At 41.3% G+C, this 144179-nt stretch overlaps 1 long non-coding RNA gene across 1 annotated transcript; it reads right to left on the bottom strand.

Moving 5' to 3' along the window:
- Nucleotides 1–83479: 83479 nt before the first annotated feature.
- Nucleotides 83480–135536, bottom strand: LOC141992758 (uncharacterized). The gene is made up of 3 exons (XR_012640642.1): nt 135448–135536; nt 84150–84258; nt 83480–83813 (listed from the first exon to the last, which is right to left on the bottom strand). It is a non-coding gene; the product is annotated as an uncharacterized LOC141992758 (long non-coding RNA).
- Between the last annotated feature and the right edge of the window lie 8643 nt (nt 135537–144179).

Raw genomic sequence — 144179 nt, 5'->3', positions numbered from 1 at the left:
TAACAGCTAATTTAGACCCCATCATTTTATATGTATAGCTGGAATTATGTTTTCCAATGTGCATTACTTTGCATTTATCAGCATTAAACTTCATCTGCCATTTTGTTGCCCAGTCACCCAGTTTTGAGAGATCCTTTTGTAGCTCTTTGCAGTCTGCCTGGGTTTTAACTATCTTTAGTAATTTTGTATCATCGGCAAATTTTGCCACTTCACTGTTTACCCCTTTCTCCAGATCATTGATGAACATGTTGAATAGGACTGGTCCCAGAACAGACCCCTGGGGGACAACACTATTTACCTCTCTCCATTCTGAAAACTGACCATTTATACCTACCCTTTGTGTCCTATCTTTCAACCAGTTACCAATCTATGAGAGCACCTTCCCTCTTATCCTGTGGCAGCTTACTTTGTGTAAGTGCTTTTGGCGAGGGACCTTGTGTCAAGCTCTGAAAGCCCTGACTAAGTATTCAGTCTACTCATGACAAGAACAGTGGGCTAAATGTGTTGAATATAACTTATTTACAACAGAAAATGCAAGTAGCTCTGCTTCTGAGTCAATTCCCTGCCTTGCATGAAAGCTTTGCTCGATGACCTAGGATCTGTAAGCACTTGCTAGAGTTGTGTGAATTTGTGGGTGGAAGGGAGGAAATTATGATGGTCTGTCAAATGTTCTTCCCACCTTTATTTACTATGAAATGTCAAAGGTTCTCCATTCACAGTGAAATCATCACTAGACCAATTGTAGCACAAAAGCAATTGGTCGTACAGTTCCCATCTTTTCTATTTGATTACATACCTGTGTGTATAGTCCCTAGATGGGATTTGCTCTCAGTGATTTGTTCAACTGTATTTGCTTTAGTTTGTTGGTAGGAAGCTGTCACTGGGATGATAGTTAAAACTATGCATGACATTTGCAGGGAATTAACATTCAAATGTATGGGTTACTAAGTTAAAGTGTCCTTAGTGCGCCACAACTGTAATTCAAACTCTGAAGCCCTATTTAAACAGAATATGTTTGAGCTTGGTTGACAAAAGATTAAGGAGTTTGATAGTGATTAATGTGCAAAGGTTCAGTGCAGAGGTGAAATGTGTCTGCATAGGAAATGTGAACAAACTGAGCAGCTATGAATGCTTAGAAGGCTATATAAATATAATTTAGGTTATTTCAGAATATATTAAGGACCAACAGGCCAATACCATTTTAGATAACAGTTCCAAGATGATAGTGTGGAGATGGTTCTAAGTTATGTGTCAACATCTTGGAAACTCCTGGTTTTCCTCAGTGAAGCTGGAGTTTTTCTCCTAACCGTGTTTAATATATTAAGTCATCCCAAGGGATTGGTTTCTTCAGTATTCGGACTGGATATTCGTTGTTTTACTCTAATACCAAAAAGCATTTCTGCTGCTGTAGTCTTTCTTTTAGTTAAGTTAGTGCTTACAGGTAGAGTCAGTCGGGAATTTTTCAGCAAAACATTTTTCATCAGAAAATGCTGATTTGTCGAAATGGAAACATTTTGTGGAAACGTATCAGTTTCAATACAACTTTCATTGGAAAGATTTCTAAGGTCCAGGAGAAAGCCAGCGTCTTAGAATAGCCAATGTTCAAGAGGCTAGGGCGCTCATTTGAGATATGGGGGAGCCAGGTTCAAATTCCTCTCTGCCCTGCCTGATTCAGAGCAGGGATTAGAACGTGGTGTTCACGTCCCAGGTGAGTCCCCTAACCACTGGGCTATTGGCTATTTGGGGGTGAGGTACTCTTCCCTTTGTTTGTTTGTTTGTTTTTCCTTCACAGAAGAATTCAAAAGGTCTCTGTTTCATCCCAATGCAGAATGGGAACAACTTTTTAAATCTTGAAAATTTTGATGGAACAGGAAAATGGTTTCTCACCCAGGTCTACGAATGGGGGTGAAATTAACCCATTTGCACTATTAAGTCCCACTTTCTGATCCATGTTTGTACAGAACCTAGTATGATGGGGTCTTGGTCTATGGCCGGGTCCTAGTCAATATAGTAATACAAATTAATAAATAATACATTTTCTGCTGCTCTTTAGTGAAAAGAGCAGGATCTGAATCCTGCTCCCACTTGACTATCTAGGAAAACCTCTCAAAGATGTGTTTTAGATGATAGCTACAGTTTAAAGACTGAAGCCTCCCTGAAGACCCAGGTAGTGGATGATTGTTCCTATAAGATTACTTAGTCTTGTTTGTTATAGGACCAATCTTGTTTAACTTCTAGAATTACAATTTATATTAAGAAAATTTCCCCTCCTTTTTAGACCAGATAATGCTTTCTCTGATGAATTTAAGCTGCAGCTGGCCTTCAAACCATTCCTGTCTTATGAAATACACTTATTTTTCTCAAAGGGCTTCTAGCTTTTACAATAACCATGGTGGGTCAGGTCCTCATCTGGTGTAAAATGGTGTGGCTCTGTTGCATCCAATGGAGCTGTACTGATTTATAGAAGTTGAAATTCTGGCCCAGTGTTTGAAATATATTTGGATATCCTTCTTAACAGGTGCATATTGGGTGTATAGCTTGGATAAATAATGAGTAAGTAGGGAAAATAACCATCTACAAGTATGTGAAGGATGTAAAACACTAAGGAAGGAGAGGAATTGGTAAAGGTGGTCCAAGGAGCTAAGAAGGAGTAATAGGTTGAAATTAAGGCAAGGAAACAGGTAGACTTACTGCATCTTTCTAAGGCAAATGCACTGAGAACACACCCATTTACTCTCTCTGGGGTTTCAGTGATGAGAGCTTCACAATCAAACTATCTGAATACCAAAAATCCCATGACACTATTTGTAAAAATATTATTTTCCCTGTTCAAAATCCCCCCCTCCCCATCCCTGTCTGTGGGATGAATTTTCCATGGTTTTATTGCAGGCCAGTAAAATAAAACTACAATAGCAGCCGAGGAAGAGTGCTTCAGAACATGAGCTGGTGAGATCCTAGTGCTCTAGAATATTGACTAGAGATGCAGTCATTGGTTACTGTGGCCAGAGTCCTAAAACACAGATGTAGCAGAACTTGGCTTAACCACATAATGTATCATGTCTACCAGTAAATTGTAGCATGTCTGCCCCTCACGTGTGCAAAGTTTTCATGGCAATGAGGGGAGGTCTCCTATTACTAAGACTTCATTATTTTTTTGCAAAAACATACAGCAGTATATTTGCTAATATATTAAGTGTTATCATAAATAATTGAGTTAACTTTAGCTGTCAAAATAAGCAAATAAAGTACATGCAGTGATGCATTGCTCTGGCTTTTTTAAATTGTGAATTTTTGCAAGCAAGTGTACACCAATTCACAATGGGTCTATAAGTCATTAGTGCAAAGGAGAACATTTCAAGAAAGGTAAAGTGAAAATCCATTTAACAGACTTTAGGATCAGCCCACTATGTTGCCTGGACTACTTTTGTATTTTCACAGCTGGTCTATCATAATAGTGGCTTGCACTTTGTGCAAACCTATTAAAATGAATAACTGTGCTCTGATCTACTATTCTAGTCATCTTTCAGAATGCAATCATTCATCATAAATGTACGTAAACCTGAAATTCAATTAATCAACTCATACAATGAACCGGTCTCTTGCTATTTTTTCCTAATACATTTTTTCTTTGAATAAAAATGTAATTGTCACTGCAAAATATCAAACCAGAGCCACATAACAAATAGCTATGGATTTGTAATTAAACCTAATAAAACCTAAGATGAAGTATAAAAGGCAGAGAGCTAAAATCCATTTAAAACTTATTATGAGAAATACAATGCCAGGTTTCTTTTGGAGAGAGCACAACATACTCTGGTTAGTAACAAAACACTGTTATTGGTTTTAATAATGAAATCCAAAGTATGATTCAGTGGACATGGAGTAAATAGCTAATGGCAAGAAAAGACAGTGAAATATTAGCAAGGCCTGGAAACAGACCCATTATCTTCTATTATAATCAGCAGCCAGGTTAGTTATTTCCCCCTCTCTATGTGATGCCACTTGGCTCTAAAGAAGCAAGTTATTATTTTTTGTTACCGAGGGTGCCATGTGATATTACTTGCAATTTTTATTTTTAGGAGAGGTGAAGGGTATTCATTATAAAAAAGCTTATACTGTTGGTGCAAGACAGTAAGTATGATGAGTGAACAGATGCCCCAATAGCCCAGAGAAACAATGTATTTTAAAAGGGAGCAGGTTAGACTCAGTGAGCCAACTCTCCCGAAGATTGAGATTCCTCCTACTAGACTCTGAAAGCTGAAAACAGTAAATCTTGTAAACATCCCTGGCTAATTCTTTTCATGAGCCCTAATTCAGGTAGTAAGGGTGGGATCCACTAAAAGCATCTAAACCCAGATTTAAGTGGGCTTCTTGAATAAAATCCAACTATTTATTCAGCCATTTATTTTGTTAATACCTCTCAACGCTCTTCTGAATTTCATTTTTTTTTCATATTAATCCATACACAATTTTCATCAGTTCATTCCCCAGCAGAGCTGAGAACTAATGAACCTACCACACAGCAGGAGGTATAAAATTGACCTGAGAGTCAGCTAATGTGAGAGTGATGGAATTGCATCCTTCCACATCATTGTACTGACTTGTGTGGCAATATTTTGATGTGCTTGAACCTCTGCTATTGACTCCCATGGCTAACCTTTAAGAGATTCAACCTTGATAGCCATTCCAAAAGCTCAATATGGCTTACAGTTCAGCTCACAGAAATGGAAGAGATGGGATTTGAGCACAAGTGAAGATGACTTGGGCTGAAGGATGAAAGGGTTTGGATGTGGCTAATAGAAAGCAATGGAGAATCCATTTGCCTTCAGTATAGACCTGGTGAAGAATCATTCATTGGAACTATTCAGGGTGAGGAAGAATCTAGCAGATCTTATAGGAATGGAGGAAGGGATCTTGAATGCCTGGTGATTTGACAGTCCAGCACTAAAGTGCAAGGTCCAGAGTGATGCTAAATTTGCAAGATTAGCAAGCCTCAATGCAGAGATAGCTGAGGATCACTACATCAGATTGCAGAGGGGTTACATGGCGGAACCCAGGCTGAATTGGGGTGGACCCAGTTTGCGAGGTTGTGATAGGATGCCGGAATGGGGCACAGACTAGAAGATCATTGCCTGAATATGAGACAGGATGCTGTAGTTGGGAGTAGCTTCAGTAATTATGATCTTCAAGAAGTTTCATTTTTGTTCTTCAGCTCATGTATTCAAATGTTGTGCGGTGACACTGAGCACTACTAAACCACTGCCACATGGCTGAATGTCAGTGAAAAGATGCCTCTACTAGAATAGCACCCTCCATTGCCCTCTCACTGGGGCACTGGTTCAGTGCTGATCCAAAGGGAAGAGTGCTACTTTGAATTACCATCATAACTTCCTGCAGTAGGCTGGATTTTCATTAGATGTCTCTCATCCTAAGTGCTGACTTCACCTGACCCTGATTCCAGCCCAAGGTAATGATGCTCCAGGATTCTCCTAAGTAATGAGATGAGGCAGCTTGTGATTTGTACATTACATGTTACTTGACTTGATAAATCTCTAGAAATGTAATGCTTCATTTCCAATGCGTCACAGAGGAAGCTGTTTCAGCAAGAAAACCAACATTTCCTGGGATGGCTGATTCCCTTTCAAGCTCCTTTGCAGGCTCCTAACTCTGGCATCTTCCACCTCACCTTCTACGCAGGGAAGATCATTCTTCTCTTGGCCTCAATCTCTCTCCCACTCCACCAGAAAATTCTACTTAGTCTGGGATGTAGTCAAGATCCAATTGCTACATCACCCTATGTGTTTTTGTGAATGAGTGTGTTCAAGAGCAGGGTGCGGCACAAGAAACCCTCTTTATTGGCACAGGGGCTAGTTATAATCTCAAATCTTGTGGTCAGGGAGTGCCAGGGTGGTGCGAGGCTAGTACTGACAACAGTGACCTCTCTGGGGGAATGGAGCCCTATGCGGCTCTTCGCTTGGCTGCAGTGCAGGGGAAAATGCATGCTGATCCCCTTTCAAAGAGTATGGCAGGAGCCAGGATCATTCATATTCTATCACATATGTGTGGTGGCAGTGTGGGTGTTGTGCCTGACTTATGCACAGTGCTTCAACAAGCCCCTCTCTCAACACACCACCATCCAAGGCTGAAGAGTTACAAGTGAACCCTGTGTTTACCATGTCTTGTCTTTTGTGCCCCGTGACTCTGGGCATGTCTATACTACCGAGTTAAGTCTACCTAAGTTATGCAACTCCAGCAACGTGAATAACATAGGAGGAGTTGACGTAGCTTAGGTTGACTTATTGCGGTGTCTACACCATGCTGGGTTGATGGGAGAAACTCTCCTGTCAACTTACCTTATGCTTCTTGTTCCATTGTAGTACTGGAGTCGACAGGAGAGCGATCTGCAGTTGATTTAGTGAGTCTTCACTAGACCTGCTAAATCAACCCCCCGGTGGATCGATCTCTGCAGCACTGATCCACAGTAAGTGTAGACATATCCTTGGATTGTGCCTTACACCCTTCGGGGTACTAGCCTTCTTCTATACAGCAGCAAGTACATTCATGTCACTATAGTAATTATACATAAAACTACATTAAGAGAACATTAAGGGTTCAAATTCAAGTGCTCAAAAGTTAGGAAATGGCAGAATTAAGGGTACCCATGTAACATTAATTTGGCCCCGTTGTGCATCTGTTTTATGATGATCAATTACTTAATCATTTTTTTCAACAGAACCCCTGCCTCATTTGGGGCACAGAATGGATGGGACTTGCTTAATGAGCAAGCTATCCAATATTTTGTTTTCTCTTCATTAAGTGAGCAGTCTCAAGCCTGATTTCCTATGCGGTGTTCAAGCCATGCTGAAACCTAACTTTTGTGGTGCTTATCACTATAGTATCTGAGTGCTTCACAAACATAAATGAATTTATTTTCACAACACCCCTGTAAGGTGAGGGGGTGATATCACCATTTTACAGACGGGAAACTGAGACACAGAGATTAAGGTCAAAAGTATCCACTAATTTTTGGTGTCCAGTTTGAGACACCTAGGACCAGATATTTCAGAGCACGTCACATTCATATGTTCAAAGTACAGCTCTCATTGATTTCAGTGGCAGCTGTGAGTGCTCAGCACTTCTGCAAATCAGATCCCCAGAGCTGCAAATTAGACACTCAGGGAAAAAAAGGAACACCTATTTAGTGACCAACTTGAAAAGGTTGATTTATATTGCATACACACTAGGGGAGCAAATTAAGGTTGCACAGGCAGCCTTAATTAAGGCATTTCCTAATTTTGGAGTGCTTGACTTTGCAATCTTATCTTCTTAATATAGGGTTGCATTGTTTTTTAAGCAAATAGAAAACAGAATTTCCATCATGTGATGACATATTGACACCCATGTGGGTCAGCAGCAGGCTCAGAACCATTAGATCCACTGCACAGACTTTCTGCCACTTAAGCTAACAGTAACATATATGACAACCTACTACCACTAAGTGGACCAGCAATACAGGCAGACAGGACATTTTGCCAGTGGATTTCACAGATATTTGCTGACAGCAGAGGAATGGTGAGACTTGGGAATCTTGTGTTCCACTCCAGACTCTTCTGTCCTTTTCCCCACAAATGTGACCCCTTCTGTCCAGTCCCCTCCAATTTTTCCTTGCCCCAGCCCCAGCATTGTTCTCCTCACCTAGCCAGTCCCAATCCCCACTCATCAGACTTCTTGTTCCAGTTCTAGTCTCCTTGCACAGCAAGTCCTAATTTAAGCCTTCCAGGCTTCCTGTCCACTCTCCCTGCTAAACTAGTCCTAGATCTCTTCCTGGCTCCTCATCCAATCTGTCTGCCTCTTCTCCTTACTGACCTCCAATAATCCCCTGACTTTGGCCATCTTGCCTGTCCTCACTGGCTCCCAGTCCCTCCTCTTGCCTCAGGCTCCTTGCCCAGTCTTAGTCTTCCCCTGGCTCTCAATCCCAGATTCCTTTCTAACCAGTCCCAGGCTGTGCCTCTCCCCAAATCAGTTTTTACACTTCCTACCACTCCCCACCCCTTCCACCCACTCCCCTCCCAACAAGCCCAGCCCTTGTCCCTGCTGGATTTGGATTGGACAGCTTCCTTGTCCACATTATCTGGGTCCAGCTGGGGGGGTCATTGAGAAGACAGGAGAGAGGGAGTCTCCCTGCTCTCAGTTCCGATGCCTGGACCTGGACTTGGCATGGCCTGCAGCAGTCCAGAGCTGCTATTGCAGGGGAAGTCTTGCTCAGCTCTGTCTGGAGCGTGCCCAGTGTGGATGGAATCTTCAGGGAATCCAAAAATCTAAGTCGTCTCTATTGAGCAGGTGAAAACTGCAATTTTTCAGCTGCTCATAATTTGACCAAATATGGGCAGACTTTTATGGGGCTAGAAAAAGGCACATCCCTGACCCATAGGCCACATCCTCCAAAATTTCATGTCCTTTCTTCAGAGCTTGGCAGTGCTAGAGCTTTCCAATGAAAAGGTCCCCAGAATTTTTTAAATGGGCACAACAATGCATTTTCCCCCCTAGCCCCATTCTCAAATGGCTGAGCAATTCTGGATGAAATGTTCCCAAAGAATCCAGTTTGGCATGGAAAATTTCAGCCCAGTTACAGTTTGGCGAAGTTATAAGCAACTGAAAACAGGGTCTTATTTGAGATGTGTATGGCAACCTTATCAGTAGATGGTGCTGCCAGCCCTGCCTATAATAATAGGCTTGGAAGAAAAACTCATCTCTTGACGTATTCTCTCATTCTCAACCTAGAGATCTGACTGGAAAAACAGCGACCATGGGAATCACAAAACTTGTTATTGTAGTTTGTTTAAAAATTGTTGCATTCACAATTTTCTGGCTATCTGTCTCTTATTACTAAACAGAGCATACAGAGTGTACTACCAGAGTAGCAGGTTTGCACATTTTAAACGAAGCTGTAGGCTGAAGGATCATGGTCTGGGTTTCAACATGCTGTATCTCAGTATTGTTTTACTTTCTATCAAAACATGACACAATGCTACCCTTCATTTCCCTGTCTTTTATTCTAGGCGGTTTGAATAACTAACCATGCTTAAACCTTACCATTCCTGTATTACTCAGACTTCACACTGAGATGTGCACATTCAGCAAAGAAGATAGGAATCTGGAGGTTTTTTTCATCTTTTCTTTGCCACTATTCTCTTGAGCATGTTGCTTAAAGAGATGGGATTCTGTGGTTCAAATTTTCAAGTCCTCAGCACCCACAGTTTGGAGCATACTTTCAGAAGAACTCTGCTCTCGCTGCATTGTAATGAAGGCCAAATTCTCAAAAGTCCGCAGCACCCATTGTCCTGAACTCCTCTTTGAAAAATTCCACGTTAAAATAAGTGGCCAGATTTTCAGGAGACTAAAAGAATAACTCCCTTAGGTTCCTTAAAAAATCCTAACTTGGATGCCCTGAAAAGAGCCGTGCTTTCTTGAAAATCTGGTCACAGTTGTGGGTTCTGAATTCTGCTGAAAATCTGGTCCTAAATTCACAATATGTCCTGTATCCTCTGTGTGTTACACATCCGTAGTTAACAACCGCCTCCCCAGCACTGCAATGGTAAAATAATATCCTTGGTCTAACAAGCCAGAGAGTGAAGAGGATGAGAAACAAGAAAGATGGGCACTAAGTGAGAAAGGACATACTAGCTGACTTAGCTGAAACCTGGAAGGGCATGAACAGAACTTATTTGCATAATTTTATACTTGCTGCATCGTAATATTGTATTTAGCACACATCTTGTCTGGTGACTGGCACTGTGTAAGTAACTAACATAAACAGTAAATAAGTATTAAACTTGTCAGTTTGTAGCACAGACTGCTGCACAGATCAGCAAAGTTCATCTTGCTTATATTTACAGAGCTGAGTAACTTGTACTGTGATGCATTCATATTAACTCCCCATTAACCTGTTGTGTTCCATGTATAACTTAATAGTTCTTATTTTTTGTTTGTTATTTCACTTACTACTCAACTGGCACCACAGACAACTAAAGAGCTTTGGTAGGTGGGTGTTGCCTGGATAAGTAGTAACACTCCTGCATAAGTACTGACCCCCTGTGTTCTTTGGACTCTCCACGGATTATTTTTTTAACTATTAATGAATCTGTTTTTAATATTATATTAGTCCTCAGAATGCCATATTCTCATCATTAGGATTGTACACCAAGGGGCAGGAATTGAGAACACTTGCTCCCAACCTGCTCTTCTGCTTTTCTAAGTTTGTGAAAGAGCCATCCTCAACCCCTCTGTTGCTACTCCCTAGAACCCAGAAGAGCCAGAAATAGGGCCCCCACCTCTGAGCTGTCAGTGCTTCCATTCCCTACCTCCATACTATTAAGGAACTCATGGAAGTTACAACATGTGTCACAGTTCAGCCTCTTGCATATTTTGTTTCCTCTCAGAATTAGCAAAATATGCTTGCTGTGGGGTTTTGAAAATGCTCATGGGAAGCTCTGCTATTCTGGTCAGGTAAGAAATACTATGAAAATAGTAGCTTCTCTTGCAAGGCAAATCTGAACAAACCTGGCCAGTGATCTCCCCACTGCCAAACAGGTTGACTGAGTGGGTGGCACAAAGAATGTGCCGGGAACTCCCCTGTGCAATGTGGTGGTGGGAACGGGGTGGGGGTGGAGGGTGGAGGGGAGAGAGATGGGCACTAGTGCATAGAGGTTTCCTGTTAAATTAGGAGTTCGTGGAACCTATGAGATGACTTATCCAGGGCCTAGATGAGGGGCCTCGACTGTCCTTTCACTATTTGTTGTGCTTTAAGAGCTTTCTTCTCAACGTATATGGGAAGTGGGAGTGTCTTACAGCTATAAACCTGCTCCCCCTAACATGCAAGTTGTCTTGTGATTTTTGGAAAGAGGACTTTTCCTCTCAAAAGCTGAAGTGGCAGCTTTGTGAGTAGCTGAATATAAATTTAAGGCCACTGGAATCAAAACTAATGGTTAGATCATATTTTATTTCTCTGATACTTCCTGCAAAGCTATCTGATAACAGTGACAGCATTCCACAGAGGGGTACTGGCCAGCCATGTGTTACTTGATAACAGTGGTGCTTTCCCTTGGCCTTCAAATTTCCAGCTGTTGAGGGGCTGCCTTCTTAATAAACAGCAGGCTGTAAGAGCTTTGACAGACTGAACTGCAGTGCAGGGGATCCTATTAATTCCTAATGTCTTTAACTAAATTGATATTAGGCTTTTTTTTTTACAGCCCTCTGTTGAAGTAAGCTGTAATAGCAGTTTCTTGCTGCACAGTAAAATCGGCAATATCTGCTAATAACTGAATTTGGGATGACCCTGTTGAATTTGCAGTATAATACTCCAGACTTACATAACAGGAGGTTTCAGAGTAACAGCCGTGTTAGTCTGTATTCACAAAAAGAAAAGGAGGACTTGTGGCACCTTAGAGACTAACCAATTTATTTGAGCATGAGCTTTCGTGAGCTACAGCTCACTTCATCGGATGCATACTGTGGAAACTGCAGAAGACATATACACACAGAGACCATGAAACAATACCTCCTCCCACCCCACTCTCCTGCTGGTAATAGCTTATCTAAAGTGATCATCAAGTTGGGCCATTTCCAACACAAATCCAGGTTTTCTCACCCTCCACCCCCCCACACACAAACTCACTCTCCTGCTGGTAATAGCCCATCCAAAGTGACCACTCTCTTTACAATGTGTACGATAATCAAGGTGCGCCATTTCCTGCACAAATCCAGGTTCTCTCACCCCCCTCCAAAAACCGAGGTGGGATTTAAGGTTTTACTTCTGCAGACTCTGCCATTTTAAATTGTGAACACTGGGAGAGGGAAGTTATTTTTTACCCCAGATCTATAGTAAAGGCTTGTGTTGCTCCCTCTTGTCATGCCCATGCTGCTATAACTGCTGAAGGAGAAGCCCTAGGAGTTAAATAATCTGAAGAGGAAGATTTCCAGCTGGGTTTTATAAGGGATTGGATCTCATTGATCACTTTTTTTAATCATTGATTTCATTTGCCCTTATATGAAATGTAGGGCTTGATTCTAATAAGACTTCACTGGAGTAATTCCGTTGACCTCGGAGGGTTTACCCCAATGCAAGTGAGATCAGAAGTCTCCTAATGTTTAGTTTTATGGTCCTAGGTCCCTGTAAATTAGTAAATGTCATGGAGTTTTAATGGAGGATTATTGCTGATTATAGGCTTAATCGCTTGATTGCCACAGCAAGGTGTAAGATACGCAGCAGTGGGGTGGGGGGCGGAGAGGGTGGCTCTTCACATTCCATCCAAATATTATCCATCTGACGGTGCAAAGAGCATAATGCATATCTACAGGTTCATATGTTGAGTATGGAACTGGTTTTAAAATATAGCCTGTGATGGGATGTTAGATGGGGTGGGATCTGAGTTACTACAGAAAATTCTTTCCTGGGTATCCCAAAGCTTTTCTATTTCTAAACTTTTTCTCTTTTCTACTCCCAAAAAGTGTGGGGAATAGGAAGTTTTTTTTATTTAAAATGTATTTCTTAGCATAGAAAGTGCTGTTCGTATAGCTGTAGAATTAGGGGACTGGTGGATTCATTGGCTGCTGGTTAATGTAAATAAAATGTATTGGGGGAGGGGCTCCCAATACTGATGACTCCAGAACAGAAAGTCTGAGTCTTCCCTAAAGAGGCAGGCTTTCTAGCTGGGGACCACAACAGACTTGCATTCTCTTTGGATCGGTCGCAGAGGGGGACCTCTAACACACACTCACCAGTGGGTTACATATGCATTCCCTTTGTAAAACTGATCAAATTATCTATTGTTCCTTCTCAAAGGACCACATCCTCTCAATAGCTCGGTAAAGCTCTGGGAATGAGTGGTATTTTCCCTACTCTTTGGTTCCTCAAGTCATGGGAAAGATGAGCATATCAAAGTCTCTGTACAGAGCTTAATGAGGAGTCCGCATGGAGCGCTGCATCATGGTAGCAAGGGATACATGGCTTCTGGCCTTCTGTCCCATCATGGAATGATGATGATCCACTGAGCCGGGGTGCACTGTGCCCATAAAGAAAGGGGACAATTTGGTCCTACACTGAATAGAACCTGATTATTGATCAAGTCATAAAACCAAGTAAATAGCCGTATGTAAATGCTACAAGAGCAATCAACAACAATACCACACTGGCTCGCTAGAGTTGTGTGGAATTATGCATGCAACTTGCTTTCCAAAATTAGTTGCACATGTTACATTAATATGCAAATAAACTGACTTCACATAATACAAAAAATATGAAAATTTTCTTCATTAAGTTTAGTTTTATGGTTTAATTGATTTGGGAGTGTACATAACTGGTGCCCGTTCTGATTATTTTCCTGACAATGTAAGAAATCCACAACAATCATGCTGATAATAAACCATTTAAGAGACTTCAATTAATTTACCAGTAATTCTAAAGTGCCTTAATATTGCATATGGATTAGTTTAATTTTTATGTAAATTCTACCGCTGCTTTAGCAAAGTATAATTGTTTAACAGCAAATTAGACTAAATTATTTTCATTTATTTTTATGTGGAATTCTTACTGCTGCCTATAAGGGCTCCATTCATAACGAGTTTTTTTTCCTTTGTATTTTTTCCTTAGAGAGATTTAGACAAATGTCTATTCCATAAACTATGGAACATGCTGCATTCTGGGTCGAACACATACTTTAGATGTTCATTCAATAGTAAAATATACCAGTTCAGATCAGAGAGTTAAATACCTGAATCATTGACAAACTGTAAGGAGCTCAGAGAAGACCAGCAAAAATGACCAAGATGTTAGAACTTGAAGTTCTAATAGAAGAACTGATTTCTGAGTATAGATGGGCTGAGGATTTTTATTTTTTGCATAGTGCCTCAGTAGGGTTTTAGTTTTGGGATGGTTTGGATCTAGGTTCTATTTGATCCAAATTGGTCCCATCTCTGCAACAAGTGTTGACCAAATGATGATTAGCAAGGATACAGTAAGATCTACAAGGGATTGAAGGGTGTAAACACTATGCGTGGAAAGGATTTGTTTCCAGTTAGGGAAAGGGGCCAGAACTTGTCTTTTGCTGGAATGGGAAAGTACATGGTTTCACTGGTCTTGATTCTTTGCTCCTTTAATGCAAAGTGTTAATAGTCTGACTTAATGTTTTGGCTTCCTTTACACAAGGCCAAATAATTATACAAGTTGCAAGGCAGTGGAGAATCAGGCCTCCATGTGTCATATCTCTGCCTCAACAATAGATGGAGCAGAAATTAAAAAAAATTAAAAGCACATGACAGGGGTGGGAGATAAGCCAAACTATACAAAAATGTATTCTTCCATTAAGTTTGGTTTAGACAGATGGCAGGCATGCTACTGAAATGATGATCTCTTTGGTTCACGCAGATGGCATACAACAAATTTATAGGGAAAATAGATGTCCTGTAAGTGAGTGTACGGTATAGCCTATTTTTCTAACTGCTTGGTTTTGTTTCTTTGTGTAGACTTTGCTTGGTTTAACTGATATCTAGCTCAGAGAGATAGCTGTATGGAGTTTTTTTTTTAATACTCAAATATGTAATTAAAAGATGTGATATTCCTTTAAAATTCCTCAAGCCCAATAGGGAGGGTGAATCTTTATTCTTTAAAAGAACTCAGTGTTATCCATTAGAATTCATCCAGAGGAACAGGGACAGGATTCTCTTCTCCTTGCTTGGAATAAAGAAACACAGAATATGCAAAGTGGATCTCTCAACATGGCCAATGGAAGTGTCAATTAGGTGCAGAAAGTCAAAGCTAAAGAGACAGAATGGGGTGGGGAAACTCACTTAGTAACAAGATATCAAATGAAAAGCCTCCCAGTAGTGGCGGGGGTGGGGGGGTGGGAATGAGCATGTGTATAAAGAGTAAAAGTGAGAGCAGTTTAATAAGACACAGCATAATGGGATCACAAGGGTACAAAGTTAAAATGTTTCTCAAGAGTCAGACATCAAAATCCATGAATACAAATGATCAGTGTGATTAATAGGACCAAAAGCATACTGGGTTAAAGTAAACAACTTTTCCTGAGGTCACACTGGAATTTTGTGGCAGACTAGGGAAGTGAACCCAAGGTACATGAGTCCCAGGCTACTACTCTAACCACTGGACCATCCTTCCTCTCAACCTCCTACAATAGCAACCCCTGTCATCTCTAAGAAGAGCTGTTGCTACACCTCTTCCCAACACATTTTCCTGGAAGGTTAGATGTTGCAATTCTACTCTTGGGCAAGGGGAATTGAAGGACCCTTGGGGCTCCCTGAGGGACACAGAGAACCTTTCCCACCTTACATAGCAATAATTCTTACCACTTCTACAGCATTCTTCATGTGAGCATCTTCAGAAACTCTGGGCCTGATGCTTTTGTCACTTATGCCAGTTCATCCCCAACCTAACTCCACTGACTTTGGTGGTAAATGGAGTCGTATTCCCCCCCCCCCCTTTACACTGGCCCAATAAGCCTTACAACTCTCCTGCATAGTGAGGTTTATCTGTCTATTTTAAGTGGTAGGTAGGCAAACCATTCAGAATTTGATTTTTTTTCCTAACGTGTGAGGGCAAGTCAGTGTCAGAACTCAGTACAAAACCTAGGACTTCAGTCTCTTAGTCTCCTTGTGCTATCCACTAGACTAAACTTCCTTCTAAATTATAACACTGGCTCAAACCCAAATGAGTGAATGTATTTGAGAGTTGGGGGGGATGCAAAAGGGGGAATCTCTATGATTTCTGAGGACAATTCAGAGGTCCATCTAAAGTTCATTTAAAGAGTATAGTATTGTCTCAAGCCAGATATATTCAGACTTATTACCTTCCAGATTAGTTCAAAGTAGTGTAGATAATTGACATTACAGTAGAATTTTGCTTTTGTGATCCCATAATTCTGTCCCGTTTAGTTTTTCTCCCTATTACTCCAGCATTCATAGATGCTAGTTCCCTACCAGCTTTCCCTTAGCATCAGTCCACTAGTTGTTTTTATTTCATTTCCTAAAGCTGTTATTCAGAACTCCTTTTTCTATTATTTTGTTGACGCTTTGAATTTTGTAAGGTTGCTTGCTGACAAATTGCTTAGAAACAACACCTAAAGGCCACAAAGCGTTGACACTGTCAGCATAGGAATCCACTGCAGTTGATGCCATGTTATAACATAGATCATCTGATAAAATCATAGACTGAAATAATTGTGCTGGTGGCATTGGGGTCACCAGCTTGATGCTCTGGAAGGTTAGTAACGTGGGTGGGAGGAATGTGCCAAAGTAAAAGGAAGTAACTTGCAATATGGAGACGTTTAGCCCTCTTACGAGATTAAATCTCCACCTGCCAACAAAGCCATTGGGTCAACTCAAGAGATGACAGATGAATGATGAGTCGCTTTGTATCCTAAGAAGTCTGCTGCACAGGCTCAACAGCACTGTTGGCCTCAGCCTCCATAAGGCTCTGTGCTGGTTTGGGAAGCAGGAATCAGAAACCAGAAATCAGTTCTAGGTCTTCAGCTGGCAGTGTGGGTCACAGCGAATAGGTCACTGAGCCGGGCTATCAGAACCCACTGTGATAGTAACCGGTTCAAGGCACGGGCCCACTGCAGTGTCTAGGAGTTTTGAAATTAGATGACTTTCTCACCAGTCTAATGTTTCTAGAGCTCAAGGGCATGTGCTGTGTTCAGGAACTGCATGCAGCAATGAGAATGGTACTGGTAAAGCAAGGTGTGGACTTACTGATGAATGGCATGTTGAAGGTGCTATGCTTTTCCATGCACAAAAGGCAAACATTAGGGGGCAAGTGTGGTACCTGTCATTTACGTACCTTTGTTTTCTCCATAATCAACCTTTAAAATTCTAAAGTGTCTACCTGTCTAGAGAGGCAGAGGGAGATCTGATGCATCTCATGCTGAGACGCTATGTTCTCCCAGGGAGGCTTTACGTTTGTTCTTTCTGGGTAAGATCCTAGGCATGCCTCCAGAATTCTTATGCCTTTCTGGACATGTGCAGCAAATTTGAATTACTGTTTTATTTTAAATTAATGGAAATAACCAAACAAGTTGCTGCTCTGTTTGACTTCAGTGGGAGGCTTTTCCATAGATTGGAGAGAAGAAATTGGTCTTTAATTTATCCTGAAACAAATCCATAGCCACCCAAGAACTTTGCATTGTATTTATCCTGCACCTTGCCCCCACTATTCATATCTTCATGCCATCAAGAGAGAATTTAGATACTATTACTTAAAAGCAATTGCCCTCTAACTTAGAATCATAGAATCATATAATATCAGGGTTGGAAGGGACCCCAGAAGGTCATCTAGTCCAACCCCCTGCTCGAAGCAGGACCAATTCCCAGTTAAATCATCCCAGCCAGGGCTTTGTCAAGCCTGACCTTAAAAACCTCTAAGGAAGGAGATTCTACCACCTCCCTAGGTAACGCATTCCAGTGTTTCACCACCCTCTTAGTGAAAAAGTTTTTCCTAATATCCAATCTAAACCTCCCCCATTGCAACTTGAGACCATTACTCCTCGTTCTGTCATCTGCTACCATTGAGAACAGTCTAGAGCCATCCTCTTTGGAACCCCCTTTCAGGTAGTTGAAAGCAGCTATCAAATCCCACCTCATTCTTCTCTTCTGCAGACTAAACAATCCCAGCTCCCTCAGCCTCTCCTCATAAGTCATGTGCTCTAGACCCCTAATCATTTTTGTTGCCCTTCGCTGGACTCTCTCCAATTTATCCACATCCTTCTTGTAGTGTGGGTCCCAAAACTGGACACAGTACTCCAGATGAGGCCTCACCAGTGTCGAATAGAGGGGAACGATCACGTCCCTCGATCTGCTCGCTATGCCCCTACTTATACATCCCAAAATGCCATTGGCCTTCTTGGCAACAAGGGCACACTGCTGACTCATATCCAGCTTCTCGTCCACTGTCACCCCTAGGTCTTTTTCCGCAGAACTGCTGCCTAGCCATTCGGTCCCTAGTCTGTAGCGGTGCATTGGATTCTTCTGTCCTAAGTGTAGGACCCTGCACTTATCCTTATTGAACCTCATCAGATTTCTTTTGGCCCAATCCTCCAATCTGTCTAGGTCCTTCTGTATCCTATCCCTCCCCTCCAGCGTATCTACCACTCCTCCCAGTTTAGTATCATCCGCAAATTTGCTGAGAGTGCAATCCACACCATCCTCCAGATCATTTATGAAGATATTGAACAAAACCGGCCCCAGGACCGACCCCTGGGGCACTCCACTTGACACCGGCTGCCAACTAGACATGGAGCCATTGATCACTACCCGTTGAGCCCGACAATCTAGCCAGCTTTCTACCCACCTTATAGTGCATTCATCCAGCCCATACTTCCTTAACTTGCTGACAAGAATACTGTGGGAGACCGTGTCAAAAGCTTTGCTAAAGTCAAGAAACAATACATCCACTGCTTTCCCTTCATCCACAGAACCAGTAATCTCATCATAAAAGGCGATTAGATTAGTCAGGCATGACCTTCCCTTGGTGAATCCATGCTGACTGTTCCTGATCACTTTCCTCTCATGTAAGTGCTTCAGGATTGATTCTTTGAGGACCTGCTCCATGATTTTTCCAGGGACTGAGGTGAGGCTGACTGGCCTGTAGTTCCCAGGATCCTTCTTCTTCCCTTTTTTAAAGATTGGCACTACGTTAGCCTTTTTCCAGTCATCCGGGACTTCCCCCGTTCGCCACGAGTTTTCAAAGATAATGGCCAAGGGCTCTGCAATCACAGCCGCCAATTCCTTTAGCACTCTCGGATGCAACTCGTCCGGCCCCATGGACTTGTGCACGTCCAGCTTTTCTAAATAGTCCCTAACCACCTCTATCTCCACAGAGGGCTGGCCATCTCTTCCCCATTTTGTGATGCCCAGCGCAGCAGTCTGGGAGCTGACCTTGTTAGTGAAAACAGAGGCAAAAAAAGCATTGAGTACATTAGCTTTTTCCACATCCTCTGTCACTAGGTTGCCTCCCTCATTCAGTAAGGGGCCCACACTTTCCTTGGCTTTCTTCTTGTTGCCAACATACCTGAAGAAACCCTTTTTGTTACTCTTGACATCTCTTGCTAGCTGCAGCTCCAGGTGCGATTTGGCCCTCCTGATATCTTTCCTACATGCCCGAGCAATATTTTTATATTCTTCCCTGGTCATATGTCCAACCTTCCACTTCTTGTAAGCTTCTTTTTTATGTTTAAGATCCGCTAGGATTTCACCATTAAGCCAAGCTGGTCGCCTGCCATGTTTACTATTCTTTCGACTCATCGGGATGGTTTGTCCCTGTAACCTCAACAGGGATTCCTTGAAATACAGCCAGCTCTCCTGGACTCCCTTCCCCTTCATGTTAGTCCCCCAGGGGATCCTGGCCATCCGTTCCCTGAGGGAGTCGAAGTGTGCTTTCCTGAAGTCCAGGGTCCGTATCCTGCTGCTTACCTTTCTTCCCTGCGTCAGGATCCTGAACTCAACCTATTGAGCTCAACTTGAGCTAAAGGAGAATCTTTAACAGTATAGCTCCAATGAAACACATGTAGTCAGTTCTGATTCCATCCAGTGGAAGGAGCAGTGGCTTACACACATCCCAGGTTGTTACAGTACTTCATTTGAGGGGCCGAGGTGACATACTGGATTGGATGGTGAAATCATCTTAGCTTCATTTAAGTCAGTGGATCTCCTATCAGCTAAGGGAGTGGCCCATTGTATTTTATAAAACTACTTTTTACCTTTGGAGATCCAAGTTCCAATTTTATATTGTAAGAGACAATGGGTTATATCATAGGTGGGCAAACTACGGCCCGCAGGACCATCCTGCCCAGCCCCTGAGCTCCTGGCCGGGGAGGCTAGCCCCCAGCCCCTGTCCTGCTGTCCCCCATCCCCTGCAGTCACCCACCACATGGGCAGTGCTCTGGGCGGCAGGGCTGCAGACTCCTGCAGGGCAGCGCAGCAGCGTGTCTGACTCTGGTGGGGTGGCGCAGCTGCCAGACATGCTGCTCTGAGCGGCATGGTAAGGGGACCAGGGGTTGGATAAGGGGCAGAGGGTCCCAGGGGGCAGTCAGGGGACAGGGAGCAGGAGGCGGTTGGATGGGGCAGAGGTTCTGGGGGGAGGGAGGAGCGGTTGGGGGGAAGGAGCGGGGGGGGGGCTTGGATAAGCGTGAGTCGTCAGGGAACAGGGAGCAGTGGGAGGCTGGATAAGCGTGAGTCCTGGGGTGGGGGGGGGTCTGTCAGGTGGCGGGAGTATGGATAGGGGTTGGGGCAGTTAGGGGATAGGGAGTGGGGGGGTTGAATAGGAGGTGGGGTCAGTTAGGGGGTGGGGGTGTGAATAGGGGGCAGGGCAGTCAGGGGACAGGGGAGTTGGATAGGGGGTGGGGTCTCAAGGGGTTAGGGGTGGGGGGTCCTGGGAGGGGGTAGTCAGGGGACAAGGAGCAGGGAGGGGGTTGGATGGGTGGGGAATTCTGAGGGGGGCAGTTGAGGGGCGGGAAGTGGGAGGGGGTCGGATGGGGGCAGGGGCCAGGCTGTTTGGGGAGGCACAGCCTTCCCTACCCGGCCCTCCATACAGTTTTGCAACCCCAATGTGGCCCTGGGTCCAAAAAGTTTGCCCACCACTGGGTTATATGGTCTTTGCTAGTACCTGTTTGTGACCATCTCAATAACACCTCATGCGCTGAAATGATTAGTGTCCTGTCTTTAGAAGATGCCCAGGACTAGAAGGACAAAGGCAAGAATGATTATACCTTACTTAGCCATCCCCTCTCCCTCCCATCTAGCCAAAATATGGCTGACAACCTTTCTTCCATTTCTGGCACTCCAAACAATTTCTGCACTGATTCCCCACCCCTCCCTGTTCACATTTCTCCTTCTCGTGCTCAAGCCTACTCTGCCCATGCCCACATCTCTGTTCTCCTTTCATACGTCTTCATCACTCCTCCACGTTCTCTCTACTCACTCCTCCCCTCCTACGCTTCGCTTTGAGCCTTTTTTCATGCTGTCCCCTTTGCTTGGAACACCCTCCCACTTCCCATCACTTCATCTTCAAATCCCCCTTCTTTCGTGAAGCCTCCTTATACTGCTCTCTTTGACACAGCTAAGCCTCCTTGTGCGTGTCCTGTTGTCGTGTTTGTCTCAGTGATGCTACAAACCTTTTGGTTTCAGCAACCCTCCCTCACATTGCAACTGTTCTGCACAGTGTACAGAAACAGTGCTGTATCTTAAATGAATAGTATTTGTATGTAACTTGTTCTCTTGGCTTTGTTTTGGTTTTGTTTTTTCCTTTATTTTATTTTTTGTTTTGTTTTTTGCTTTAATTAATCTAATGATGATACAACACCTTAAATGCATTAACCAAAACAATGTCAAGGGATTTTTACTTCAGTAAATGTGCCAACAACAATCATTGCTAATTCTTAAACAATGGCAACAAAATAAGTGCCTGGCTGCTAATGATACCTCATTTGTATGAAAGATGCTGTAGTAGAAGCACAATTTCAACAATTATTTCAAATAGTGCTTATTTGCGATGTCAGATTTTGAAATCAAAGTGCACGCATGGAAAATTACAAGCTATTTTGCTTTACTCAGCAGTGGTACAATAATTCCAAATCCCAAGAGCAGGGCGTTCTTTGGAAGATCATTTCAGAAGATTAGGTACCTGTAGTGGAAATTAATAGTATGAATTATGTTTAACCTGAATTCAAATCCTTTGAATATGACACTGGGCTCCAGTTAAAGACATTAGCCAATCACAAGGGACATATTTGAATTTCATGTGTTTTATTTTCCTGATGTGAGTTAAGTTGACTGTTGGTAAGTTTTGCATTTTGTTTTTAGGGCAAGTCCTGAGGCAGCCATGGTGAAAAGGAACATAGTTATGCATAACCATCTTTAAAATGCTGCCAAGTGTAAAGCTGGTTGAAAAATAGAATGTCTGTTCCATGGGAAACACTGGAAAAAAAATTCCATTTTGGAACAAAAAAGTATAAATTTCAAAATCTGAACAAATTTTGTTTCACATTAATTTGAAACATTTTGTTTAAATTAAACGTAGAAACAAAATTGAACCTGCGAGCCCAACCAGCCAGCTGGGTTTTGGGTGAGCGTGGGGCTTAGAAGCCTTGTGAGCCATGGAGCTGAGAGCTGGGGTTCTCACATCAGGGAGCCAAGATCTTGGGAGCTCTATCTAGAGCCAGGGCTGGCAGGCTCCTGACTCCATGGTAGGGAGCCAGAAAGCCCTGAAAGCTGTGGGGTCCGTGACCCTGTGTCAGTCCGTAGAATGAGGCTGCCTCAGAGCTGCAGACTCTGGTGGCCCGGCTTCCCAGCAGTAGGAAACCAGGCTGCTGTCCAGCAGTTGTCAAAAGCTCATCAAACCCAATATTTCAGTTTAATGAATTCTGACAACATTCGTTCTTTGAACACAACTATTCAGTGAGCTTTCCTGTGATCCCAAATAGCCTTTATTTTAGTGAACATTATTAGAGCTGCATCAATGCTGTGGTGATTGGTTATTAGTACTGCTTTGAGCACAATGGGGTCCATATGGGGGCATATGATTGGGGTCCCTACGTGCTACCACAGTACCAATAATAAATTGTATAATTTGAACAGTTATAGCCACACCAGAGCTGACCCTGGTAAACCCAGGCTCGCTCTCCATATTTTCAGTGAGATAGTTATGTATTTGCCTTGGGGTTGGAGAGAGGGAGAAAATTAAAAATAAACAAAAACAGCCCTGAAGGAATTGAAGGAAGGAGAGGTGACTGATTTTGCTTTAGGATACTGTAATGTCAAGGGCGTATAAAGACCTCGATAGATAAGCAGTCTTGAGCTGCTGCACTGCTGCCCAGAACTTCAGCCCTCTTGCCAGCCATAGTAAATGGGCTTGGCAAAAAGGTGTGCCATGGGGGATGGGACCCGTATGCCACTGCAGTAAAAAAACCTGTGGCTGGCCTAGATCAGATGACTCATGCTCGCAGGGCAATAAAATTGCAATGTAGACATTTGGGCTTGGGCTGGAGCCCGCATTCTGAGACCCCATGATGGAGGGAGGGTGGCTCCAGCCCAAACCCAAAAGTAGACCAAGCTCTGCAAGCCTGAATCAGCTGACCCAGGCCAACTGTGGGTCTTTTATTTCCATGTAGACCTACCCATAGGGTTTAACTTGGAAGCACTCAAGGTTTTCAAAGACTCTAGCTCAAGCCTGGAGTTTCAGCGCTGAAGCTCAGACCTCTCTCGACTCCTTGAGCTAAAGAAGCGATTCTGTTCTCTGGTTATCATCCATCTAGACTAGCCACTGGAGAGAGATGTGACATACAGTCTCCCAGTGGGTTATATTTCTCCTTGTTTCATTGAGCTCAGCAGTAGAGCTCAGCTGTGTTCCTCCTCCAGGCCAGCTACTCTACTATCAGAGCTTGGACCAGGGCCAGGCTGCTCTTGATATTTTTTTAAAATTTTCTTTTTACTTTCGCTTAAGAAGCAAAGGTAAATCAGAGTGCAGGTAAAACATCAGAGGCCCAGGCTTTGTCAATACTGTCGTTTTCTTGGAATAAACGTGTGTAAGGGAGGGGGATTCCTCTTTCTATTTTAGGTGCTTCTGTAGTCCCCCCATTACCACAGAATCTGAGCATCTCACAAACTTAATTATATTTATTATACAATTGCTTTGATGTAGGGAAGTACTTCAATCCCCATTTTATAGACGCACAGACAATGCTTGTGGCAGAACAGGGAATTGGACCTGGGTCTCCTGAGGCCGCAGCTAATATCCTGCAGCCCTAGACTATCGTTTTTTTGGAAAGGCCTGATGGTTTTTGGCCAAAGTTTGGATTTGTTAGAGGGCCTGTAAATCACTTTTTCACTCTCCAAGGGTCAAATTGTGGTAAGTGTTTGGAAAGATGCCAAATGCCTCCCACTAAATGAGTGTAGGTACATACTTCCAAAGAAGCATCAGTGTGTATTCCTGCTCCAGGTGAGACCAGCCCCCTTGTGCACTAACAGTGCCTGTAACTGGAAGTTTGCAATAGGGAGCTCAGCACAGAACCCATTCCTGGGTAAGAAATACTGACTGCTTGTGTCCTCCTGACCCATAGGCTAGGTCATCACTTGCATTTTCTATTGCAAGGGGCCATAAAGATCAGCCTTGCCACAAGTTTTTTGGAGGAATCAGAATAGGATTGGTCAGTTTCCTGCCCCATGCTCTCACTGGCAGCTGTGGGATTTTTGGTCTGAAGATCTCTTGCCAAATATTGACCCTCGATTCACTCACCCCTTAAGGCTGTTAGTGGGAAGCTATGTAGGTGTATCAAGAACCTACTTCCCTCAGGAGCGAGCTTTTACATATAGTGCCTGACTTATAGATCAGCCTTTCTTTTTACAGCCACAATTTTTCTGGTACAAATAATGGCAGCCAAAATTGCTGTCTGGGAGCTGGAGCTCAAGGAGCTGAATATCTAAATGGCACAAATTTCTCCTGTGGATAATTGCAGGCACAAAATCACACCTGCAAATTATCTGCACCTGCAAGCTGGAAATGCAGAATGGGAGGCTGGCCTTTACAAAAATTAGCCCACAGTCTGCAAGATCCTTTAGGGAAATCTTTGGGAGGAAAGGCACTGTATCAAAGCAAGGTACTATTACTCGAATGCTAGTTCCATCCACATGCTGATTTCATGTTTTCCCATTATAATATATTTGTGCAATGATGCCAGAATATGATTCTCCTTAATTTTGTTTGTACTAATGACAAGAAAGGACCCCATCACTGAATGTCCTCTACAAAATGACTTTGTTCTGCAGGGGAAGGAACATGCTGGATTATTTACACTGAAGCGCCTAGTTATTCCACTATTTATTCCCAATTATTCCTGACACTAAGCATTCCAATCTGAGCCGGCTCAAAGAAAACAAATAAACATCACAATATTGCAATTTGCCCTTGAACAGTTGCTAATGATAAATGCTTCCAGAGAAGAAATGAGTTGTCAGTGTTTTGAGATTGTTAGCTGATTTCTGCAGAGAAGATTCCTGTCTTGGATCTTGGGAATTTTGAATGGTCATTTTAAATATTGCCAATATTGCCCACTGTGGGCCAAGTGCAAAGCCTTGGGTGGATTGCTCAGGGTACAAATTTCCACTGGGTTTAGCCCAATACTTTAGCAGTACTTTATAAAAGTTTCTGATCTAATCAACATTAATTAGATTAACTAATCATCTCTTAAAGAGCCTATTGACTATAGAGGGGAGGAGATGAGACTTTGCTTATGGGAAAAGTCATAGTATTTACGACCACTAGGATTTCATAAAAATGTATAGAGTTCTACAGAAATAATTCTGAAAGCCTATAAACTATAACAGGGTTCTGCTTTCTCTATGGGTTTATTTATTTATTTTTATTACTTCCCTGTTGAATTCATAGCAGGGATATAATTTTCTATACAAATCTGCAGGATGGTTCAAAACACCCATAGAGAAGTTCTCATTTCTAGTTCATTTTTGGATCACTTATCTCTAAGGGTTCCTGCTCGCCAAATCCATACAAGATCTTTGTAGGGAAGACAGTGTAATTTGCAGTCCCCTGAAGAAGTTGCTGGTGGCATCTGGTAGTCCCTGTAGGGCTGGGAGTGATTAGAGGAGAAAACTTTGATTCATGAACCCAGGGGAGGAACAGCAATTTATGGTTTCCCATCACGAATACCTTAGGAAGTAATTAATGCGGAGTGGAAGTTGGGATATGGCTATGCAAAGAGTATTAGCACAGCTTTGGGAAACTTTCTTGAAAATACAGAACCCAAACCTACCACATGTTTAGTTCAGGCCTGGGTTCTTTGCACACCTGCTGCACAGCTGATTCATTAAGCCTATTGATTAATCCTCAAAACTCATTTCAGGTAGCTATAGGGAATTGGTTGGAAAAATCATATTTCCCCCCAGGAGAATATCGAATGAAAAAGCTTCATTGCCCTTTTTCAACTCCTCCGCCCTTCTGGTCCCTGGGGAAGAGTCAGTGTCACCACACTGACCCACATCCCTTTTGCATCAGCTTCTGAGCCTCTCTCTCAACCCCTACCCATGAAGTGCTATTTCCTTTCCTCCAGCAAGCCCCCCACCACTTAAGGTGCAGTGCAGTCAGTCATTGGGAAGGTGGAGTGTTAACTGGCTTTGCATAGGTCTGAATCATTATCAAGCCAATCTTTGCAAGCTAAAAACTATTGACTTCACTTTTTTAAAGAAAGCTTAGTCTCCATGATGCCCAAATGCTGGCTCCATTGCCAATTGTCTGGTGAGAGCCTTCTCCAGCTCCTCAGTAGATCAGCAGAAAATGCAATAGTGTCCTCAATTTTAGAAATTCCTTTAAAAAATGAATACAGGGCCGAGGGGAGGAATGATATGTTGAGCTCCTTGGGCATGAGTCCTTACTCTCTTTGGTTTCTGTGGGAGTTTGCCTGAGTGCTGAATCAGGACTTCAGCATTCAGCGTAAGACTCCTAGCTTCGATTGGCAAACCAAAGGGCTGCTGATAACTCATATGTTATGGATGAATATCCAAAGTTTAGGGGCATTATGTAACTTCTGGAGGTTTGCCCAGTCCTAATTTCAACTTAATTTCACCATCCATTATTACTGGCTGTCAGCTACATAGATGTTAGCTAGCCGGAGTTACAACAAATATCCAGATGAAATATATACCCAGCTGCCTGATAACTCCTTATGATGGCCAAACTCCCATGGACTTCTCTGTGGTTTTCTCACAAGCAGTTTGAGTGGTAGGGTATTGCTATAGCTTATGTTTCATTTGAATGTCTGGCATTACATTTCTCAGGTTTTGTGAGCACGCCTCTGACAACCTGTTCTGAATATATGCTGCCGCACTTGACAAGTTTTGAGTGTGCAAAGGGCAATAGCTGCATGGGAATAAATGTGCCTAGATATTTCATTATAAATAAACATTCTCGTCTGCAATTGGGAAATGCTGGGATCTCAGCAGGCCTGATGATAGAATAATGTTTTGTTTCGTTTAGTAAGATCCATTAGCAGAAGACAAAGCACCACACTGAAGCGGCAGGACAGCAATCTGAGTGTACCACTGTTGGCGGTCGTGTTCTCTGAGAAATGTGTTGCTCTCTGTAGTCGTTTTGAGAGCCCCATCATTAAGCAAGCCAAGCAACTCACGGGTGATTATGCCGTCTCTCTGTAGGGACATTTGTGTGGGCTGATGCCTGTCTTGGCACTGCCATTAATTCCAGATACTACCTAGCTAGGTATCGCAAACAAAAGTTACAAGGTCAGCTATCGGAGAGAAGATGATAAAGTACAAAGGATGGAAATAGCACTTGATGATACCTTTGTATGCCGTGTAAGCAGATCCCACTAATAGAACAGCAAATGGGTGACAGAGGTTGAGGGGGTGAGGAATGGAATTGCTAATTGTTGTGCTATTATATCATATATAATATAGTGGAAACTTCTGGTCAGAAATGGGAAATGAATGGTTAAATATTTCTTTCTGAAGGGGATGGGGGAAAAAGACTTAGAAAAGCCACTTGTATTCAAGTGCTGATAAGGAGGTCATTAATTATCTCTGGGCTAGAGTCATATAAACTTGCAGCCCACAAACTAAGAGGGTGGTTTGACTCCTGGAAGAAGCTTAAAGTGCCTTTTTGAGTCTGATTAGAATGGACATGCCATGAAAGCAGCAGATCCTAGTGTAAGATGATTGAAAAATAAACCAATTTAGGAGGGATGACTGATGTAGTGGACTTGGTCGGTACTTCCCCAAAAATGGAGTGTGAAGGGGGTCTGACACTGGCCTATTGGCTGACAACTTTAAATTTCACTGCTTCCAAATGCCTTGGTCCCTTGAGTCACAGAGGTCTAACCCAAAGGTTATAAAGGCTGTAGGGATTATAAAAGCTGTACTCTTTAGTATAAGAAGTGATATCATTTTTATATTAATGTTCAATTTATAAATAGTTTATAATAGGTTAATAAATGGTTAATGTTTTTTATAAATGGTATATTTATGGTTACAAATTATTATAGAGTTCAATAGGTCAGTTGATTGCTTATCCTGCATAATACCTTCTAACCATTTATAATACTTATTACTCATCTGTAACATCTATTATCATTAACCCCTTGTGAACTATTTATAAGTAGAACTTTATATTAAAGTATGCCCAAATAACCAAAAGTTTAAGAATATCTCATTTAATCTAGGATAATCAGATAGTAGAGTCTCCATTATAGGTCATCTTAATAAGATGGGGCAATTTAATTTGACATTCACCACTGTCCTACCCATTCTGACTTACAGTAGAATGATAATAGTGCTACAAGAACTAATTACTAGTTGGACTGAAAGAGAAAAGGCATTGATTTCATGCAGGTTTCATTTGTCTTTTTTTAAATCAACAGGAGAGTATATTGGAGAAAAAACATTTATTTACACCTCAAACTTTACCACTGGAATATGGAGGACCCCCACCCCCAACACACACACACACACACACACACACACACACACACACACACACACACACACACAACTACTAAATTTCAAGACCTAAATTAAAATATCTGTAAACACAAATATAGCTACAGTAGAATTTTCTTATGTTGCTCTTTTTTTAAATAAAAAAAGCGAAATAAATTAGCCATTTGAAACTTGGCAAAACTCAGGAAGTTGTGAAGATTTATCAGCTGGACCATGAAAAAAATTGATTTCCTTCAACAAAGTAATTAAAAATTAAAATCAGTGCATTTGAATGCCAAATAAAATGGAGATTTGGGAACATAATTAATGTGGAAACAAATGCTTTTATTTGCTGCTGTTTGAAAAGCACATCAGTATGGAAAGTTGGTGACTGCTGGACTACAAAAGCTCACGTTTAATTTGAAAGCCCCTTAATATTTGAGATGAATGGCTGAGGCTGAATATAACCCCAGAAAGAACAGTGATTATGAGAGCATGTTGTAAGGGAGTTCAGCTTTTAATAGTTTAAGTGTGATATTAACATATTTCTTCAGTTTGTTCGGATTTTTTACTAGTAATTAGAAAACGATGGCTGTCCAACTCCCACACGTTAATTTGTCAAGTTCTGCTTTGCCATGGTAAATTTAAATAAAAAAAATATTTCAAACTCTAGCTGAGCTGCAAGCATTACTGGGTGTGAAAATACACATTTTACCATAAGCAGAAAGGCACTATTTCATCAGAAGTGTATAGCAGGTATAAAAGAGAAACCATAAGCTTAAAGGTCTAAAAACCATTACAAAAAAAAATCAATAGCTGCTTTTTAACTTTTAAGGTCGCTCGTGGGAAAAAACAGTGAGTTTTTTTCCCCCGTAAACAGTGTGTTAAATATACTTGCTGTTTGTTTAATATCTATATTACAGCAGAGCCCCCAACCCCAGTCATGATCAGCACCCTACTGGGCTAGGTGCTATACAATCAAACAGGGTAGTGCTAGAAATCTAAGGCCCTGATCCAGCAAAGTATCCCCTGTTTAGAAAGTTAAGCACATGTTTAAATGCTTTCCTGAATAGGGGGTGGATTTAACCCTCTGCTTAACAGCTTTCCTGAATCTGGATTTAAAACCCAATCCTACAAAAACTTATCTGAAGTCAGTGGGCCTATTCATGGCTTGTAACGTTAAGTGTGCGTTGCTTAAATATCTACATACATTTTCTATTTTTCTACTTTTATTTTAGTTTTGTAATTATGTAAACATCAGCTTTCTCTAATTGTCCCTCAGTTGCCTCACATCTGAGTCAAACATATTAGCTGACTTATTGTAAGCATCATGGTAGAGATGAGTCTTGAATGGATTTAAGGGAGGAGAGGATATTAGCCTTATGCATCAGAGCAGAGTTGGTATCACATGACTAAGGGGAGGTGTGGAAAATACCCCAAAGATTGGTTGGGTAGACAAGTGGATGCTTACTATTTATATTTATATATTTATTTAGGTGTTCACAGTAACACAGTGAGTAAAGACACAGTCTCTGCCTCAAAAAGCTTACAAATCTAAATGACCAATCCTGCAATCCTCACTCACAAGTAATCCTTCCTTACAATGGGAGTAGTCTCACTGCATATAGTAGCATGTATTTAAACCTTTATGTCCCCAAATCCCACAGGGATACTTCAGTGAGAATTCCTCATGAATGGTATTCAAGATAGAGCCTCAGTCTTGGTGAGAGTTTGTATCAGCACTAGGATAGATAAATGCAAAAGAAGCACTCTTCTGCATTTAGAGATGTTGCTTTGATAAATATTCACTAAGGAGGGAGCATGATAAATGAAGTAACTCAGTGTCAGGACTCTTGGGTACTTATCCAATATCTTTTTGTACAGCTTTGAGAAAATCTCACCTCTCTTGTACCTCAATTTCTATATCTGTGAAGTGGGGATGAAATTAACTACCACACAGGTGGCTTAGTCAATACTTGTAAAAATATGTGAACATTCTCAGATGACAGGAGCTATAGAATTACAAAGTACCATGTTATTACTCTTCCCAGTAATACTCTTCCCAGTAAAGGCAGTGTGAGATAGGCAGACCCATCTTCCAGTTTTAAACCTGATAGTCCTGTTTTTAAATGGTTTGTCCCCTGTCCAGTACAGAAACAAAACTGGACATAGTTTTGTCTGGTGGCACAGACAGGGGAAGCCATTTTGAAGAGCACGTTGCTCTGGTCACGCTGGCGGGGCAGGATGGTGAGTACCTCAAAATGGCGTCTTCTACCTGATAGGACCTTGCATGCACAGTATGAGTGAGGTCACACCAGTGGGGGCAGGGTCATGCAGGCATGGGTGGGGCTGCACCATTTCTGGAGGTATTGGAATGTCTAGTATTCTGGGGATGCGTAAATGGCCACCTAAGTTTATGTCCAACTTTTTAACACTGCGTTCCCGGTAAGCTGCAGTGAGGAGAAACCACACAAGAGGACAGAAACCAGGAGAGAGATTTCGGCCCTGGCTCCAGTTCTGCCTGAAAGCATTTTCCCTTGACAACAGTGTTGATGTGGCAGCTGATACAGCATCACCCACACAAAATGTCTGTCAGTGCTTCGATTTTGTATTAAGATATGTGATTTTGGAGCTCACCATAATTTAATTATTCTGTTTCTCTTCTGCAAGAGCAGCAGCAAAAGCCTGATTAGTAAAAGCAGGGCAAAACACGCGTCTGCAGATTGTGTTCTCTTTGGCAGGTCGACTTGTAGAATTTCTTCACTCTGGCAGCTTCTGGCATTTGTTCATTTTAGCCTCATCTTGAGTCACTTGAGGTAGTGATTTTTAAAGCATTAGGGCCAAATTCTTGCTCCCATTGAACAACCTCAGTGAAGCCCTGGGAATAGTCTAGGGGCTTAAAGTTTAAGCAAGCACTTAAGTTCTTTTCTGGATCTGGGCCTGAGTGCTCAGCAGGATCGCACCCTGTGTAAGCCAAATTAAATTCTTCACTTCTTATAGTGAAGCCAGTGTGGAAGACAGGCATTTCTCATTTCCAGTGTCTATAACACAGTCACTGACAATCACAGCTCGAACAGCAAGTGGCTTTTTATCCCCCTAAGCAATAAATCATCCTAAGTTATGTGCCATGTTCAGATACCGATTGCAGTTATTTAATGACTTAACATTCTTTAACAAACTTCATCAGCTCCTGCCTTGCCTACATTATGGGCCCCATGCTGGTAAAATAAAACTGGAGTATCTCCACTGGAGTAAAATAAGCTGTGAGGTCAGAATCAGACTCCTTCATTTGGGGGGAGGAGGATGGTGGAGATGTGTGAGATCTTCCTCCCACTGAAGTCAATGGCAAAACTCCATCAGGAGCAGATTGGTAACATTCACCTCAATACAGACAAGATGGCACATGACATCCAACTAAAGCTTAAGTGAGATATGGTTTCGTTTGGTGAGGTGTTTTTTCTGGGGGCTTTCTGTTTTAAGCTTAGTAGAGAAATTAAAATATTTTAAACAGCGAGCCCCCTCCCTCCACAGACTTCAGAAAGAAAGAGGGTGAGAAAGTACTTCTTTAAACTGTTTGTCATGTTTAATTGATCCAGCCTTGCGATCCCTTGCCATACTGAGATTTCAGTGCGAAGGCGGATGCTAGGTCAGGCCTTAACAAACCTGAAGTTTCATTAGTTTGTGTGTATAGAAGTAACAGTGATTGTGAACATTCCAGATACTTTATGAGCAACTTGTTGCATTGTGGGGTCTGTGTAAAGGTGAGAGTGACATGTTATTTTACCTTTTATTGTTGGTAATATCTGTCAAATTTGATTTTAGATTAAAACATTGTCTTAAATGGAATTTGTCCTTGATTCTAAGTTGATGTTTTTAAAAATCTAACTGCATTCATTAACTTTGAGCAAAAGTAATTTCAGCGGTTCTGCATGGAGAGGATTTTACTCTCACTTCTCTAATAAATTATGCATATTGCTGAAAGGATGCAGTGGGGGCTACATAAGAGGAAAATAATCAATAGCAATGCACAGCCAAATGTGTTTTGCCATTTGCCTAATCTTCATGTTTTATGTTAGTCTTTCATTTAATTTTGTCATTAGTATCTAAAACCTGCCAGATCTCAAATGCCACAATATTAATAAGGCATTTTTAAAAAATGATATTTAAATCCTTTTCTCTTCCCTCTCTTTGCAATGTTAATTCTAAACAAATAAAAATAAAAAGGGGGTAATCAGTGTTATTGAATCAAATGTTCTGGAAACAATTAAACTACAAACACTTGTTTTCTTGCTGGAAAGATTGCCCAATATTCACAAACCTGATTTCTCCCAATTGCTATTTTCCCCCCAAAAAGCAGAAGTCAAAATTTATCTATAAAAGTTATGATATTTGGCAGAGATTTTTTTCCATTGGTACTTCCCTTCTGCACAAAGTGTTAATTCTCATCCTCTGAGCCTGAAAATTGTTTGTAGGCATGAAGGTCATTAATTTTAATTAAATGGAACTTTTTTTTTACACTTGATAGAAAATGTGGATTAGTTTCAATGAGTTTCATTAAATAAACAGAGAAAATTAAAATTTATAATACATTTCTGAACAGATCTGAAATGGTCTCATCAAAAGTTTATTAGCTGGCAAGAGGCAACGGCCTCAGTGGTGAATAGCAAAGGATACACTATGAAAGTGTTCCTAAAGATTTTACCTGTTGAGCAACATGTACGTGGACATAATATGCCTCCCCTTGCTGCGTGGGCCATGGAACTGTAGGTCAAGAAAGATATTTAATCCTGGTCTACACACGCTATTTTGTTTAACTATACTTGTAAACCCCCTAGCGTGGATGCAGATTTTCATTATGAAAGTACATCAGTGGCATAGTTAAGAAGGAAATTTGGGTGGGCTTCCACTTACAGTGGACTGGCAGTGACCAAAGGTCTGACATTACAGCAAATCATTTATATTGGGTATGAATGAATTTACTTAAATTTGGCGTTCACACAGGCTGAGCTGGGTGGCCCATAATCCACTCAGGCCCACCTGTGGCTATGCCACTAAAGTACTCTGAGAAGCATAGTTTATTCACCTTCCCTTATGGGAATAAACAGTATAAACACATTTATACCAGTATAATTGCATTCACATTAGGGGATTTTACTCTTTTGAACTTTACTAATACAGTTAGAGATACAGCTTTCATGTATGGAGAAGGACTTACACTGCAAAGGAAACACAAGAGGCATGCACAAGAGCAAATGCTGAGGGAATTGGCCATGTCTTCTTATCTGGAAACTCCTAGATCTCTTTTTATTTTTATGCAAGTTACAAATTTAATATTTCTGTAGCCTGGGCTCAGAGTGTAGTCATCCCTCTAGTCCAGGATGCCCTAAGTGAGTGGCACGCATGAGAATGCATTGTTGCTTCCTGTTCTGTAGGGGGACAGAAGGCTTCAGTGTCAGTGGCTGTCATTCATGACTCTTTCATCAACTCCAAATTCATTAAATTTTCTATTTTGAAACATCAAGGCCCAGATTTTTAAAGGTGTCTGGGCCTTGCAGCACTGGGCGTTGCAATGCCTGGCTCATTTAGGAGCCTAAATCTCATTTTTAAAGGGGTTTAGGCACTCAGGGACTGCAACACCTTTAATAATCTGGGTCCAAAACAAAAAATGTTCCTGATGCTTGGAATAGTTTTATTAGAAACTTTGTAAAGAATGAGAGCATACAGGATTCACAGACTGAGATGAAAGGGAGTCACGATCATGTGGGACCTCTAGATTTTTTTTGTTCATTTGTTACACAAGGTAATGTTTGTATTTTACAATTTTTTTCACTCTAAACACCTAATTCGTTTTTGAACACGTTCCCAGTTGCAGCTTTGACTGCTGCTTTTAGTTTAGTTGTTCATTCCACACGTTTAATAAAGACTTCTCTCCTAGTCTCTCATATTTCCCACTATCCTCATAGTGAGGAGCGGAATCTCAAAATATCTGGAAGTTCAATATAGATTTATAAATAGTTTGTCATTGTTCTCAGATGCTACCGGTGTGGTGCTCTGCTCGTGTTCGGTGATAAGTCGGCTGCGTGCGTGTTCCCTCTGTGTGCTGTCCCAGCTCTGTGCAGATAGCTAACACAGCAGACCCCAAGAGAACCCCCAATGAGCACAGACTCTAGTAAGGTACGAAGGCATGTTGGCCAGGTTTATTGATCAAACGAAGCACAGTGATAGTTTCCTATAGACTCTACAGGGCAGACTACGAATTTGTGCTCCCTGGCAATGGACTCCACTCAGTCAGTGGCAGGACTTTCCACTGCCCCCTAGGCCGGACAAAGACACCACCCCAGGGATGCATTCCTATACACAGGTACAAACAAGTTCCATAATGCTCCTGACATATTGAGGTGCGACCCCTTTACGTAACTATACACCACCCTTCTACGTAGTGAGGTGCCACCTCTCACCTTGTACATGTTGGTTCGAACAAAACAACTCTATCCATCATACTAGCCTTTTGCCCCGTCCTTGTTATCTATGTGGATGGTATAAGAATGTTCTTGTGCCATTTGTATACAGTTCTGGTATCCAATACACTTTAGATATATGTTTGTGCAATAGCATATCTTTAGGCAACATCAGCCTTTTCCTTGCCAGCTTCTGTGAGCAGGGCCTGCCTCTGGCTTTATGTTAGCAAAGTCTTGACCATTACTTCAGCTCAGGCCTTAGGTCTCATACCGGGCCTCTGATACCAAGGGTTTATGTTTCAGGGCCTCATCTTACTACAGTCATAAATATAAAGGGAAGGATAACCACCTTTCTGTATACAGAACTATACAATCCCTCCTGGCCAGAGGCAAAGCCCTTTCACCTGTAAAGGGTTAAGAAGCTAGGATAACCTCGCTGGCACCTGACCAAAATGACCAATGAGGAGACAAGTTACTTTCAAAGCTGGAGGGGGGGGGGGGGACAAAGGGTCTGTCTGCCTGTGTGATGCTTTTGCCAGGAACAAATCAGGAATGCTCTTCAGAACTCCTGTAAAAAGTTAGTAAGCAATCTAGCTAGAAATGTGTTAGATTTTCTTTTGTTTAATGGCTGGTAAAATAGCTGTGCTGAATGGAATGTATATTCCTGTTTTTGTGTCTTTTTGTAACTTAAGGTTTTGCCTAGAGGGATTCTCTGTGTTTTGAATCTGATTACCCTGTAAGGTATTTACCATCCTGATTTTACAGAGGTGATTCTTTTACTTTTTCTTTAATTAAAATTCTTCTTTCAAGAACCTGATTGTTTTTTCATTGTTCTTAAGATCCAAGGGTTTGGGTCTGTATTCACCTATGCAAATTGGTGAGGATTTTTATCAAGCCTTCCCCAGGAAAGGGGGTGTAGGGCTTGGGGGGATATTTTGGGGAGAAGGCGTCTCCAAGTGGGCTCTTTCCCTGTTCTTTGTTTAACACGCTTGGTGGTGGCAGCATAGGGTTCAAGGACAAGGCAAAGTTTGTACCTTGAGGAAGTTTTTAACCTAAGCTGGTAAGAATAAGCTTAGGGTGATTTTCATGCAGGTCCCCACATCTGTACCCTAGAGTTCAGTGTGGGGAAGGAACCGCGACAGAGTTTCATCCGATTACTCCTATATTGAGCCCAGTAGCTTAAATCTAACTAAAGCGTATCTTCCAGAAAGAAGGATATGTATCCAAAATGCTGGGTCATCAAAAGCACACCACCAGAAGAAATATGGTACTAAAAGTAAGCTCTGTGTTTAAAACAACAACACCACCCTTCAATCCTTAAGAACAATAGAACTGTCCCAATGTCCTTAAATACCAATGGGAACATTTTTTTTTTAAAAACAAAAAACATTTTGCTGCAATGTTTTGGCACAAATATTGTCCGGATGGACTCATGCATTAGAAATATCTAGTCAAATGTCTTCCAATTTTAATAATCTTTGATTATATTGGTAACAGTGTGGTTATATCATGAGATGGTGCAAATCAGCGTAACTCCAATTACTTCCACCAATAAAAGTCAATGTATAATCTGAGTTTTGTCAGAAAAATGTTAGGTTGGGTGTTTTGTTTTTTGTTTTAATTTCAGGTCACTTTGCCCATCGCTAATTCTTCAGATTAGCTTCAGATTTTGCTAATTTCCTCTGGGTTGCTTATTTTCTTGTCTTGATTTCAAGCATTAAATAGAGACTTTTTCTAAAAATATATCCTATCCACTTGGAATGGATATAGAGCAGCAGTTCTTGACTAGTGTCCTACTCTTGATCTGATTTACGAACATATGTCCAGAGGACAATCTTCTCAAATATACACACCAGTTCTCGGGGTGCTGTAATATGCCCCATACCATCCAGTGCAATAGCTTAGAAGAAGCTACCCATTTAAAATTATGCAATGACAATGGGAGGTCCACAGTGTTATGCACATAACGTTCCATTCAGTATATCAGATCAATAACATACAAGTCATGTATCATTCTGTTCAAACCAGCTTGAGCTTGCTTCCAGTCTTTCTTCTATCACTCACTGAGTACTTCCCCTTAATTGCTCCCCTTTATGCATCTTTTGCATATCAGGGATTTTGATGGCTGTGAAAATCAAAGCATTTGAATAACTCAGTCCTACACTTAGATAGGATTATCATTAGACAGGCTATTCTGCAACAATACCTCTACCTCAGTTGTTAACAATCCATTTATTTCAGTCTGCTAAAAGATAGCTCCTTTAAATATTTCCTTTCCTTTTTGTGTTTGGCATGTTTGCGTCATTCAATTAATAATTTACAGGGCTACATAAACATTCATGATAAGAAGAAAAAGGTGGAGGTGGCTGCTGCTTCTTTTTCATGGCGAATTTTGAAATATCCTTGATGCTAAAAGCCTCTTTTGGTACCATGTTTAAAAAAACAATCTATGCAGCTGTCAGCCTCAAGACACGTGCAGTAAACGTTTCACAAAAAACAAGATAAAAAGAGCGCAAAGAAAAGAGTTACAGCAGAAAACATTTGTTGTTTTGCTCTGAGTCACTTTGGGTCCAAGAAACGATTGTGCTATTTAATATTCTTCCCAGTTGAAGGCTGATGTTCCCTTTCAAACAGACTCCTGCAACTTGAGCAGTTCACTGCAATCTTGAAGCTTTTTCATAATTACGCAATCTATTTCTGGAAGATGCAAATGGATTTGTCAGCACCTTAACTGGGGGTGACACCAGAAGCTAAGATCCGTAATTCTGCACCCTCTCCTGTGGGACAGTTTCTGAATCACTGAGCTGGCTAGCAAAAGCAGACTCATAACAGCAGCTTAATATTTGTCTCTCTTTTGCAGGGCGTTTGCGTTTTCTGGTATCATTTGTCTCTGAAGAACAGTATCTGTAGTACATGAAAATACATTTTCTCTCCTACGCCCTCCCCCATACTGCTGTCTCCTGAATCAGCCACCTTGACACTGTGTCTCCTTTTGTAACAACGTCTCTTTCTCCAATGTTTTCTCTATTAAAGAAAAAAATTCAACAGGAGGTTTCAAGTTTAGCAATAGGTCAAACAAGCTATTGTAGCCTCAGGACAAATCTGCGTGGGTTTTTCTTTTTTGTCAGACAAATCTTCTAACTCTTCTGAAGGGACCATGGTCTGGAATGAAGGCAATTAGGTCGTGAGAACACCACTCTCATAGCTATCAGGAGAGATGAGGCGTTCATTGCTATCCATGTTTCAGTCAAAAGGGCTGGAAGGAAAATTCAGATCCCGCCAGGTAGTTCTGAGATGTTATATCACTCCAACTGTGTGAAATTTTCTTTTGTTTTTTTTCCTGTGACTTAGTTTTCCAATCTGATGTCCAGATATTTAAATACACATGCAATAGGTTTGAAACAAGCATAATACTCCACTGTGACAACTGCTAAAATTGCACTTGCATTCTAGCCCAATAGCAGCAGATCCCTGAAACTGATGGACTGCTGGGGAAAGGGCAACTACATCTCTGGGTTTCTCCGCCTCTGTGCATCCACCTTATGGTAAGGGGAGCTGTGTGTATTGGAATAGAGGACTCTGCATAGGAATGAGCTCTTCAGAGGATCCTGGCTGGCACTGGAAGGCAGGACGTGCTCCTTCCCTTGGCTCCTTTGAGGTGTCCAGCCAAGGCCTGACATAGCCTAACCAATGGCACCGTCCTATTTTAAAAATAAAGTGAGTGTCAAAGCAAATTTACCTCCTGCCAGTCCCTTTATTATTCACAGCTATCCATTTAACCAAATAGCTCTCCTACACGAAGGTTTCATGCAGGACTTCTAACCCAGGGCTCCGAAGTGCACGGTTCAAATTTTCACTAGGGGGCTCAGTAGCCGCAGCGGCAGGATATTGTTAAATAACCTAGTAGCTAAATCAAAGTACTTTCCCTTTAAATGAATGAGGGCATATGCACTGAATTGAGCTAGAGACCTACTTTAAGCCACTCTTAGGAAAGTTCCTTAGAATTGAACAGAGAACATCATTGATCTAAAATTCTTTTGGGTGATTGTATAAATATTTTTAAAGAAAGTCATCGAACTTTCAGCCCCAGGCCAGAGGTATAACAGAGGTGGCTGTTATTTTTACATCCTTCCAATTCTGGGCTGCTCTGGGGGGCTGTCTGTTATTACAGCAGCCTATCCCCGGCTGCCTTTGGGGAGCAGTACTGCCAATAATCTCTGCAGATTTTGACACCTGAATCCAGGAAAGTGTTAGGTGTGGTTATGAGCCACCTTTGCCTCCTTCCATTTGAGCTGTGTGGAGTGTGAGCTCAGGATTGAACCCAGAGACTTTTCAGTACCTAGCAGTGCATGAGAGTAAAAAATTTAGCAGCTGTTCCTGATGTGGAGCAGTCCTTGGGAACAGCTTCACTTGGTTCTGAAGAGAGGATTCATCAGATCTACTCATGGCTAAAGAAGGACTTTGTGATTCGGGAATTGTGAGGGGTAAATCTTACAGATAGCTTCATTACCAAAGAGAGAGGAGCCATTTGTAATGCAGGAGACACTATAGTATACACCATGGTAATTAATGGACAAACCTTTTAGTGTATATATTTTTAATTACCATGGTGTATACTATAGTGTCTCCTGCATTACAGAAGAGAGGAGCCATTTGTCATGAATGTTAAAGGGATTCTTTATTGACATTGTTGAATGCAGATGGACTCTATGGCTCTCATTCTGTGTCACCTAGTGTCACCACATACTGTCTCTTTCTCTCTGTTCTCTGCTAGCAGTTATGGATGGATCTGCTAACTACATGCATGTGTTGTTTGGTTTATAATTAGTACCTTTCTGCCTGAAAGATGCAAAGTGGCTCTTACATTCTAAGTGGAATCTATTCTTTTATTGCCATAAAGCAACCAGCTATGCTGGAATATGGCCATTGCTTTGCAGCCCATGATAGCACTATGCAATAGTTTAGGACAGGAAGTGAAGATTACCCTATCCAATTGCAGAGGTACATTTCTAAATTACTACAAAACCCACAAAATATCAACTACATCTGTGGTTGATTTTCATTTCAGTGAAGGTATTCTCTGACTGAACACAAATCTTAGCTTCAGCCACTTACTGAAAAGCTAATGTCTGTAAAACGATTTAGCTTCAACACTCACAATCTTGTTCAAAAGCATTGACCTCTGTCCAAACCCTCCTTCATGTCAGATAAACCATTCTCTCAGTGAAATACACTTTGACATTCACAGCAAGAAATTGCTCTGCATGCCCCACATTTTGTAGGTGAATTATGGTTTCTATTCTCTTGGAAACAAAACAATAACTAAATATATTGTGTGAAACTTTCAGTGTTTCTCCTTAACTCAGCCTGTAATATTAGTGATTTGTAGCATAGACTTTTTTGCTTGAATATTCTCCACATTTTGCATGTACAAATACCATTCGTCACCCCCATCCCACCACCCCTGGTTAGATGATTAGCTGTGCAATTACCAGATTTACAAAAACACCTCTTTGCACATGGAGACTGATGCCCCTACAAGTAAGCTCATGTCAGTTAAGGAGAACAGCTTATTAAAAATAGAAAATAAAGAAATTTTTCACGTGATGATTAACATCTGTACTTATTATTGTAATAATTTGGGAGAGTAACCTGGATATATGTTTCAATGAGCACATCAGGACCTTCTTGAGGCCTCAAACTCTGGTCATGTGCTGGGTTTATTGTGGCCTCACCTCTTATCGTGGAGGATAGGTCCATCAATTGCTATTAGCCAAGATGGTCAGGGATGCAACCCTATGGTCTGGCTGTACCAAAACCTCAGGGCTGTTAGAAGCTTGGACTGGATGACAGGCAATGGATCACTTCATAATTGCCTGTTCTGTTCATTCCCTCTGAACCATGCGGCATTGGCCACTGTCAGCAGACAGGATACTGGGCTAGATGGACCATTGGTCTGACCCAGAATGGCCGATATTATATTCGGAAAGGCGGTATTGAAGCAGTGGAGACATTCCTAATTTCGTACTTTCAAAGTGGTCCCCAATGTCTCCTACCAATAATCACAAAGGAATAGTGTAACCAGACACACCTCCTATTCTTCCAGTAGCCATTCAAGTGCTAATCCCTGAATGAACAAGACCTGGATTTTCAATATGGAGCAATAAATATTTTGATCAGCGACTGTCTCATATATTAGTGAAAAAGGTGAAACTGAGCAGCAAATTGAATTACTGCTATAAGAAATATACCTCCGTCTCAACCGTCTTTCCTTTCATAGGTAGGCAAAACAGTTAGGGAAAGAACTAAAGAGTAAAATTTTGAGCACCCACTAAAATGTCATCCTGTTAGGATTCCAGTTAAACAAGAGACAAGTTGAAGTACAAGAGCTGACCACTAAAATAAACAGTATAAACTAGTGCCCAAAAGCTGAGAGAGGAATACGCATCTAGCTGTCTAATCTGTCTGTCTAGTCTCTCATATTTTTATCGCCCCTGTTCTCCTAAATCTGAAATGAATTAAATACTGACTGGTAAGTAGGAGTAAATTCACTATATGGTTGTCTGCACATACTGTGGGTGTAATTTAACAGTGATGCCTCAATGCCTTTCAAAGTGGTATCTCACTTAGAGAAAAAATGAAAGAGATAGCAAGCCAGAGGTCTGCAGCAGTACGTCAAGGTACTTTATAGAGCCAAAGAAAACTATAAAACAAACAAACCAAAGGGCAAAAAAATGACCCAAAACCCTGACAGCCAGAAAAAATGGACTGCCTCAAGCACCATTCTCTTGACTTATGTGATTCAGTATGCTTCCTCTAAAAATACATTCTGTCTGGAATTTAAAAGACTTGAATAAAGGCACAACTGGGTTTTCATTTAAGTGTCTTCTGTTTTCACCTGTTTTCCTGATGTCTTTTTAAGTGCGCAAGTGCTTCCCAGTTGTATGTCTCACCTGATGAAAAAGACAAGGTGGGTGAGATAATATCTTTTATTGGGCCAACTTCTGTTACCTTCACCTATCTTATTTCTCTAATATCCTGGGACTAACATGGCTACAACATCACTTGATTTAAAAACAAATGAGTACGTAGAAGCCAATAGAAGCCAGATATACCAGGTTTAGGGCCAAATTCTGCCAATAATATGGTGTAAAGTGCCTGCAATGTACCACAGGGTTTGGGCAACACACTTAAATATTGTGAAGAAGGAAAAAAAGTAGTACAAAAGGACCTTTAGAAAAGTTAGAAATGTGGGCAGGAAATAAAAATGAGACTATAATTGAGATGTAAGCTCATAATTATGGGGGCAAATCAACTGAAACATACTCATTTGATGGGAAGGAGAAAGCATGGGCTGGATACTTAATGGCATGATTTTGCCAATTCCTGGTTTGCACATCAGGATTTTCATGCATGGAATAGAATCTAGTCTTTGGAAAGCAGCAATGCTATAAGAGATGTAGGGGATGATAGTGGAGAAGAGACCTTGGATGGCAGTGCACAGCCAATTAACCATGAGTTCTCAGTGTAGTATGTTGTCAAAGAAAAACAATGGAAGAAAACCCATCCCTGGTGTAACTCTGCTGAAGTCATTCAGTTGCCTACAGATTTCTGGTATTTAAATACAGAGAACTGAATGCAGGTCTGGGTGCAGTCTCACCAGTGTCTTTTGAAGAGGGATTACTGTCTCCTTAGTCTATAATGTGATGCTTTTGCATATACAGCCAGCTCCATCCCTGGCCTATTCCACTGATTTACAAGCATTCTTGTCAAGCATACCTAAATACCAGAAGCTATATATTGCAGTGAAGTCAGAGAAGTGGAATGAAAATAATTAAGGAGCTTGAGGCATTTACATCGGAGGAGAGATTAGAAGAACAAAATACGTATAAACAAGGACTAAGTGGGGATTTGATAACCAGCTACTAGTATTTGAAGGATGTAAATGCCAAGAAGGGAGAAAAATGTTTAGGATTGCAACAGGTGTCTAGTTAGGAGTAATGGGATGAAATTAAGAGAGGCAATCTTTCAGCTGATTCTCCAGAAACTTTCCTAATGCCAAGACTGATTGGACTGCTGAATGGTCCCCAATGAAATAATGAAAGCCTTACTGCTCGAGGATGGGATTTTCAAAGGAGCCTAAGGGTGATAGGTACCCAGACTACATGACAGTTGGGCAGGTAGTCCCAGATTATTAATGGTATTTAGATATTTCTCCATTCAGTCCTGTAAGGCCTAAGTCCCATTTTCACAGGTTAGGCACTTACTGATTTTCAATAAGACTTAGGCTCCTAATGCCTATGTCACCTTTGGAAATGGGAGTTAGCCATTTAAGTGGCTTGGGCCTTGATACGCTGAGTGGAGCAATATCTACATACCTTAAAATATACTTATAGGTCTTAACTCACCTAGGCCCCTTTGAAAATCCCATTCTTAGTCAATTAGAACTGATTTGGGCTGCAGAATATACTGTAGGGAACAATCATGCACTATCTAGGGTGAATGATCTAAGAAGGTTTTGTAACTGTTTTCACCATCCATGTCAGAAGTCAAGGATATTGCAGACTCTACTAGGTGCGTAGACACAATGGACCTAAATCATCCCTAGCCTAAATCCATAATATTCATTGGAGCAACAGAAAGGATGAAGTTGGACCACTAGCTAAGGGCATGACTCAGATTGATGTGCAGATCATGAGTGCAAAGTGGCAATAGACAAAGCTACTCTCAGTAGTCCCCAAGCCATATTTATTTATGAATAAGGTGTAATCAGCAACAGACTGCTCATTCATTTCACAAACTGTATTGTATAAGTAAGTGGAATGAAAATATTCTAATTGGCTTCTCCTAGGTAAATATGTTCTCTTCTTTTTACAGACCAGAAAGACCTTAATTAACATGATTGTTTCTGACTAGTATATTTCAAAATTGTGGTTACATATGGGTGAATATGATTTAAAATAATCTGTCTAATGATTAAACCTTACTAAGTGAAGAGATGCTTAAATCAGGCACAGTCAAAGAGAAAGGTGTGGAAATGTAGGGAAAAGAGTTGATTAAAAGTTTAAAAAGGAAAGTTGAAACAAATCGCAAGGAACTGTCCTGTAGAATGGAATGAGGTTGAAACTGACAGGCTTCAATGGGACTACTTGTATTTAAAGTTAAACGTGTGAATAAGTCTTTGCAGGATTAGGACCTGTGAAGGGATGTAACCCCTCCATAGGTGAACAAAGGATTAAGAGGCATCTGAGAACTCTATTAGCCCACCTTGCAGCATTTGGAAGGCATGTCAGGCTTGATTCGTTATCAGCCCCAGCTGGGGAGGAGTAGCCTTCTTCATAAAGGAAGGAAGTAAAAGCCACTAGGAAGGTCCAGGAAAGTGGCCCAGGAAGGAGACGGTTACAGTGCCTCACTCTGAGAAAGGAACCATGGGGAAGCTCTAGGAGTGGGGCTAGACTCTATGGTAGGCCCTGAGAAAAGGGCTAGACTCCAGAGAAGTACTCCTCGGGGTGGGTGTTCTACAACAGGGAACCCAGTGGGACTGAAAGCTCAGATGGGTGGAGTCTGCTTTAGTTGCATTTGGTTTGTCTGGTTTCTGCATTTTGCTGGGGGGATGTTAGGGAAGAGCCTGGGAGCCCACTATGCTGATAGATGAGTAGGACTGCAGAGGAGCCCAGAATGGGTGGAAGACGATCCGTTGAGAATTAGAGTTGCATGAGGCACTGTGTGTTTTAGATACTGATATCTCTGAAGGGGTAAGGCTTTAAGGTGATCTGGCCAGAAGGCTGATTCATGATTCACTCTTCTACAGTGCCTCAGTAATGGTTTAAAAGTTAATCATACTGTTTGAACCAAAAAGACCAGCTTCAGCTGAAGCGTTGGGTAAAGCAGGGTTCTTATTTTACTCCTAATGGAATGGACCGTGCTTCACTTTAGAGAGAGAAGAGAGGGTTCTCCCTTGTCAATTAGACTGCCGTTGCTATATTAACAGTTGTCCGCAAATAACCTTCATTCTCGCTTTCATACTGGGATGCTCTTCCTTCCAGCTTTGCATCTGAAGAAATGCACAGTAACATTCGTTTCCTCGGTGATGAATTTTTGTTTTCTGCAATCATGTGGCCACATTCAATAAATAATACAAATGACACACTCAGGCCACGTGTGCAATATTAAAATAAATCAGTAATGCCTTGCTCTGCAGGGAGCACAGACAAGTGGCCTGATCCTGCAAGATGCTGGGTGCCTCCTGCTAGGTGTTGAGCTTCCCCTGCTACAAATGAAATCAGTGGGATTCAATATGTCAGTCTTTTGTTTGAGACCCGTCAGGCCTCAACTCCGGTGTGTCTAAGGGAGAATATTCCAGGCCCTGCCTCCTGTCCTCTCAAGGTTATCACTGGGGATAATCCCTCAGATTTCAGGTATTATGATAGATGGATGCACATATGTCCAGGTCCTATATTACTGATTACCTTTTTCCGGGCCTCAGTGGGTGGGGAATAGGGTGACCAGATAGCAAGGGTGAAAAATCAAGATGGCGGCGGGGGTGGGGGTGGGGGGACATAATAGGCACCTGTATAAGACAAAGCCTCACATATCAGGACTGTCCCTATAAAATTGGAATATCTGGTCACCCTAGTGAGGAAGGTCCCTTTTCCCGCATCCTCTGGACCACAAGATCCCTGTGCTAGGATCATGTAGGCATTTACCACTCAGTCATTTTCTTTGACTGGGGTGGTGTCCCACGTTTTTTATTTTTTGTAATGTGTTCAGGAGTCCAATGTTGCCTTTGTTGACTTATGGAATGTACATGCTGCAGCAGATGACACATGCGGATCCAGCAAAAGACGGTCATTTTGATCAGTGATCTTTCATTTCAGCTGCTTCCCCACCCCATATGCATAATGTGTACATTCAGACTCAAGAAACCACCACACCAGCTACTGAGATTGCAAGCTTAGGGTTCTCCAAAGGCTAGTGGGGCTCCTTTGCCACAGGGATGAGCAGTGTGTGTGTGTGTGTGGGGGGAAACATTGGAAATGCAACTTGTGTGATATATGCCTCTAGGTCTTGATCCCAGATCCACTGAAGTGAATAGGAGTCTTTCACTGACATCAGTAGGCATTGAATCAGACCCCTAATTCCTAGTGCACCTCCTGGATTCCGCTGTGCCCACGCTCTACACACTGTTTATTCTTTAACTTGTGATTAGTTATTCTGACTTTCTCCTGGATCATCTGGCATCCCCGCAACAAACGGTAAGGTCAATAGGCTCCCATCAGCAGAGATGACAACACCTGTCCTCTACCACTTCAGTTAGCAGCCTTTTCGTCAAACCACACAAAACAGTAACTTCCCAGAGCATCGGCTAGTAATGCACAAATTGAAGCAATCACTTCATTAACTGGTGCAGGGACCCTTATGACTCAACCTCTACTTGAAAGTATCCCACAGAAAAATCATTTTGTTTTTGTCCTAACGATGTTTGCCTTGTACAAGCAGCACAGATGTGGATTTGCTTCTGTTCTTTAACAGCCGGGTGCTGCAGTTATTCATTGATGTCCTGGGCTTTCATATGGTGGTGAGATCTGAATTAATGAGGAACCATTGCAGATGGCTTTGAATGCCTTTTACAAAAATAATCTTTGCAGATTTTTTGGATTTATCATGGAAAATAAAATAATATTTAAGATACTTAGGGGGACAATAAAATTATATTAGCTGAAGTTAGAATTAGAATTTGTTTCAGGTGACTAGAGGGCTCCTGAGATCATGTCACTAAACCAGGATATTAGAGTGACAATCGTTTCATTAGGGGAAGGTTTCACGCAAGAACTCAGAGAATGCAACCTACTCTGTGTGGAAAGAAGTTGGATTTTCAAGGACATGTTCCTGTTTGTTGTGTGCACTTCTCTAACATTTAAAAAGAAAATCCCATGCCACAACAGAACCACGATGCTCATGAAAAGGTGGTACATCGTGTTCAGAACAGCCAAGATGGATTAAGGTGCCAGTCTATACGGATGTGATATACAACATTCAATATAAAATACCATTATGGACTGAAGAAGTATGTTTTATGGCACCTGAGAAATGGCATGAATGCACTGGTGGAAATCTGTTACCCTCTGTGTAGGGAGAGGGGAGGAATGCCCACAGTGTTCATAAATACTGATCATTATAATTTCATACTTTATCCAATATAATCGGTGCAAGGCATATGGTACATAAATAAAGTGGCCAGAAAATGCTTCCAGCTCATGGGATGGAAATACTCAGGGAACCAGTGAGGAATTCAGGATTACAGAGAAGTTCAAGATATTTACTGCTGGCTTTTACATCTTCAGAACTTGCTCTGACACAGTGACGTGCTGCCAATATTTTAACAAGGGCTTCCATAAAAGGATTCTCACTTAGCCCATGATAAGCCAGTATCTCAGGGGTCCATGTCCTGCAGAGAGATGGGGGGAAATCTTATTTGTTTCCCATGTAAACAAAGCACGTTCTCATCATAACTAAAGGAAGAGGGAATGCCACAACGCAGAAGCTCATTCTGGGCAGTATTTGCTACAAATGTTCCTGAAAAATATCCTAGATAATATTACAGCACAGTGTTCAATGAGCATAATTTCAAGTAGTGTGTGGGGATGAGAACTTGTGAAGGTGGATCTGTGTGTACCTCCTTGGGAAATCTCTTGCAAATACGTGTCTTTGGTGCAATCTGATCCATTCGAAAGGGAAACAATATGCTCTTCTGAAATATATGCTGAATCTCAGGAATTCTGTCAGATAGGTCTCCAGAGAGGCAGTGAACTCCACCTGTGGCTGGGAAATCACTCCAACCTTTGGTAGCAGAATTATAGCTGTGGGCTTTTGAGAACTCTTAAGAGCCTCCTCCAGCCCATCACAATTCTGCCACAATAAGCCATTGCCGGAGTTTCAGGAGAGGTTATTGCGGGCAAGCAGACTGCACTTAGGAGATACAGTATATTATAACTGATGGAGTTTTATATCTTCTGTGCTGTATCTAATCTATCTACCTCCACACACACACAAACTGGACTATCAAATGTATTGCTAATTCCTGAGATTGATTCTATAGTACTGCCTCAGACTCCCTCTAACCTACGTTCCCCCGTGGGTGCATCCATCACAGACTTGATGATCTTGCTGACAGCCCTTAAGGGTAAATTCACGAGGGCTAGTGGCAGGATGTTCTTGCAATAGGCTCCTTTTCACAACCTGCCAGAGCCCCATGCGGGTGGCTTTTCACAGGTGGTGCAAGATGTGTGTGGTTTTTTTTTTCCCCATTAATTTTCTTAACGTGACCCTGTAGCTGAGCTGTAATGTATGGGGATCTGGGCTGGATTAACTCTCCTGTGGGCCCAGGGCTATTAGATTTTGTGGAGCCCCTGGGGGTTTGGAATGGGGGAGTGGGCTCAGGGCTGGGGCAGGGGATTGGGGTGTGGGAGGGGGTGCAGGCTCTGGCTGGGAGGTGCTTATCTTGGGCGGCTCCTAGTCTGCGGCGCAGCAGGGCTAAGGCAAGATCCCTGCCTGTCCTGGCTCCGTGCTGCACTGCTCCCCGAGGTGGCCGGCATGTCTGGCCCCTAGGCGGAGGGGCCAGGCCGCTTGGCGCAGTACATGCTGCCCATGCCCACAGGCCCTGCCCTTGCAGCTCCCATTGGCCACAGTACCCAGCCAATGGGAGCTGTGGAGCTGGTGCTGGGGGCAGGGGCAGTGCGCAGAGATTCCCTGAACACCCCTCACCTAGGGGCCGCAAGGGCACATTGGTGAGCTGGTGCTTACAGCTCCAGGCCCGGGGGCGGGGGTGTGTGTTTGCCAAGGCTCGGGGACTGGTGTCTGGCCCACGGTGCGGAGACTTGCCACGAGCCAGATGGAAAAAAAGCATCCGGCCCTCTGGATGGTGGGGGGCCCCTCTTAGCCTGAGGCTCTGAGCTGCAGCCCCTAAAGCCCCAGCTTAATCCAGCCTTGATTGGAATACAGTGTTTTCTTTGCTGCTGGGTCGAGGTGGGAATAGCTTAAATTGTTGGTAACATTAGTTAGGCCCAGAATGCAGTGTATAAAGGCTTGATCATACACTTCAAAATAAATACAATAATTCTAGAGGCTCACGTTTTCAAAAAATTTAGGGCACGACTGTATGGTCTAACTTTTATCACAGTTACTTGATGTTCTTTGTGTGCATAAACTGTCATTGTCGGTCATTTTCTCCTGCGGTTGCAGTAATTGCTCACAAAGAGGTAGGTGCATAAAATTTGGCACATACATTCTTCGAAAATCTGGCCCTAGATATTTATTCTGTTAGGTTTTCTGCAAATTCTAACTCAGTTGTTATTTCCCTGGGATACTGGAAATGCAAACGTACTGAGACAGATCATGTTGTCTTAAGATACATACATTCATTCATTCTTCAGCATGAAAAGCTTTTTATGATGTTAAATCTGTTAATCTGGATTGTTTATTGTATGGGTCTTTGCCTAGCTCCCACTGGGCAAGTGTCCACATTGCAGAGAAGCACCACAGTGGATGATAACCGGAAACCTGGTTGGCAGGCTCAGTAGAGAGGCCAAGGTCTGAATGAATTGCTGAGTGAATTATCCTCGTACTCTTAAAGTTAGTCACTCAGCGTCATTGCCAAGACAAACTACTTAGCTCAGCATCCTGAGGAAGCTTGCACTACCACTGCCCATTCTGTTCCTGCCGGCTGGCTAAGGAGAGGGCTCAGTGTAGTGGTGCCAGTCCAGCACTGCTGCTAAATGTTAAATTCACTCCCACACATTTTTAAAAAAACGTTGCCAGCTCCCATGGCCCTTCCAATGCGCACACGTGATAAGAAGGGGACTATGGCTAATATAGATTATGAACTCTTCGGGGCAGGGGACTGTCTTATTGTACATTGCGGCAAGGTACCTCCTTCGCCTAGCTGGGCTCAGTGTTTTCCCCCACTGGCAGTGTGGGGGGCCTGGAGTAAATCAGTCCCACTCCGGAGAGTTTTTATTTCTCGCTTGGATTTCTTTTCTGACGTTTTACAAGTTGGGCCTTGGGGTCGGCCCAAGCAGCACTCTTCAGCCGCACCAAAGAAACCAATTCATAACACACAAAAAGGGAATAACTTTCCCTTGTTATGCTGGGTTTCGATGCCAGTCCTTCCCCAAACAGGCAGCTAGCTTGGTTGCTTCCCCTGCAGGGAGGAAAGCAGCCTTCCACTCAGGAGAAGCGTTTTCTCCCTGCAGCCACTTGCTGCAGCTTCTCTCCCTCTCCCCACCAGAAGAGGGGATTTAAAAGGTCACAGGCAGCTCTTAATTGGATTCAGGTGTCCCTAACTGACCTGAGGTAACCTCTTTTTCAGCTCAGAGAGAAAAGGCCTTTACCATTCTAGGGCTGATATACAGTTCCTGCCTTCCACCACTCTCTTATAACTGTCTGGCCTTTGTTGCAATATATGCATATATACAGGGGCGGCTCTACCAATTTTGCCACCTCAAGCAGTTGCCGCTGAATTGCCGCCACCGCAACGGCGGCGGAGCTGCTGCCCGAAAGCCGCAGCGGCGGGAAGGGCGGCGGAGCTGCTGCGGAATTGCCGCCGCGGGACACAGACTGCCGCCCCATTCTAAATGCCGCCCCAAGCACCTGCTTGGAAAGCTGGTGCCTGGAGCCGGCCCTGCATATATACAGGGCCGGGGGCCCTGGTCCCCTGTCATGTCTTTTGATACTACCATAATCTAAATAAAAACACTATTCCCGCCCACAGGCTCGAGCAGCGACCGCGTAGTAACAGGGTGTTGTGCTTCAGACTTGATCCTAGCTTGAAAGCAGATAAACTTTGCTAACTCTCCATTCCTGGTGAATTTTGCCCCCATCCAGCAAAACTCACCAGCATGTGGTTAATTTAAGCACATGCATACTCCCTTGGGGCTATTTGTGTGCTTAAAGTTAAGAACGTACTTAAGTGCAGGATCAGGACCTTTATGTATACAAGCCTCATTAGCTGGGCTTGTTGGTATGAAAAGAATTTCATCCAGGGTGAGTGGAGGAAGCCTGTGAGGTTAGGAGAAGAAGGGTACCTACTCTTGCATGTCTAATTATTATGCCTGCCACAAAGTTTAGTGAATTTTGGCCTAAGGGGTCGTTGAGCTCAAGTAAATAGAATCTTCAGACCCCTAGGGATAATAGTGTTCTCCAGTGTCATAATCAGTTTGGAGAATGAGTTTTTGCTACAGCTTTAAAATGGGGCTTCAAATGCTGGTGGAGTTAATAGGATTTTACATGTGCTGTGAATTTTCTGAACCTATCTACACTATTGTTTGACATGCAAAGTGTGATGTTGTCTTTTTATTAGCAGCACTTCATGTCTGACATATCTCCCTACTAGCACTGAGGATAGACATCTTAAAAGCAAATTGTAATCGAAATTCTGAGCAGGATGAGATGAGAATTAGCTGCCTGTCTAGTGCTTTTCTGTTTATCTCCAAATGTCAGCACTCTGCACTGGAAGTTTGATAGGGAGGCATCTGCTGTTCCAGACTAGAGAATTAGCAAGCATGAGAAATGGGGTTGGGAGGACCGAGGACTAATTGAATCACATTGCTTGACAATAGTGTGGAGTATGCTCATGGAAGGCCAAAAGAAGTAAAAGGTGTGACTGCAGCAGGAAGGACAGTCATGATAATTTCCAGACAAGTCCTTTTTGCAAACTCTTATAGTATCTAATACCTGTGCTACAGCAGATGGTACCTGCAGATAGCAAGTGCCCTACAATAAACCAGTCACCTTGTAGCTGAATTGGATTTTGGTTATTTGCACAATGGTGATTTCTCAAATGACAATTCCCTGGAATAGTTGTGATGGTATTTTCAGGATTGACCTATGGTGTTTTTATCAATCTCAAAAGGTAACAAAGGCATGGCCTGTGTTAGCGCAAGAGTGGCTATAGTCTACATTTGATATATATGGTTTCAGGCTACTGTGGACAGGTATGAGATCATATACAAAAATAAGTTTCCCCTCATGTCTTACTGGCTTTCAAAGCAACATGAGTAACCATGGTAGTGAAAGATCTTGGAATAGAGCTGTTGAGTAACTGAAATAACCCACTACCAAATGTTGCCACTGCTTTTGAAGGTTGTATAGGAGGTTTCACTTGACTGCAGTGGTGGTGAGTGATAATTCCATACTTGTCATGATATCTCATGATGGTCCATGGGACTGCAAAGCATCTCCGTTAAAATAAAATGTTCATAAAATAGCATAAAATGTTACATTTTACTGCGGTGTGTTGGATTAGTATTAGAATCTGGTGTTAGATATAACGGGTCACATAAATATTTAGAGTAGACTGGATTACCAACAGAAATAAATAATTTGTGTCCATGGTAACTTGTGGACCTATTTATGGGTATAATATTTTGAACTGAAATTAAGAAGTTTCACCCTGTCAGCAATCCTAAAACATAGCTAGGACTCTTCACAACACTAAGAGAAGAGCTAGACATTCATTTTCCAATCTGTACATATTTTGGCTTAGGATATGTCATCAATTAAGCATCAGATGCTACAGAAATTCTCACGCCTCTGCTTTACTTCAATAAAGCAGTCCCGAGACAATTATTTGAGGCATCTGTGGATTGGAGACCTCTTTTCTTTTTACTTGGGTACTAAAATGTCAGCAGTAGCTCTTTGGCTAAAACATAGGTAAAATCATTCCTCTAAAATTAGTATTCTCTATTTTTATTTCCCATCTACTGCCGCTCTATTTTAAATGACAGAAGTGTTCAAAGTTCTCCAAGTTGTGCTTCCAGTTTCTCTTTGGAACATTGTTTACCTTACTAGTATAGCTACTTGTAAAAGTATATACACATTGGTTAAAATGTAGAAATTAATGAACTCTTACTAATGCAGATTATCCTTATTATTAGATCACATTCTGGCAAATTTATAAAATGTAAAAGTTTATTTGCCCTAACAGTATCTTTATGCAGATCAGTAATAGTATGTTACAGGTCAGATCCTAGAGTTCACTGCAAAACTTAGTTTTTTAGGCTAAAATTTTCAAACACACCTAAATGACACAGGAGCCTAAGTCACATTTTCAAAAGTGACTTTAGAGTCTACATCCTTTGAAAAGAATGCTAAATCCTTTTCTGTTTGTGGAGGAGATATCCACACCTTCCATGCATTGAGTGCAGTCCACTGCCTACAGGGAAGGCAGAATCCTGAGACTGTTACAGTCCAAAAAATGGATAAGATAACTATTTTCTTAGAATATAATTTTCTATTAAATTCAATAGAACTTCCCTGTAAATAATTAGTATGGAACCATACTATGTTATATGGAGAGGCTTTTATTAATGTACCATAACAAGCATCATTATTGTATTAAATATTCCAGGTCCTGATCTAGTATCAAGTAGTAATCCTGTAAAACAATTCTGCCCTGTGAGTTCTCCAATGTTTAAGTTCAATACATTAATTATAAAGCTTTCTCCTCTGGAATCATCATAATAATGTATCTGTCTTGGATAGATAGCAGTCCAATAACATTTCATTTATTGTGTTTGCTCATTTGGGAATCTGAGAAAGCTCTTCCTTATGTTAACAGTCAGAACTTTCTAACTCATAAATTCATAACGAGAAACTCTTTTTTCGTTCAGACTCAGATATCACTGTGATGGGTTCCTCCCAGGGTGCCACCTGGAAGTGGGGTACCACTGAGCCCCCATGACCCATCAGCCTGGCTCACTTTACACTGTACTGCTGTGTCCACCCTGCCAAGCCCTCTCCCAGGCTCCAGCCTGCACTTTAGCCAGCACGCATACAGGTAGGGAAACACCCAGCTGCAGTTACATACAGATTCTGTGATCAGCTCTGCATGGGGAGGCTTCAGCTGAGGAACTTCCCAGCTACTCAGGCACCCCCCCCCCCGGAGTGTAACCCCCAAATTATACCATCTTGTGCTGCACAGGGAACTGTACAGGGTAAGTTCATGAAATTCGCACCTCTGTTAATGTGAAGAGGAAATATACAACAGCTTTCTGCCCCAATGTCTTCCACACACACACTGGTTTTAAATAAAGCAAAATAAGTTTATTAACTACAAAAGAGATTTTTAAGTGATTATAAGGATAGCAAACAGATCAAAGCAGATTATCTAGCAAATAAACAAAACACGCATACTAAACTTAATATACTAAAGAGATTGGATATGAATAGCAGATCCTCACCCTAAGTGATGATACCAGCAGACTGCAGATTCGTAAGGGACAAGCTGCACTTGCTTACAGGTTGGAATCCGCAGGTGTTCCATTCATAGGCTAAAAATCCCTTTAGCCTGGGTCCAGCACTTCCCTCAGTTCACTATTTCTGTTCCTTAGGTGTTTCCAAGAGTCTCTTTGGTTGGGGAGTCAGTGAGGAACCATGATGATGTCACTCCCCTGCCTTAAATAGCCTTTGCATATGGCAGGAACCCTTTGTCTCAAAGCTTGGTTCCCATGCCAGTAAGTGGAAAAACACTGGTATCCCAAGATGGAGTCCAACACCAGGGGACCTGATCACATATCCCTGTAGGATTACAGCAGCCATAACTCGGAGGCTGTTTGTAGCGTCCTTAGGAATGCTCCCCCCCTCCAGTGGGGGATAAACTTTTCTAAGGCCTACTGTTTTCTCCCAGTGGCTCATTAACCTGAATGGGCCCTTCCCAGGCAGCCATCTAGACTGGGAGCCTTTTGCCTAGTGGGTATTCCCCAGGTGTAATCACATGAGTAATACAGATATATAGTCAGTATTCCTAACTTCAGATACAAAAATGACACATGCATACAAATAGGATAGTCATATTCAGTAAATCATAACCTTTCCCATGACACCTCACATGACCTATCTTGCATAAAATATCTCAGAATTATGTCATAAACCTATATAATATCACTGTGACGAAAATGGGGAGCAGTGTCATCATCACAATCAGCAGATGTTCCTCTCCTCTCTTTCCCCCACCCTCCACTAGCTATTTGTAGTGCACTGGAATTGGGTGGTATCCCTTTCAATAGTTTGAGCCCTCAAGTGGACCTTACTGTCTTCTTTGTTTCAGAGGGGATCAGAACGATGCCAGAGCAGTAGTATGCAGATGCAGTTAGGACTTGCATGTTGTATTTACTTACATGGGGATTATTTGGAACGCTGGTGTTCCCATGTGGTTCTTTCATGTTCACGTTTGTGTGAAGAGCAAAAGACGTAACACCATTGTTGCAGCACTTTCTGTACATTTTCTCCTGTGATGAAAGAGAGAATTTCTGAAGATAGCTTATATTACATCACGGGTTTTACATGACTCTGAGTGCAGCTTGCCATGTGAAATTGGTGAGATACACAGGGTTGTGTGGGTCCTCTGTACCAGGTGAATTTTTATGTCATTTCAAGCAGCATCCATAACTCCAGAGGATCCTTTAAATAGTTCGAGAGCTTCATGTGCACTCTCTCACCAAAGAGAGAATCTCATAAGCAGAGCATGTTTCTGACCTATTGTATTCCCCTTCAGCTGACACTGAAGTCAATGAGAGTAGCATGTGTTTAGCATGTCTGGAATATCGGTCCTATAGGTGAATTTGTTTCTGATTTTTTGAGCTATGCTTCAGGCTGCACATGTCATTTAATAAGTTAATTCATTAACACCTTCTAAATGCTTTAAGTGTTTTTTACTCACAAGTCATCTGTTGCAGGGTTATGAAAATACTGACATGGCTTCTATCTTTTCCATTCAAAGACATCCCTTTTGCTCAAGGTCCAGGTACCTTGGGAAGGCAAGAATGGAGGAAGCGTGTGTTGCACTATGACCTTAGGTGGCAACAAACCAAGGACAACCTCTAGATCTAAAATTATGAGCCTCTATTGCCTGAGCTAAAAGACCCAGTGCGATTAACCAGGGCAGTAGAAGGATAATCAACCTCAATATGTAGGTCAGCCTCCACTAGAGGGCAACAGTATGTCACACGGAGCCTGTGTATGTCACAGGCTGCAGCTATTGGGCTGTACCATCAGTGTGAATAGGGAACTTGAATCTCCAAGGGCTGTCAGTCTGCTTCTCTTCACAAACACAAAATTCTCTCTCTCTCTCTCTCTCTCACACCCAATGCTCCCCACCTCACCCCAGTTTTGTATTTCCAAGCTCCCAGGGGATTCTTTTATTTATAATGTCCCTTTAAACCATTTTTCTCCGTGTTTTTATGATCCTTAGTAACCGTATCAGCTGTGCTATTTTTACAAAGTGTTGCACAGGGCCTGCATAGTACTGAAAATTTTAACATGCCAACTGTGCTACTACATATCCCCAAATTTTCATTGCATCACTGAGCTTGAGCTCTGGCTGTCCTTCACTGCCATTCTAGGCCTTTATTTGTTATTGTTTACATCAAACATTATCTGATTCCCGAATCATCCTCCCCATAAGTTCACCCAAGTTACACAATTGTGCTTTAAGCCTTAAGGCAGCATGTCAGATGCTTTTCAGATTGGCAAAAGCCTCAAACCTCTCTCTCCTTAGAATCATAGAATCATAGAATATCAGGGTTGGAAGGGACCTCAGGAGGTCATCTAGTCCAACCCCCTGCTCAAAGCAGGACCAATCCCCAATTAAATCATCCCAGCCAGGGCTTTGTCAAGCCTGACCTTAAAAACTTCTAAGGAAGGAGATTCTACCACCTCCCTAGGTAACGCATTCCAGTGTTTCACACCCTCCTAGTGAAAAAGTTTTTCCTAATATCCAACCTAAACCTCCCCCACTGCAACTTGAGACCATTACTCCTTGTCCTGTCCTCTTCTACCACTGAGAATAGTCTAGAACCATCCTCTCTGGAACCACCTCTCAGGTAATTGAAAGCAGCTATCAAATCCCCCCTCATTCTTCTCTTCTGCAGACTAAACAATCCCAGTTCCCTCAGCCTCTCCTCATAAGTCATGTGTTCCAGACCCCTAATCATTTTTGTTGCCCTTCGCTGGACTCTCTCCAATTTATCCACATCCTTCTTGTAGTGTGGGGCCCAAAACTGGACACAGTACTCTAGATGAGGCCTCACCAATGTCGAATAGAGGGGAACGATCACGTCCCTCGATCTGCTCGCTATGCCCCTACTTATACATCCCAAAATGCCATTGGCCTTCTTGGCAACAAGGGCACACTGCTGACTCATATCCAGCTTCTCGTCCACTGTCACCCCTACGTCCTTTTCCGCAGAACTGCTGCCTAGCCATTCGGTCCCTAGTCTATAGCGGTGCATTGGGTTCTTCCGTCCTAAGTGCAGGACCCTGCACTTATCCTTATTGAACCTCGTCAGATTTCTTTTGGCCCAATCCTCCAATTTGTCTAGGTCCCTCTGTATCCTATCCCTGCCCTCCAGCGTATCTACCACTCCTCCTAGTTTAGTATCATCCGCAAATTTGCTGAGAGTGCAATCCACACCATCCTCCAGATCATTTATGAAGATATTGAACAAAACCGGCCCGCGGACCGACCCCTGGGGCACTCCACTTGACACCGGCTGCCAACTAGACATGGAGCCATTGATCACTACCCATTGAGCCCGACAATCTAGCCAACTTTCTACCCACCTTATAGTGCATTCATCCAGCCCATACTTCTTTAACTTGCTGACAAGAATACTGTGGGAGACCGTGTCAAAAGCTTTGCTAAAGTCAAGAAACAATACATCCACTGCTTTCCTTCATCCACAGAACCAGTAATCTCATCACAGAAGGCGATTAGATTAGTCAGGCATGACCTTCCCTTGGTGAATCCATGCTGACTGTTCCTGATCACTTTCCTCTCATGTAAGTGCTTCAGGATTGATTCTTTGAGGACCTGCTCCATGATTTTTCCGGGGACTGAGGTGAGGCTGACTGGCCTGTAGTTCCCAGGATCCTCCTTCTTCCCTTTTTTAAAGATTGGCACTACATTAGCCTTTTTCGAGTCATCTGGGACTTCCCCCGTTCGCCATGAGTTTTCAAAGATAATGGCCAATGGCTCTGCAATCACAGCCGCCAATTCCTTTAGCACTCTCGGATACAACTCGTCCGACCCCATGGACTTGTGCACGTCCAGCTTTTCTAAATAGTCCCTAACCACCTCTTTCTCCACAGAGGGCTGGCCATCTACTCCCCAGGTTGTGATGCCCAGCGCAGCAGTCTGGGAGCTGACCTTGTTAGTGAAGACAGAGGCAAAAAAAGCATTGAGTACATTAGCTTTTTCCACATCCTCTGTCACCTTTGCTATGTCCTGTAGCAGGGAATGTATCTTTCATATGCCCAGTCCTTCTCTGCTGAGCAGTGTATCTAAAACTTCCACAGAATCACCTCTGGTCTGTCCTTTTCCGCTTCTTCCATGTATTGTATTCATTAATATGATTAAAACACCAATGGTCCGTGACCCATCATTATAAGTAGAAGAGTGACTTTCTCTTTGCTGACCCTATGATTGCCCTGGTGGCTGCACTAAACAGCATACAAGTAATCATTCATTGTCCCTGTCTCCCCACCATCTACTGTACTTGGGAAGTGTCTTTCCTTTGCTCTTTTTGCTTTGGTCTCCTCTCAGCCCAGTTTCTGCTCCCCCTTGCCCTGTGGCTCCTTGTCCCAATCTACTCCCTCCCATTCCACTCCATTCCACACTGACCCTGGTCTGAACCCAGGCCCCGGCTCAGACAACAGCATCCCAGAGCAGCAGCTGTAGGTAAAACTGCCCAGTCCCAGACTGGAGCAACGTGTCCAGCAGTCGTTCTCTCATATCTGCGCAGAGCACAGTAATTTATTATCTTTCGGAAAATAGCTAGAGTCCTGTCTAAATTAGCTGTAAAATGAGCATGGTAGACTCCCCAAAACTAACTAAATAAACAAAACACTTGATAGAGGCAAATAATATCAACGTGACAACAGATAGCCATTGATAGACCTATCCTCTATGAACTTATCTAGTTCTTTTTTTAACTCTGCTATAATCTTGGCCTTTACAACATCCTCTGGCAAGGAGTTCCACAGGTTGACTGTGCATTGTGTGAAAAAATACTTGCTTTTGTTTGTTTTAAACCTGCTGCCTATTAATTTCATTTGGTAGCCCCTAGTTCTTGTGTTATGAGCAGGGGTGAAAGTGAGCTGGTATGGGCCTGTACAACATACCGGTAAGAAGCCGGTACTGGCCCGTATGCAGCCCACATTAAAGCTCTTTAACGTCCCTGCCCCTTTTGCCTCCCCCGTTGGCAGCTGCTGACGGGGCGGGGGTTGTGTGTGGGAGGGCCAGCAAAAGGACCCTCCCAAAAGTGTTGCCACGGCAGTGCTTTAACATCGCTACCCCTTCCCCATCCCCCCTGTCGGTGGCCCTGCCGGTATGGACCCTACCAGCAGGGCCGCTGATGGGGGGCGGGGAAGGGCAGCTGTCCCGGGCCCTTTTAAATTGCCGTCAGAGCCCTGACCGGCAGGTGCCAGGCAGTGCAGATGGGCGGGCTGGTGGAGGTTGACACCCCCCTCCTCCAGTCCTGTCCCTTCTGCCTGAGGCCCTGTCCCATCCAGGGGCCGCAGTCAGCCCCCATGCCAGTAAGAATTTATTATTACTTTCACTCCTGGTTATGACAAGGAGTAAATAACACTTCCTTATGTACTTTCTCCACACCAGTCATGATTTTATAGACCTGTCATATTGCTCCTTAGTCGTCTCTTTTCCAAGCTGAAAAGTCCCAGTCTTATTAATCTCTCCTTATATACAAAACTGAAAACCAGGTCTTAAAATGGAGAGTTTGGGGGCCACCTTCACAATAGGCAGTGTTACCAGCCCCACAAATAAATAATATATCTAAAGTGTCAGGAGTTTGGTGCATATCTAAAATAAATTTCCAAACCTTTTGGGGATTTCTCCATCGCTAACAAGATCAGCTGCTGGGGACTTTTACATCCACAGTAGCTGATTTCCCAAGGCACATGCTGGTATATAGACCCTGCATCCTTGAAACTAGAATTGTCTCCATGTTACAGAGATGGGATTCTAGTAAGAAACATTATATTGCTTCTATCTTGTTCAAACAAAAAGTAGAGACTAGTTGTATATTAACCCAAATTACTGCTTCTGATTGTCAAAGTTAGTTGCTTAGAAGAGAGCTTTAAATGAACTACTGGGAAGAAGTGATCAACTCTAATAGTGTATTGGATTTATTACCTAAATTCACCATTTTTGCAACGCTGAACACTGTTCCTAATGCTATGTCTCTCATCTGAAGCTCCGGCATGCTTCTCTCACTACCACAGAACAAAATCTACCTTTCTAAACACAGAAATTAATCAGTCTATTATCAGATAACAAATAATACTTTATATACCTGATAAACACTCAGGGCAACTAACTATTAATACTTTTGCAAAAAGGGTACTCTAAAACGGGACTGAATCTGTGTAAATCAGGATTAATTGCAATGAATGTGTAAAATTGATGTCAGATGAAAGTCAGGCCCAGTACATTTTGAAAATTAAATAAAAAGGGAGTTGATTTTTTTTATTTTGTAGCTTTATCGAACCTCAGTATGTCAAAACTTCCATGAACTCTAGTGCACACTGTGTCTGAGTGTTATAGTCCTTCATACTAAACGAGGGAAAAACTTTGTGGGCATAGAATGAAATGGGAATACTTTAAGTGCTGGTTTGTTTTATCTTTGTAATTTCTCCTTAGAGTTTCTATTAAGCTCTTCCTAAGCTTGGAAGCTTTTTTGTTTGTTTAAAGAAAAGAAAAAGGAAGTTTTTCAGACATTTTCCCCGAGGTACTATAGCTCTGAGATGACACCACAGTATGTCACTGCAATTTCAAATGAAATACATTGATATGCAGGATTTCAGGATAAAATTACTGCATGATTTAGGAGGGGCCAGATCTGTCTTTCTCGATGTACTTCTCTGGCCACCATGACCATAATATGAGTATCTCACAATCTTTAACATATTTCTCATCACAACGCTCCTGTGAAATATGGAAATCCTAAAATCTTCATTTCACAAAAGGGGAACTGAGGCACAAAGAGGTGTTCATCATTTCCCAGGAAGCATTCAGCTCCTCACAGCAGCATGGCTATTAAACTGTAAACCGTAGCGACAGTCCTATAAACTCGTCAGCCACCATATGTAATCAGCTGACCATTGTGCCTTATCACCCCGTATTCTGAAGAGGCACTTGAGAGCAATGAGATAGAGGGTGATTCTCCAGCACACACACAATAAAAAAAGCTGATTGGGAAATATGTGTTCCTCCGTGGAAATCAAATGGTAGAGATTATGCAGAAACCATGACAATATCAATTTGAAAAAGATAACCAAGACAGAATGACACCATATCACACTGTAAGCTGTTTAGAGCTGCCTCAGTGAAAAAGGTTTTGTGTTGACAGAATTACGCTAGCAGCCATGACAGATCAGTAGAAGCAGACTTAACTATTGCAGATGTACAGATGACACAGTGCTTAGTTCAGAGGATTCTGACACGGGCCAGGTCTTGGATCTAAAAGGGACAAAAGGGAAATAAAAGGACTGGAAAGCCCGTGGTGGTGGAAGGCCAGAGCTGGCCATGCCTGGCACACAACCAGACCTCTATTCTTCACTGTTAACATGAAAGACCAGATTGTTACTGGCTCTGGATAGGTTAAAAAAAGTAGTGGACCTTGATACACACCCCTTGTATAACTTCGCAGGGACCGAGCACAACCCGAAAGCAGTGTGTTCTCGAGAAGCACAAGTTGCGCTAGAAACACAGACAAGGAGGGGGCAAAGGCAGGAAAGGGCCATGAAACCATGCTGACCTGGGATGAGAGAAATAAGTGGACACTGCACCATGTCAAAGATAGTAGAGTAGTCATGTTTACTTAGCCATTGCGCTTTTCCCCAGCAGATTGCCTACTGAAGTTACCACTGAGGTCATGCGCCTGTGCACTGCCCTCTAGTGTTGCTTGTGGCTTACAGTCATGGTTTAGCCCTAGTAGTAATTACATGTGCACATTAAGGGCTCTAACTGTAATTCAGTGACATGCAGATCACAAGGTGCAGGAGAAGTAAATAAGAGCTTGTACATTTTGCCAGCCTTGAAATTGCCATCTCTGCATCTGAATGGACTGACCAGTTCATCTGATTTTATTTTAACTTCTGAAACAGCCTCTGTGCATTTTGGCACAATGTTGTTTACTATCTTAGTTATAGTAATGTGTGGGTACGAAATATTCCCAGCAAAAAAATCAAAGCCTGTCCAGAATTGTAAGGTGTATTTTTGTTTTGTCTTTGTTTTTTGTATTTCATTACAAATTAAAAACTGGGCCCATTTTGTTGGAAAATTTGCCACCTTTTTTGCATATCTGCTTAAAAAAATGAGCCCTCTTTTTGTGAAAATCAGGCAGTTTTCAAGTGAAACTGAGCATGCTCAGGGACAGTCCTTGCTCCCAAAAGCTTATAGTCTAAATAGACCAGACAGGCAAAGGGTGGGAGAAGAGATATAATATTGAACACTCGCATATACTATGTATATATATATATATGCAGCTTTACACATTCTGTTACCAATAGATCTTGATGAAATTTTGACAGAAGTATTCATTGAAATTTTAAATATTGATGAATAAAGGGGAAAATCATGAATGTTCACCATTTTATTATCAACATATACTCCAATGTTTCATTCTGTAGCAGTTTCTCTCTCCAATATCTCACTCATGCTGTACATTTACTGAAAGGTGCCTTTATCTCCCATTAACTTCAGCTGGTGTAAAAGTCGCTCAGCACCTTGCAGGATTGGCTGAATAGTGGACAAACCCGAAAGGCATAATCCATGTGCCTAAGCATTATTCCACCAGAAGAATGAGTGGAAGTAAAGATGAAGAAGTTGACGCTAAATTAAATTCTGATGAACATTTTTAACCTGCAAAATGTAACTGTTTTTAATGCCGATTTATTACAAAGCTCTCTTATGCAAATGAGTTAGCAATGAAAATGATGGCAAACTTTCAGATTCTTTGCCTGTTTGGAAGATGTGTGTCAATGTATAACACATAAATAGTACAAAGAAGTGAGTGAAAAAGGAAATAAATTCTAAGACTGAGAATTTAGCAAATTAAAGCTCTGTGTTAGAAAAATAAGACTGATGACTTCTCTTCATAAAATACAGGTGAAAGAAGGTAAAATTTTGGGACTACAGAAAACACTATTTTGACCTCCAAAATAAGTCCGACGAGGTGCGGAGAAAGCCCAGTGGGGTGGGGCAGCCCCTTATGTCTCATTGAAATCAGTGGGACACTAGGCACCTTTTAGGTCTTTGCCCAGTGTCTGTAAAACACTGTTACCTATCTGTCAAGTAATGTGCTATATGGGTGAAATCCATCCTTGCCTAGAGGTGCTTTGTAATGCAGGCTAACACAGTGTAGCTCTGTGTCTCCCTCTAGTGGCTAGACCATATATAGCATTTCATGATTCACTACTACCTCTAGTGAACGGACCTAGTCTGTCAACTCAAGAAGTATCAGATTAAAAAAAAAACTTTTATACATCATCATCCCATGTATCACTCCAGCCCCATTTTGGTCCTGATCCTGTAGAAGTCAATGGGGGGTTTTGATACTAACTACAGTGAAAGCGGGCCCTGCAGCTCTTGCTTCCTTACTATTTTACCTCAGAGCTTAATTGGAAGATAGGGTTTTGATCAAGCTGTCTCTGCGTGAGGCAACTTCACCCTAAATAAATAGCTGGTATACAATGGATTGGCAAGGGAATTCAAGCCAGCTCAGTAAAAGAGGAATGACCACCAAAAGCAATGCACGCCATAGGGAAACCGTTGATAGTTGCTAATGTATCAGTACAATATGAATTTACTAGTGCATCAAAGTTTTATTCTTGGTAGGACTTCCTGAAAGAGTAGGATAAAGCAATAAATAGAATGTTAACGATTTCCTTCTGTACCACCCCTCCCCTTAGATATTTGTTTCAGAAATTATTTGTTTTTGTACAAACCTTGTTCTCATTACCTTTTGATTAAACAAGCCACTAAATAATATTTAGCTATTTTTCCTGCCTGCTTAATCCCCATGTTTTCATATAGATAAATCTTGTATAATTAGCTGTAGCTTTGGAAAATTGTAATGCCTGACGGGAATGAAATGAAGCATTGCTCTCAGCCGAGAGAAAGTTAAACAGCAGCAAAACACCAGCTTTCATGTTTTGTACCATCCTTGATAGAGGGCTGAAAAATGAGCCCAAGTTTTGGTTATAAAAAGGCTCAGTGGCTTTCATCCTGGCTTTTTAGGCCCTAAGCCAAAGTCTATTGAAGTCAATGAGAGTCACTACATTGACCTCAGTGGGTTTGGGATGAAGCCCTTTATTTGAAGCTCTTCCGGTGAGGGACCATCTCACTAGGTGCATATTGAGCACTTGGTACAATGGGGCCCTGATCCTGGTTGGGATCTCTTGGCAATATTGTAATACCAGCAAAAGATTATATCCATTAGTCCAGTTCCCAGTGAACATGTTTCTCTGTAATAAAATATTAAAGGCTGAAACTGTATCAATGAAATATTAAGGTTATGTAGCTAAAACTCCTCCAAGTAAGATAAAATACTAACGGTGCGAATTCTAATGCCTTGTCCTTCATTAGGCTTTAATGATGGCCACATTAGTCAGGGTGAATAGGGATGATGAGGCCGTGTAATGAAGAGACAAGTGGTTGGGCTAAGGAGTTGGTGGGATTAAGGGACTGGGCCAGATAACACTTCCAGTAGTTCTGGTGGAACCAGGGTGGATGTGTCCAGCAAAGCAGACTATGGCCCTGTCTGCCTTCTATCAGCAGGCTTTTGATGGAAGAAGCACTGTTAACAACACCAGTTGTCCAGCATGCTTCCCTCAGCTCCTCCCAGCTCCCCTGTTTGGGCAGTGTAATATATCACCCTCCTAGCACAGCTCTGTGTCAGCAGATAAGTAATCGCACCCCGGATGTTTTGTTGACATCAAGAGGTATTTTACACTATACATCGAACAACTGGAATAGAAAATCCTAACTAACTAGTGATAGGAAGCATCCCATTGCCTCTAGTCCCCATGGCTCATAAGTTTCTTTGTTTTATTTTCCATAAACTGCCTTCATTATGGCAATATTTGAACATTTGAATTTAATTTGCTTTTAAATAGCCATTGACTAGACATCTCTCTTCTTTAAATTACAAAGTCTTAATAAGAGAGGTGTCATTAAATTCTGGCTTCATACAATAAGGGTCCTAGCCACTGCCCATTGTATGCAATAGAAAGAATCCCATTGATTTTCCTGGGCATTGGATGAAGTCCTAAATGCACAGCATGCTATGATCACATTGGCCAGTGTTACTAATCTAATTTTTGGGGAGTAAAAATGTCCTGTATGGTCAAATGGATTATTTATTACGAAAGGGAATGCTTAGGCACACCATTTGCTCTCACATCATGGAGCTAAGAGGCCAATTGTTCTTAAATTCTTTCAACTATGGGCCTTATGGAATGATTATAGCAGCTTGGTGCAGAAACTGAAAAGCTTCTATTCAGGATCATTCGTGTTTTGTGCCACAGAAAACCTGGCCCATTTGATTTTCGCAGACACATCCATGTTACTTTTCCTGCATTCTGGAATGATGCCTTCAGTTCCATTGGGCAATCTTCCTCATGGCCAACTAGCTGTGTTAAGGAAAATAATATTATTAATAATGGATTTGATGGGGTGAAAGTGGAGTATTTATTTAAAGGATGACTGTTATGGCAAATTGTATTGAATTGGTTAGTAGGATGCCTCATTCATCTGTTGCAGTCATGGCTTCGCCTCCTGCAGTACATCAGAACCAGAGACTCCACCAGACTCTGATCTCTTTGGAGCTACTTCAGAGCCACACTAGTATACACAAGAACAGAATATTAATGACCTTGCTGATTTGGTATCCTACATACGAACACTACATGTAGCATCCGTTCTACTAGAATGATTAAGAAATAGAGTATCTTATGTTCACTTCAAACAAAAACTTGGTACAAATGAGTATATCTCTGTATTACTGCCCCTGAGAGAGACAGATGGATAGATGCATGTAGTTTATTATTAGATTAGGTAAATATCTAGATCAATGTTACCTTTCCCTTGCCACCTTCTTCCCTTGTGTTTCTGTTTGCCCCTTCCTCCTTATTGGTACTTCATTGCTTTGAGACATCTAGTTATGTGTGAAGGGGGAACAACAAAAAAGAGAAAAATCAGTAGAAGCTTTTGAGTCACTGTGCTCCAAACATACATCAAAGCATGCAACCATCAAAACAGCCTGATCCAGAGTTCATGAAAACATTTCCACTTCAAACCATCAAAGGTTCAGATTTTTAAAGTAAACTTGCCTTCTGCGTCTTGAAAAAAACAGCAACATGAAATTGACTAGGAAATGTGGCCATCTGTGTATTATCTAGCAAAAAGAATCAGGAGTGTCAATATTATGTCAGAAACTTCTACCTTCAGCCTGCTTTCTGCATTCCAGAGTTCATAAGCTTTGGCCCTCTTAGAGCGAGAGCAATTCTTCCGCTATTCATGTGATCCTTACTACTGTAGTGTCCTTGCTCCCACAAACGTTAAGGAAGGTATGATGTCAATACCCCTGTGAGACAGGGAAGTACTATTTTCCTTAGTTAATAATATTAGAGGTGGGAAACTGAGGCACAGAGCGATCACAGGCTTGATTTTGACAAAGTGCTCAGCCACCCAAACTCCAATTGATGTTGATAGAGGCTTCTTTGACCAGGCCTAAATGGGCTTGCGCAAGGTCATACAGTCGATGGCAGAGGCAGGAGTTGAATCCAGTGCTTTAACCACAACCCAATCCTTCATCCCTGTCTTCAGTTCAATAGGCAGATCTCTCACTGAAATCATGGGGCCACATCCTTAGATCCTTGCTCAGTATGTACACCATACTTATGCAGGCAAAACCTCCTATTAAGGTTAATGAGAGGTTGCTTGAGGAAAAAATTGTGCAAGGACTGGGGGTATGAGGTGGGCTATTGACAAGGTTGCTTTGCTACAGGAAGATGGTACCATCACAGATCAGAAAGAAGCAGCAGCAGCCCCATCCCCTTGCAAGCAACCGTGGAACGCAGAAAATCTAGCAGAGAAAGGTGAAATGGCTAGAAGTTGAAGCTAAACAAATTCAGGCGACAAATAAGGTGTACCTTTTTTTAAACAGTGAGAGTAATTAACCGTTGGAACAACTTACCTAGCATCATGGTGGATTCTCCATCACTAGCTACTTTTGAATCAAGACTGGATGTTTTTCTGAAAGATCTGCTCTAGGAATGATTGTGGGGAAGCTTTATGGCCTTTGTCACATAGCAGGTCAGACTAGAAGATCACAGTGGTCCCTTCTGGCCTTGGAATCTATGAAAAACATATGTACTGAAGGGTCTCCATTCCAAATGGGAAGAGTTTGGTACATGTTGATAAGAGTTTGTAGTCTCTAGTTCAAGGGTTTGTGTGACCTGTTCTCCAACAGAGGGTGCTGGAAATATCTCCCTAAGCCTGCATTCTCCTCTGAATGCTTGTGTTTTTATTTCTGTGCCAGCTGACAAGTGCGACAGCTGTTTCTGAGCTGGGAAGGGTTAAAAGCATTCTGTGCCTTTGTTTCAACCCCAGCAGATTGAATTGAAAATAAAAAGTTTCAGAAAGATTAATTGCTTGAACAGAAAAGGGACCATGCAATTCTATAAGTAGGGGCATAGCGAGCAGATCGAGGGACGTGATCGTTCCCCTCTATTCGACATTGGTGAGGCCTCATCTGGAGTACTGTGTCCAGTTTTGGGCCCCACACTACAAGAAGGATGTGGATAAATTGGAGAGAGTCCAGCGAAGGGCAACAAAAATGATTAGGGGTCTGGAACACATGACTTATGAGGAGAGGCTGAGGGAACTGGGATTGTTTAGTCTGCAGAAGAGAAGAATGAGGGGGGATTTGATAGCTGCTTTCAACTACCTGAGAGGTGGTTCCAGAGAGGATGGTTCTAGACTATTCTCAGTGGTAGAAGAGGACAGGACAAGGAGTAATGGTCTCAAGTTGCAGTGGGGGAGGTTTAGGTTGGATATTAGGAAAAACTTTTTCACTAGGAGGGTGGTGAAATACTGGAATGCGTTGCCTAGGGAGGTGGTAGAATCTCCTTCCTTGGAAGTTTTTAAGGCTTTTTGACAAAGCCTTGGCTGGGATGATTTGATTGGGGATTGGTCCTGCTTTGAGCAGGGGGTTGGACTAGATGACCTCCTGAGGTCCCTTCCAACCCTGATATTCTATGATTCTATGAATTCAACCAGCTGAACAGGGCTGAAGTGATGTTAGTTAATTCTGTTACGTTCAATGGAATTGAGTCTCATGACGGCTCAGACTTGGTGCTTTGAGAGGTGTGTGTGTGTGTGTGTGTGTGTGTGTGTGTTGGGGGGAGGGGCGCACACACCATTTTATTAAAAATGTGGCAGGCTGGGAAAATCATGAAAAGGATGAATAATTTTTCTAAGTGCCATTTAGACCCCTCCTTCTCTTTCCTAAACCATGACTGATTAATTAATGATGAGAGAAATGAAGCTCATTCCCCTTTTCAAGCCCATTTTTAATGCCAATGAGCAAAATCCTATTCAGTTGGTTTGATGTGACTTCAGTGGGAGTTTGCCTAAAGGCTCAGTGAAAACTGAGTAAAGACTTCAGGACTTAGGGCTTGTCTACACCTATGCCGACAGGAGAGTGTCTCCCGTTGGTGCAGGTACTCCACCTCCCTGAGCGATGGTAGCTATGTTGATGGAAGAATCCCTCCTGTTGACATAGTGCTGTCTACACTGAGCATTAGGTCAGTATAACTGCATCGCTCAGGTCTGTGGATTTTCTACACCCCTGAGCAACGTGGTTATACTGACATAAGTTGATAGTGTAGACCAAGCCTTAGAAGCATGAAAGTGGGGTCAGGACAGGAAAGGGGAGGGATGACAAAAGCATCCCATGCAGCGGAATCCACTTAATGGGGGAATCTCTGTTTTTCTTTACATTGGCACAACCTTGTCCCTATTATCTAGGTGCCTTTGGCATCATTTGGAAAGTACAGCAGACTTAATTCACAAGTGTTACTAAAGTGCAGCAGCGCAATTTGGTATCACCCATGGCCAGCAGACTAGGAGTTGAAGAACTCTTATCCCCCTCCCACCCCAAGAATTCCTCCCCACAATTTTTGAATGCCGGGGGGCAGGAAGATGAGCTTTGCAGCCCCGGTGGCCATCTTGACTCTCAGAAAATACTATTTCAGGAGGAATGCTGCATAGCCTTTATCATTGGTGCAGGAGGTGGCCCTGGGAGGGTGCCTGTAATGGTGGCATCAGGAGGCATCAGTGTGAGACACTCCATCTGGAGGGCCATACTGAGTGAGGAAGAAGTACGTTGTCCAAGAGCCGGCAGTGTTTTTTCTACACATGTTAGAGCTACTGTGAGAGGAGCCAACAGCAGAACCAACATAAAATGGGGACATACCAAGATTTAAGTCCTACCAAGCACTGGAACTGGTTGGATATTGTCTGGCCAATAATGTATTAAAAGAATAATCCAGTACTCTAGTCACTGAATAATTTTCTTTGCATTAATCAACCAGAGCTTCCTCCGAGCACCTGAAAACCTCTGTGAAAATGAGCTCACTCAGACAAAGTGGGGCGTGGTCAAGACCAACCTCTTTGTCCTTCCCAGTTTTGTTGTGTACCTACCAAAAACCTGATCAGTCTGTGTCATTGTTCTTTGCCTGTCGCTGGCTCCATTACTCAGGTAGCTCATGTTGATCATTCCTATTGGCTTGAACCACTGTTTCATTTCCATTGTCATGACCTTCTCGAATCCTTTGCATTTTTGAGGTTTCTAGACAGGGTGATTTTAAACAGCTATTTGGTTGGGAACTAATTAGCTAGGATTCGTTTGTGAAATGGAAACTTGCAGAAACAATAGTCAGAACCAAATGTGGGATTTCCTTATATGGAGCATTTAAGCAGGAAATGCACAGTTTTACCTTCATGTATTTAAATAGGGAGTTCTATTTATGATGCTCACAGGAGAACATCCAGCATTTTCCTTTAGCATCTTGACATCTAACTTATTATTCTGCCACCATTTTTTTAAAGAAGCCTTCTTTCAACCTGGAAACAGCAGCGAGAAGAAAAGGCTGCTAAATCTTCAAAATGTAACTGAGCAAAAAATGAATCCATTCCAGCAATAATTGGTTTCCGTACACAGAGATAAGCTGCCAAAATAACAAGGCTGGGATTTGAAAAGCTGGCTTGCCTCCTGGTGTAAATCGGTACGATTCCATGAAAGTCAACAGAGCTGTGGCACTTCACAAAGGTAGAGAGATCTGGCCCTGCCATGTGCATGGCACCAGGAAAATTCATTGCTGCTGATATTTGGAAGATACAAGACCCTAGTTTGTAAATAACTTTCTGAAACAGTTATTCCTGAAGACATGATAATATATGCATTTGCCAAATGGGGCCTACTGAATATTTGAAGCAATCAAGGGAAAAGGTACCATCATGGCTCATTGCCTTTAAAATATAAGGATGCAGAAAGAAGTTGGCTGAGCAGATTGCTGGAGAAGCAAATCACAAATGTAATAAGCTGAAGTTCTCTTTGATATGCACAGGGAACCACACTGTTCCATCCTGCTAATGTTATTTTACTGGGCCATAGTTTATCGATTTTTCTGGGCTATCTTCTGCCCTCACATACGTCCATGCAACCTCACTGATGTCAGCAGAGGCGCACGGGTGTAAGTGAGAGCACAACTCAGGAGGCTGAATAGATCACTGAGTGGATAAAGAGCAAAATGATGACTTAAAATGGATAGTGAAATTACATGGAGCTCCATGTTTGCCTGTAAAATAATAACTACCTTGTCATTTTACAAATTGCACCTAGTCTTGTTTGCCTGATGATATGAATTTCCTGGTAGTTATGTGTGGTGTTTAGATGCTACTTGTAATTATCAGAACTGGGAGCACTGGCTGTTGGGAGCCTGAAAGGACAGGAAACAGGGGGGGGGGGAGTTGAGGAGGTGGAGTGAGAGCTACCGAGGGTGCAGCAGCAGCTTGGTAAAGAGGTTTCCACTTTAAAAATAAAGTCCTATTGAAGTTTTTTAGTACCTTGCCTGGTTGCTACAACATTTTGGTGACGAGGATGGATCTTCTGCCTCTGAACCCTTTCTGCAAAGCCCAGGTGAGCCTCCAATTGCTTTTATTGCCTGGATCCATATGTTTAAGACTTATCTGCTTGCAATCATTGCTACAGAGATTTCTGAAGTAAGAAAGCGTGCTCTGCTAATCCACTGCCTTGGAGCAGAAGGGCAGCGTATATTTTACACTTTTCCCCTTGCAGATGATAAATATGAGACTGCATTCACTGCATTAAAGCACTTTTTTGTGCCAAAAGTGAATGTAGTAGCTAATCGCTACAGATTTCACCAGCGTGAGCAGAAAACAGGGGAGACTATAATGCAGTATATTGCTTCCCTGAGGAGTCTGATTGTAACTTGTGACTTTGGGAATATGGCAGATGAGATGATTAGAGACCAGCTCATTGAGAAAACAACCATGCTTCTTGTAAGAGAATGCTTACTTTTAGAACCACAACTTACACTAGAAAAAGCAATAACCATTCCTACTCCAACTGAGGCAGCTAGAAGCCAAAATAATGAGCATGGATACAGAAGGCACAGTCCAGGCTGTGACTCCTTTGCAGAAAAGTTCACTATCGCTGCAGACAAATGATTACAAGAGGAAAACTAATGGAAAGCCACGGAATCAGCAAATTCAAAATACAGTAAAAGCATGCTTTCGCTGTGGATCCCCACAACACCTTGCAAGCTACACAGGATGTCCGGCAAAAGTAGTTCAGTGCAATCATTGCAAAAAGATTGGGCATTTTGCTAAAGTATGTCACAGCAGCCAGTTCAATCAACAGGTGCATGCAGTTACAATACCAGATGTTACTGTGCTGAGCATGGACAAAATCACTACTGCACATATTCCAGAACAAATAAAGTGCACTGTAAACGTTTCTGCCACACCCTCAGGCAAATCACACTCTATTCAGCTAATGTTGGACACTGGCTCAGCAGTATCTATACTACCTGATTCCATCTATTTGCATTACTTTAAAGATGTGCCTCTTACTGAACCCAAACTTCACTTGGTGTGCTATTTGAAAAACCATATTCCAGTACATGGCTGCCTGAAAGGAGGGGAAACAGGAAGGGGAGGGGGAGTTGAGGAGGCGGAGTGAGAGCTACCGAAGGTGCAGCAGCAGCTTGGTAAAGAGGTTTCCACTTTAAAAATAAAGTCCTGTTGAAGTTTTTTAGTATCTTGCCTGGTTGCTACAACATTATGGTTTGAAGTATCATTACCAGCAGTACCTTTGGCTCACTTTTTTTTTCTCTCCCCGCACCACTCTGGCTGACAGAGAAATTTTACATACGTTCCTGTGACAGAATTCTTGTGGTTAAAGTCAGAACTCAAGATGAACTGCATGGAGGGTTTCTAGAATAATAAAGTCGGAGGACAAGCTAAAAAGGACATAGATTCTGATCAACCTCTCCAAATTAAAAGGGCAGCACATATGCCCCAGACTAAGCATTGGCCTCCAACCAGGAGAGTAGGACTCAGACATTCCAAAGCCCACCCAGTCACGCACCTGTTAGCAGGTGGCAATCTCTGTCTCAAGCTCACCCTGCCCCTTATGGTCAGGAAGTGCAAGTACCTGTGTTCCAGCAGCTCCTTGAAATGGAGCAGGGGGAGCATGAGGTCCCTGGTCATTCTCCTCTCTCTTGCACAGCTGTGCTGGGGAAGACACCATCTAGCCTCTTGTTTTCTAAAGAATTTTGGAATGAAAAGTACAATGTATTAATTATTTATATTACAGTAACACTTAGCCGCCCCAACTTATGTTCTAGGCACTGCGCATACACATAACGAGGGACAGTCCCTGATCCAAATAACCTACAATCTAAATAGACAAAGGAAAGATTATTATACCTATTCAACAGATGGGAAACTGAGGCACAAAGAGATTAAATTATTTTCCCAAATTCACCCAAGAAGGCGATGGCAGAGCTGGGAAATTAACCCTCCTCTCCTGAGTCCAGTGTCTTCAACACAAGGCCATTTTCCTCCCCATATCAGTGTGGTTGCTTTCATTACAATTACACAGTTTAATTCATGGTGAGTATTCATGCGATAGTGATTTTATTTTATTTTACACTGAGTCTTCTGGCAACTTCGGGACCTGATCCAAAGCCTATTGAAATAAAGGGAAACATGGATATCTAGAAACTTTGGACCTGGCCTTGGATGCATTTGAGAATCAGTCCTATTTCCACTGAAGTCAGTGCTAAAACTCCCATAAAATTTGAATGAGGGCAGGATTGGCCTCTTTGCATAAGAAGCAACATCAGTATGTATGTAAGTGAACATTAATGTGCACAACTAATCAGTGTTTCCTGTGGCCTAACAGTTCGTGTGTGGCAAACTGCATATGTAGTCAGGTACATTCATGTGATTTAATTGCATGTGGATTTAATTGTAACAGTTGCTTCATCTCACTTTAAGCACATACCCAATTTGTGCATGGAGATAAAGGCTCAGTTGGTTTCCACAATAAAAGGAAACTAGGCCTAATGGCAGGTTCCAAGAATATTTTAAAACCAGGAACTTTCAGGGGAAGCCCATTGTATTCTGGTACTCATTTGGTTGCTCTCAAATGGGTATGTAAATTCTCGAGGATCCTCATTAGTGAAAATTATGCCATAATGCTGTGAAATTTGCTTGCTCATGACCTGGCATGATGCATAATCTGAATGTCCCATCTTTTTGTGCAGCCCTTCCTGCAATACCAGATGTCTAAAGAATAGCCTGGCACCACTTCCTTGGTCATTAGAGATTGAAAAACTCCAGTTTAATTATAAAAGTAAAATAACATAAAATAAAGCATGTGCAATGTAAAGATTAGGGAGAATACAGTTCTGGCAAAAGCTAGATTTTTGCTTTACATCATTTTTGTTAGCACTCATTAATAGTGGTTGAAAATGATACAGTGATGTGCAGACTAGAAATAGAATGAAAGACAACTTGTGTTTTGCTCACCTACTTACACTCCTCTGCTAATAGTTACCAAATATATCATTCCCAGGATACAGGGGAAACAATTTACCTGCTGGAATTTGTGCACAAACTGATGTGGATGCCAAGAGACTTTTGGAAAACAATACTTTAACATTTTTGTTGTAAAGAAAACGAATCATTCTGCTGATTTATGGAATGAGGCATCACAGATACAGAATGGGTGAAATCCTGGTCCTGTTGAAGTCAAAGAGCCTATTTCTCCTCTGATACTACATTTACAATAGAGTTACTTACTTCAACAGTGCTATCTCTGATTTACATTGGTGTGACTGTGAGGAGAATCATGCCCAATGTGTCCTATACTGTGTGATTTAAAAAGGTATAAAGGTGGAGGAGGGCATGTCAAACACAACTGATAGTGCATGGATTATTCTCTAGATTTACCCTCTTCCTATTCCCTCTTTGCTTACTGCAGAGATTGCAAAATTGTTCAGGGCTGCCCTGCACCCTTTAATACATTTGTACATTTTCCTGGTTTAAGAAAAGTGAGGATCTCCTGAAGAAGGTGCAGAATCAGTGTTTCTCCCAGCCAACTTGTACCCAAGGGGCTCACCCACTTTCTGGGTTGCTCTGGCCAACTCTCTTGTCACAGAACATTCCTCTTCATAAGCTTTCTGCTAGCACAGGCCCTCAACCTGATTTATGCCAGTGGAAGAGATGTAAACTGAATGAGTGTCAATATTTATAGACTCTACATACCCATTTGGAATGTAGGCTGCTCAGGCTTCACTGTGAAAAAAATATAATGTGGCTCATCAATTTACAACATGTTTAGAAAAAATACATAGAAGAAGTAGACAGCCGTTGGGTCTGCAAAGGGTGCTTGATATATGGGACACTATCAGTTGTCCTTAATGTTGCTGGTGGCGCTGTGAGAAAATTTTAAAAACTGATAAATAACAAAAATACATAAATAATTCCAAGAGATTATAGGAGTGTGTTGTAATCATTCCATTCATACCTCTTGTTTACATTACAGTCGTACCACATTACACCAATTTACAGTCAAATACAGAGACCCATGAAATTACCTGTCACAAAGGTGGTTCTGAGTTGCATTTTGTGTAGGTGATTGATGTACTGGCTGGTTTTACTTTTACAGTGTTAGCACTACAAATGCTGTCTTTAATTTGAATGTTCCACCGTGTGTTCCAAGACAGTTTTGCAAAGAATGATTGCTCTGATGTAGCCTATTAATATTCTGTGTGAGCACTGTGTTAATCTTCATGTTTCAGAAATTCCAGAGAATATCGGAGTACAATAAAAAGGTAATTATGAAACTTTGCAAGTAGCATAGCGTCTCCACCCTTGACTCTCACTGTCGCGGTGCATGACAGCCGCATAGCCCTGATTATGATGGCATAACTTAACATAATAGAAATCAAATTCAGAATGCTCATCTACAGCTAGTGGGGCAGAAATTTGTGCTGAGGAATCTATACAGATTGCTGTAGAACAGAGGTACTCAAACTGTGGTCCGAGAGCTCCATTCAGGTAGTCCGCGGATAGTTCTCTCTAAGGTGCATGCCTGGGCAGCCACACATGAGAGAATGAAGGGCCACCCACTAATTAGGTGCCTGGACCCTGGAGAAGACACACACGTAAGGTGAGGTGGTGGCCTTGGGGGGAATAGGGGGTAGATAGGAGGGGGCAGGGGGGTGAGAAGAGAGGGTGGGGGAAATTTGGGATGTGCAGGGCTGCAGTGTCCAGAGAAAGAGGTGACTTTTCCCAGCTCCAGGGCTGTGGCTGCTGGGGAGAGATGGCCCTCCTTCCCAGCCTCAGCTCTGTGGCTGCTGTGGCGGGGGAGAGAGGGAGAGACCCTCCTCTTTCCCAGTCCCCAGTTCAGGGGCTGCCGGGGCTGGGGAGAGGGCACATCCATTGAATTAGAAAGGTAAAACTACTGATATTAAAATATGAGTTGTGCGCTTTTATCTGTAGAACAAAAAAAGTTAATTATTATTAAGGTTTTTTTGTATAGTGCTTTTATCCAAAGTGCTTTACAATAGTTAGCTAATGGTAGAAACATTTGGAAAAATCATTAAGTGGCCTGCCGAGACCCTCAGCAATTTTCAAGTGGTCTGTGGGGAAAAAAAGTTTGAGAACCACTGCTCTACAAAATGGTGTGGTGAGGTTTTTTTCCTATGTGAATTCAACTCATGTGCATTGAAATAATATAATAGGTTTTCCTTTTAGGGAATTTCAGCAAACCACTTTGGCAGCATGGACTCCAAAGTTATGAGTAGGTCCAAAGAGCTTTGGATCAGATCCTTACCCTATTGAGGATTTAGCCCCTGCAGGACTATGCTGATTTTTAAATGGAATTTTAAGAAATGTATTATATCCTGTCTGTCTAGGATCTTGTATTGGTGCCCATCACCATAGTATCTAAGTATCTCCCACAAGTAACAAATACAGTGATCTTTCTTTCCTTCTTTCTTTCTTTCTAGAAAGAGAGAGATGATGATATTATTGGAGAAGTTCTGTTTCCCTTATTGGTTGAGAGTTTCAATTGTTGTGATTGCAGAGAGAAGGTCTCTCAGGCAGCTAGAAACAGTTCCATGAAGGACTTTGAAAATCATGGTAGTGATCTTGAACTGGACCTTGTGTTCAATGAGTTATTAAAAACAAAAAAGAAGGAAATATAGAGATATTTAATACAAATAAATAAATGAGTATAAAATCAGTGTAAGTATGCAAAAAAGGTCTCTATTGTTGTAAAGATATCTATCATAAATCTTTCATTTGCTTAGAGAAAAGTACAAAACAATATATTAGCTGTTTAAAAAGAATATTCATTTTTGAGAAACACAAACTGCCGAAACCCAGAATACCAAGCATGACAAATATTATACAAAGACAAGATGCACAAAAATAGGCCAGATGGTAATAGAACAATAAGTACCACACAGTTCTCTGAAGGCACCACCTCTGATATAATTAAATTTTGTGTTGAATTCAGCCAAGAGACGGATGATGATGATGATGGATATAACAGTGCCATGGCAAGCAGTATTTCCGACCCCAAAATCATCAGACCCCCACAAAAAATCAGAAAAATTGGCCTAAAAATCATGAGATGTTGGGTTCCTTTTTATTTGCCTTCTAGCTTGTAGGGGTCCTTGTTTTGCAGTTTGTCTCTGGAGCCATGAAGGCTAAATTTGGTGTGTGAGTTGTTTTTTATGAAAACTGAGATTTTCAGGTAATTGCCTGACTTTCCTGGAGCCCTGGGCTTTAAGAAAAGCACAAAATATTGCAATTTCCATGATAAGATCATGAAAGTTGTCAATAGTAGGTAGTTGGGTGCCTGATTTATATTGCCTTATGGGAACAGGACAGATCTAGAGCTGATAAGATCTGTTAAGACACTGGTGAGGGTCCTTCCTGAGCAGCTTCTGGGAATGGACAAGCACTTATCAAAGATGGTCAAGGTCTACTAGGTCTGTAACCCCTTCCATCACATCTGTCACCTGAGAAGTTGTTAACTCATGGATTGACCATTGTTGTTCCTTCTACTCTGGGCTTCTAGCAAAATAAATTCAAAGATTTGAGCCTAGAAGCTGCAGCTAAGTACCAGACTCCAGAAATGAAAGGTGAATGAATTTATCCACTGCAATCCCCAACCCTAAATTACTTTCTCTGCACCTGATTGCCTTTCCAAACACGCTGAATATTGGGAGTTTCTCAGGGTAAAAAGGGTAGGCTTGCCAGAGAATATATGATTTCTCTGTCCTAAATAGTAACTTGAATTTGTGGCTTGTATTGTGGGAACGGACATAAACACTCTCCTTCGTTAGTTTTACCGGCCCCAGCTCACTTTAACAATTATAAACGTTCTTATGCTGCAGTCCAGGAAGGGGCTTCACCTTTCAAGGAGCGCACCACTGTAGGTGTCTAGTGTAATTTCTCTCTCTCTGTTTCCTGTTCTGTTTATTTGCCACCTTTACAAATACATCAGAGAAGCCAGGTCTGTGCAACTTAGTATACTCAGCTTCTGCGTAACAGTCCGCTCACCCGATGTTGTGTCAGGCACGTGTGGACATATGGAGGTAGGGCTTACTCTGAAGCATGAAAGACCAGGCAATGCAAACATGATTAAGGGGAGCCCCTTTGATGTGTTTGTATCATAGCAGAGTTTCTGGAACTGGGAAACTGGATGCAGATTGGGATAAACCTAATTTTGCTAAACTGATGTGGAATCCTGTATAATTTATATAATCATAATTTGGGAGAATGAGGCCAAACCCTGTAGCCCTTATTTCTATCTCTGTCTTTCAGGCATAGAGACTAGTGGGGAGGGATGGCAGGCACACTGCGTTAATGTTTCCTTTCCTTGCAGATTCCCCAAATCCTTTTAAAGGAAACATGCAAAGGAAAGGAGGAGCCTGATCCAATCCCATTTCAAGCATGTGGGAATCTTTCCATGGACTTCAGTGGATGGTGGATCTGGCCTTAAGTATGTTGTTTTTAAAGGCAGTGAAATAATATAAAATTATTTTATTCTAAAATTAGATACCTTATTAAAACAGTGTTTAACCATAACAGAAGCAATAATGTTAGAAATTAGAACTTTATTTTGAAATAGCATTTAAATAGGGAGAGGGTTTTCTGACAGAAATTGTCCCAAGGATGCAGGCTCATAGGAAAAAGGTAAAATGAAGCAGGGTCCGGTCGCTGGAAAGTTTCAGGCTGGTTACATTAGAAGAATCAATGGGTGATGGGAAATAGTACTGCATTGTCTCTTGGATTATCATGCTGAACTACCGGGATCACATAAATGAAAGTTTCCCAAGGATGGTTTTTATTAGGCACCCAATGTCTTCCATATGTTTCCAGTTTGAAAAGATAAGCATACATGTAGCTTGCTTGTTGAGTGTAGATTTGCCTTCTTTGTTTGACTGCCTCCCTCTCAGGGAATATAGATCACTTCACCTATACATCTCTAGCACAATAGCTTTACATGCAGAAAATGGAGAATATCAACTTCATGAGGTAACGTTTTTAAGGGCATTTTAGCATGTCAGTATCTGTCTTTTATTTTAATTAGACTTGTCTTCACTGGGTCAACAACTATGCTGATTTTAAATTATCTATGCAGCCTTAGAAGGCGAGGCAAATTTCATTTACAGGTAAATATAACTTTTGCTCTGGGCAGGAGGAGAAAGTAGACCAACTTTAACCATGTACAAACTTTGAGACACCTTTTTCAGACCAGTCATGACTCAACTGCTTTGTGGAATGCCAGATTATGATTTCCATTGAGGTGTTTGACAATACTGGTTGCCTTGATTAGATTTTGTTAGATCTCTGCTATTTTTGTGTATTAGATTCTATTTAAAAGATAGAAAGACATAAGGAAGGGAGTTTACCTACCTGAAACCACATGAAGCTCAGTACTTCTTTATAACAGGTTTTAAGCCAAGCCTATGTTAATTTTAGACTGGCTGATCCATAATGTAATGAGATCTGTCAAGCACGAGTCATCTCATTGTAACTGAAATATGAATAGACATTCCTCTATAATAGCACTATCTATCTGCTGCCTTCCAGATAATGTGAAAGAGGAGAAGTGACAGGAATGTCCCGTTTCATAGTGAGCAGTGGTCACATTTCATTTTAATATGATTAGGGTCTATTTGGCACTTTAATCAGTGAGATATCTCGCATGCCGAGAGTGTTTATCACTGGACAGGAAACTGCAAGATGACTTTTGTTCCCCTCTCCTTATCCATTTGATCAGAATTGTCAAAAGGTTTTGGAAGCAGGACTGTGTGTGTGCTTTGAGGTTGGGGAGGGGGTAGGGGGGAAGAGGGTTAAGTAGTGTTTGGAATGTTTCCAGTTCTGTTCACCATTTCACTATCTAATGCTGTGAGAAGGAAATGTTGGCAGATAAGATGACTAAGAAAAGAGAATGCAGGGAGTCATTTCACTTCTTCTAGGAAATCCATCCTCTCTTTAACCTGGGCCGAAAACCTATTGTACTTCAGCCTCTTCCTCTGCCTGTATTTTCAGCTCTACCCCATCTAGTCTGTCCAAAATGTTGCGGCTAGCTTCCTCATTCTCACCTTTTACCCACACCTCTAATTCCTTCACTGGATTCCTCTTCTGTCCATCTGACTACCTACCTACCTGCCTATCTATCCATCTGCCAGAGCTGGGCAACACTTTTTCCTGTGAAAAAATCCAAGTGAAACATTTCTATTGGAAAAAAATGTTTGTAAAAAAAACAAACCTGGGTTTTGATTTTCAAGTTTTGTATTTGTGCTTTCCCTCTATTTTCTCTACTGGCAAAGTCTGGAGGGAATAAAAAAGGAGACAGTGCATGTGGTGGGGAGGAAGCAGTTTTGCGTTTACACACACACTCACACACACACACACACACTTTCTCTCACCTTTATACTTTTCCCCCCTGGAAAATGGAGTGCGGGAGGAAGTAGAATGCGGGAAGCTGTTTTGCTTTTTTTAAAGCACCCTGCATACTAATGTTGCTCTATAAATAAAAGAATAATTAAAAATGACCATTAATAGAGAAAAAGAAGGTGGTTTGGATGGAATAAAAGCTGACCCAGACCTTCACCCCTAAACTGGAACTAACCAAGCCCAAATCTTTCACAGCTCAAGAAACTTCTGAGAAGTAAGCTCTTCCTTGACACCACTGAACAAGCTCCCCTACTTGTGTTGATATCCTTTTCCTGGAGGTTGAGGCTTTCAGCAAATGTTGACGTCTCTGTGTGTCCTGGGCTGGCTGGTGTGTACCACCTTGTAAAGCTCCAGAGATCTGCTGGGTTCTGAAGCACCTCCCAGCAACAGCCTCCTAATAACTTCTATTGTTCTCAGTGACGTCCCTGAACAAGTTTAGAGCTCTTTTTGAAGCAATACACTCATCTGCTTGCCAGGTGCAGCTCAGGCTTTGAAAATGCTGCTTGCTGATAGATCAGGTCTGACAGGATTGAAGTCTTTTCCCTGATAACTCTTCATGCTTGGTGGTGCTGGTATACTGCATGAATGGGGGGTGTGTGTTGGAGGGGGGGATAGAATAGTTTTAATTAGTTTTAATTTAATTTGCCCCACAACTGGATAGTTTTAATTTATTTTGCCCCACAACTCAAGTATCTTTTGAATCCAATGCCAGAAAGGCTGTGCATTATAGATTTGTTCATTTACAATTATTTCTATGCCTCTCAAGTAGATGCTAGCAGAAAGCTCTGAGAGATGAACTTTTTTTTGTGTGTGCATAGAACATAATCAAGATTTTTACAAAACTACCACAGATTTTTTACTGCTGTTGGAAATTGTGGCCCCTCAAGTGAGACTGAGTCAGCCAAGTTCCATTATTAGTCATTAAAATGTGATGTACCTGACATGGTGCATTCCAATCTGGAAATTATTTCCAGGTTGGAAATAAGATGAATATTTTTACAAATAAGAGTAATTAACCATTGAAACCATTTACCAAAGGTCTTGGTGGATTCTCCATCACTGACCATCTTTAAACGAAGATTGGATGTTTTTCTAGAAAGCTTGCTGTATGCACAGGTCAGATGGAAATTTGCTCCAGATTAAGAGCAATAATAAATAAGCAGCTGAATTACCTCTAGAATAGAAAAGGAGTACCACCTTTTCATATTCTCTGTATGTATATATATCCTCTTACTATATGCTCCATTCTATGTATCTGATGAAGTGGGCTGTAGCCCATGAAAGCTTATGCTCAAATAAATTTGTTAGTCTCTAAGGTGCCACAAGTACTCCTGTTCTTTTTGCAGATACAGACTAACACGGCTGCTACTCTGAAACCTGTCTCTAGAATAGAGGATCAGAATTATTTCATTATTGGCACATAAAGAGTAGTGCTTGACTTAACAGATAAAATCAAACTTTGCCTGTTAGAGATTCAGAACTGGGGTTATTCATTGCAATATCCTGTGCTGGCTAATGCAAGGACTGAGAAGCATGATATACATTTTAAAACTCTAATTCATTTTTATCTTGATGCAGAATTGTTTGTGCTTGGAAGAATATTCAGAAAACTATCAGTCTGGAGTCTAATTCAGCATCCATTAATAAAATTACATAAAGCTAAGATAGTATGTGGTTGATGGCTTAGACAGAACAAGTACCATATAGATGTATCTGTGTGATATATCCATGTGCGTCAGCCCTGTCTCTCACAGATCTTAGTGGATGCATGCCCTATGCTCCTGGGTTTTATGGTAGTGAACAATGCACCAAATTCATAGGGACCTGAAGGCTTGCAGGGGATGCTGTCCTATCTCACCAGCTCTAATCCTGCCCCACCCCCCCACCGCCCCTTCTAAGCATTAGACCACACTGCCTTCCAAATTTTCAGTAGGTAAAAAGAGGTTCCCATATTGCCATGGGATTCTTCTCTGGCTGGGATACTTGTGTAGCAATACAGTTAACATAGCCCCAAGTCATAATGCTGGCTTAAACTCTGAAATTACTTTTTAATATTTTTATTATGTTAACTCTGTAAATTATTAAAGAAGTGTAATATTCCAGCAACAGTGAATGGCAGCTGAAATTCAGTTCAGTAAAGATACAACTCATTTGTAGATAGAATCATGCTGTCTAACAGCTTGGATAATTCAAAACTCCAAAGATTATTCCTAAATTAAACATAATGGCCAACATTTCTAAGGTTGGGTGCCTAAAGATAGGCACCTGAATGCATATTTTGACATGGAGGGCCCAAGGTGTTTAGGTGTTTAGGTGTCTAACATGCAGATAGATGCCTAGTGGGATTTTGAAATCAATAGGAGTTAGGCATCTAGGTGCTTTTGAAAATCCCAACGGGTGAATATATCTGCACCATTAGGTACCTAAATGCCTTTAAAAATCATGTCCCCTAGGTTCTGATTCAAAGCCTAATGAAGTCAATGGGAGAATTTCCATTGTCTTCAGTGGGCTCTGAATCAGGCCTCTAGATATGAGACACACACAGCTCATTGAAATATAAAAAGCTGCTCAGAGCTACACTGCTCTTCAGAATGGTGAGGGGCCAGGCCATGATCCTGTCCCCTCTCTAACAGCCAACAGAGAGGGTCAGGGAGGGAGGAGAGGGAACCTTCTTTGGGAGTAGCACAGTAGCTCCAATCCCTCTGCGTTCAAAGGCATGTACCTGCTGCATCCGACACAATGCCTCCTGGAGCTGGTTCTGGTGCTGCTCCTTTGTGCATGGATCTGTGCCTTGCAGGCACAATGGAGCCCATGACATTTCTGCTGACAGAGAACAACTTTAGACCCATCTGCTCCAGCAGGAACGGATCTTCCTTCATACTTTTATTAAGCAGAGAGTATAATGTATTTTTTTTCTCTGCCTGTTCCTGTTTTGTGGCTTTGCGTTTTGGTTAACATTCTGATGTGTTCTTTCTTCTTTAACATCTGTCTTCCTAGGTTTGAGGGGGATGGCTGTATTGTTTGCTCTGTTTGCTTTCTCTTTGTTCTGCATTCTTGGATAGTTGCTCTGGCTGTTTCCTCTTATTGATATTTCCTTTCTTGTTTTGTTTTGTCTGCAATTCTCTGTACCTTCTTTCCAATGTTTTTGATTTCCTTCTCTCTTTCTCTTGTTCTTGTTTAGTGTGCAATCCCTAGGATAGAACGTTGGTTAGACAAACTAATAGGTATGGAGCAGAAGCATTTAGAATCTCCCCAAAAACCCCCACATGGCAGTTAAGATCATAGATGTACATCCGAAAGCAGAACACACTGCTTGCATGGCTGGATTACAGTATGGGCACAATAGTCATGTGGCAAGAATCAGTGCTTATGAATCCACATGATGACATTACAATCTAGACTTTTGTTGTTTTTTTAATGGTTCAAGCCCTTTTGGTGCAGAAAAGGCTTGAAAACTTGACTCAGCCCCACAATCACGACCGATGTGGCAACATCTGCCTGAGTCTGCAGACAGCCTAAAACAATACCTTAAAGGTGTGTCTATTGCCCCATTCTTCTACGTGGGCTGTGAACTCTGGAATTTACTTTTTTGGAGGCTTCTGCCAACATCGCCCAAGCAGAGAACCGGGAGTCAGTCTAGAAGACAAAAAAAGGGCTTTTTAAGATCGACTTGGCTAATATGATTTGAAAAACCCCTTAACATCTTGCATCCACAAAGTTAAAATATCATGTTTGCTGGTCATGGTGCAACCCAAGTTTCCCCTAGGTTTTGGAATACCTTAAACTGATCTTTACTATTTGACCCCTTTACCTGATGTCTCCAGATCAGAACTGAACCACGTGGATGTGGGGGTAAATGAGGAGACGCTTATGTTGCTGCTGCTCAAGATGTACCTATTATTTGGATAAAGAAAGACTTTGAACTCCAGTGCTATCGGTCTGGCACCTTGCACAAACACTTTGGATTAATGTGAGTGAGAAAGGAAATTGCATTTGTGCCAACTGCAGGAGTGAAATACTTGATTTCCCCATTAGTCTATCAGGTTAGCTCATGTAAACAACATAATTAAATTTGTTTACACTCACCATGCTATATAAATAACAAAAATAATAAATTTAAGGATACAAAGACAATAATAATATAAAATTAGATAAGAGGCTAGGAGGGAAATAAATTAAACAAGCAAAGGTAGAATAATACATCAGTATTAGAGATAGGTCCACCCCTGAATCCTAATACTACCAATCTTTGGGGCTGGTTGGGAAATAGAATCTAAATCCAGAAGTGAATTTGAGTTTCCCAGCCAGCACCAAAATCCCAGTTCCAAAGACTTCGGAACACAGCAACAGTGGGAAGGAGAAAAGGTTTGAAAACTGGATCTGCATTTTGCAGCTCAAGGCCATCTCTAATTAGAGTTAAGAAGCAATGCTATATGCAGGTCAAGGTTTAAGGGTAGCAGCTGTTTAGATACACAGGGATTATTACAGATTATTGCAAAACATGCAACTGTGAAGATGAGGAATATGAAAGTGAATAAATGTCAAAGATGTTTAATATCTTGTAATATTTTTCTAGCTAATTACTTAAAGGCCTGATCCACTGAGGGTCTGACCATCTCCTGGGAGGTATATGACTTGAGGGCATTCAGAATCTTTCAGGGGTGCTTTGCTCTACTCTGGATTGGGCCTTCCTAATTATTTTTTATTTTTACATACTACCACAGACACTATAAACCAGGGGCGCTGGAACAATGTTTATAGCGGGGGTGCTGAAGGCCATTGAACCAAACAGTAAACCCTGTACATGATGGAAACCCCTTCAAGCCGGGGCGTGCAGCAACACCCCTACTTCTAGCACTTATGCTATAAACAGTTGAATGGAATTATTTTACAGTGTCTGAGATTATACCTGAACTCACTGAGGATTGGAAGGCTACACCGTGTGTGAAATCCTGGCCCCACTGTAAATCCTGGCAACTCCCGTTGACGTCAGTGGGGGCCAAGGGTTTCAACCCTGTGTATGACTGTCAACTCATCAGCTGGGCAGGGGCCAGCAATCAACTGAGTTGCGAGACTTTGGAAATACAGGCAGTAATTAACAGAGGTGTGAAGTTGAGTGAAAAGCCTGGATCTTCATCTAATCCATAGTTGTCTGTTCTCAAGAATCATCTGAATGTGATATTCTAACTGTGTCAGAGGCTGCAGTTTCCTTTCCAGGATGGTCACTTACAGAAAACATGTTGACCCATTAACACCAGGATGTGGCATAGAGCTGTCACTTATTTTTGTTCTTTTACCAATACTAGGCATATGAATATTTCTAGTAAAGGAGGGGGAATCCAGAATAAAAAGTTCATGAATATGTGTTTGAATATTTAAATAAATTCACTTTGTCCATGCTCATGCCTCTTGTGTGTACTCTGTCAAGGTTTGAGTAAATCTTACTGGCAAAAATAGTAATGGAAAGTGAAAACCAAAGTTGCACACACAAGTATTTATAGATATCAGGTCTTAAATTTGTATTCAGAAGAATTCACAGCTTGAAATGTTGACACTGATTTCCAGCTATGAAAGACAAACCTTGCCATGTGACTCTTAGACAAATGAAAACTAAGTTACACAGGTTGAATTTTAAATATGCGATCAGTGCATAAAGCAAAAAGAGGATATCATGATCTGTTTGCTGGCATTTCATGAGCGGGCAAAGAGGCCAACTGAGTTGAATTCATTATTTGTTCAGCTCTCATTCTGTGCACATGAGCACAGATGACTGGATCTATATTTGTTTATTATAATCCTTTTGTGTAATCTTTAAGGGCTCTGATTCAGGAAAGCAATTTCAAAGGAACTTAAGGACTTCCATGGAATTTAAGCAGAGGCTTAAATTTAAACAGGCGTTAAAGTGTTTTCCTGAATCTGTGGCTAAGATACTATGCAGATAGGCAGGTAACAAGGTAATTCTTCTCTGGCACAGTGCAGAGGGGAGGATGAATTGCAAGTTTCATACTGCATTTCTTTTTATCTTCTAGCAAAGCCTCCCACAGCTATTTTATGATCCAATGACTCCCATGTGGAACAATGATTTTGGTTTCCCATTAGTATTTTCCATAGGATGAGCTATACGATGTGCTGTAAGAGGGAGTTCCTGAATGACTATGATAACATGTCATACTTATTTAGCAGTGATTTAGATCCCCAGTGATACCCTGCAGTGGTTTGTTCATTGATGTATTTTAAATTGCAATTTGTGCCCATTTTGAATCTTGAGTATGAGTTCACTCCAGGATATCGGGCATAGTGCTTACTACAATGAGTATCCTCAGTCCAGCAGACTCCTGCCGGTCGGCATAATACTTATTATAATGATTAGCTCTATCGACTTCAATGGGACTATTCAGGGTGGCAAGTACTATGCTCAGTAGTAAGTGTCTGCAGGAACACAACCATGATTTGTATAAAAGTATGATTCTCAATATGTTTTCCAAGATCTTAAAGAAAAAAGCATGAGATTTCCTCGTACTTGTGGGAACAGCTGAATGGCAGCCTGAGATAGGACAGCATCAATGCAAGTACAGGAGTAAGAGTTAGTTCAAAGTAGTAACAGCAGGTTTGTGAGCTTAGTGACCTTGATGAGCTGTGTTAAAAGAAGAGAGCTTGATTGCCAGATGGAGTTTTCCCGGGGCTCTGATGGGTCTATTGAATAGGCACATAAATTAGAAATGCACAGGATAAAATAACTTACAAGCTAAGAGTAATTTAAAGAAGATGGCAATGTTCTGGAACACACAGGACAGCAGCTGGTAGTTTCAGTCCAGCAGAGTCACCTAGATTTTAAGGCTACAACTGCTGAATCGCTATGAAATCACTGTAGTTTTTTCTTCTCTGCATTAGTTAATTTCTCCAGCATGAACAAATGATCATGAGCTCTGGGCTACTGCCTCAAACAAGCAGCATTAAGTAAGAAGAGTGGGAGGGGGAAGTGTAGCAAATTATGGAAATGTAGCATTCAAAGCATTATGCAAATTAGTGTGTATTTGAAATATTATTACTTACTTGATGTCTTGTTGATCTAATAATAGTCTTTACTTCCATTATGGAAAAAGAAAAAAATATGTAATATGACACTACTTTATCCTTACCGTGTTCCCATGAGGCTATCCAGGCTGTCAAAAAGCTCGATATGCAAATCTAAATATATGTGATTTAAGGGTGTAATGGGCCATGTGAAATCCACAAGAGTCCCATGAACTGTTAGAACACCAGCTGTGATTGCTCATTGCTGCTGCCCATGGAATAAGGATAAGGATATCCCAAAGCTGCCAGCTACAGAGCATTACCCAGATCCTACCAAAGAAAATTGGGAATTTAAAACTTTAATGTCTTTGTCTCATCCCACAGCTCTCACATTCATTATTTCAGTGTCTGTAGCAGCCCTTGCAAACAGTGCTTCTCTGATGCTTTGAGGTCCAACCCAGGCCAGCTGGGGGTTGTCACCTGCACTGTAACTCTGGGTGCCTTAAACGTTACGTTGCTGTGGCTCACAGCCCAGATGCCAGCAGACAAACATTCAGGTCACATCCTGGCTTCCACTGCCCATTACATTTTTCAGGGTGACCCACCACTGTGGATTTTCCCCAAAACCATCTTCCTGGTAGCGTCCAACCCTCTCCTGGAGCACTCACAAAAGTTATCGAGTTCACTGCTCCTTTAAAGAGACAGAAAACAGCAGCTCATTAATTTAATGGAGTTGGACAAACACTTTTATTTCAGTCACAGCACTGTGTTAGTTTAGATTAAAAGTAAAATAAGTCTATGAAACAAAAAGTCATAGGTGTAAGTGATGCCAAGTATAAGGAATTACATTAGACAGGGTTACAAGCAAACAAAAGTAAAAAAAAATATATGCTCCTGAGATTAAAACTTAATTTCAGCAAGTTACAATCTTTGCCTAAGCAGGTTTCTCACCTAATCTTACTTCCGAGAGATTTCAACTCCCTTGGTTGAAGGATCCAACATTCTGTGATTTCAAGAGTTCTGGCCCCTTTAGTGATGGACACCAAGATGGCTTTCTGTCCTTGTTTATACAGTAAAAGCTGTGTTATCCAGCACTTTAACATCCTGAAAGCTCTAAAAACTGGCATTCCTGATATCTCCCAATACGAATCTTCAATCTAGTAACCAGGACCAATGCAGAAGCTAACCGGGACCGATACCGAAGCTATTCAGGACCCAAGTATTCCGAGAGCAGTTGGACTACACTCAAGTTAGCTGAGAAGAGCAGAATGCTGTTCTTTCTGTTTGTATCTGCCATTGTGATCGGTTGGTTTACCTCTCATTGTATTGCCCTGTGTTTATCATAAAATATCAATGCCAGCCTACAATTATGGCATCCAAAATACCAGCAAAAAGCAATGGAGAGAAGCGTAAGAGAGTTGTGTTGACATGAAAACACATTTTTACATGTTTTGAAAATGGCAAGAATAGGAATGTTTGTTCATTTTATAATATTCTAATTCTTTGAAAATTGGTAATTCACTGGTAAGTATAACTCTTAGTTAACCGGAATTTTTGGCTAACTGGCACTCTCCATTCCCCCAACATGCCAGATAACAAAGCTTTTACTGTATCTTCCAAAGATATCTGAAGTTTATATCTTGCTTCAGGAGGCAGGAGGCCCTCCTGGGGGCTCAGCTTGCTGTGTCTGCCAGTGAATGACACCATTTTGCAGTCTCCTCCACCCCAATCTGATAGTCAAGAGGCTATCTCCCCCACTCGGCTGGTGGCTTTGTTAACCTTTTATGTAAATGTACCTTCATTGTCTCTTACCACCAGGCTGGTCAGACAAGCAACTACACATTCCTTTGCCTAGGGCAGACTGGGCTTATTCACTGCTTGCTAAACACATTTTAAGAACATAATTCTAGCTCATATTTATAACTCTGTGTACACTCCCTGTACATATACCACACAATGATTTTCAGGACCAGTGTGTTACCAGTTTATATGTGATACCTTATATGACACCTTTTAGAGACTGGTTATGACAACAGTATATTAGGTGTGAACCACCAATAGGCCCCTGTGCCACAACTCCCTTCATAGCTTTCAACAGTGAGGACTGTTATTCAGGAATTGAAATTCCCATGTGAATATTTCATTTATGGCTGCTTTCATGTACGGATGTTTGCTTGAATCATCATTATCTGTTTAAAGAGACAATGACAATATGCGGATGCTCACTGGCTTGATTTACAGGAACATCCAGGTATGAGGCTTTTGACCAGAACCTCTGTAATGCTGATCAACAAAAGAGAAAGAAATTACAGGATGAATAATAGAGAAGTGTACTTCTAGGGCATGATCCAAAGTCTGTTGGTGTTAATGGGAGTCTCTTTGTTGGCTTCAGAGCACTTTGCAACATCTCCTAGAAGCACCTTTCCACTAAGGTCCCTCAAATTATTTAGCAATCTTTAATTATTAAGTGTACTTCACTTTACCAGTATGGGGTAAGTAGTATTATCCCCATGATTATCATAATTCTGTTAACACAGTGCAACATTGTGCCTGGCTCTTCACCAGGTGAACAGAGTGAGGATGGTATTATAATAATACCTACTCTACATCAATGTAAGAAGCCTTTCATATGGCACGTGTCAGGGTCAGACAGAGTTAAGAAAATGTTTTTTCATTCCTGCTTTACAGAGGCGGGCAGCTAGCAAAATTCTGATTTTATGGATGGGGAAACTGAGGCAGAGAGAAGTGACGTGACGTCTCCACAGTCACACAGCAGAGGCTGAGCTGAGATAGCTGCCAGGGCTTCTGACTCCCTGTCCTGGGCCTTGTCCACTGAAACACACTGATCCATACAGAGCCTCAGGTCCAATAAGCATCCAAACCAGATCTATAAACCTTTTGAGGTTCATCTATCGCCAGTCTGGTTTTGAGGGAACATTGCCTAAACTTGAAGGGGTGAATGAATACAAATAGGTTTGCTTACTATGTCACAGGGAATCGGTTTCTCTATTTCCTGTAAACTTTGATTTGTAGTTTGGGTGGTAGCTTAGCCAATGTCCATGACAAACTCGTGTGTACATGTGTACCATCAAATTATGAATTACCTTGTTTAGAATAAGTTTATTATGGAGATGATTTCATGTTGTTTTTCTCTCATTCCATATCCTCATGCGGAAGGGATGCAAATAATTCTCCCAGCTGTGAGCAGCTAGAATCAGCCCTCTCCAGAGCCCCCAGCTTCACTGTGCTCGTTCTTTAAAGTGTTATTCGTCAGCTTAATTAGCCCTAAAGGAAGCACTTGTTTCAAATTAGGACAACAGTTTTTCTGAAAAGGACATGATGACATTAACAATGGCAACTTGTTAAAATAATAGCGCTTTTAGGCTGAGTTTTAAATGAGGCTGAGTGAACTCAACCACTTTAACTCAGTTGGGTTTCTGATTTAGCCACTGAAAAATCACCTGTATTGTGATAATTCAACTCCTGATGAACCACTGGCCTCATCAGCATCATATTAGCACAATTACATTGCTCTGCAATGGGTCAAATATTGTCACAACTGCAAGAAGTGATAAATCTAAGTCATGATATCTCTGAACATAATGTAGGCCATGAAGCAGACATGTTTTCAAGCTCTAGCCCTACCAAAAATATCAGAACCAGACACTGTCAGTATTTCTGGATGCTCTAGCCTTCCATGCCTGAAGAAATGAGTTCAAATCCTGATAACTCCACAAATAAAATGAAGCCTGGGTGATCTCAGTCTAATGTACATTGCTTGTATCCGAAACCCAGCCCACAATCTAAGAAAATTAGAAACCAAGGTCCGACTGAGAATGGCTAGTGGAATTTCAGGCAGAATTAAGATACATTGGCAGAGCTATGTCGGGCCTAGCAATAGAATTTGGACTTGCTGCAGGTCAGGATTAAGGTGCTTTGCATATTAGAATATTATGCATGTCAGCATTTGGGCACTCTGGGAGGAATGGGTGAGAACCCAGAGCTGAAATAGCAGAGAACTATTCAACCTGCATCCAGTGGCTGCAGCTCCCTCCAGGGAGGCTTAGCCTGCACTGCCCTGTTATACCCGCCACCTATGCGGAAGAACCAAGGAGCTGCTGCATGGAAATGAGTTCAGTTCAGAGGTTGAAATACCCTACCTGGACCTTTGTGCAGATCCCTATGGGGATGGAGAGAGACAGGAGGACCTATGTGGTGTTGGATTGTCCGTGCTGTACTACCTCCTGCCCCTCACCCCTGCTGGGTCCAGCCACGCAGTGTCCGCTCCATGATGGGAATGCCCGTGTCCCTGTCTAGCAGAACCATGCTGGTTCTGCTGCCAGGTGACCCTCTGTAGCAGCAGAGGAGGTGGCTGAGCTTTTCCTAAATGCATTCAAAATTATTTTATAACATTAAGAAATGGACCAAGGCAATGATGTCATAGTGGAGCTGCAGGAAATGTTCAGACCTACCCTCCCATATTTGTGTGTGCCTTCCATTATGTTAGAGTTCAGTAAATACATGGCTGGCTTTCATTTCTCCCGTTTTTTGAAAGTCTTCTCATTATTCTCACCGTTAGCTTTCTGGGCCAAAAATGGGATAAATGCAAGGTGATCACACAAAGACAGAGGGCGCTAACAATCCACCCTCACAACTAGCCAAAACCCTGGGCAGCTCCAGACTGCCAGTTCGGCTGCTAAAAGGTAACCAACCCCCACTGAAACTGAAGCATAATCTGATCATAAAACACTCCAGTTGTTCATTTAAAATGCCTGACCAATCTAATTTTTGAGCCATCAAAACAACCTGTTTCCTCAGCCTCTCTGAAAGTTGAATGTCTCCTTCTGGCTTAATGTCCCTTGTTGCATATGAGCCAGATCGTTTTCTTTCTGTTTCTTTCTTAAATCAGAGATGATGAAAGTCTTGGGCCACTCAATTCAGATACAGGGACAAAGGGCGGGGGGAAATAAGGAAAGGCATGAATAACACAGTAGGAGAGGTGACCTTCCGTGGTTCTCTCCTACAATGGCCCTTTCTGCAAAGTATAATTTCTGTGTTTACTGCCTGCTTACAAAAGTAAATTGGAGCATATTTTTTTCAGAAACTATTCTGCCTTAAGCACTCGCTTTTATGGATTGACCACGATTGTGCGTATACTTGAACTGAAATCACAACCTCAAGCAGGCAAGGCAACGGCTTCAATGGAGGCCATTTAGAGAAAATTCGATGCTCATTTAAAGAAGAAAAATGTGGGTTTTTTTCCCTTTTAAAAATTATTTTCAAACCGAAAACTCTATTTCAACCCAGAAAATACCTTTTCAGGTCCTGGAAATGTTCTATAATTATGATTCAAGGCGTGTGTGTGTGTGTGTGTGTGTGTGTATATATATATATATATTATTATTCTGTGTGTAATGCTCTGCAATTGGCTTTGATTCAATCTATATTTTTATACTGTACTTAAAAAGGCTAAGCTATCAACTCAGTATTCTGGTTATATATTTTCTGTCCTAATCAATTATTTGCAGTCTGTTAGAACTCTTGCAAATTACACACGACTTTCAATTTGCACACAGTGGGTTTTTTTTTTTTTTACCATATGTTAGGATCACCAAAAATGCTTTTCAGAGTGGGAATGATCAGCATGCCAAGTATCAGAGTCTGCGGCGTGAGGGAGACCCTGGCGCACGTTTGCTTGGAGTGCGCCAGGTTGCAGCCCCTATTCTGGCTCCTCACAAATATTTTGTTACGTTTCTGGCTACACTTTTCCCCTCACCTCCTTATCTATGCGCTCCCTATCCATGGCCCCACAAAACCACGGGACGTCCTGGTCAACGTCCTCCTGACCCTGGCTAAAATGGCCATCTATAAAACCAGGGAGAGGAGGTTGACCAAAGGAGACTCTTGTGACTGTGGGGCCTATTTCTGATCCTCCATCCGTTCATGCATCCGGGCAGAGTTCCTCTGGGCAGCGTCCACTGACTCCCTTGCCATCTTCGAGGAGCAGTGGGCGCTGTCTGGGGCTCTCTGCTTGGTGTCCCCATCAGGTTCCCTTTGTTTGACCCTTTGACCGCACTCCTGTTCCTGTTATTTTATTAGTTGTCCCCCGAAATCACTTGGCTTCCAGGTCCTGTGGATTCCCCCTTAGGCAGGGGGGACCCTTTAGCAGTGGGCGGGCTTCTGCCCGCCCACTTCCTGGATCCCAATAGGATCAGAGTCCCAAGTTCAAGTACGCTAGAAATCATTGGTAAATGTTACTTTCTCCCAAACTGGAGGTGCATGGAAGAGAAATCAGTTATAAGATAACCAGCTACACAAGTCTATTCAGTGGTGACTTTGTCTGATCCGCATGAAGGAAAACCTGCAATTCACACAAATGGGAATGCAACCAATAGATAAATCCTAGAATCATAGAAATGTGGGGCTGGAAGAGACCTGTTGAGAGGTCATCAAGTCCAACCCCCTGTGCTGAGGCAGGACTAAGTAACCCAAGGCCATCGCTGACAAGAGTTTGTCCAGCTGTTCTTTAAAACTTCCAGTGATGGGGATTCCACAACCTCTCTTGGAAGTCTGTTCCAGAATTTAACTACTCTTATAGTTAGAACGTTTTTTCTAATATCTAACCTAAATCTCCTTTGCTGCAGATTAAGCCCATCACTTATTGTCCTGGACATGGGAAACCATTGATCACCGTCCTCTTCATAACAGCCCTTAAACATATTAGAAGACTGTTAACAGGTTTTCCCCACCACCTCCTCCGTCTTCTTTTCTCCAGGCAAAACATGCCCATTGTATTTTATCCTTTCCTCATAATGGAAAGGGTTAACATAAAGGAGACCCTAATGGTAAGTGATCATCCAGTCAACATTTCTTTTAAAAACATGTTGATTCTGAATATAAAGATGCTTGGGCCCCGAGCTGTATGGGTCCAGTCACACCTCATTTCAGTGCTCAGCTGCAGTTGCTGAGCGTGTTCCCAAGCAGATACATGACAGCTGAGGTAGGGGAGCTACATCACTGTGTGTCCTCCTAATCTAGTAAGGCTCTTCAGGCATAGCCCCTCACCATGATATTAGAAGTGCCTTCTGCAGGGATGAGTATGGTGTGAAAGCCTGAACAGAAGAGAATACGCTGAAGCAGTCTCAGAGACAAGACTGCACAGCCTACTGGGGAGGATCCAGTGGATCTAGTGGAGGATCTAGTGACCAGCTCCTGAAGCTGAGCACTGGAATATGAATTTGTTCCATTGTAATTGCGATGCTCAGGTTGCAAGTGTCTTTCTTTACATTCACTCATCTGCATTTTTAAAAGCAGTCTGTATTGGTTGATCACTTTTCATTAGAGTCTCCCTTATCATAGCCCTTAGCAGTTGTCGCTTTCTCCTGCCCACGTAAGCAGCCCCAATTAGTCTCTATTGCTCCTTTCTGATCCCTGCTCAGAGTGGATGAATACCTGTCTGTGTTCTCTGAAACATGGCCATGTTTAAAAATGGAATGAGCCCATTAGCAAAATGGAATTAGCTGTGCGGGGGGCTGGGGGGAGGAGGGGGGAATATGTTCTTCTAGTCAACAGGCTGTGATAACATGCAGCCACTGACAATTTGTGAAGTCCGGGGAATCCCATGTCTTTGAGTTGCTTTCCACAACCGTGGCCAATAAGGTTTTTGAAGCTAATACACCTACTGTGTTTTCTTTTAAACAGAGATTCCCTTTCCCAAGCTCTTTCATCTCTTCATCTCCACAGAAGAGCCAGCATGATATTCAGATAAAATGTTTGGCAGTTACTCTTAAATGACAGTTTATTAATTCATGTGATACTCATAGCAATGGTAGGCCGAAGCCTAATGAACAAGTGCCTGCTGTTCATACTAATGTCATCCACTCCACAGTGGGACTCCCATTACCATTCAGCTTTAATGTACACGGTTACCCCGACCCCAAATTCCAAACACAGCTGCAGCATTCAAATTACACGCACCTAACATTGCATCTATAGATTGTTAGAGGAGGGGACTATGAACCAAAGAATAATTGCAATTTCAAGCCGCTGTAGTTGTGCTATTAATTATTTTAATGATGTATTCTTTTAGACTGGGAATATGATACCAATAAGGTTTAATTAATAAATTGTTAACATGTAATTGCTGTACCTATATGAGTTACCAGAGTAATCTCTTCTTGTTGGATAAGCAGCACTACAGATACCAATGCAAATATTTCTGTCTATAGATCTTTTCATTTCAAGTGATTGTTGGTAGGACATTCCAGGGATGGAGAATTACTTAATCACTGCCTTCTTTCTTCAGTATACAAACTATTGGCCAGTAGTCAGATCACTTTGCTACAGTCCAGGCAGGAATGTAGCATACTCTAGACAATTTAGCGTTTCTTTGTATGAAAATATTAAAATTAATTTACCACATCAACATTTGTCTGGCTAGTTGAAATCTGCTAAGTCCATAGCATGTGGCAAGGGAAAAGGTACTGACCTACTAATTAACAATCAGAGTACTGGGCACTAGTCCAGGTGTTTTATCAAAAAGGCATCATACAGCTGTAATATAGAGTTGGAACCAGATCCTCAGCTGCTGTAAATTGGCATCGATTATTGACTTCAATGGGACTCTTGCTGATTTATACCAGCTGAGGATATCACCCTTGGGCTTAAAGAGCAGGCAGCTGCTTTCAGATGCCATAAAAATAGTATATGGCAGCAGAAATAACTAAAATGTGTTTGGTTTTATTTTCATTTGTAACATTGAAAGATACTGATGTATTTACCTCTGGGCCACATGGAACAAGGATTGGGCCACAGTAAGCCAAGGGAAACAATCCACTGTTTAAATAAGATAAAAGAGATTAAAAGAACTTTTCTAAAAATGTATTTTATACATTAAGGAATAAATAAAAACACTTATTACCACTGTTAGTAGCAGAGGTTATTTTCTTTAATTTAAAACGTATGTGGCTGACAGGGCGCCCGAATGTTGGCCTGCAAAAGGACTCAACTAAAATTCCCCAGGCAACAAAAAAAACCTATGTAAACATATAAACGGTGTAGTATGTCCAACCAACTCAATCTATGATCAACCAGCAGTACATCAGATTGCAAAGCCCATACCTCTTAATCCTTGTGCTATCCTGAAATCATTTTTCTAGGATATTGAAAACAGCTACTCCGCTGAGTGCCTCTCTTATTTTCTAGATTAAAGTGTCAAATTGTTTCTTTACAACACAGACAGGAGACATTTTAGAAAATAAGGTCAGAATCAGTACTATGTAGCAGTTGCCCTTAATGATTTTAGAAATAAAATAATAGGATAGGTCAGGATATTTTGACTATTATAAGACATGTCATAATGTGATGTGTTCTATTCTGCACTACTACGGATATGTCATGAAATAAAAGTAATATTAAAATAAATACATTTCAAAATGAAAAATTTGTTTTGAAATGAAATGTCAGTTTTTTTTTAAATGGCACATTTCCCCCCACAAAATGGAAATTCTGTGTTTCAAGCAGCTGCATCACAGACCATATGGAGAACACCTGGCCAACCATCCCCTCTCTTTTACTGAAATGGATGTAAGCTCATCAGAGACTTCCTCTGACTGCCACTGTGATAGTATGTCAGGAGATGAGAGGCAGTATCTTAGGCTGCGTCTTCATTGCAAAAAAGGTGGGTTTTCTATCAAGAGTTCTCAAATCGGTAAAAACGAGATGGTGAAATCCTAGTGGAAACAAGTCACAGGTAAGTTTTTATCTAGATGTAGCTACATGAGGTTAACCTAGAACCTCTAGCTAGAGTTTATCTTGAGGTACACTGAGGTGAACACTATCTGTGCCTTGTCTCCACTAGTATTTTATATTGCAATAGCTCAGTCAAGTTAACTCAATGGAAAAACATATCTATTTTGTAGTGAAGACCTAGAATTTGGTCCCAGTCACTTTGGGCCATATAGGTCAAACCCACCATCTTAATATACTCAGTTGTGTTTTGTTATGACTAAGGCAAAGATTTTGTCATGGTTATTTTTAGTAAAAGTCACAGACAGGTCACGGGCAATAAACAAAAATTCATGGAAGCCGTGACCTGTCTGTGACTTTTGCTGCTGCAGCTTCATGGTTTCTCCTGCCACAGTGGTGGCTGGGAGCTGTGGGGTTCCACGCCGCACCCCCCACAAGGCTGTCACCTGTTGCTGGAACCCTGCAGGGGGACCCTGAGGAGGCTGTTGCCCGTTGCTGGAACCCTACCGGGGCCCCGCTGGCTGCCAGCTCCAGTTCCAGGCTCCAGTGTTACCCAGAGTTCTTTCAACCCAAAGCTCTTGGTAACTTTTAACCTGAGAAAGGTGGTGTCAGGAAATAAATCAGGGGAGACGCGGCCATCCGACTGATAGATGGCTGGCACAAACAGGACAACACAAGAATGCTTTCACTTAAAGCTAAACTTTACTTAGTCTCAAGCACTTACACACATCCCCAACAGGTTAGTAAAACACCCCCAACCCTCGATAATTACCGAAGCTGAGTGGGGCTCTCCAGTGGCACAGCGACAGGCTTCCATTGGCCAAACTTCAGTCTGCCAGTGGGGACCATAAGATGTATCCAGAGGGAGAGTCCAGTCCAACTACCTCAAACTTTTTCCCCTTATTTATATATTAGTAATACAATGACATGTCCCTTAAAGAAAACTTGTTAAGCAAGCATTTTCAATGGTCAAGCAAGAGGTTTCCTTCTGATTATTGATTAACCAGGTGTGGTTTTTCCCCCAGAGTTTGCAGCCTTGAGGCCCTAACAGACATTCCTGAGGGCACAACCCACTCTTCTAAAATGCATGTATCAGCAACTTCAACACAATTCTTATCAGAAAGGACGTGGGGTCAAGCTGCCCTTTCTGTGGCACCCAAAACCCCCTCCCCTCCTGCCTTGGTTAAGCTGAGACTGCTGCATGGCCAATTTACGGCCTGCTGACTTGGCTGCTTTTAGCAATAAGCAATAGTGGTTTCAGGCACTTTACTGGTTTGCTGAAATCTCCCCATACACCAGGGGCTGAAGCAGAAAATGTCAGAGGTGTCTGGAAGTCACAGATTCTGTGACCTCCGTGACATAAACATAGCCTTATTATGACTTACTGGGTGGTGCTCTAATGTCTTAGTTTAAGATACAAGGTGTGGGGGAATGTTTTTAAATTCCTGTCTTTAGGTGGATGGGGTGTGTGGACGGCAACATTATTAGTTTCAGCCCAGGGCAACAGAAAGTATTAATTCGTCACTGGTGGCATGCTGTAGAAGCTTAGTAGCTTCCATTGGGTCATTATCATAGATAGCAATTAGAAGAAATATTTTTAATTGAAAACCAAAATATTTTTTTAGTCCTTTATTCCCAAATCCCACTTCTTGGAAGTATTTTTTTAGTGCATAATTCCAGCTTCTCCTAATGCAATTCTTTCTATACAGCATCTGCTCTGCACAATTACCATAAAATGTTCCAGAGCAGACTGCTGTCTATATCCACTACGGGTGCGTCAGCTGAACCTTTTTGCAGGGGTGTGTGTGTGTCTGACCCTGTGATGAGAGTCAATTAAACATTCTTCTTGGATACTGGAAACTAGTCTGGATTACAGCTGCTAATTGCTCAGTGAGAAACCTTCAATGGCATACTAAATACAAGGCAGATAGGAACAAAGCTTCACAGCGAAAGCCTTTAAACAATGATACATAATTAGAAGAAACAAAATGGTTACTTGAACTGAGGACCACATGCCTCCTTTTTATACATGCTCATCGAATCAGCCATTATCAGTTCTCCGTTTGTGATTATATAAATGTGCATCAAACACACAAGCAGTTGATGCTGTACTCAGATTCTCTCTCGCACCTGTGGGGTTAAACACTGAAGAGATATCATCAAGGTCTTCTCCCTGGATCAGACCCTGGTGGTTTCAAGTGCTGCAACAGGGCTGGGGTTCAGAGCCAATGGTGCTGACACTGCAATTCATCTTTCACAGGAAACCATACTCCCTTCAGCCTCTCTCTGGTGGCTGCCCAAAGGAAAGTTAAGCATACCTGAATAATTCTGAAAAGAGCAGTGATTGTCTTGAACAATATTAATTTTTATTCTCTTTTCTTTTTCTCTAATGTTCAAGAATGTGGCGAGCTGATACTGAATGCATGATGGTTACAGTATTTGCATACACAGTCACTGCACTGCCACTACTGTGTCTAATTTTAGCAAACCACTTTGAATATAAAAGGTACTACGTTATAGTGAATCCAAATTATGTTCTATTTTATTACCATATTGACAAGGAAATCCTGGTGTTTGAGGGTGTAGTGAACCCTCAGCTATAATGAGCGAGTAACTGTCAATGTTGTTGCCCATAGACTGAGTGAAATCATATACACTACTCAGTTCAGAGAGGATTCTTGACATAAACCATTCAGATGTGTTATGAGTTTTTCTCTGTTATTTGCTGAAACCCTTATTATAGTCTCAGAATACCAGAGCAGAACACTTCTAGGTTTCAGCTCACTTGTATACAAGTGGAAGGTAGAATGTAAAGAAAACACACTGCAAAAAATAAGGAAGGTTGGGAGTTAGGAGCCATATTTTACATGTAAAATTACTGGGCCAGATTCTTATCTCTGTTACTGTAGTGTAAATCTGGAGTGACGTGTTCACCTTCAGTGGAGTTCATCTCTCATCATTGGCTGAAGGACTCTTCCCTCCATTTCCAATTTTGTACAGGTTCAGACTTTCACAAACTTCTGCAGAAATTTCACGTGACTGCTGGACTCCAGCTGCATGAGTCTCAGCAACTCAGCCACTAGTACTCCGTGCAGGTGAGACCTTCAAATTGCTTCGCTTTGAAGAAATGAGATCGTCCCTTAAGAAAACAGCGTGGTCATGCATCTGATGTTGCCTTGGATATTATTGTTTGGAGAGGATAAATTAGGAAGGAAGAGAATAAGGGAGAATTTCAGCTTAATTCATTTCTCCTTCGCAGGTTTGTTGAGTTAAACTAGGGGATGACTAACCCCTGAAGTAATAGAGTCACTTTCTGTGCAAACGTCTCCCTTCTACCATCTCACAGGTTGTGGGTACACCTCAGTTGTATTCCAGTTTGGGGGCTCTTTAGTGCACAGAATGATACCAGTGTTGAATTGTTGCCAAATTATGCAGTGATTTTGTCATTCAGACAAATGGGGACGAGATAGAGAGGCACCAAGCTCAGCCTCCGGTGGTGAAAAGCTATTGCCTTTTTTACTCTTGTACTACAAAGAATTAGAGACGGGCGAAGCAGTTCAGATAATATATAAAGTTAGTGAAACTGGAATAAAACCTGAACTGAATCACATTAGAAGTTAGAAGAAGTCGGATTAACTATTCTATTTGATTTTGCATGTCTCTTTACTTCCAGGTTTCGACCAAGAGCAGGAGCAGATGTGTGACTATTGCCACAAGTAAGACTGTTCATGCCTGATTTCTAGCTCGAGTGTTGTCAAATCAGGATTCAAACTGTATGGCTGAGAATCCAGGGTTTGGGTGCTTATATGAAATAAACACTTAGAGGTGCGCCCTGATATTGCCTAAGCAGCAGATATGCAAACCAGTCACTGGGTTTCTAAGGTCATAAATATAAAAACAGTGTTCACAATGATTAATTATTAATGATTATACTTAGCTGCTATGCAATTCTTTTAATTTTCACAGTGCTGTGCAAATATTAATTGTGAATTAATCTGCACAATAACTCTGTGCAAGGTAAATTTTATTATTCCCATTTTATGGTCCTTGTGAGGTTAATAGCAAGTCTAATTGGACAATAATTATCCACTTAGGACTTTGAAAATGAAGAAATAATACTTTCATCAACAGAACAAGGGGACAGTAGTTCGCGTCCTTGTTATCCCATTGTTTAGCCAAGTAGTTTACGTGCAAATCAAGGCAAAAGTAGCAAAACAGAGCACATAAATATGGTAGTTTGTCTCTTTTTGTCCTGAACATTTGTCTTGCATCACTGAATCTCTTGAAGATGGCAGGACATTATACAATTTCTCTAATCTATTTTATGGGATGATTTAAGACAACAAGCTGTATTGTAAACTAGAAGCATTTTAAATCTTCACTTTAGGAAAGGAAGGTGGGATTTAATTACTGCCACCAACAGTTTTCATTTGATTAGAAGACAAACTGGGCTTTACTTCTGCAAAAGAGTGGGACACAGAGCTCTGAGAGCTGGGAAAGGACACAATAAAGCAAGGAAATCTAGGACATTCATGTGGATATTGGACTGATATGTCTGTTTCTATTTATTGTTATGGGATACTTTTTGTTAGCGCTAAATTCACCATCTCACCACATCTTTCACACCGTGAATTACTTGGGCTGATCGAAAATTTTCCACCTCAACTGTTTTTGATGGGAAATTGAGTTTTCAGTTAAATGAAATTGTTCTTGAAAATCTGCTTTCTATGGAAAAGGTTGTTGTAATTGTTGGTTGGTTGGTTGATTGGTTGGCTGGTTGTGGAGTTTTTTAGAAAACAACAACAACAACAAATGCCTGAAAACAGAAGTTTTCAGTTTTAGGGACAAAAAACAAAATATTTCCATTTAGATATACTGGCATAGTGCATGGGAATTGTAGTTCGGTTGCTTTATGTTTGCATTTTCCTCTATGGGCCAGGCTCCCCAGCCATATCATCTCCTGTAATTCACCGTGCCCATGGGACTGCCATCACACACTGCCTCCCTTCACCAAGCCGGAAGTCCATGGTGCATCAGGGGGATGTAGTCTGATGAGGGAGCCCATGGTTTTGTGGAAAATAAATCCTGCCAAACTAAGTTGATATCTTTTTTTTTAATGAGATCATAAATTTGGTTGATAACGGTAATAGTGTTGACATGATATACTTAGACTTCTATAAGGTATTTGAGTTGGTACCGCATGACATTTTAGAATGGTATGAAATTAACATGGCACACATGTAATAGATTAAAAAGTGGCTAAGTAGGGCTGTCAAACAACTAAAAAAAAATAATCGTAATTAATCACAGTTTTAATCACACTTAAATAATAATAGAATGTCAATTTAATTATTTTATAAATATTGTGGATGTTTTTCTACATTTTCAAATATATATCGATTTCAATTACAACACAGAGTTCAAAGTGTATGGTGCTCACTTTATATTATTATTTTTATTACAAATATTAACACTGTAAGAAGATTTAAAAATATGCAATGTACAAGTGGAAGCATGAAGTGGTGTACAAATGTTTAGCATATCTGGCATGTAAATACCTTGCAACACCGGCTACAACAGTGCCATGTGAATGATTGTTCTCACTTGCAGGTGACATTGTAAATAAGAAGCACACAGCATTATCTCTCATAAATGTAAACAAACTTGTTTCTCTTAGAAATTGGATGACCAAGAAGTAGGACTGAGGGGACTTGTAGGCTCTAAAGTTTTACATTGTTTTGTTTTTGAGTGCAGTTATGAACAAAAAAATCTACATCTGTAAGTTGCATTTTCACGATAAAGAGATGGCACTACAGTATTTGTATGAGGTGACTTGAAAAAGCTATTTCTTTTGTTTATCTTTTTACGGTGCAAAACCAAAATAAAATAAAAAGCAGACAGGATCTCCCCCCACCCTCTGCTCCGGGGCAGTGCGGAGCTGATACCTACCTCTCTCCACTGGAGCTGGGTCCTTGGGAGTCAGTTCTCTCTGTTTCCAGCTGAGCTGCAGCTCCTCCGGGCAGCAGCAGCTGCTCTTCCTGTCCTCCTAGCAGGGAGGCTGATCGCGGTTACTCCTATAAGCAGACTTCTAGTGTCCAGTCAGCACTGCTGACCGAACACAGACAGGTCTGCTTTTCAACCGGACATAATGGGCCCCTTCTGAGTGTGGGTCCAGTGCAAAGGCACCATTGGCACCATTGTAAACCTGGTACTGGTCTTAGTACATAAAACCTGTGGCAGATGTGATGTCCAGTGCAATTATTCATTCTGAAAGGGGTATGGTTATAGGATAAAATGGATTCGAAAAAGCATTAAACAAAAGCCTCCCTTAAGGGACCTGAGGAAGAGGGGTTTGGGGCTCTTACAACTGGTACAGTGGGGAGTCAACCCTCCTCTTTTTCTCACCCCCCTTAGCCCGCATAAAAGGGAGGGACAGAGGGGTCCCAGCTATGAGATGCCTGGGACCAGGTTGGGGATGATGTGGAAATGATTAAGGAAATGATGATGACCTGCACTGTACAATTTATTGATAGGCACTCTGTTATTTTAAGTGTATTAAGTTGTGGCCTAATTAAACCACATCTATTGCCTTCTGCCTTTCTTTCAGCATGGCCAGACAATGGCTTATAAACAATTAAAACTGCCTACCTCACAGAAAAGGCTGTTGGCCTGAGGCTTAATGATAGTGTCCATCACAGTACGTCTTCAGCACCCAATGGAAAGTTCTAACTATTTGTGCCTCATGGATAAGGAGATTAATAAATCTCCAAAGACTATGCTTCATGTGCAAACATTTTTCACCTAAATAAAATGGGAAAAAGCCCTACTGCATTAATGAAATTGATTTTTCTGTTTGTTAATGTTGGAGTTTACAGATTTCCTTGCAAGGTCCTCAAAGTTCCCCAAACATCACTACAAAGTAATAGACCCACAAATTATTTAAAAGAAAGAAATGGAAAAAAATCTTCCAAGCTCTGGTCAGAGATAAAGTTTTGGGGCCTAATTCTGATCTTATAGTGCTGGTTTTAACTGGGCCTCATTCTCCGCTCATTGACACCAGCATAAGTCAGGAGCAACTCCAATGAAGTCATCGTAGTGACGCCACTGTAAAACTGCCGTGAAAGGAAAATCAAGCCCTATGGTTTTACTGGAGATATCCCTGATTTATATCAGAGTAATTGAGATCAGAATTAGAGACTTGCTTTTTTACATTCTGAATTGATGAGTTCCTCAAATGTATTCTCTCCTACACACACACAAACACACACACACACACACACACACGACTGAAATTTCTGGGGAATCATATTACAGTTGTTTTGTGATTACCTGTGAACAGAGTTAGCTATGTTTATCCAACCCTTTCTAATTCCATGCTAAGCATAAATGTACAACAAGAAGATGCATCCAATTTACTTGTATAATCAGCATTACAAACGTTATTTAACTCTGCGTGTTCCTTTCCTTTCAAAGGTCCAATGCCAGAAGAAACTCTGTGGCAAAAGACTAAAGGGTCTAGTTTCTTCGATGCACATGGTGATGATTCAGGTGACTAATGGGAGTTTGTTATGGTCTTGTCTTGATATAGCTTAGAGGCCTGAAGGAGCAATACTAAAGCAAAGAATCCTGCACTGGCAAGGGGCTGGACTATATGACCTAATAACTCTTTTCCATCTCTATATCTATGATTCTTTGAAACTTAGTGGAGACCTATCATATGTCTTTAGCTCCTTTAATTTTAAGGGAGGGAGTTAATGTGGTTATTGCCACTCTCAAGTAAGATTGGTAGAGAGTGGAGATTTAAGCTAACTCAAGAAATAGAATAATTGCTTTTAGATTCAAAGGTCACACAGTTTCAGTCCCAGCAAGTATAATCTGCTCATAATAAACTCACAAACACCGCGGTACACTGTTGGGAATATAGACCTTTAAAGGTCTGATGACAATTGATTTTGACAGCAGAATAGTAATAGATGACTGTAAATATTAATGGAAGACCACATTGCGCTCTGTTACACCTACGTGAATCCAGAGTAAGTCCACTGGCTTCCCTGGAGCTACTGTTTATTTACACCAGTATTTATGAGTAACCTCTTTAATATTAATGATAGGCATTCTGAGTACAGCCATGCATCTGATGTCTATTATCTAGTTATAGCAGAAAAACCTAGGTCTCAAGAGAGAAGAGGTGTTGTCTAGAGGTTAGAGTACAACACTGGGAGCAGAATACCTGATTGCCTAATTCCGTAAGGCTACTTTGAAAATTGCAGTTCAGGTACCTAAACTTGAGTTCTAGAGCTGGACAAAAAACAGGGAAAAAATTTTGTGAAAAATGTCAAAAAATGTTGAAGGAGTTTTCCTTTCACTGGCTTCGAAGTGGAGCGATTCTCCATTTTTCTCTAGCATGTTATGGATATTTGAATACATTCTTTACCGGAATTGTAATTGAAATAATTTATTAAACCATGATCAATATATTTTGCTTACCAAAACCCATGTTTTCTTAATAATAGTGAAAATAATTTTAATAAAAATTTGGATTAATTCCCAATTGTAATATCAATTAAAAATGTCTTTTTGAAAATGTCACAAAAATCAGAATATTCTGATGTCAGTGACTTTTTGTGAAACATTTAGGTTTTGAAAAGAGGCCATTTAAAAAAAACCAAAACTTTTTTACAGGAAAATTCAACAAGTTTGATTAGGCTCTAAAGCCCATGTTTAGGCACCAAAATTAGTAGAATGATTTTTTAAATTCTGAGCATCCACCCAATCTCATTTCAATAGCAGTTTGGCACTTTTGAAAATCAGGCCATTTATTTAGATGTCTAAATACAGATATAGGTGCCTAAATTTAGCTATCCAGTTTTGTAAATCTTTAAAATCTTAGCTCTGGATTCCATGGCCAGCTCTGCTGCTAGCTGTGTGCCTTTGGACAGTCACTTCACCTCCTCGTGCCTTACTTTCGCATCAGTAAAATGAGAGATAACAATACCTCCCTCCCTGGGTTTTTCTGAGCCTTAGTTAAAGGCTGTTGCCCATATGAGAAGGTTCTGTATAAACACAAACGTATCATTCAGCGGGGAACTGTGTCTTTTTATAGTGTCTAGCACAATGTGGCCCCATTTTTATTGGTGCTCCTGAGTATTGCTGTAATGTAAATATTAAATAATAATATTCAAAATAACATGGAATGGAGAAATTACTTGGACTGCTCTCTCACCTCTCACACCCCCCACCTTCCTGGTCTTTTCTTCTTCATTTATGCTGTCACCAGCTTTTTAGTTCTTATTTCCTCTTCTGTTGCCATTAAGCTTTTTGTTACCTTTCTTTTAAGTGAGATTTTATGAAGTATAAAACCCACAGCACTTGATTCTCATTAACCCATTGTAAAAAGTAATAAAGTGACAATTTTTGTCAAAAGCTTTGGGCTGACCTCAAGTTTAGCATCTTGGGTAGGAGACAGGTCAAGTAGATTTCCACAAAGTTGCATCTTTAGCAGAGTTAAGTATTGGGCCAATAGGAACAGTGTTCCATTTTCAGTAAAGTGATGCCACTCACTTTAGAAACACCACTGGGCATCAGGCACTATAAGCTATGCAAACTGGATTTTAGAGAGAGAGAACATTAGAGGCCAGCTCTAATATGTATATGGATGTGTCATGCATGTTCTTAAAATTTGTTTAAATAATTTATCTTCAGCAGATGAGGAGAGCTATATAACCATATAATATAAATTAAAGGACCATATCTCTTTGAAGGGAGTTTCTTCCTCCCTCCTCCCATGATTTATCATATTCTAAGAGCTGCATGTTCAGGAAGAAACTGCATCTTTTTGCTGTGTCATGTGTATATGTATATAATATATTTATATAGAGAGAGTATGTGTGTGTGACAATTGGTTGAATATATGTTTTAAATATATATTCAACCAACTGTCACACACACACACACACGAAAATAGCTTTACAATTAAATGGGAAAAAACTATATTTTTCTAGTTTTTGTGCAAAACTAAGCTCCCTGCCTCACAAAAACCCTAACCAACTCTAATGTGTATGTTTATGATTAATGATTTAAAAATAGAATTCTTTTCCACAGAGGCTTTTGCTAGGTGAGTTAATTGCTAGACCTATTCTTAATTCTGCATCAGCATGTTCTCCATTTTCCTGTACACATCTGGGGAAAGGGTTAGTAGTGCATTTGAAAATTCAGCCAAGGAAAAGGTTTGTTGCAAGGTACCCTCTGATGGAATCCTGGTGAAAGAGGGGACTATATCCTTGCTTTGTCCTCCGATAAGTACCTTTCTCCACAAGGAACCCACTGATTTTTTTATGAGGGCTTTAGAATTTTGATTAATAATAATAATGGCAACTTACAATGCACCGCTGGCTTTTCGAGATTTATTTTGTACACTGTAATTAATGTGTATGTTATAGTTTGTGGATGAAATCCTGGCCCCACTGAAGTCAGTGGCAAAACTCCCACTGCCTTCAATGTGGCCAAGATTTCATCCTGTATTTCATTGGCTTTTTTATATGGATTAGTAGATTATTGTTCATTTAGAGTGTGATACTGCCATCCTAAGCCACGTAAAATAGCATCTCACTATGTAAGAGATCAGTGGGATTCCCTATGGGTTAAGGTAAAAAACTCAGCATGAGCAAAGGTGTCAGAATTAGGCCTTTATTGATATCTCTTCAGTCCGGTGAGTATCCTTGTTGATATCTCAGAATCTCCACTTTACCCACTGTGTAAAGTTAGAGGCTCACAAAAGGGTTTTCCCATGAACTCATTGGGAACAAATCCTTAAATCTGCATTTTTGAGTGTGTGAAATGTGGTCAGGTGCTGGGAAGAGATTGGTCTTTGTGTCCTAACCCGTAACATAGGACACAGATCAGAGTTATAAATAACAACACCCTGTCACATAGCAGAGGTCAGTATTTCCTGACTCCAGAGTTTACAAGCATACATTTGACAAATTCCTCTTTAATTTTAAATATATGTACACCCCTTGGAAACCTCTCAGAAATACCAAGGATTAGCTGGTGATCAGGGACCTAAAACTACAGAAACAAAATTCTGTAGACAAGGTTTTATCTTAATACCTATTTGTGTGTTTTTGACATCAAAGGCATTCAGCTGAAACATTTGTCACAGTGTTTTCTTTCCTTGTTTTTTTATTCACATCATATGTCTAAATAATCAGTTTCCATGGAGAAGTAGATCTTAATCTGACAAAAAAAATCTGTAAACAAACTGGACTTTTAAAAACGATAATGTATAAGGAATTGATCATGGGTTCTGTGCTAGATTGGTTGACAATGTCTCTATAAGTGCAAAATAATTTAGGTTCTGGTTAATACATATATGCATACACACACACGATTTTGCTGCATAAAAACATTTTAAAATAGGTTAAACCAGAACCAAAATTATTAGGCAGATTGTTTACAAAACCAAAAATAACTGTAAATGAGATGTACAAAAAAAATCCTTGAATCAGTTTTTGGGAGATTTAAACATCTCCTCGGAGTGTTGGAAATTCAAATATAACAGCATTGTATTAATTGCATGAGAACTGGAAAATGAAAATTGAAAATAAACAAAATAAAATTACTTAGTTCATTTTCACTATCTAAAATAAATGAAAAGCAAAAAGTAAATAAACACCATAAAAGGTGAACAATAAATAAAACTGTGTTCCATAACTAATTTTTTCCCAAAATTTACATAAATCATCATGAATATTAACATAAATAATATTTTAATAACACTTAAAGTCTTGGAAGATGTTCAATAAATTTGAAAAATCTAAGGTAATATTCTATTAATGCATCTTTCCTGAACATATAACTATTCTGCCACTAGGTAAATCAGAATATTGTAGCAATGGTTATCACTCCCTCCCCATTAAATATAGTGAAAGTCAAGAGCAAAAACACAACAAGAATAAAAGCAATAGAACATTAACAGAAAATGAACAACCAGAGACTGACCTTCCTTAACCCATTTCTCCCAATGGCTTTCACTCTGTGTTTTTAAATTCACTAATTTTAATGTTTGAAGGTATTTTCAGTAACTACAGGGCCCCAATTCTGCTCTGGTTACACATTAATTTGCCCTTATGAAGATGATACACTAGTTCCGCAGGTGTAACTGGGAGTAGAATTTGACCTGTGAGCAGAGCTGGGCAAAAAAATTTTAACAAAACTTTGGAGGGTGAAAAATCCATTCACTGATGCCAAAACGGTTTTGCTGAATTGTTTGTTTAGGAAAAAAAAGTTTTTAAATGAAATGTTTAGTTTCCAAATTTTGGAAACAAAATATTTTGATTTTTTATTTGACATGACTTTTCATTTCAAATTTGTTTTTAAAAAAATTCAGGAACATTTAAAAAAATGGTTGAAGTCAAAATGAAACATTTCAGTTTTATTAAAACAAAACTTTTGTATGCATGTTTGGTTCTGACTTTTCGATTCTCTAAAAATGTTGAGAATTTTTGGGTTTGGCCTGATCCAAAACATTCTTTTTAAAACTTTTTGATATTGCCAGTGAATGAAAAAATTCATTGTTTGCATAGCTTTACCAGTAAGTTTTCTCTTGACTGTGGTCCCACATCTGTGAGATGAGGGAGTGTTGTGAAATAGCCCCAGCCCATAACCATTAGTGAGCATGCTATGCAGTTATCTTTTGAGGAGTGAGAATAGGTTATTTCAAGGAGAAATAGGTTATTTACAGGAGAAAACAAGGGGTAATCTTGTTCTAACTTCTAAAGGGGTCACCAGTTTTCAATGCATCTGAATTTCTGGCTGATGCACCCCCGATTCCCTCTAGTACATTTTGTCATCTAGGAGGGATTTGCACTTGTTGTATTTCATAAAGAATTTGAAAAAGGGGAAAAAATAGCAACTAAGTCCCTATGGCAAAAACAAGGTTTGCCAGTTTCATGGGGACAGTTAACTAAAAGCGCATACATCTCGTAATGAGAGAGGTATAGGGAATCGTGGTTCTTAGTTCTGAATGAAATGAGGTCCTTAGCAAATTATACAGCCAGAAAGGACTGTCTCTATTATTTTTAGCTTGAGATAGTTCCCTCTAAACCAGCATTTCGTGGAGAAATTGTAAAACTGATGCACCAGCTACTTTGATTTAAAAGTCTCTCTCCTGGTCCACTTGCTTTTTCTGTAAATGCCCTGTATTCAAATTATTCACATATTATGACATAAGAATCAGGCTTCTTTTTAAACTGATCATCACATTGTTTAGAGTAACATTAATTACGTAGTGGAAAATATTTTGTTAGTGTTACGTCACGGAGAGCGGGGCTATATGCTGATGCAGGAGATTAAAGGGGGAATAAAAAAACCCTTACCACCCTACATGGGTTACCCAGACATAGGCTCTCAGTGTATAGGATTAAGGAGCACTACATATCCATTTCCTCCCCCCTTGCCCACCAGCACCAACCCAGAGCAAGTGAGTAGGATGGATAAAGCTAACAGTGAGCTGAACCATTGCAGGGATGTCACAGTTTGCTGCTAGTGTAGGTCAGAAGCAAATCAGTACACCTCCAACTCTCAGACCAAGGGGGAAGTGGGGAGGGAAATGGGCCTCATAGTTGTGTCTTTAAGGCACAAAACCTTCTGGGTTGGTTTATTTTATGCACCACCCTTTGGTCAGGCTGTGGCTAAGGGCACAAATTAGCCCTGAATTGGTATTTTTATCAGAAGGGTGGTTTCACATGGGGCAGGCTATGGGACTCTGCAGACATTCCACAGGTCCCTCCTGTGAACTACAGAAGAGAGAATGTTCTACCAGAATCTAGCCAAATAGTTCCAGATTGTGGAATTTTCTGATCTTTCTTCTTCTTCTTCTCCTTCCAGGAAATGCATGAAAATGTCTACGGTAGCAGAACAGAAAGGTTACACAGTTTAGGGCTCATGAGACAGGGAGAGCCTTGTCTAGGAAGATGAAAGTGTATCAGAACTGGAAAAGGGTCTGACCATGAACACTGAATCCAACCTCATTGCACATTAGAGAGGTGCAGATGACAATTGGACCTAGACCTGTGGAGAGGAAACACATGTGTGTTTCTTATGTGTAATATGCCCCATACACACATGTGTACTCTTTATTATACAGAAGGGGCATTTTAATATTAATCCATATGTAAGTCCAATCTATAATAGAATGTGTGCTACTCATGTGGCAGTGACATATATTCTTGTGACATATGGGTGAACTTCATGCTTCTGGCCCATCTCTGATTAGGACTCATTTGAGGTAGACAAGTCTCAGAGGTTAATTTCAAGAAGATTTAATCTCTGTAGTTCTAAATAGCGTTAGCGTAATAAATCTGTCTCTACTTTGGACTTCACAGACACTGTGGCCATTCTTCATTTCATGGTGACAGAAGGGATAGAGCACAGATGCACGTGCTTCAAGACTACAGGCCCCTAATACTCGAGCTAACGAAAAATTTCTATTAGCTATTAACGGTATTGGGCCTATATCTAGAGCAGCAGTTCTCAAACTTCTGTATTGGTGACCCTTTTCACACAGCAAGCCTATGTGTGTGACCCCCCCTTATACATTAAAAACATTTTTTTATATTTAACACTATTATAAATGCTGGAGGCAAAGCGGGGTTTGGGGGTGGAGGCTGACAGCTCACGACCCCCCACATAATAACTTCATGACCCCCAGTTTGAGAACTCCTGATCTAGAGCAAATCAAAATCTTATGAACTTTGAGATTTCAAGGAAAACTTTTGTCAGAATTTTATGATGATAAAAAAGGAAAAAAAATCAGCAAAGTGTTTATCTTTCCCCCCACTTCTTGACCAGTTAGAATACACAGTTCAGCAGTTCACTCTCCATCCAGTAGAGGATCGTATTATACACACTCATGCAAGCGCACATGAGATTTCATTATACTATTAACCTGCATACAAATGTAATACATTTTTCCTATGTGATTTAGCACGCAGGAGGGTGGTTGGGAAAAAAAAATTCCATGAGAATTTTTGAACAAAAACTATTTGGACAGTTGAAAAACTTCAGTTTCCCAGTGAACCATTCTGACCTGATTCAAAATGAATGTTTTGGTTTTGTTTTGACTTAAAATGTTACTTCATTTCACCTTTTAAGAAAAAATGAAATGAAATGACATTTTAAGTTTAATCTAAAAGATCTGATTCATTTCAGATGGTCATTTCAACTTAAAATGCCATGTTAAGTTGTATTTTGAACCCTATCTTAAATGACATTTAAAATTGAAAGAAAACAAAATGTTTTGTTTTTATTTCAAAAAGTCAATTTCAAATGAAAATTTTTGGTTTGAAATTTCCCATGGGAAAACTAAGGTTTTCATCCAAATGGACATTTTCCTTTTAAAATGGTGGTTTCAATAAAGCAGTATTTTTTTTGGGGGGGGGGAATGGCACTAAATATGTCTAACCATCTGCTAGTGGAAAACACACACACAAAAACATTTCATCATGCTGTGTGAGGGGGATATGATAGACAAAACTTCGTAATGACTGTCTCTTGCAATTCTGCTTAATCCATAATAGAATGGACACACAGAATCTGAACTCAGATAAGTCTGCTTATTTAATGGACTGCAATTAAGTGATAAAGGTTATGTATTTTAATGCAGCTAATTTTTCAAGTCACTGCTTAGCTGCAATAAACTCCAGAGCTGAGTTTCATGATAACTGCTGGCACCCAGATGATGGAAGCTTGCAGTGTTGCTCTTTACTCTCACGATGGTGCTTTGAAAGAACAAGCTGACATTGTCTGACTCTGTGATGAGTCTCCTTCAGGTTTTTAATTAACAGAATGATGTCCAACATGATAGACATTTTGAGTGTCAAGGCACCAGTTTAATTAAAATATTGATATTCAATGAAATAGGCATTTTGAGGGTTCATGACCTGCTGCTTTGAGAGGGGGCTTATGATGTTGGAGGTGAAAAGGATCTGAAGGAAGAAGAGGAATTAGCAAGAGTTATGGAATCTCTGAATACTTGCTAGATAGGTTATTTGACACTGCCAGTGTTTGGAAGACCTTGTTGGAGACACTTAAGGTGGAAGAGCTATTGAGTCTAAGGGATAGAATTTTCAAAAATGTCTGTTTTAAAAATCTGGCCCTAGGTGCCTAAGTCACTTTTGAAAATGGGACGTAGACACCTAAGTCACTTAGAGTAAAATTTTCAAAAGGGCCTAAGATTACACTATCTATCAAAGGTACTCATATCGTTACCATAGTATCTGAGCATCTCACAGTCTTTACTGTATTTATCTTCACAACAACCCTGTAAAGTGGCAAAGTATTAATATCCCCATTTCTTACAGATGGGAAACAGAGACTTGCCCAAAGTCAAACAGGAGGTCTGTGGTTGATCAGGGCATTAAATCACTAACTCCCAAACAGTGCTCTAACCAATAAACCATCTTTCATCTGTAGATATCTTGGTTTCAAGATGACATGCATTGGAAAAAAAACTTTTTGTGCCCTTAGAATCCAAACACTCTCACTAGTCATTTGAAGACGGAGATCTATAGCTCCTATTTTGGCCTTTTGTGACATCACTTTTCTAGTCTTCCAAACACTTGCAACATCCTCTAGCTGAAATAGGGAAGTTAGGGTCTGGTATTTCTAATGTAATAAAAAAAGGCAGACAAAACTTTTAAAAGGGCGTAATAAATGGTTCTAAATAAGATCTAAAGCTGCTGTCCATGGAGCTGGGAGATTTTGGAACTGTCCATGGTGCCTTGCTTCAATTGATTTAAAAAAAATAACCACAGTGCTTAAAAGTCATGTAAAAGCACAGTGAGGGCAAAATTCTGGTCTCAGTTACACAGATTTATATCCACATAACTCAGCTGAAGCTTAGAGTTATCCAGACTTACACCAGTGTAAATAAAAATAGATTTTGGCCGTTAGCATCAATGTATTTTACTTTCTTTAAAACAACCCCTAGTTTATTTGTAATAACCTTTAGGAGATTGAATCTGAAATTGATTTGTGCTGATTTACTAAACACTTTCACCTGTTCACAGTATATTTTTATTGTGTAATAACACATCAGATATTGCTACAAATTATTTTTTATTTAGGAGAAAGATCACTGAAACATTTGTCCTGAAAAACTCTTGGATATATTTATAGATTTTTTTTTTGTCAGAAAGCAAAAAGGAAGATGTGAAATACCTATATGTTCCAGACTCTGGTCATCCAGCTAAAGCTGGGATGGATTCAAACTGAATAAAAGAGAGCATTGGGTGGGAGGGGTTATTTGTGGTTTCGGTTTTTTTGGTTGGTCGGTGTGTGTGTATTTAACACTAGAGTTGTAAAATTAAACACTCAGAAGTTAGGAAATGCCAGAGGTAAGTTTGCCTGTCCAACCTTAATTAGGCCTCCTTGTGCGTATGCCTTATGATACTGGCTTTAATATTATGATGCTGGCTTTAATTACATATTATTTTTTCCAAGGGACCCCTGCCTTTTTCAGTGCACAGAATGAATAGTGCTCAGTTAATGAACAGATACTGAATATTTTTTAATCCTCATTGTCCAGTGTGACCCCCATGCCTTAGTTACAGCTCACTACTCAAACCCTGACTAGAATTCAGAATTTTTAATTTCCTCATGGGCTTTTCTATGGCATTCATCAGTATAATATCCGAGTGCTTCACAAACATCAGTGAATTTATTTTCACAACACCCCAGTGAGATGAGGAGATATTATTAGCCCCATTTTTCAGATGGGGAATGGAGACACACAGAGATTAAGGCCAAAAATTTAATCTAATTTTGGGTGCTCAATTTGACTAGTACCTGATTGTTGAGATTACTTAGAATCATACAGTACATCACATATTCAAAACAAAGCTCCTATTGGTTTAAAAACAAAAGCAAACCAATTTGAAAAACAGAAGCACATAGCAGATTTTACCGTAGGCAGCTTAATCTGAAGCATTTAGCTTGAATCCTAGCCCAGTCCAATAACTTGGACCATGGGGCACTGGGTACAAGATCTTTTAACTACAGTATAGGTTGCTGCAGGAAGTTGATGTTTGTTGTGGGGAAAAAATAAAGGAATCAATAGCTAAATAAGAAATAGGTCAGATAATTAGTTTTTTTTATTTTACTCATTGACAAACTCTATTGATTTTCACTGAGTCTCACTGATGTCCATAATATATAGTTAAAAAGCAGATGATGCTTCATGAAAAAGTTTGGAATTCATTCCATTTAAAAAACAATTCCATCTACGACAGAAAATCTATTTTTGTTTCCCACCATTTTTTATTCGGAAGGACATTTGCATTAAAACATAATGCATCTAAAAAGCTGATCTCCATTTACAAACTCACTGTTTGCACACTTTTGGAAAAGTTCTGTGGAACTTAATAGAAGATGACAGATTTTCTGTAGATTTCATTGATTCGCCAAATACAGTTTATTATAAGATTATATTCCTGCTATAGAATTCCATATGATGGTTCAAAGAAATCTCTGGAAGGAGATCATTTTCTACTGCAGTCTATAAGTGTTTAGATTAAATTCTTTAGACTTCTATTACATTCCTATTGAACCTGACTGGGTTCACTCCATACTAAATTCTATATGCCTGATCCGGCAAACACTTACTGCAATGGGAGTAGCCACACAGAGAGTGTCAGTCATGTGACTAAGTGTTTGCAGGATTGAGCCCTTTTCCATGAAGCCCGGTTAAGGCTGGGCTGGGCATTTGTTCCTATATTTGTTTCTTATGGGTATGGCTACACAGCCTGCAGTAGCAAGCCTCCCATCCCAGGTCGACAGACTTGGGCTCATGCTACTGTACTGAAAATAGCTGTGTAGACAGTGATATGAAGTTGGAACTTGGGTTGGACCAGTGGCTCTGAAGCCCACCCCACTTCCAAGGCTTCAGAGCCCAAGCTCCAATCCAAGCCTCAGTGTCTGCACAGCTGGTTTTTAGCACGATAGAGCAAGCCTGAATCCGCTGACACGCTCACTGCTGCAGGCTGTGTAGACGTGCCCTTAGAGTTCTATTTGTGGCCATTACTATTCATATCATGATTGATTCTGCTCTCATTTAGGCTGGTTTTGTACCAGCATAGCACCACTGACTTCACTGTGGCTATACCTGATTTACACTGTGGCAAGTTCAATCAGAATTTGGCCCTTAACAAGTGTGAAGTGATTCCCATCAAATCCCTTTTACCATTAGAGGAGATGCAATGCAGGTAATCTGGGCAAGACTGTTTCACATTTTAAAACATTGTTTTGCTTACATGTAACACCAAGAGAAACTTCTAATTACTTTTGATTTCTGATTATTATAACCCCCAGTCCCTGCTTTTCAAAATCCGTTTATAAATTAGTCACACACACTGTAATCAGACTATTCATAGATTTTATATATTTTTAAAACAAAGAAAAACAAGCATGCTCAGTTGGTATAGATCTATCTATTTATCTAATCTTCTTGCAATGCTATCCATCACCACAGTATGAGTATGTAGAAGAGAGAGATGGAGAATACATCTCTTCACACTCTTTGATCAGGTATGTAAAGCCCCTAACCTGGAAATACTTATATATGTGCTCGATTTTAAGCACATGAGTAGCCTCCTTGAATTTATTGGAGCTACCATTATGAGTAAATTTAAGGGCAGGCATATTTATTTGCAGGATCCAGGCCTAATTCTGTAGGTGACCAGATACCATGTTGATGAAAAATTGGAACTAAAGTTTATATATACAGTTATTATGAAACAGTCTATTGGATGTTCTTCTGAACAATCCATATGCTTTATAATTCCTGTTATTAAACCTGTGAAGCACTGGGCCCTCTCAGCTCACACAGTAGGTTCTAATACATGAAAAACTCCTCCGGTTACATATTGTTTCAAAAGTTTGAATATACTAAGAGTCAGTGATGAATTGGTTTCGATTGGATTGGAATCCAACACTTCTGAATACATTTCCTTTCTAATTTCAGTAGCCAGGATGGGAAAGACAGAAAACACTGCAATAAATTAGATATTTCAGCAATACCTTATGGGCACTTCATTGTCATTCCAGGTTTGCCGTTACATTTGCAATCTCTTAGTTTAAGAGTTTTTTTTAATTTGATGGCTGTTCTCATTCTGATGAATAAATTAACTTACTATGTTCTTAAGTTTGCTTGTGTCAGTCTGTTTAATATGGCATTAGAAAGGATAAGACATTCTACCTGTTTCATACTATTTATTTTTTAGAGCAGAATGTTTTGGTTTTTTTTCATTTTTGTAATGTATAGATTTTCTTTTCAATTAAGAGTGGCAGTACCTTCTCAAAGAAAAAACTGAGATGGTATGGAAAACTCGTCTCTGTATGAGACTGACAACCTATCAATAATTTAAACGTTTAGCTCCTGCTGGCATAGAAGCTGAAGCAGAAGAAGGTTGGAATTAGATAAAACAACCAGTGTATTTCAGGTTATATTTAGCTCTGTTATGAGTGAATAAAAATAATTAGCTTGCACAGAAGTGAAAGAAGAAGAAAAATGGCTGTACCTCCTTTTCTGTTTTCTGAAGACTGAGCTATCCATTTCAGCATTAAGTGACACAACCCAATGCACTGCTTGAAATGTTTCTGAATTATAATCAGTGCTACCCACAGTATCCACATTCCTATGGTAATAAGCTGTTACCTGTTGCCCTCAATTATTCTTGGGTTACTGAGTATAATTTAACAGTTTCAAAATGTAGTCAATTGTAGAGGGGAGAAAAAAACCCAAAGGAAGAAAAGAAAGTGGAAAGTAGTGAAGGGCCATTAGAAATGTAAGTTTAAATGGCCTAAATGAGCTTAACTGCACAGTTTGAACTGTTTCTGCTGCTGTCAATGTCATTGCTGTTGCTCCTGGAATACAAAGTACATTCTGCACTACAAAAATGGAATGACAGTGCCATATAACATTGGTGGAAATGACTTTATAAAGCAGTATGTCTTTTATGTTTTTGGTGATCTTTTGAATTCAATGTCTATGAACTCTGGACTTGTAGCCATCAGAACAAACTGGGTGAGTCCTTTGTTTCTTCCTAATATAGAGCCCTGTAATGGGCTGAAGCTGTAGGTTCTATTCCAGCCCTGACCCTGCCCAGAGTTCAGGGGTGTTTGGGTCCAGGGTGGTATCTAATTTTTTACTGATAATTTTCTTTACACTTTTCAGCTACCAAGCACTTAGAAGGCGAGAAATGAAAGAACAAGAAAATCTAGAGAACTGCAATTATGCAATTAGTTAATTTATCAGAGAATTGAGTCAAGATGTTGCAGTGTCAAATATAAAATTCAGTGCTTAGAATGGGTATACCTTAATATTTTGCAGTTTATCTATTATACACATATTAGTTTGTATGTGTTGAGAATGCACTGTTTGCTGATACTACATTGTACCTTCAATCTGAGAATCTCAGTGTTTTACAAATGTTAATAAATTAAGCCTGACTGTTACTAACAGAGGTAGGTGAGTATGATTAGCCCAACTTTATGCACAGGGAAACTAAGGCAGAGACTGCTGACAGGAGTTGCCCAAATTCACATGGAAAGTGGCAGAGATTGCTTTAATTCCCAAATCTTCTGACTCCCAGTCCTGCCTGTTAATCATTAGACCAAGGTGCCAAACTCGTGCAAAAAGACCCAATTGTATGTTTAATTATTTTCCATGGGCTAGCGATACGAAGTTAAAGCTTCATACTCTTTTTGATCCGCCAATTCATTCACTAGATTGTATTGGGGAGATTTTCAAAAAGGTCAAGGGTATGAAGAAAGTTCATCATGCATTCAGCATCACTGGGGGAAAATGATGTGGGGCACTTTTAGAACTAGTGATATTTCTGTCCTATGTTTATTTGGGTGAGGCAGTATCTCCTATTGCAGGGGTTCTCAACATCTTTCTTTCTGAGGCCCTCCCAACATGCTATAAAAACTCCACGACCCACCTGTGCCACAATAACTGGTTTTCTGTATATAAAAGTCAGGGCCAGCATTAGGGGGTAGCATGCCAGGCAATTGCCTGGGGCCTCATGCCACAGGGGCCCCCGTGAAGCTACATTGCTCAGGCTTTGGCTTCATCTCCGGGTGGCAGGGTTCAGGGCCCTGGCTTCGGCCCCACGCAGTGGGGCTTCAGCTTTCTACCCTGGACCCAGCGAGTCTAATGCTGGCCCTGTTTGGCAGCCCCCCTGAAACCTGCTCACGGCCCCGCAGGGGGTCCCAGATCCCTGGTTGAGAACCACTGTCCTATTGGACCAACTTCTCTTGGTAAGGGAGACAAACTTTTGAAAGATATTACCTCCCTTTAAGATCCTAGGACTGACGGCTACAACTACACTGCATGCAACTGTGTGTCTTTGGTCATCTGTGTGCAGAATTGCCTGATTTGCACTCACTATTACACACATTGTGTGCATAATAGGAAAAATTATGTACTTTAAAATGTCATAACTTGGTTTTGACATTAACTTTCCATTTTGTCCTACCTATCTTTAATTACTTTGCAAGTTAAGACAGTGCTGCAATAAGTCAAGTTTTGGATAGTTCACATCAGTATAATAAGGGCCAGGGCTGAGGTTTTCAGGAGCATTTGATTGTGAGATGCGTGCCAAACTCTCTCCAGTATTTTTTGAAAATTCTGGTTTCGGAACTATAAAAACTATAAAAAAATTTTGTTATGGAACAGAAAAACACTTGCTTTTGGTTTGGTTTTTTTTATATATAAATAAAAGTGTTTGTAACAAAAGAGGTGCATCTAAATGTCAACATCTGGATTATTGAGTTCAGAAATCCATTTGGGGTTAAATGGAATATCTTTTGGATAGGCACTTTGATTTCTGCATTATTCAGCAAATTCTTTTGTTCGTGTGTGTGTGTGTGGGGGGGGGGGGGGGGAATGGATGCCTAAAGTTAGTCTCTTAAATCCATACTTAGGCACCTAAAATATGTTGTCTCATTTTCAAAACTGCAGAGCTCTCAGCAGCTCCCATTGGGCCAGATCCTCAGCTAGTAGAATTAGCAGTTAGTTAATTCAACACTAGGCCCCCATTTCCAAAATCTTGATATTAGGGTTTTCTTTTAAAGGCCAGTCTGTAGAAGCTGAATAAGTCACAGAAGGGTCAGATGAATACATCAATCCTGTCAGATCTGGCCAGAGAGTTAGGACCCCCCTGCACTAGATCATCTGATGGAATTGCCCGCTTTCCTCTTATGATTCTTTCCTCCATCAGTTGCTGTCCTTAGATCAGCCTGTCCAAAGTAGCTCATTGCTGAGTACTGAGATCATAACATTAGAGAGGAGGGAGTAATTCAAAGGACAAGAAGCATACAGAGATACAGGTAAACATAGCTGTTCTTGAAACCTTCCCGCATGTTGATCTGTCGGGTTCCAGTTACAGCCTTTTTAATTTATTTCTATCTCATAGTAATTGTATCATTAGCACAAAGAGAGATGGCAATTGTTCTTTCCTTGAGCCACATTCACTTCTGATACCCAAACTAAACAGCAGTTCCCACACCACTGACCTGTGAGAAATACAATCTGTGCAGTGGTAAATAACAAGGCCATAAGGAAGCGGGGGCGGGGGGTCATCATCTCCCCAAACTGCAGCACAGCTGGGAAAGTACCATTTTTGTTTGCCTCTAGAGACATCCTTTGAAGCGGTTTTACCAAAAATTCTTCAAACAAATTACAGGAGGGGTTTTGTTCTTCGTAATCATTGTTCTACTCCAAGAAAGGACAAGATGCTACTCGGCACTATCTCCACTAGAACAGGGAGCATTATCTTGCTTTGCAGCCTGTACTGCATTTAGCTGCAGCAGATAAATTAAAGCAGGTTAGTGGCTCTCTCTTATTTACATATGTAATGGTTTTGTTCCCTCTGCACATTCTTTGTCACGAGCCCTGACCTCATCCGTACAATTGCAGGCGATGACTGTCGCCTGGTATTTGTGTTCAGAGTCAAAACTGACAATCATGGAGTGCAGACTATAACTAAATGGTCAATAGTTCAGTCCAGAAACATTTCCTCTCAGGCATCATGCAAATAAGTCCTTCGGTTTAAAGCATTTGGACAAAATCTGCTAAAATCAATTAAAATGACAGCAGTAAAGTTACCAGTAAAATTGGTGGGGGTTATCCAAACCAGATTTTCTTTGCTAATATCCCTTTTAAAACCTAAAATAATGTTGTCTGTTTATTTTACATTATTAGGGCCAGATCTTGCAGCCCTTACTCAGGCAAAACTCCTGTGGCCTGCCAGGTTTGGTCCTTGTTACCCATTTCCGTCTAGGATACAAGCAATGAACCAGATTCTAGCTGCACATCAGAAAACCTGTAGGCAGGAGTTTCTACCTTCCAGGCTGCCACTTGGAACCTAGGAAGACTCGCCCTGACACATGCTAGTGAGAAACATTCCAGAAGAGGATTTGAAGGATACAGGGTAAATTCAGAAACAGCTGTGCTGTATTCCCAGTGGAAATAATCTGTGAGGTGGGGCTCTGAGGTGGCCAATGCTACTTGTATAATGGGAAGAATTTCATTTTAGATGGTTATGGTTGAGAGGTCCTTTTTTGATCGTTTTGGTCTATTGAGTTTTTTTAAGGGATGCAGAATTATTGTCCTGAGCCCTGACTGTCAGATAGGATCTTTTGTGAATAAGTAAATGCATACATGAAATGTTATTACATAATGCAGTTTTAGCTAAGCCAGAGAGATAATAAATGTTAGTCTCAATTTAATATATCAGTACGGGTGCGGGCATATTCCTGGCATTTTTCCAGGTTCATTGGGAGTTTGCACCTGCTTTGTAGGTGCCCTTTTAGACACATGCACGTGCAAAAGCCATTGGGTTGCACGTGCACATTTGCCCATTGACAGTGTCATAAATATAAAGGGAAGGGTAACAACCTTCCTGTATACGGTACTATAAAATTCCTCCTGGCCGAAGGCACAAAATCCTTTTACCTGTAAAGGGTTAAGAAGCTCAGGTAACCTGGCTGGCACCTGACCAAAAGGACCAATAAGGGGACAAGATACTTTCAAATCTGGGTCGGGTGGGAGGTTTTGATCTGTCTGTTCTGTGTGCTTGCCAGACACAGATCAAGGAAGCAAGCAATCCACCTCCATTAGAATTAGTAAGTACTAGCAAGGGAATGCGTTAGCTTATTTTTGTTTTGACTTGTGTTTTTCTCTGTGCTGAGAGGAAGGTGTATTCCTGGTTTTCTTTTTGTAACTTTAATGTTTGGCCCAGAGGGAAATCCTCTGTGTTTTTGAATCTGATTGCCCTGTAAGATTATCTTCTATTCTAATTTTACAGAGGTGCTTCTTTTACCTTTTTTCTTTATAATAAAGTTCTGTTTCTTTTAGAATCTGATTGGGGTTTTTTTTGTGTCCTAAAAACCCCAAGGTTGGTCTGTGCTCATCTTGTTTATTCTCAAGCCTCCCCAGGAAAGGGGGTGTGGGGACTTGGGGGGATAACAGGGGGGGAGTAGGAACTCCAAGTGGTCCTTTCCCTGAGTTTGTCTAAATCAATTGGTGGTGGCAGCATTACCTAATCCAAGGTACAAGGGAGAATTTGTGCCTTGGGGAGTTTTTAACCTAAGCTGGTAGAAATAAGCTCAGGGGGTCTTTCATGTGGGTCCCCATGTCTGTACCCTAGAGTTCAGAGTGGGGAGGGAACCCTGACAGACAGTTTGCTGAAAAACAGGCTGATGCTATTTCTCATTCAGTCACCAAGCGCTGTAAAGCTTTTTTCATTATTTTGACGTCACCAGCCCCGGAAGAGATACAGGAACATATTCCTACATAGTCGTCATCTCCCTCCAGGAAGATTGGAACCAGAACAACACACAACCAAAATATCCTCACTTTCCAGCCATATCCCATGGCCATCTAGAAAACTTTGGTAAGAAAAAATACACATACAATACAAAAGCACATAAGCACTGGAATGCAGCTTCCTTTTACTCTGAGGTGCCTTCTGAAGATGAGACTGCTGAAAAAGAACAAAGCACTTTTCAGGATGGGGCCCTCAGATATTATGTCTGGGATTTGGGAATTGAGGCAACTCAATTAGGCAACTTTGAAAATCCCAGTCTGTGTATTTAAATTGGAGCAGGGGCCTCAGGAAGGAATAGCTGCTAGGGTGGAACACACATACCTTAGAAACCAAGGCAAACAATTTAAACACCCACAATATGGACATAATTGTGTAAAGTGCTAGGTAGAAAAGGTTGAGTGGAAGAAAATGCTCAAAGGTCCAGATCCTGCTTCTATTGATGTCCACAGCAAAAACCCCATTGAACATCAGGGTGCAGGGTCAGGACATAAGTTAGAAAAGGTGTTCCTTGTTCCAGTCAAGCCACAGTTCCTTTGGCTGAATGACTTTTTGCTGAGAAGAACATATTAGCACCATGGATTGTTTATTCCTAGCGATGTTGGGCTGACTTACGAGTAAAATAAAGACAAAGCATGTACTGGAAAAATATGCATGTAAAAATAGCTGCTGCAGCTCATATCTGAAGTATGAGCGATACAACCTGGGCCTGATTGTGCCCATAAAGCACAAGCCTTGGTTGGGGGCAATGTGGAGCTATGCTGCCCCAAGTGGAGTTCTAGGAGGCATTGTGCCTTTGAAAGAGCGCAGTGTCTGCTCCTCTCTGTGGCCAGCCAGTTCCACTGATCAGTGCAGGAGGAGGGGAAGGAGCCACAGACCCACCTTTTCCCCAGTCTCTCTTTTCCTGTCCTCTCAATTTTCCCGACATGTACACACCCTGTCCTGTGGAGCCTTACAGGGATGTGGGAGAGGAAGAGAATGGGGGCAGGGCTTTAAACCCCCCTGCTCTTCTGCAGGACAGTATAGGACTGACTGACAATCTAGCAGTCAATAATTAAGCAGGCCACGTAAAATCAGGACATTAATCAAAACCCCCTCCAACTTAAAAAGAAGGATATAATTCTTAAGTGAATTTTTTTTATTAGTGCCGAAATGAATGCAACTTGAAATAGCATCTGACTAGGAGCGAATGAGTCAGAAGATAGTGTCTGATTTTTTTCTAAAGGCCCGTCATAATGAAAGTATTGTCAATCCAGTATGCAAGGAAAGGGAGCCAAATGAAAGCTTCTCGTAATCACGTAGTCTATTCTCTTTACAGATTGCAAAGGAAGACAGGGTATTTCTTTTATTAACTGAATCACTCTGACTTATTTCTATGTGAAAACACTAGGGGCAACCAAGCCATTTGAAGATGAATCTTAGGATAAAGACAGCCATCAGACCTTCCAAGCACTTTTTAAACAGACCGCTTCAGAATATCAAAAAATTCATTGATTAAAGGGCATGAGATAAAATTCCGAACAGACCATTTTCTTTCAAAGTTATATATTTGTATATATGGGAAGAAAAACGCTGCTGTATCATTACACCAAAAGCTTGTAACAAGAATGTATTTGTAAGATTACATAAATGATCCAATAAAATAAAACTAGCTGTAAGTGCCAGAATATGCATTCCTAAGGCACCTGCAGATATGCAGCTCACCCCTCACTGTCTGCAGGCTAGTAATAAAAAGGCAGTTGCATAAGCTGAAACAGCTCAAAAAAACAAAAAGAAAAAAAAAAGACACAGGGACCAGGAGGGGAAATGGCAGGGAAGAGCACTAGACAGAGTGCAAAATGAGCAAGACAGAGAGGATTCCAGGATCAGAAAAACACTGGATTGGAACACAAAATTGGAAGTAAATACAGCAGGGAAATTAAAGCCCCATCTCAGATAGAAGTTAGAAGTAGAGTGGGATGTGGGAATTATCCCTTCCATGGAAAAATCAATGAGAAGAGTCCAGAGCGAGGGAATTATTGGGCTTACAGCATCTGATCCGGGTCACTCACACCTTGCCATAGCTATGTTGCATATCTGTGTTCTACTGAATCTATAGATTTCTAGTGAGAGCATTGCATTGACATTTCCAGTTCCCTAATCTACAGAATTGTTTTTAAAAGTGGCCTGTAAAATAATAATAATAATATAATAAATAATACCTGGCTTTTATAGAGCATTTTTCAAGTCTAGATCTCAAAGCATTTACCAAGGAGGTGAGTAACTTTCTCCCCCTTTTACAGATAGGAAAACAGAGGCACTAAGGAGCTGGAAATAGGAAACAGAGCTCCTTAGACCCAGTCTAGTGCTCTATTCACATAGCCTTTTGCCGTTTTTCACTTTATTATACAAAAAGAAAGTCCTGAAAGGTGTATTTTCTTTTTTTTTAAAGGGATTTTTATTTTTTTTAATATAAATTGGGTCTTGTCCACCCAGTTTTTCCTGAAAAATTTTATAGGCAACTTGCGAACTAGCAGCTTTATGAAATCAGAAATAAAAACCTGGTTAACCAGTAGAGGAAGTAGTTTTTACTGAAGGTATTTAAAACTCTGGAATGTTTCTGCTCATCCTTATGTAATGCATCTGCCCAAGGAAAACACTTTGGACTGTTTTGGTACCAGTTTATCTATTTCAGCCAAGGCTGTTGGGTTTTTTTTGTTTGGTTGGGGTTTTTTAACCAAAAATAGTTATACAACCCCTGGTGAGAATGCGGTGATGCTGATATAAAAGTGCCTTATATCGGTATAGCTTATACCAGTATCACTGCATCCATTCTAGAGGGATGTACTGGTTTCAAACTGATACAGTTAAAAAGGTACAAGAACAGTGTAAAGGCAAGACCATAGGAGAAAATACATGAGAAAGAGATTTGGGCCCTAACTCTTCAACTGGTTGGACAGCAATGGCTGCATGGAGCGCCATTGAAGTCAATGTCATTCTGCGTGCCCGTATGTTCTCACATGCAAGACCCGGGCCTGGGAATTTGAGCTGAATCCTCCAAGTACTTCAGCAAAACCATACTACTGCGATAAAACAAATCAAACAGATTTAAAAAAAATAAAATAAAAATTGTTCGATCCTTTACAAATCACAGGCTAGATTTTCAAAAGGGCTCAGCACCCATCAAGCACCCACTGTGCTGACTTCTTTTGAAAATCTGTCCATAAACATTACAATTGGTGCTGCTGAATCCTGAAGTCAGAGATTCATATTAAAAGTGAACTGTTTATCATGAGAATACAAATGTTTTTAGCTCCGAAGCAATAAGAGAGAAAATATTCAGCCTTAACTATTTCTTTGTGATCAATGGAGGCTGGAGTCAATCGTGTCAGAACTGATGTTGTACATAATGTTAGTTTTGATCATAGTTAATTGATTTGCGTGTTTTGTCAATGCTATGGTTTTTGTTAAAAACTTCCTGTATTTCAAACCACAAGAAAAAAATGAAACCGTTAATAGTGAATGGTCTGTCAATGAGTATATCAAGCCACTGGTCCTGGTTGGAACTGGATGTTATAGCTTTTAAATATCAATGCTAAATCAAAGTTATTTATCACCTTATCACCAGATAACAAACTGAGTTATCATGTAGTTTGGTTTCCATAGTTTCTAGTGGAGTCATTGAGAAATACTATTGCAGTTATTCAGTAAATAAGTCAGTGTCAACCCTTTAGCTCTTCCTGTCTCTTACTCAAGTCGCTATAGGATGCAAAGTCTAGCTCAGCTATTAAGTACTGTTTATCAATTGATGGATTTCTTTGTATTGCTCAGGATGGTCCTTTAGGCATCAGTTTTGATTTGCGTCATGTGGTAAAAGCTGCTTTTCTCACTGAACTATGGCTGGCTGGAGTTACTTGTTTGTTAACCTTTGCTGACATCCTTTGGCGAGTGGTGACTTGACCTGCTCATTAAATCAATATATATATAGCAAGAGAAATTGTTTTCTTTTCCCCTTCCGGCTAAGTAAGCTGGTTATAGAGTTATGGCCATCTTGCCCTGTCAAAGGAGCATGTTATTTAGACTGCAATGAGGTGATGAACATTTTTTATCCCTTAGTTTCATTGGCATTTGCAGGTTACCATGTTTCTGTTCGGGTTCCTTAGGCCCCTGGTCGGTTCTGTCTTTATGAACCCCTACACACCTCATTTATGAAGGCAGGTATACAACATCAGGTAAAATAAAACCTAGTCCTGAACATCAGCCCAAACTAGAACTGAACGCAAACCAACCTTTTCAGCTATTCACACCAAAGGTATGCTTAACTTCAATCGTTTTACATTTCTCTGTGGCTCTGCCCTGCCTTGCTCCAGCTATGACTGAATGAAATTACTACAATATCTAATGAGAATCTTATCTTACACTATTGTTAGGCTGACCAGAAGCAGGGAATACTGGAAACATCTGAAAAAAGCTTGATCTTACACAAACGTCCAGCTCAGCTTTGCTGACCTAATAGGCTTGGCCAGCATAGTTAAGCAGTTCGATGTGAGAGTGTATTTAAAAATCAAACCTCCAGATCTCTAGTAGTTCATCCACTACTAGCCAAGGTAAAAGGTGTGGTGGACTATTGGTCTGCGCAAAGGACCAGCAACCCAGTATTCCTGGCTCTGACAGTGACTCCCTTTGTGTCCTTGAGCAAGTCACTTAATCTCTCCATCTCAGTTTCCCCATCTGGCAGGGGTGGAGAATCCTGAGGACATAGCAGGGCTGGTTCCTGTATTAGTCACCCTTTGTCCAAGAGGTCTGCAGTTTTTGAAGTGTGTCTGGATCTCTAACTACTCCTGAATGCCCAGGGACCCAGAAGTTCCTTTTTCTCTTTTTCACCCAGTCAGGTTATTTATTGCAGCCCTTGCTTTCACATTTGGAATTTGTTCCTTTGTGAGATCTGCGTGCTGCGAAGTTCTCCAATTGCACTGACTCTGTTCCCTTCAGGGTTTACTCCAGGCTGTTGTTCCATAAAGCCCTATACAGCTTGTCTTGGCCACCTCTCTCTCCACGTAATACTATGACAGCTGAGATCAGCTGATGTGCTTGAGCTAACAGTCTCTAAAGTTCATTTAGGGCTAGGCATTCTCAGTGGAGGCCCTTTGTCTTAGGGTGACCAGACAGCAACTGTGAAAAATCGGGACATGGGGTGGGGGGTAATAGGCTTCTATATAAGACACTGCCCCAAATATCGGGACTGTCCCTATAAAATCGGGACATCTGGTCACCCTACTTTGACTCTGAGATTTATTTCGGGCCCCACAAAGACTCAGCCGCAGTCCGTTGATCTTTAGGGCACAGTGCAAAGCCCATCTCTTTTATCTGATCTTTGTCAAGCAGGGGAGAAGGGATGTGTGTGTTTGTGTGTTATCTTATGGGGAAGGTTATTTTGTTTTTAAATGTCACATTGTTGTTTTCCACATTGTCCATGCATATGGAGATGTTGCACTGGGTGCATTTTATACATTTAAAGCTAACTCAAGCTGCAAAATGGGGACAACACATCCCTTTTCCCCTCTCAGGGGCATGGTTAACAAATTAATATTTCTCAAGCAGGAGGAAGCAAAGTGCTATTGGAGTGCTAAGTTACATTATTGGCCCTTAGTAGGGGTCTCAGAACAGTGAACGTTTAATCACAGGGACAGCATTTGGAATAGGAGTGCCAATCCTAGATATTTTCCCAGGACACATTTATAACATGTTTCATGCGCACAGAGGAAAGCATGTAATTTCAATCCAAATGACTTTTATTTTGGATGATGGAAACCAGCAAACAAAGAACTCTTGTTGCCAGAGAAAGGGAGGACAGTACATAGAAGACAGAATCACAGCATCTTGCCTACATTTACCTACTCTATATACTGTGCCTGGCATATGTTTTTTCAAACCAGCCCTTTATTCTGTTCCATTTTCAAAGCAGCATGTACAGCAATTCAGCCATGTGTCAGTCCTTTATCATCAGTAGGAGTCACAGGGCTCAAACCTTGGTACCGTTTAGGAAACTTTAGGATCAGTATCATGTTAAACATAGACAGGGGGTTCTGTGTAGGAATTAGCTTCTGGCTTTGTAGGCTTTTTTATTACTAATGACTAGATTAGCTAAAGGTATCCTGTGAGGAGAATAGCAGCTAGGAAAAAGTAAGACTGGCAATCCTCCTGTGTAGTGTTAATTAGCATATTTAATATATTTTCGTGCTTACAAAAAGTTGACCTCCCTCCCCTTTCCCCCATGTTAAGTAGAATGCAGCATTTACATTTTACACAAGGATATTAGGCAACAAATTAGTCTAGAAACTTCAATTAATCATAATCCAAACTAGGCCCCTGGGAAGAGATAACCAACCAAACAAACTTCTTAACATGTAGCTCATTTCCCCAGCCATGCCAACTGACAGGACAGCACTCTTTGGAAAATTACTCCAATCTTAACAGAGGCACAAAGAAAATTACTCTACCTGAGCCTGCTTCTCTCATCACTTGTGGAGAGTCTCACTCAGATTTTCACATACTTCTGGCAATTTAAGTGAGTTTGAATAGTAGTAAATCATACAAATTGCACAACCATTTGATACTGCCTGCCTAATGATGTTGTGCCTCCAGAAGATATGTTGAGGGTCACTAGGCATGCAAATTCACCAGAAAATGAGTGGAAATGAAATATCATGGTAAAGGACAGCACAAGTGACCTAGGTCTCACTCTGAAATTTCTTACACAGGCCACAGTAGGACACAGAATGCCAGATTATATGGGCCACCGGTCTGTTCTGATACATCAGTTCTTGTGTTCCAAAATCGGAGGAACTGGAGAAAATGAGAAATCATGATATATATGTGTCTTTTATATATGAAAACCATCCACACGTAGTTTAAAAACAAAATAAAACTCAAAGCTGTAAAATATAGTTGTCTCCGTCCAGTTCTAAGAATCCTACAACTCTCTTACCACAGAAGTCTCAGGAGACCAAATCCTACGAGGTGATGAGGACCTACAAGCCAATGGCAGTGTTAAGTGTTCATCTCCTCTCGAGATTTGACCTATGAAGATGGAGAGGGATGATGCAAGTGTAACCCAGATGATAAGGTTTACACATCTATTTGTGATTCTTGCCAGCAATTACTGGAGTGAGATAAAAGAATGTCAGTGAGAGAGGAAGGAGAAGGAACAAATGTATAGAAGAGTATGTTAATTTTACCCATGTACGTAGCATCGATCATAATGCTACTGGCTCAGCTTGGCTACTGATCCTGAAATATACAGTTTTCTTGAGTTGGTGAGACGCAGAAAGTATGTTTGATAAAGAAAGCACCAATTTATGGACTCTGGGAACCTAATGGTTGAAGACAAGAAAAATGCCTGATGCCAGCTCAAACCAGATTGTCTGAGCTCAAAAGAGAAAAAGCTATTTATTTTAGCATAGTATCTATCTTTTTATTTATTATTTTGGTGTGGGTAGAATGCAGAAATGGACAAAATAAGTTGCAGCCACTCACCAGATTCTTTGAGCCATGCCGTTCTCACAGTGTATTTAGTGTAATATGCAGCCCTAAGATAAACAGATGGATTTATTTAGACATGTGAGAGAAGGAATTTATATATACTTAAAGAGCTAAATCCCAAGGGGCTTGCAGCTCCCTTTCTGCCACAGAGGGGAGCTCGACAGTGAATTCTGAAGACAGTCAGGCCAGGACAATAGGGCAGTGGTTTTCAAACTTTTTTTCTGGGGACCCATTTGAAGAAAATTGTTGATGCCCCTGACCCAGTAGAGCTGGGGATGAGGAATTTGGGATGTGGAAGGGGCTCAGGGCTGGGCCAGAGGGTTAGAGTATGGGGGTGAGGGCTGTGGGGTGGGGCCGGGAATGAGGGGTTCAAGGTGTGGGAGGGGGCTCAGGGCTGGGGCAGAGGGGTGGGGTGCTGTAGGGGGTCATGGCTCTGGGCTGGGGGTGCAGGCTCTGGGGTGGGGCTGGGGATGAAGGGTTTGGGGTGCAGGAGGGCTCTGGGTTTGGCGGGGGCTCAGGCCTGGGGCAGGGGTTTGGAGTGCAGGAGGGGATCAGGGCTCTGGGGTGTGCTGGGAAGGAGGGGTTTGGGGTGGAGGAGGGGGCTCCAGGTTTGGGGGGGCTCATGGCTGGGGCAGGGGGTCAGGGTGTGGGGAGGCAGGGCTCTGGGCTGGAGGTGTGCAGGTTCTGGGGTGGGACTAGGGATGAGGGGCTTGGGGTGCAGGAAGGGGCTCCAGGTTTGGGGGGGCTCAGGGCTGGGGCAAGAGATTGGGGTACGGGGTTACCTCAGGCAGCTCCCAGTCAGTGGCACACAGGGGGTGCTGAGGTAGGCTTCCTGCCTGTCCTGGCACCGTGCACTGCGCTGTGCCCTGGAAGCAGCCAGCAGCAGGTCCGGCTCCTAGGCAGAAGTGCGCAAGTGGCTCTGCGCATCTCTCGCCCGCAGGCACCACCTTCCCTCCCCCCAGCTCACAATGGACAGTTCCCGGCCAGTGCTGAGACAGTGGTCGGGGCGGGGCAGCGTGCGGAGCACAATGGCCCCCCTGCCTAGAAGCCGGACCTGCTGCTGGCCACTTCCAGGGCACAGTGCGGTGTCAGAAGAGGTAGCTGGACAGCACTGCCGAAGGGACTTTTAACTTCCCGGTCAGCAGTGCTGACCGGAGCGACCCAGTGGCTGACATGTCGCGACCCGCACTTTGCAAAACACTGCAGTAGGGGACACAGAATAGCTGGATCCTGCAGAACAGTTCCTAAGGACTCCCAAAACCAGGCAGGAAGCTCCCGCATTAGCGGTGAGCCTCCATGGGAGCCTGTATCTATGTCTCCCTTGCAGAAGTTCTGTACCAGCTACTGAAGCCCTGGGAATGCGAGGCTAAGAATATTAATGGACTCACTGTGAGCACCTCAACAAGGCTCAGGAGATCAATAGGCTCACTGTGTGCCCCCAACAACCCTTCCCAAAGTCAGCTTGGGAAGGACTGGAGTGGTCCCAGTATGCACATATTGCCCCTGAATACTAGCAAGGAACATGGGAGTAAAGGGGCCTTTGGCCTGATGGGCCATTTCTGCTGGATAACAAGTCAGCTATGAATCACAGGACGGTATAAATAAGAGCAGAACTTGGTCTTCCCTCATGCATGTCTTCTCCTCCAGTAGCATAATCGTTTGTGCCCCTTATGGGAGTGCATAGCAATAGATACAATTGATCCAATAATGAAAAGCATTTGGTGGAGGCATCATGTTAAATTTTGTGAACATGTGTTCAATTCTACCACTGCATTTATTTGAACAAAAATGTTTTTTCTTGGCCACTTCTGGTGCTGATCTCATGTGCATCGCATGATGTGCAAACCTAAGCCATGACAGCAAGCTCTGATATAACAGGCCAAAATCATCCCTGATGAAACCCTACTGAAGCCTATGGAGTTACATTAGGATTGTATTTGGTCCAGCATAAGGACTTCTGGCACACACCAAGAGCCATGACGGTGCAATCATTCTGTAGGTGTGCCCTCTGTCAGTCCTAAGGTATGTAAGCTGCTAAAGCCAAACAGCAAATCCTGATGCCATGTGGCATATAGGATATAAAATGGCCAAGACGTTTCCAAAATGGTTGCTTGAAGTAGGACTATAAGTGTTCATATTTAGGTATCTCAATAATTCCAAAATGCTGAGCACTCAGCCGCTCCCAGTAAAGTTAATGGAAGCAGCAGGAGGCTTGGTGCTAATTCAAATCAGTAGGCTCCAGAGCTTAACTTGATGTGTCTGTTTTGGGAAATCATGACCTAAAACTTTGGTCCTTCATTTGCAGGGTACTTTGTAATTCGGATTGAGATGGTCAGGTTGCCATGATCACAGCAGCACTGTGGGAGAGTTAAAAGCAGATCAGAACATTTTATGCTCTCTATTAAAAGCTTTGCCTATTTTCCCTCTGACGTCTACATCTGTGTGTGACAGGATGGACTGCACATTCTAGGTTCATTATGACTCCATTTTAATTTATTCTCTGTGGTCACGAACAATAATTTCTAAGCGGAATGATAATAGCCCCTAAAAATTGAAATAGATGCTTACTGAAGTCTCTGGTTCACTCCTCATTGAAACATGTCAGTGACTGTCTTAAATACGCATTTTTTAATCATGAAAATTGTTGTTACATAAATTACAGTCAGGACCTTATGTGCCCATCTTGGGAGAAAATATACTGGGAAATGTATTTCAAGCTAGGACTTGGAGAATAGCCTAATACGTCTTAGCTATAATAACTGCTTTCCCTGACTAGTTTGGTCACATAAGAAGCATGTCACTAAGAACAGGCTGGTTTTTGTTTGTTTCCCCCCCTCCCCCACACTAATTTTATTTCAGCATGCATCAAATCCTGTTTTTATAACTTATTAATGATAAATTGATCTCAGGAGATATTGACTCTGTATTTACAGAGTATTTAGACATGCTGGGGGCGGTTTTAAATGTACCAGCTGCTCAGTGCTGATTTAAGTACACAGATGTTCTTATTAGCATAACATTCAAATTTGATGGCCTTCTTATCTTCATCCTCCAAACTCACAGGAAAAAGAAAACATCACAGGACATTTATGCTAAAAGAAGCCCCCTCTCCCTCTGGAATCTTCTGCGTAGGGTGACCATGAAGCAATGCAAAGCCAAGTAATGCTACCATGTTATACTTGTTCCTCCCTTTTATTTAGGTCATATCTGCAACTGACAACAAGTGTGACCCGTATAAACAGACATGTGGCAGTATTGTCCCAGAGGAGGGACTTCCTGCAGACGGGATGAAAGAACTGAAGTGGGATGCAAGCTGCTCATCTGCAACTCATAGCTGCCTGGCACATGGAATTTAGTGAAAGGGTCTGATCAATTTCTGACTACGTGCCAGCCAACCAGATGGGTGAGTGTGTATGATGCCAAGAGACTAGGCATGAGCATCAGCTGGAGGTGGGAGTGAGGATATGGTTTAGAGCTGAATAACAAGCTGGAAATGTGCCAGTAGCTTGCCCGGTCTGAGCACATACACCTGTGTTTAAGGGGATGTGTCACTACCCATTGCCACAATCCAGCTCCAAGTACAATTAACACTGCACACAAATTGCTTCTTTTGTCAAATGACTCTTTGGCCTCCCTCTATAAAGCACAGAGGTGATCAGGATGGCGGATGATTAGTAAGGAAGGAATTAATAACTCACCAATCTGCCTCAGGAGATGATGTCATGAATCAAGCTGGGTAGGGAAGGTGGATGCTTAATCTGTTCACACCTCCTATATGCCAGGTAGCCTAATTCCAACATGGATAATAGCACACCTAGGTAAAGCTGTTGGTTAGCTACAATCAGGGTAACGTTCAACACTGGTTTTTAACTTAATCCCTGTTGTGTGTGAAGAGGATTGTGCAGCACTTTTATTTGTGTGCCATGGATTAAGGCAATCAATCAATTAACAACCAAACAGTAATACTTGTGCAATATTTATTTTGAGAAAACAGGATAATAACTTGTATTTCAACAACTGGTAAAGAACACTTTCTTCTGCCTCTTTGTTTGCCTAATTTCCTCTGCAGCCGTTTCCAGTTTTGCTCTTGATGTTATTTTGTTTCTATAAAGCCAAGTCATTTAAGCAGACTTTTACTGGGATGTCATGAGAGTGGTCTTTGAGTCAATGCAGATGCATCTATTTATACCAGCTCAGGATCTAGTCCTCTTTACAGTGAGAACAGAGATGGACTTGAACCAATATCCTGGATCTTATCACCCCAGAATTTTAGGAATTTTGGATCCAAACTTTGTGGTATCTTTAATATATTGCAATGGTACAGAAAGGCTGATCTGTTCCTTAGATGTTATACCAGTAAAGAATCTATTCAAGAGTTCGAAAACCAGATTGGATAAACTAAGAACTTCTGCCAAACTTCCACTGAAAACTCCAAAGCCTGAAAAACTTAAATTAAGTTTTCTTTTTCATTATTATTCATTTTCACATGCACTTTCTGATTCTGGTCAGGACCAAAAGTATCAACATTGTTATAATTACTGTGCAGATATAATGCACATTTTGTCCCAGTGTTTCAAAGCATATTTACAAGAAGAGGTATTATTCTCATTGTGCCAATTGAGAAATTGACATATAGAGAAGTGAAGTGACTTACCCATGGTAACAAAGCTGTGAAGAGATGCCAGTTTTCAGTTCTCCATTCCAACCCTTAGTCAATGCTGTTTTCCATTCCATGAGCAAAGTCATGCTCAAATCATTTCAGCCTAAATACAAGCAGAAAGTATCTGCAGTTAAACATGGTTGAAACCTGGAATTTCTGTTTCACAGAAAATGTTGACATTTTGAAATTTGTTATCGTTTAATATCAGAACAAAAACAAAATATTTCCAAATTTTCCCATCGAATGAAAATTCCAGGAAAAAAATCATTTTGAACATTTTGCTTAAGAAAAATTTCGAAATTTTGTTTCAAAATACATTTTTTGTTTTGAAATTTATTTTATTTTATGGAGGTTTTCTTTTTACATTTTTTTATTATTTTGATGTTAATTCAATGTCAATTCAATACAATTACAATAGTCAAAATATATTTTATTTTATTAAAAAAACATTAAGGGCAGCTGCTACTTAGGATACATCACATCTTTGATGGATATATCATATCTTATTTTGTAGATCAAAATGTCTCCTGTAGTAAGTAGCAGCTAAGCTTAATTTTTAAAGAAAAATAAAATAAAAAATAGAATATTTCAGCTATTCTATTGTGTCACAATGACATCTTGTCATGTCACATTATGCCCTGACCTGACATAATATTACATATATAATAGTATTTACTACTTCTACAGACATGTAATTAAACAATATAAATGAATGGGAAAAAATCTAAACAAAAAATTCATTTTGAAAAATAATTCAATTCTTTTCTGAAGCAAAATTTTAAATAATGATTTTTTTCACTTACTAACATTTCCACAGGAAATTTAATCTAAATAGGCATGATTTTTTTTAAAAAAAATTGAAACAGCATTTTCTGATGAAAAATTGTTTTGACAAAAAAAATCCAACTCGCGCTACCTGTAGGCTTAAAGGAAACCTCTTTCAATGATATTTGCAGTCCTGTTTCCAGACCTACTTGGTTGCATAATACAAATAAGGATCTGAACTTTTGAGAGATTTATGTTTTTCAAGTTAGTCTGTCACCCACTACCATTTCCTGACTCTACCAGTATGGTTTGGGCCAGTGACTGTATTCTCAGTGGAATGTTTTCTCAACATACCTTTTTTTTTTTTTGCTTTCCTATCAGAATTTTTTTCTCACAGCATCTTCTAACGGTGCCATGTAGTATGTGATGAGCACATACTAGTCACCTCTGGTTTTAAGCTGTATGTCTTTAGTAACTGTAAAAGCAGCCTAAAAGAAACAAGAACACTATGAGGAATAAATAAATACGGACCTATTTTGTACCTGTGAAAAACCAAAAGGCCCTAACATTGTACTCCCATGAAAGAGAATCCAGCTACCTTGTAGAAACATAAAATAGCCCAAAGAGCAGCACTAGAAATCTCTGCAAAGAAAAACAGCATAAGATATTGCATACACACAAAAAAGAGGAAAATATTACTAAGGAATATCAAAGAAACAAGGAGGATTTTCCAAAACAATTTGCTACAAGAGTCTTTACTACCCCCTACAGAGACAATCAAGCTAATGGGAACATTAGTACAGCAGAAGTCTCCATATCAGAACAGTCCCTGGAGCAAATCACACCCTCAACCAGAGCACCAGTGGAGCTGTGCTCCAAAAACCAAACCCCCTTCTCTTGCAGAAATGAGCAAAAGGGTCATAAACAGAAGAGACAACATTTTTGCGATGTTGCTGCAAATGAGCACCCAGCAGAGCTGTTAAAAATTGCTTTCTGGAGAAAACATATGACTCTTCCAGTTTTATGGGCTATGTTCAGATGGCTCTTACTCCTTTCCCATAAATCCCATTTTCACATAGATTAAATGGAAAGCCGTCACAGCCTCTGATGAATAATGCACTGTGTTGTCATGCCTCCACTACATGATGTACACTAAATCAATCCTCTTCCACTCTAGTATATATCTTTGCAATACAACGGGATACTCTGCTGGTGCAATGGTTGCCAATAAAATCGTAACATTTATCACACCAAGATATTTCTCTTTACAGTAGTATTTCCTATTCTAAGTGAAGTAAGTACCACAAATACTATTATAAATGCTCATTTTGGGGAAGGCCATGTCACTGTTTGATGGTAGGGTGTAAGAGGCTCACATGGTGACAACAAGCAAAGTCTGCCTGTCTGTGAAAGTGAAAGGAACAGAAAGATCAGGGGTGAAATCCTGGACCCATTTTGGAAGTCACTGTCAAAACTCTCATTGACTTCATCTTCAACAGAGCCAGAATTTCACAAGTGAAAGCTTCCCTCTCCACCCGTTCCCCGAATTCGTCACGCTTAAGGCTCTTTACCCCATGGCTCAACTTGGAATCAGCCTTGAAAGGAAATGTGAAGAAACAAAAAACTGTTCCTGAACAATTTTTTCTCAACATATTTAGCACCACCAGGCTTCTTCACTGGTGGGCAGCCCTCTTGAGCGCATTTGCCATGTTCAGCCACAGGAATGGCTGTATTAGTGGAGACGTACCAGATGTGAATACAGTATACAATTTGTAGAACTCTTTGGGATCCTTGGGGATGAAAGAAGCTGTATAGCTATAAGATAATTTTACTCTCATAATTATGTTTATTGTGGTCAATCTCCTGATCTCATTTCTATCAGTGAAACCCATGTTAACGTAGGGCAGCAGCACATGACAGTGTTGCACATCCATCTCGGCCCTCTATTTCTAGCTGTCAATGCCAAAGAGGAGCTCATAGTACTGGGTGACTTTCTGCACCAACTGTTTCACCTCCAAAGGATTGAAATTGATTTTTTACATCCTGGCACATAAACATTGACAGTTTGCTCTTTGATGTGTTTCCCAAGGACAGGCAGGTTTCCTCAGAGCACGAGGAGATGACAGTTTAAAATTAGCTGCACCAAAGTCATCATCAACAACAAACAACAAATTCCTTCAGGCATGAAGGGGTCGAATTTTTGTTTTCAAGTGGTAAAGAAAAGACTAGTCACAGGCATGGCTGAACTATTTAGAGATAAAATAAGACCCTGCCCAAACCCAAATGGATCCCTCATGGCTTTCCACTGGTTTTGTTCCACTGGTTTTGTTTCCACATTATTTTTATCTTCATGTGCCTGTCCACTTCCTCAGTCTGCCCAATAAAGCCAAATAACATCACCAAGCTTGCTGGCATGAGATGTCCAACCCACTTTTGCAGGCTTAAAAAATCCAGCCAAAGAACATTGACATTTTAGAACATTTTTCCAAATTGAATTTTTGGTTTCAGTGATCACTAGCAATAAAGCTAGGCTCTGGTAATTTAGTGGAGGTGAGCAGTGAAATGCACAGTTTATGATGGGCAAATACCATGCAGGACATACTATCAGAATGCAACAGACTAAATGTTTGGATCCTGGCTGTTCCATGCCCTGTGTTTGTTCTACTTCATACACAGAAATCTTTCAGTGGGAGCCCTCCAGCGAACAGCCAACAGCTGCTGACAATTTTTGGCAAACACTCCTGTGAGCCAAATTAAAAATAGTGACCGAGGGCCTCTATCCCTGTATATTCCGCACAAGCCCCAGCCTTTGCCTTCACAAATCAGTAAAGTGGTGCCAGATATGCTATATTATATGATGACATCCACATTGATGTCATTTGGGGAGTTCTGCTTTAAAATACATGGGAACACATGTCCCATTGTTATTGAAATATTCAGCTTGTTTGTTCAGAGTTAATGGTTGGGGGAATGGGGTCTCTTTTCATATTTTGCATTACCAGTTATCTGTGTCTCTTCCATGATATTTTCAACTAAAGCCAGCAAAAGTCTCAGTTCAAACTAAAATATTTATCACGAGGAGACTTGAGCTGACTCTGATGCCCTAGAAAGAAGGAAGACCTTAGACCATCCCGTGGTTTGCTGCACATTGGGCGACCCACATTTGCCATCAAGAAGGAAGAACTTGGATTTAAATATCAGCTGGTTTTCAGCTGTTGGTCAGAAATCCATAGGTTGAAATCCTACAGTGGAATTTAAGTTCAGTCCCAAAGTATCCAGTTCAGTTTTGTATTAGGTAATTGCTTCACTGCTAGAGGTGGCTTTCTTCAGATGCATTGTTAATATACCCTCTCTTAAAAGTAGATTATCTGGTGTCTAACACTTTATATGAGCTATTGCTGAGGGTGTAAAATGACTAGTCACCTGGTTTAGCCTGCTCGTCAAAGTGGTTTACGGGGGTGTGGCCAGCGTCACATGCAAGCAGCTACTTGGAACCACAGCTGAGAGCTGAGAGCTGGGTGTAGGTAGGGACCAAAGTGGATGAACTACTCCCTAAGGAGCACAACGTGTTCCCCCAACAGTGGTACTACCCCTCCCTAGTACCTGTCATATACCCATTGGGTAGCTGATGGGTCCTTTGCTCTCAGTGACATAGGGAAGCTGCCTTGCTCTAGCATGCAAAGGCTGTTCTGGCAGACTCGGCAGAGGAAATCAGTTTGTGATTCAACGGCCATGAAGATGGTTCAGCAACGTGCTGTGGGGGGTGGAGAGCATGACAAGGCTCTGAAGCTGTCCTGGTCACCCACCATAGCTAAGGAAGTCCCCAGCCGTAACGATTCTTCGTGCCGCTGGAATCTGGCTTCCGCGGCCAAGAGAGTGGGAGTGCCTCTGTGCAACAGCTCTCTCACTCAGAACTTTCCCCTCACAGGTTTTCTTGCAACTCTCATTCCATTAACATCTTATCAAATCTCATCATCATTAACATCACATCATTAGTCCATGTGCTGCGGCGATGGGGACATAGCAAAGTGACAGATGGAGATGACCACTGGCAGTTGTAGCCACAATCCTGCATGTAGGTGGCCATGTGACTAGTGGCTTTTCAGCTCCATCCCCAGGGCAGCGGAGACGTACATCAGCATTCAAGGTGACTGAGCAGCCCTTTTTTGGATAGCACTGCTCACCCTTTTTAAAGGAGGGGGCTAGAACAGGTGCCCTAAACATTGCCTGCCCCATAACATCTGGCCAGACTACTGTGGCTAGCAGGTCATCCTGTAGCAGTCAAAAAACAATAAAGAAGAAAAGACTCACCCCAGGAGCACAGAATGTCCACACCTTTATGGATGGAGATGATGCATAAAGGCCTGAGGGAAGAACAGTTCTTGTCTCTAGAGAACTCGCCCACTCTAACATTGATATTGCAGCAGCACTGAGTGAGACTGGACTGGCTGGAGAAGGTTCCATCAGTGAGCTAGGAGGCAACTGTACTTGCTTTTGGAAAGGAAAAGCAGAGGATGAAGACAAGATCCATGGAGTTGGAGTTGCAATTAGAACGTCACTCCTGAAACAGCTTCCTGACCTCCCTATTGGCCTGAATAAAAGGCTCATGAAAATTCGATTCCCCCTGAATCCTTTATGGCATGTCACTGTCATCAGTGCCTATGCGTCCACACTGACCAGCACAGAGGAAAGGAGCAGTTCTACTCTGACCTGGGCTCTATCCTCAGATTAACCCCTGTATATGACAAGATCATCCTGCTGGGAGACTTCAACGCTAGGGTTGGTAGAGACTGGAGAGGTGTGATAGGACAACATGATAATGATGATGTTGAACAGTACCAGACTCCTCCTCTTGGGTAAATGTGTAGAACACAGTCTGCTCATCACTAACGCCATCTTTAGGCAAAATGTTAAATATAAAACATGGATGCAATCATGGTCTAAACAGTAGTGCCTGATCGACTATATTATCACCAGCCAATAAGACATCCACGATTTCAGAATTACCAGAGCCATGTGTGGCACAGAATGCTGGACAGACCACAGATTGGTAAGAGCAGTGCTCAACCTGAATATAGTCCCCGCACAATGCAACCACCCCAAACTCAACAGATTAGCCTCCAACATAGCAAAGCTCAAGCACATTGACTATCAGGTGCAGTTTCAGCAGTCACTTGATGACCAGCTCTTTTCATGACATCCATTTACTGGCAATCCAGCAGAAAAATGGAACCAGTCCAAAGTTGTGATTATTGACACAGCTCAATCAGTGCTGGGCACCCAAAAAAGTGTACACTAGGATTGGTTCAATGAGAACAACGAGGACATTTCCAAACTCCAAAGCAGAAAGTGTTTGTTGAATGGCAGAACAATCTCACTTCCATCTCAAAGAAAGATAAGTTTAAGTACCTACAGAGCAGTTTGAACTGAGGAGAATGCAGGATGAGTGGTGGGAAAGGAAAGCAGCAGAAGTTCAGCATTGTGCAGATACAAACAATGCAAAGATGTTCATTGATTCCCTCACAGCAGTCTATGAACCATCTAAAACTGGCACAGCTCCCCTGAAGTAGGCAGATGGCATAACCCTCATCAAAGACAAGGAGGGAATCATACAGAGATGGGCTAAACACTTCAATAGTCTACTCAATAGACCATCCACAGTTGATTGGCATATACTTGATCAATTATCCCAGGTAAACCCATCAAAGAGTATCTTGACCTCCCTCCATCATTTGAAGAGATCACAAAAGCCAGCAAACAGTTGAACGCTGGCAAGACATCTGGAAAGGATGATATTCCAGCAGATCAATACAAAGCAGCAAACCCAAAGGCTATCGAGGAGTTTCACAACATCTTGAGTAGCATTTGGGAGGAAGAAACACCACAAGACTTCAAAGATGCTATTATTGTTTTACTGTTCAAAAACAAAGGCAGTAAAGCTGATTGCAGAAACTACAGAGGCATTTCCCTCCTCTGTACAGCAGGGAAAATATACCTCTCATTTTACTGAACAGACTTATGGCAAACATATCTGAGGAGAATCTGCCAGAAGTGCAGTGTGGTTTCAGAGCAGGTTGTAGTACTACAGATATGATTTTTGTCATAAGGCAGGTCCAGGAAAATTTTTTAGAGCAGAACAGGGACCTTTATGCAGTCTTCATTGACTTGACCAAAGCCTTTGATACAGTTAACGTAGAGGGTCTATTCTACATAAACTGGGCTGCCCAAGAAAGTTCATACAAATCATCTGTCTGTTCCATGACCACATGACAGTGTAAATGCTTGCCAGTGTTGACTATTCTGACGCATTTGAAATCTTGAGTGGAGTGAAGGAAGGCTGTGTACTTGCTCCAGTGCTGTTCAACTTGTTCTCTGCCTGTGTCCTTAGCCATGCCACAAGGGACTTGGATCAGGGGATATATATCTAAGGACTCTATGACTCCCTCTTTGATCTTCAAAGACTCAGTGCTGAGACCAAGATGCTGGAGAGACTTCTGATCAAGGCACTTTTTGCTGATGACTGCGCCTTGATGGCCCATAGACATAGCAACCTTCACGTCATCGTTGATAGATTCTCTGAAGCACCCCAGATCATTGGCCTCACCATCAGTCTCAGTAAGACAGAGGTCTTGTTCCAACCAGCACCTCATTTCAATTCCCCATCATCAGCCATCTTCATCCAAGGCACATAGCTGAAAAATGTGGATGAGTTCAAGTATTTGAGCAACACCATCTCGAATGATGGTTCCCTTGATAAGGAAATTGCCTCAACAATTAGTAAAGGCAGCCAGGTCCTTGGCCAACTCCAAACAAAAGTTCTTAACCAACTTAACATTAATCTCTCCATCAAAGTGAACATCTACGGTGCAGTGGTCCTAACATTTCTCCTGCATGGCTTTGAAACATGGACTCTTTATATAGAGCACATTAAACAGCTTGAACAATTCCACATGCACGCTCTCTGCTCAATAATGAGCATTCACTGGCATGACAGAGTGACCAATATTAAGGTCCTTGAGAGAGCAAACACAACGAGCATTGAGGAAATGCTATTGAGAGCACAACTTAGGTGGACCAGACATGTCATCAGAATGGAAGACCACCATCTCCCAACACAGATCCTGTGTGGGGAGCTGTGGCAGTGCAAAAGAAAGAAGCGTCATCCATATACATGCTTCAAAGATAACCTGAAGAGTAGTGTCCAGTGGACTGTCATCAGTCTCAAAGAACTCATCAGAACTGGACTCACTGTTGGTCTCTGACAAAATCAGCATATAACAGGTTTGAATGGGATCAACAAAATCATCTCCAGGCTGTATGTGAAAGGTACCACAGAGCTGCATCGTCAAACATCATAGATATGGACTTCCCATGCTCTCAGTGTGACTGACTCTGTGCATCAGGGTTTGTATTTCAGAGTCATATGCGTAGGCATAGATGAGAATTGTGACAATATCATCATTATCATCAGTGATGGACTACCAACAAAATGACTATTCTATTGTCTTCAATACTCATTACTACTGTCTAACTCATTGATCTGTAAGAACTTTGGGATACTTTGACTATGAAACACACTAGAAAAGCAATTTCACTCACAGAAGCACAGATAAAGCATCCTATGTATCATGCATGCTCCTGAATGAAAAGAAACACCATCATGTGGTTAGAAGTGCTATTGGCTTAAGGAAATGACCTGACAGTTACCTGGTGTTACAAGTAGCAGGATGATCCCATGAGACAGTTCATCACTGCATTGAAAATGAGGGAAAGGATCAACTCCCCAACCAAATTACTGCCTTATGCTCACAGGAAATTGCATTGTCAAAGGGCCAGCATATGCGCCATTCAGATGTCACAGAGTGTTTATTTTTCTTAATTTAGTTTTGATCCCTCAAGTCTTTTCAGGTGTTTGTGAAATCAGACAGGCTTTTCATGGGTACTTACATAGGCTGCCAGTC

This window comes from Natator depressus, chromosome 8 (assembly GCF_965152275.1).
Source record: "Natator depressus isolate rNatDep1 chromosome 8, rNatDep2.hap1, whole genome shotgun sequence".
NCBI classification, from domain to species: domain Eukaryota; kingdom Metazoa; phylum Chordata; order Testudines; family Cheloniidae; genus Natator; species Natator depressus.
The sequence above is the reverse complement of the archived record's forward strand: the minus strand, read 5'-3'. Positions and strand labels throughout refer to the sequence as shown.